General features: G+C 39.2%; 4 protein-coding genes, 1 long non-coding RNA gene, 2 other non-coding genes and 1 pseudogene across 8 annotated transcripts; 5 read left to right on the forward strand and 3 right to left on the reverse strand.

Moving 5' to 3' along the window:
* Positions 1–29,516: 29,516 nt before the first annotated feature.
* LOC141614430 (uncharacterized) lies at positions 29,517–30,965 on the reverse strand. Its single transcript, XM_074433175.1, has one exon. The coding sequence runs from the start codon at positions 30,963–30,965 to the stop codon at positions 29,517–29,519; it is 1,449 nt and encodes a 482-aa protein (XP_074289276.1).
* Positions 30,966–38,387: 7,422 nt separating this feature from the next.
* LOC141616256 (small nucleolar RNA U19) lies at positions 38,388–38,517 on the forward strand. Its single transcript, XR_012530613.1, has one exon. It is a non-coding gene; the product is annotated as a small nucleolar RNA U19 (small nucleolar RNA).
* Positions 38,518–38,593: 76 nt separating this feature from the next.
* LOC141616239 (small nucleolar RNA R24) lies at positions 38,594–38,686 on the forward strand. Its single transcript, XR_012530595.1, has one exon. It is a non-coding gene; the product is annotated as a small nucleolar RNA R24 (small nucleolar RNA).
* Positions 38,687–43,054: 4,368 nt separating this feature from the next.
* On the forward strand, positions 43,055–45,721 carry LOC141612117 (putative glycerol-3-phosphate transporter 1). Its single transcript, XM_074430834.1, has 2 exons — positions 43,055–44,193; positions 44,295–45,721. Exons 1-2 carry the CDS (start codon positions 43,158–43,160, stop codon positions 44,840–44,842), a joined length of 1,584 nt encoding a protein of 527 aa, XP_074286935.1. The 5' UTR covers positions 43,055–43,157; the 3' UTR covers positions 44,843–45,721.
* A 518-nt stretch (positions 45,722–46,239) lies between these two features.
* On the reverse strand, positions 46,240–49,018 carry LOC141612119 (uncharacterized). The gene is made up of 2 exons (XR_012528989.1): positions 48,896–49,018; positions 46,240–46,858 (listed from the first exon to the last, which is right to left on the reverse strand). It is a non-coding gene; the product is annotated as an uncharacterized LOC141612119 (long non-coding RNA).
* A 49-nt stretch (positions 49,019–49,067) lies between these two features.
* LOC141612118 (uncharacterized) lies at positions 49,068–53,927 on the forward strand. Its single transcript, XM_074430835.1, has 3 exons — positions 49,068–49,531; positions 52,650–52,808; positions 53,308–53,927. Exons 1-3 carry the CDS (start codon positions 49,268–49,270, stop codon positions 53,662–53,664), a joined length of 780 nt encoding a protein of 259 aa, XP_074286936.1. The 5' UTR covers positions 49,068–49,267; the 3' UTR covers positions 53,665–53,927.
* Positions 53,928–54,231: 304 nt separating this feature from the next.
* On the forward strand, positions 54,232–58,509 carry LOC141612120 (putative protein phosphatase 2C 12). Of its 2 annotated transcripts, none has more exons than XM_074430837.1 (7): positions 54,232–54,816; positions 54,974–55,923; positions 56,219–56,441; positions 56,855–57,178; positions 57,379–57,493; positions 57,592–57,815; positions 58,006–58,509. In XM_074430837.1, the coding sequence occupies exons 3-7, from the start codon at positions 56,292–56,294 to the stop codon at positions 58,204–58,206; spliced, it is 1,014 nt and encodes a 337-aa protein (XP_074286938.1). In that variant the 5' UTR covers positions 54,232–54,816; positions 54,974–55,923; positions 56,219–56,291; the 3' UTR covers positions 58,207–58,509. The 2 variants fall into 2 exon arrangements, with proteins under 2 accessions (XP_074286938.1, XP_074286937.1); XM_074430836.1 differs by having other exon boundaries at positions 56,234–56,441.
* An 8,542-nt stretch (positions 58,510–67,051) lies between these two features.
* On the reverse strand, positions 67,052–113,453 carry LOC141612122 (heat shock 70 kDa protein 16-like; annotated as a pseudogene).
* Between the last annotated feature and the right edge of the window lie 30,726 nt (positions 113,454–144,179).

Consider the following 144,179-nt stretch of genomic DNA (forward strand, 5'->3'; position numbering starts at 1 on the left):
GAGTAGCTAAATACCTTGTGCTAGGATGTAGGGAATTTGTAGGAGTAGGCGGCATTAGAATAGTAGACCCTAGATCGCGCCATGGTCGATCGACCATGTTCCCTGGTCGATCGACTGGCCACGTGAGTTCAGCTTCGTTTTAATTAATTAAATTGCTATGTTTGACGAATCGAGTGCACGCGACTACTTAAATGCTTAGGATTTGACCGACCCAATAAAGATCGAAAGATAGGGAAGGGAGATAGCCTACCTAATTAAGACGACTAAATTAATAAGATCGAGAGATGAGTTAATTTAGCCATTTTAGTCACTTTTCAGGACGAAAGTTAGTATTAATGATATTAAGGACCTGTAGCGAGATCGAAAGATGCTACCTGTAAGAATGGACCGAGAGGATTTCTTATTTTCCCGTCTCACGTGTTTTTTTTAGACCTACCTAGTATACTGCCGCCGAAACTATAGTGAACCGACCATCTTAGCACCTTTTTAATATTTGTTTTCATCCGTTTATTTAGTTTACTTATATTTTATTGTCTTTAGCTATAGAACAAATCAAAAACCCCCACTTTGTTACCTTGGACTTAAAATTAGACAACTAATAATTGCATCGCCTCCCTGTGGTTTGACCCTGTTACCACTAGCTTCTGTTAGTTTTAATAGGTATTATAAATATTATCTTTGGTGCACACAACGACAGGCATCAAATTTTGGCACCGTTGTCGGGGAGGCAATTGTTTAAAATTTTTAGTTGTTTTATTTTCGGTCTTTTTCTTAGTTTAAGGGACATCTGTCCCTTAAACTATTCTCATATTCTATTTGTAGTTTCTTCTTATGCGCAGGTCACAGGGTGGTGAATTACTACCGTTCAATCCCGAGATTGAGAAGACTTTGCGTGAGTTGAGACGATCATCTAGAGTATTGCCGACAGAGGAAGAGCTGAGTACGTTGTCTAGTTACTACGAGAACGAGCTATTTGAGGAGGATCCACATTCATCTACTGTTTGCACTTCTTCAGCTGAGACTGTCACATCTCCATATTTTCCAGTCATGGCTGAAGAAGCAAGCATAGCCAGTCACTCGGAGCCGACAGCTGCGAATCTTTATAAGGGATTCGCATTACCAGGGGAGGACAGAAAATTCGAGCCGAAGCCTTCTTATATTAACTTGGTTGAGAGGAACCAATTCGGGGGAGCTGCAAATGAAGATGCAGCTAAGCACATGGAGACATTCATAGATTATTGCTGTTCCATACCCCCACCAACCGGTGTGACCCAGGACCAGGTGAAGAAAACTATGTTTATATTCTCTCTTCGTGATGCTGCAAGGGAGGGGTACAGAGACCTGGATCGAGCTGATAATGAGATCACTGACTGGAATTCTTTGGCCCTAGCATTCTACAAGAAATATTTCTCTGCCTCGAAGACAAATGCCATTAGAGCTCAGATCACGAGCTTTAAACAGGGTCTGGATGAGAACTTTCATGAGGCGTGGGTCCGTTTCAAGAAGCTAGTGCGAACCATTCCGCACCATGGGTTCGAAAAATGGAGTTTATGCAATCAATTTTATAATGGGCTCTATGACGATCAGAGAGCTATCCTAGATGCGGCAGCTAGTGGTAGATTCCAGGAGAATGTTGGAGAGACTAAGGGGTGGAAAATTATTGATGATTTGGCCACCCATAAAGCTGAGAATGGGAATTCCAGGGGAAATCAAAGGAGAAGTGCTGAATCCCCTTCTGTAGCTGCATTAGAGGCTCTTACGGCGAGATTTGATAAATACGAATTGGGAGGAGCTTCAAAAGGAGGGATCTATCATGTGAATGTCTTTGTTTCGCACGGTCCTTTCGTCTCGCAAGAGATGTGGAGGAGAAGGACATGTTTCGGACAACCGTCCTAATCCCTATGAGTCTTGTCTTTGCCTTTCAACATTATAGGAAGACAAACACTTATTATGAGCCGAATGTCCAAATAACTTGAGGTGGAGCAGCCGAAATGTCTTGAATCCGACTCAACCTCCACAGCAGCAGCAGCAGAATTATGTGCCCCCTCATAAGCAGCAACAGCCATATCAAAAGCCTCCGTATGTCCCTCAGCAACAGCAGCAGTCCCAAGGATCCGAATTTACCGAGTTAAAAAATTTATTGCTGAAAGAGTCTCAAGCTAGAGAGGCCGGGATGAAAATGTTGGAGAGCCAGATTGCCCAATTGGCTAGCAAGAATACAACTCGAGCTCCGGGACATTTACCTACTCAGACTGGTCAAAAGGAGACCTTAAATGCAATTACCTTGAGGAGTGGGTCTACCCTTGATGGGCCCGCCATGGTCAAGGATGTCACTGAAAAAGATGAGGCGGAACCAAGTAAGAAGAAGGCTGGGACGAACAATGGCAAGAAAAAGACGTCTGCCAGGTATATCAGTCGATCGACTGACATACCTAGTCGATCGACCAGTCCGCGAGATACAGTAGCTTCTGGTCCTGTAGAAGTCAGTCGATCGACTGACAGCGCTGCTAAGGGTGAGTCTTTTCAGCCTCCAATGCCAAATAACTTGAGGGACCACTTGTTTCGGGGTACTACTACTCCGAAAGTATTGAGGCAAGACCCAAATGTTGATGGGTCAGTTCGGGTTCCGAAGTATGACCCGATGACGATTAACGGTTCATTTTTGAGACGGTCTGAAGAAGGGTCAAGCTACAACAAGGAGAAGGTAGTGGATTTTCAGCCTAAATCCACCGACGCCGGCATGAGAGACCTAGAGGAGAGGGCTAAGTTACTTCTTTCAGCCCCCTATCCGGAGAGATTGGTGCCGACGAAGGAACAGGTATCGTTTAATAAATTTGAAAATGTTATTCGTAGCTTAAACGTACAAGTTCCTTTTCTGGAGTTAGTTAATCAAGTGCCTGCTTACATGAAATTTATGAAGCAATTGTTGTCTACAAAGAAGTCACTTGAAACTGTGCATTCTGTCGCATTAACTGAGGAGTCATGCTCTTATTTGACCCACACTGCACCTCATAAGCTAGAAGACCCATGTAGCTTTTCAGTCCCATATAGTATTGGCACCTTTTCTATTGAGAAGGCCTTGTGTGACCTAGGAGCCAGTATTAGTGTCATGCCCTTGAGTCTTGTTAGGAAGTTGAAATTGACTAGGTTTGCAGTCACCAACATGACGGTACAGATGGTTGATCGATCTGCGGTCCAGCCTATAGGATTCTTAGAGGACATTCCTTTGCAAATAGGAAAGTTCTTTTTCCCTGTTGACTTCGTTGTACTAGATATGCCCGAGGATGCCCACATTCCTATCATTTTGGGTAGACCATTTCTGCACACTGTTGGTGCAGTTATAGATGTTGGTTCAGGGACTCTGACCTTCAAAGTGGGGAAACATTCCATTGTCTTTGCCCAGACGGCTAAGAAGAAAGATCCCATGTGGCCAGTAACTTGTAATACGGTTTCTAAGAAGAAATCTTATTTTGTGCTTCCTAACATGCCTGTTTCTATGCCTGTTTCTCATGTAACACCTCCGCCCCAGATTGGGAGCAAATTGGAGTAAGATTCTTCTGTTTTGGATGTTGCAGGAGCAGGTTTGGGGAAGGAAGAGCCGCATGTCGCTCCAGCTGTGAGGGAGCCGATCGTTCAGAGAGGCGGTCTAGGATGTCTTAGCTATGGCACAGATGAGGAGCCCGATGAGGAGCCAGTCAAAGTGACGGAGTCCGATTTGGATTCTGATGAGCCGGATGAGGTCATTGATTGGGGAGATGCTAAAGCTGTTGATCCGTTGAGTTCTGCGGATGCTGGAGTTCAGAAGAGTGCAGCTGAGAAGATGAGCACTGTAGAGGCTACTTCTTGTAGCCAGAAGCCGAGCAAGTGGGCCATTCCGTGGCCGTTCTTGATCAACTATTAGTTGGTAAAGGCTTTTTCATACAACATTTTATTGCTTTTGGACCTTTTTAGTGCTTTTGTGTGCGCGAGACTTCGCATTTTAATAAGTTTGCTTCGGATTTTATATACTTTAGTCTATTGCTTTGGGTTTTGCGCAATTTTGGGCGCGGTATTGTGTGTATTTACAGGTTTATTGTAACACCGCCATACTCCAAGTGCCTTACCAGGACCACCTAAGGCGTGGAAGTGCTACCATCTCGGTTACCCGAGGCAATGATAATCATAAGACAATAACGAAACGTACTTTATTAAATAAGTTTAAGTGATTACATAACAAAACCAACTGTAAAGTAAAATTACAACTGTTCTCAAACTATAAACCAACTAAATAAAACTGTCTTAACAAACACAGCGGAAGACTAAAGACTCTGACATGTGATGACTCCATCCCCAGCTAGATCCCTCGCGTATCCAAGATATACCTGTCAAACAACTGCTCACCACCCTCTGTGATACCCCGCGATAACGCGGAAACATAACTAATAAATTAAAGCGGAAATTCGTGAGATTTTAAAAACTATTAAATTACTAGTTAAAGATTAAAATGCGGGTGCCAAAAACGAAATGAAACAAGTACTACGATAGACAGATTTAGGTTATTACAACCCAAGTCTAGAAAGCGGGAAAAAGATATCCCACGAATAAACAAATAAAGGGTTTCTAAATTAGAAACTAAGGTCCGAGGGTTTAGTTCTCGCTAGCCCACACGTCTTCCCCACGTAAGCATCTTCACCACCTGTCATTCATGTAAACATGAACGCCACAGTCAGTGGGGAGTAACTCAAGGTTCTCCCAGCCACAATATGTCGAAAAGCAGATAACAAACAACACTTAATCAAACATATTAATCATGCAACATATGTGAACCATGAATAATAAGGAGATATAATGAACAATCATGGTGCAACAGGCATAATACTTTCTTAGTAGAATAGGCATGGTATATGAGGATGTATATGCAATCAAGGAAATAGAATCACCAAGTCAACCCACTCATGTTGACACGACTAAACAAGTGTAAGACATATACTTAGTATGAACTCACAAGACAAACCATCTAGACTCCAACCTCTTGGTAGGACGACGATCATAATACGGTCCTAGTCTAAACCTGGATCCAGACTCTCGGGATGGACGTCACCCGATTCGACAAACGATATACCAATCGTATCCAAGACTCGAAACATGGCACACACTCGTAACCAAAGGTCGAGTAACCTCTAATCGGAAACCTAGCACACACTCGTAACCAAAGGTCTGAAGAAAGGCGGAAGGATATCCTAATTCGGAAATATGGCACACACCCGTAACCAAAGGTCCGAAAGAGTAAAGATAACCCAATCCGGAAACATGGCACACACTTGTAACCAAAGGTCCGAAAGGGGTAAAGATAACCCAATCCGGAAACATGGCACACACTTGTAACCAAAGGTCCGAAAGGGGTAAAGATAACTCAATCCGGAAACATGGCACACACTTGTAGCTAACACTTGCCCAACCATCTGCAGCTAACACTAGGTCCAACCATCTGCAGCTAACACTTGCCCAAACCACAGTATAGGTAGACCATAAGACGAGATTAAAACAAAGTTGAAACGAGAATAAGCACGACTAAACATGAATCACCTCACCATACCCGTTCTAACAGTGCTCGAAAATACAGGAAAACCCGCCATCTAACCCGCCATTTGAGACAAAAATACGCAGCTAAAACCATTACAATGGACTCAACCCAGACCGTAACAGACCACCCGCAACCACTATTCACACCACGCCAAAATTCCAGTTCAAACAGTCACCCAGTCCCTCTATTTTTCACGTCTAAAGCAGTCCCAAAGACGAGTTGTTTTAAGACGACAGACATAATACAAATGAGTTGAACTATTACCCGGCTAAGACGCCATTTTCAGACAAAAGAAGCTAAACCTCGAAAAGCATGAGACTTTACCGTAACTGAAGTTTAAACATACAAGCTTAGCATACAAAACGACATAAAACAAGAGATTTCGACATTTGTCGAGTAACCTATCACCGTTACCTGTTTTTGATCTCTTAAAGTCCAAGGAACCGCTCTAGGATGATCTCAAACCCAAAAATGGCACAGAAATGCTCAAAAACCGCATCCCTTGAAAGTCGGACGAAATGAAACAGACGAAAGTTTGGCTCTTTTTTACATAGAAAGAAGGAGAATGAGGAGGGGAAGTTAATGGTATAAAAATGGTGAAGTTTGGTTGAGAAACGGAGGAGAAAACGGAGGTTGAAGGTCGATGGAAAGGCGTGTTGCTGCTGCTGCTGCTTTCGTTGTTGTTGTTGTTTGTTTGCGCAGTGAAGAAGAAAAGGAGAAGAGGAAAGAAGTAAGGTGGGGACGGTGCTTGGTATCTCAACCACACATAATATTAGTGATAATATATAATAATAATAATAGTAATAATAATAATATATAAATGTATAATAAGGAGATATTTTACAAGTAGAGTGTGGGATGTTAGGTGGGTGTGACGTGTTGTCGAATTCTGATTGGTCCGGATTAGAGCGTGTCCAAAGTGAAATGTGACGGTCTATAGCTAGACGGAGTTTAAGACAGAAATTATTATTATTATTACGGTTATTATTATTATCCGACCAAAAATACGTATACATTTATTCTTATATAAATTATGACTCAAAGATATAATTTAATCGTACGTATTTTTATATAAACGAGCTTTTATATAATACGTTTATAAAACTCGTGTTTGACATTGAATTAATTAAATTGAGAAATTCAAAAAATATAAAATAAAGTAATCAAACGGTTTAATAAATTTTAAATGTCAAAAATGGGAAATTCGCGGGTGTTACACCCTCGAATGGATCACCATAGTTTTTAAAACATTTAAACGGGGTCAGTACTAATCACACAATTTATATAATCCAACAACACAACAAACAACACAGCTCAAACCCTGTCCCATTAATGTGCACATTCCCTGCCGTGGCGGGTTCCACGGAGGGCGAAACTAGGGCGTGAAGCCACTCCTGCAAGTGACTCCACTCAGCCGAGAACGCATCTCGAGAACCAAAGACAAACAATCACAACCATTAAACAGGAATCAAAACCAACAACCGTCACAATACTCGTATGACAACAATCAACAATCACAAATCATCACCAACACATTATGGGACTAATACTGAGTAGGGAAACCCTACCTGGAATGCAATACAGTCAGACGATCTCAACAACTGATACCAAAAAGCATCCTCTACGAATTCTCCGCCTAACACAATATCACATATATCACTAATTACACAAAACTACCACAAATCCCCAGTTCCCAAAATTAGGGTTTAAACAACTTTAACCAAATGCTATAAAAATGGTACGTAGGACTTACCCTTGACGCAAGGATCACAATGATACAAAGAACGATGAAATCCGACCTCTCAAGCTCCGGGATTTGTCAGTAACACGGATGAATGCAAAGAACGTAACTTGAATCTCTTTTCAATGTGATTAGGTTTGTAAAAGTGTATTGTAAAGATGACGGAAAGATTTATATATTAATCCGTGTTATTAACAAAACCCGACAAAACATCACCCGTAAACCGGGCTACTCGATCGAGTAACTGACCTACTCGATCGAGTGTCGGCTACTCTATCGAGTACCTAAGGCTACTCGATAGAGTACCCTACAAGTCAGAAACTATTTTAAAATGCAAAACACCCTTACTCGACAGAGTAAGGCCTACTCGATAGAGTACCCAGAGGCTCATAAAACCGTAGTATTACAGTCTTCCCTCCTTAAAAAGAACTTCGTCCCCGAAGTTCAACCCATACATAAAAACAAACATACTAACTCGGTCAAGACGCAACAAAGCTACTAAGAACTCAAAACAAAACCCCAACTTATAAAACATGAAACCATGAACTCTTAACACCAACTCCACCAACTATTCCTACCTCCACACATCGCTCACGATGTCGTATCAACTACATCATAAACTCTCCCGACACTAACTTCATACACTACCAACTACCATCCTCTAACGCTGCTAGCTCCATAACATATTATCCATTAGAAAATCCAATATCAAGACATTCACAAACATCAAAAGGAATGTTACATTCTACCACCCTTAAAAGGAACTTCGTCCTCGAAGTTTACTCACACTCATAACCTCATCCTCCAACTGTCAACACTATATAAAATATTCTCACACTCCGAAGCATCACACTACTACAAGCACGACCATGACCTTTAACAAAATCAACCACAACACGAATCAATCTTTTATTCGACATCAAGACTCAAACTTCCAAATATATTACCATATGCACACCCATCAAAATCTCTTTTATCGCATCCTACTCCTCTTAAGATAAATGTTACGTCCTCGTAACTCACTAATACTAAATCCTAGCTATATCTTTTCATTATCCTCATCACCACCGCATGTCAAAGATAACCACCTAAAATCTAAACACTCGCCATGCATATATCCAAGGCTCTCTTACTTAAACATTTCTCATACCTCAACTCATTCGGCACACCACCTAACCTATACCATAAAACTCGTAGCAAAACACCATACTAACTCTCCATTATTACTGCAAAACAACATACCTCTCTATGTAAGGCACTTATCTCCCAGAAGCATAACTCGCGATCTACACTCGTTACGTACACGCACACTAGATCCTCAAGTTCTTTCCTTCATTACCGCAAAACTCATACATAACTTAACATGACACTAATTCCCCCAACACCCTACACTCACTGTCTCAACAAAGGATTATGAACCACCTGCATCTTTCAGGTCATTACCACACATGTTCTATGACTCACTTGCCATTACCATATCTACTAAAGCCTTATCTAGAACAAGATCAAAAGTACTGTAACAACTTCTGACAACTGTGTGCCATCAACAGAATGTCACTATACCATGACAACAACGAAAACATATACAACTCTCTTTCATACCATACTCTACCCTCATTCCAAAACTTAACTGGTAAGAAACATCAATAAACAAAACAACTGTCTATCTGTACAAACTGAAACTCAGAGGAAGCAACATCAAACAAAACAACAATTTATGTGTAACTGGTATGTACTTTCGAAATTCGAATCATAATCATCCCGCCTACTCCACCACAACCGGTGACTGCATCGCAACACCGCCACCAACAGCCACACCGCAGTGCGAAAATACCCGCATCACAACACTAAATACCATGCCCCGATCACCACCCGAGGCACAACAACCACATCGATAAACATCACAATCAGATATAATTCCCATAAAAACTGACTTAGTATGACATTTCGAACAAGAAAACTCACTCAAAACCGTTTTACTTGATTATAACACAACATATTATACGGAATAAACTAACAAGAATCTCATGAACATCATCCTTACCATTTCACGGAATGAACATGCATCATCAATACACATACAATTTTAACTATCCATGCCAGATCAATCAAATTGTTGCCTTTTAAACCTCATTCCATAGTATACCGTACCCAACATAAATTACAAAACATTCATATAACAACTTTATAATTATCACACCATACCACTTCTTGTGAGGTCAGAACCTCACACAAACATTTACACATATCATAGACACGTAATCACAACCAACTAGTCAATCCTGATCACGTAAGTTACCACTCGATAAAGGTTACCTCTCGCTTGGGCTTAACTCGTATGCCCCTCATAACACATTCCCCCATTCGCATAACCATCTCCTCATGCCGAGTATAACCATACCATTACTATTCAACTATTAGCACCCGCCTCATCTAATCGCATCTTATACTTCCATACCACCATACATTCATTCGGGTCTCTACAAAATCAACCTCTTTAGAATGGCCATCTTTCCTATTTATCATCACTCTTGACCACTAACGACAACATCTCAACCCTACTATCGTTCGGACATCAAGCTTCTTACACTCATCTCTAAACATCACGGTTTCTTTCCTATCTTCGGTTAACATTCCAAATAACTAACATCAAATTCACCAACAAAATTACATCAACATCATTCCCAATACTATCTTACTCGTATTTTCATCTAACTCTCCACCAATTATTTCTTATCGTGCAAATACTTCACCAACTTCTTACTCCCTTAATTCCTCGTAACTCATGATTAATCATGTTGTCCTGAAGCTCCCATATAACCATTAACTAACATCCTCATGATAATATCACACATCTCGACGATTCCTTATTTCTTTATCACATAACTCCGGTTAACACTTTTCTTAGCTTACTTTTTACTCTTCTTTTCTCTTTACATTCAACAATACCATTTAATAGCTGAACTCCTTATTACTTATATCTAATTCGTTAGTGCTCCGATTACCTTCTCATTACTCCAAAACTCAAATCCCATTATTTCTTATCGATATTATCTCACTCTTCCTTACCATGGATCTTCTCTTATCATGCTATCACTCTCACTTATCACCAATCAATCTACACGGTCAGTCCACTCCACCTTTTTTTTTAATCCCAAACTCATTTCATACTGTTAACTGTCCAAGAAAATCACACATTAGTTCCACCTCTTGATAAACCAAATTCCCAAACTCACTCGTTATCCGCAAACCCACATCGCTGCATAACTCAATCTAAGCTCTTTATACCCCATTTCTTTCCATTTACCTATAACGACCTTCCCATTACATATATTCTTAACCAATTGAGTGATAACTACCTCCCTTCATAATTCTTAAACATCCAAAGTTACCACCATATGCGTCTCTCATTTCAATCTTTCATTCTCACATTCCCTAAACTTACATCGCCCTTTGTCCACATTCACTCACTTTTACCTTACTCAACACACAATCATATCACTCATCCCGTCTCACAAAACATGCTCTATGCCTCAATTAAGCCTTGTCAATCTTCCTTTTCTTTTTCCTCTATCTATCACAACCACATATAGCTCATCTCCCCCCACCAAACTCATACTCACCATAAGGTGCCACTCACCACCCCATAAGGTTGGGTAACTTACGTATCAAGACCAACATACATGTAAAACAATGCATAAAGAAGCAAAATAACAACTTTGAATTAAACATAATATGCAACGAATTCAAAAGATAAGCAGATGACCCGAATCATGGGTCACTAGATCGAGTACTGGCCACTCGATCGAGTAAAAGACTTACTCGATCGAGTAGGTGAAGGTCAGAAGCACGTAAAACAAATCACCAGGGCTACTCGATCGAGTAACTAACGTACTCGATCGAGTGCCGACTACTCGATCGAGTACCAAGGCTACTCGATCGAGTACCTTACGCAATTCTCAGCATTGTCCAGTTTTCGTAAAACAGTCATAACTCACTCATTTCTTGGTCGTTTTGGGAGTGTGACCTATCGTTAGAATCGTAAAAGAACAAGCTATCACCTCCAATTGGAATCACATCAAAATCATTTATACATCTCAAGTTATAACAGTTTAAAGACAACCTCTTTATAATCGAAAAACACAACTACTTGATTTTACTTCCAAACAACTTAAACGACAACAAGGTAAACAAAAACAACCCAATACTCATAAAACCAGTAGTCCCAATCACATGTTACTATTTTCGAAAGCAAAGCAACAACATTCATCATGCACATAATTTATTTAACTTGCCAATCATGACATCCCATATGCTTTTATTCTATCACTTTTCGTAAACAAAACATACTCATGCATTACAAATCCTATTTCCATGTTACTAATACAATAATATTACAAATATACTTCGTCACCTAAATATATTCATAGCCACAAAATTCATATTCTCATGCAATTACCACTCCATCTTTTCCAATCAATTCATCCATTTCCACCACATTCTTCATACAACATATACATATGAACAATAGTAGACATGTATATGAAATCATTATATAAAATTACACAAACAAAATTATTTATAATCATATCACATATGAACTACTTCCTTTTTCCACCACATTACTCATCATTCTCATACACTTTGCTAACAATTCTAACCAACATTGTAAACCAACTATCATGCAACATGCTTTCAATCAACAACATACTAAATCACATCATCACCATCTTTTCTACACATTCCCCATTATCTACATACATACATCAACTGATTCATGTCACACATCACTATATAGATACACAATTCACAAGATAAACACATAGCGACCCCGACTCATATCCCATGGTGACCGGTTCAAAATTATAGGGCGAGTTCGCGACTTTAGGACGTCTCCCAAGTCTTTGCATTAGCTCCTACAACTTCTACCCCGGGTTCATTTTAATTGACTCCCTATGTTCATTGGATTCATTGGTTACAGGTTTCAGGATCGTCGCTCTGATACCATTTTGTAACACCCCCATACTCCAAGTGCCTTACCAGGACCACCTAAGGCGTGGAAGTGCTACCATCTCGGTTACCCGAGGCAATGATAATCATAAGACAAAAACGAAACGTACTTTATTAAATAAGTTTAAGTGATTACATAACAAAACCAACTGTAAAGTAAAATTACAATTGTTCTCAAACTATAAACCAACTAAATAAAACTGTCTTAACAAACACAGCGGAAGACTAAAGACTCTGACATGTGATGACTCCATCCCCAGCTAGATCCCTCGCGTATCCAAGATATACCTGTCAAACAACTGTTCACCACCCTCTGTGACACCCCGCGATAAAGCGGAAACATAACTAATAAATTAAAGCGGAAATTTGTGAGATTTTAAAAACTTTTAGATTACTAGTTAAAGATTAAAACGCGGGTGCCAAAAACGAAATGAAACAAGTACTACGATAGACAGATTTAGGTTATTACAACCCAAGTCTAGAAAGCGGGGAAAAGATATCCCACGAATAAACAAATAAAGGGTTTCTAAATTAGAAACTAAGGTCCGAGGGTTTAGTTCTCGCTAGCCCACACGTCTTCCCCACGTAAGCAACTTCACCACCTGTCATTCATGTAAACATGAACGCCACAGTCAGTGGGGAGTAACTCAAGGTTCTCCCAGCCACAATATGTCGAAAAGCAGATAACAAACAACACTTAATCAAACATATTAATCATGCAACATATGTGAACCATGAAGAATAAGGAGATATAATGAACAATCATGGTGCAACAGGCATAATACTTTCTTAGTAGAATAGGCATGGTATATGAGGATGTATATGCAATCAAGGAAATAGAATCACCAAGTCAACCCACTCATGTTGACACGACTCAACAAGTGTAAGACATATACTTAGTATGAACTCACAAGACAAACCATCTAGACTCCAACCTCTTGGTAGGACGACGATCATAATACGGTCCTAGTGTAAACCTGGATCCAGGCTCTCGGGATGGACGTCACCCGATTCGAGAAACGATATACCAATCGTATCCAAGACTCGAAACATGGCACACACTCGTAACCAAAGGTCGAGTAACCTCTAATCGGAAACATGGCACACACTCGTAACCAAAGGTCCGAAGAAAGGCGGAAGGATATCCTAATTCGGAAATATGGCACACACCCGTAACCAAAGGTCCGAAAGAGGAAATATAACCAATCCGGAAACATGGCACACACTTGTAACCAAAGGTCCGAAAGGGGTAAAGATAACCCAATCCGGAAACATGACACACACTTGTAACCAAAGGTCCGAAAGGGGTAAAGATAACTCAAACCGGAAACATGGCACACAATTGTAATCAAAGGTCCGAAAGGGGTAAATAAGGAATGTCAAGTAGTCACACAATGTAAAACGTCACACTTGGGTCACAATAGGGGTAAGAATGATCATGCAAACATCATATGACACGGGATCTTTAATGTCACATTCATACTCATGGCTTGCATCTCACCATGAGTACGGATGGGAACATCAATCCCGACGATCATATCGCAACTAGAGGGCTTATAGCTCACCCCTAGTATCCGATAGGACCAAGACTCTCACAAAAGAAAAATACAAGGCATTATCAAGAATGTGACTCTTACAAGTACTTATAATAAATATCTCATACTCGTATTATATTAATGAATATTCCATTTTATAATTTAACATGCCGGTTAAATAAAATATAATAAGCGATAATGAATAATTTACGTTATAGAATGTGACCAAATCAAGTGACTCGTTTATGGGTCCGACAAAAAAGCTATAAGAAGCCCAATAAATTAGTCCATCATACAAGGCATATTAAACCCAACAAATAGAACATAGCGAGCCCATAATTGAATTATAAGAGATCCAACAAAAGAATATGTGAAGGAGCAATATTAATGATTTACGTTATATGAAATACGAGACGGTTATTTAATTATTCAAACGAAGCAAAGTTGGCACCCAAAAGTTCCCATAATATAATTGTGGCCCAATTGACCCAAGATATGTGTGCAAGCCCAACAACAAAACACACTAAACATACACAAAGGGAGGAGGGAACCAAAGGGTGTAGCTAAATCCCCTGACCCGTGACCACCCCCACAAACCACCAGTCCACGACCAGTCCGCCACCGAGCCCAACACCTATGAAACAGGTCCAACCATCCGCAGCTAACACTTGCCCAAACCACAGTATAGGTAGACCATAAGACGGGATTAAAACAAAGTTGAAACGAGAATAAGCACGACTAAACATGAATCACCTCACCATACCCGTTCTAACAGTGCTCGAAAATACAGGAAAACCCGCCATCTAACCCGCTATTTGAGACAGAAATACGCAGCTAAAACCATTACAATGAACTCAACCTGCACCGTAATGACCACCCGCAACCACTATTCACACCACGCCAAAATTCCAGTTCAAACAAATCACCCAGTCCCTCTATTTTTCACGTCTAGCGGTCCCAAAGACGAGTTGTTTTAAGACGACAGACATAATACAAATGAGTTGAACTATTACCCGGCTAAGACGCCATTTTCAGACAAAAGAAGATAAACCTCGAAAAGCATGAGACTTTACCGTAACTGAAGTTTAAACATACAAGCTTAGCATACAAAACGACATAAAACAAGAGATTTTGACATTTGTCGAGTAACCTATCACCGTTACCTGTTTTTGATCTCTTAAAGTCCAAGGAACCGCTCTAGGATGATCTCAAACCCAAAAATGGCACAGAAATGCTCAAAAACCGCATCCCTTGAAAGTCGGACGAAATGAAACAGACAAAAGTTTGGCTCTTTTTTACATAGAAAGAAGGAGAATGAGGAGGGGAAGTTAATGGTATAAAAATGGTGAAGTTTGGTTGAGAAACGGAGGAGAAAACGGAGGTTGAAGGTCGATGGAAAGGCGTGTTGCTGCTGCTGCTGCTTTCGTTGTTGTTGTTGTTTGTTTGCGCAGTGAAGAAGAAAAGGAGAAGAGGAAAGAAGTAAGGTGGGGACGGTGCTTGGTATCTCAACCACACATAATATTAGTGATAATATATAATAATAATAATAATAGTAATAATAATAATATATAAATGTATAATAAGGAGATATTTTACAAGTAGAGTGTGGGATGTTAGGTGGGTGTGACGTGTTGTCGAATTTTGATTGGTCCGGATTAGAGCATGTACAAAGTGAAATGTGACGGTCTATAGCTAGATGGAGTTTAAGATAGAAATTATTATTATTACCGTTATTATTATTATCCGACCAAAAATACGTATACATTTATTCTTATATAAATTATGACTCAAAGATATAATTTAATCGTACGTATTTTTATATAAACGAGCTTTTATATAATACGTTTATAAAACTCGTGTTTGACATTGAATTAATTAAATTGAGAAATTCAAAAAATATAAAATAAAGTAATCAAACGGTTTAATAAATTTTAAATGTCAAAAATGGGAAATTCGCGGGTGTTACAATCACCCCATCTTTTAAAAAGTTTCGTCCTCGAAACTTGAAAGTAGAAATGAAAGGTTAAATAAAAATGTAACTGGAATTTGGAATCGGTAACCAAAACATTTAAAAGGTTACTTAACGTAAGAATTAAAATTCTTTCAAAAGCTTCAAATAAAATTTTCCGACAGAACCAGATCGAAAAGCAAATCATTTGTATAAATCAAAATCAAAACACTTTCAAAAACATTAACGGAGAGTTTTCAAAAGTGTAAGTCTCATTCATGGAACGAAATTGCTCTTGTCGTGCACACAAGAACGCTAACTTTCCAAGTCAAAGACAGATTTAAAACAAAATCAATTCGCCGACAAGCGTAGAACAAGTTATTAAACGTCTCCAATAACGAGTTCTAACATCCGATCAACGTTAAAATCAAAAGAAAAAGATAATCTACTCAAATTTTCTTTTGCAAAAGCCAAAATAAAAATGAAGGTTTCAGCTTTAAACTAAAAAGGGAGTCAAATTTTTGAAAATGTAATATCAAACTTTGACAAAGAAATCATAAATAGATCAAAGTTAACAGAAATTGGTTAAAATTTAAAGAAATATCAGGTTTAGCAATTAACATCATGACAGAGAAGTCTATACTCAAGGAACAAATACGGAATTAAATCAAATTTTTCATTTTCAAATATTTAAAATAGGTAAGGTTTTGCAAAACTAACATAAACTTCTAACGACGAAACAAAAATGGTAGCTTGAAAGTTCAGACATTTTATAAAATGAAAGGCAATTTAGACAACATTAATAAAAAGTAAGCTAAGAGAGTCCAAACTTAACCAACAAAAAGAGCTATGATGAACTTCATAGGGTAAGAATTGAATTCAAAGCAATAAGGATGTCAAGGGTAGAGTTTCATGGGTTACGAGTATCAAATTTAAAGGAGGAGCATGATGAAGCGAGGAAGAGAGATATGAACGGTAACGCTCATGGTCAAAGACGAAGGGAAGTTAGACAAGAAGGAAACGCCAAGTACTCAAATCTCAAACAACAACATCATCCTAAACGGTTCCGAAAACTTCCTAACCACAAAACTCATAACCATATAACTCCCAAGAATTTCCTCAAAACACTTACACACTTTACTCTTATGTTATCCCGTGAAACAAGGTACTCCACTATAAGTGTGATCTCACTACTGCAAAACCTCAAACATCTACAAATGACTTCCACAAGATCAAGGTCAAAGTTCTAACAAAGCTATACTCTTATCCAAGGTGATTATGGAAGCCAATCAAAACTCGACTTACTTAGTTAATTCTATATCCTCAAATCCACTATTCAATTTCATCCACCTTAGGTCAAGTACTAAGCACTAGTATCCCAAACATAAACAACAGAGCCAAGTTCTATAACCCTAGTAACAAATGCAACTCACACCTAACACACAGAATCCACCAATCAAGAATACTCACTTTATCAAGGATCTAGGTATAAGAACCATCAAGTATGTCTCATCACACTACCTAAGTCTTTCCAACATCAAATCCTCTCAGAACCAGGTTTAAGGGTCAAACACAATAATCTCCTCAAAAGTCAAATTTTCCAACCAAGGTCAACATTCCTCAAAACAAATAGTACTATCAAAAAGGCGTTAAGGAAGGATAAGCAAGGAACAAAGGACAAGTTAGGAAATACAAAAGTGACTTACAAGGAATGAGAAAAGAGGATTTAGAAGAAGGAATAAGCATTAAGAAGTGAAGAACATGGCAAGGTACACAAAGAATGAGATACATCTTTAAGGAAGTAGAAGCGTTCCTCAAAGGTCGAACAAATCTTCAATCCTAAGTAATAGGCACCAAATCTTGATCTTCATGTAGGTAAGCTCACGGTCATTGATCCAAGGACACAACAATTATTAAATGACAATCAACAAACATGTTAGAACCTAACAAAGAGCAACACACTACAGACTACCACCTTAGGTCCTTAAGTCTACTCATCTCTCATTCATTGTTCAGGGTCAAGTTCAAATTAAATTCGGGGTACACGTGTGTGCGTCGGGAGCAACATAATCTCGGATACCAACTGTGACACCCCGCGATAACGCGGAAACATAACTAATAAATTAAAGCGGAAATTTGTGAGATTTTAAAAACTTTTAGATTACTAGTTAAAGATTAAAACGCGGGTGCCAAAAACGAAATGAAACAAGTACTACGTTAGACAGATTTAGGTTATTACAACCCAAGTCTAGAAAGCGGGGAAAAGATATCCCACGAATAAATAAATAAAGGGTTTCTAAATTAGAAACTAAGGTCCGAGGGTTTAGTTCTCGCTAGCCCACACGTCTTCCCCACGTAAGCATCTTCACCACCTGTCATTCATGTGAACATGAACGCCACAGTCAATGGGGAGTAACTCAAGGTTCTCCCAGCCACAATATGTCGAAAAGCAGATAACAAACAACACTTAATCAAACATATTAATCATGCAACATATGTGAACCATGAAGAATAAGGAGATATAATGAACAATCATGGTGCAACAGGCATAATACTTTCTTAGTAGAATAGGCATGGTATATGAGGATGTATATGCAATCAAGGAAATAGAATCACCAAGTCAACCCACTCATGTTGACACGACTCAACAAGTGTAAGACATATACTTAGTATGAACTCACAAGACAAACCATCTAGACTCCAACCTCTTGGTAGGACGACGATCATAATACGGTCCTAGTGTAAACCTGGATCCAGACTCTCGGGATGGACGTCACCCGATTCCACAAACGATATACCAATCGTATCCAAGACTCGAAACATGGCACACACTCGTAACCAAAGGTCGAGTAACCTCTAATCGGAAACATGGCACACACTCGTAACCAAAGGTCCGAAGAAAGGCGGAAGGATATCCTAATTCGGAAACATGGCACACACCCGTAACCAAAGGTCCGAAAAAGGAAAGATAACCCAATCCGGAAACATGGCACACACTTGTAACCAAAGGTCCGAAAGGGGTAAAGATAACCCAATCCGGAAACATGGCACACACTTGTAACCAAAGGTCCGAAAGGGGTAAAGATAACTCAATCCGGAAACATGGCACACACTTGTAACCAAAGGTCCGAAAGGGGTAAATAAGGAATGTCAAGTAGTCACACAATGTAAAACGTCACACTTGGGTCACAATAGGGGTAAGAATGATCATGAAAACATCATATGACACGGGATCTTTAATGTCACATTCATACTCATGGCTTGCATCTCACCATGAGTACGGATGGGAACATCAATCCCGACCCGACGATTATATCGCAACTAGAGGGCTTATAGCTCACCCCTAGTATCCGATAGGACCAAGACTCTCACAACAGAACAATACAAGGTATTATCAAGAATGTGACTCTTACAAGTACGTATAATAAATATCTCATACTCGTATTATATTAATGAATATTCCATTTTATAATTTAACATGCCGGTTAAATAAAATATAATAAGCGATAATGAATAATTTACGTTATAGAATGTGACCAAATCAAGTGACTCGTTTATGGGTCCGACAAATAAGCTATAAGAAGCCCAATAAATTAGTCCATCATACAAGGCATATTAAACCCAACAAATAGAACATAGCGAGCCCATAATTGAATTATAAGGGATCCAACAAAAGAATATGTGAAGGAGCAATATTAATGATTTACGTTATATGAAATACGAGACGGTTATTTAATTATTCAAACGAAGCAAAGTTGGCACCCAAAAGTTCCCATAATATAATTGTGGCCCAATTGACCCAAGATATGTGTGCAAGCCCAACAACAAAACACACTAAACATACACAAAGGGAGGAGGGAACCAAAGGGTGTAGCTAAATCCCCTGACCCGTGACCACCCCCACAAACCACCAGTCCACGACCAGTTCGCCACCGAGCCTAACACCTATGAAACAGGTCCAACCATCCGCAGCTAACACTTGCCCAAACCACAGTATAGGTAGACCATAAGACGGGATTAAAACAAAGTTGAAACGAGAATAAGCACAACTAAACATGAATCACCTCACCATACCCGTTCTAACAGTGCTCGAAAATACAGGAAAACCCGCCATCTAACCCGCCATTTGAGACAAAAATACGCAGCTAAAACCATTACAATGGACTCAACCCAGACCGTAACAGACCACCCGCAACCACTATTCACACCACGCCAAAATTCCAGTTTAAACAGTCACCCAGTCCCTCTATTTTTCACGTCTAAAGCAGTCCCAAAGACGAGTTGTTTTAAGACGACAGACATAATACAAATGAGTTGAACTATTACTCGGCTAAGACGCCATTTTCAGACAAAAGAAGCAAAACCTCGGAAAGCATGAGACTTTACCGTAACTAAAGTTTAAACATACAAGCTTAGCATACAAAACGACATAAAACAGGAGATTTCGACATTTGTCGAGTAACCTACCACCGTTACCTGTTTTTGATCTCTTAAAGTCCAAGGAACCGCTCTAGGATGATCTCAAACCCAAAAATGGCACAGAAATGCTCAAAAACCGCATCCCTTGAAAGTCGGACGAAATGAAACAGACGAAAGTTTGGCTCTTTTTTACATAGAAAGAAGGAGAATGAGGAGGGGAAGTTAATGGTATAAAAATGGTGAAGTTTGGTTGAGAAACGGAGGAGAAAACGGAGGTTGAAGGTCGATGGAAAGGCGTGTTGCTGCTGCTGCTGCTTTCGTTGTTGTTGTTGTTTGTTTGCGCAGTGAAGAAGAAAAGGAGAAGAGGAAAGAAGTAAGGTGGGGACGGTGCTTGGTATCTCAACCACACATAATATTAGTGATAATATATAATAATAATAATAATAATAGTAATAATAATAATATATAAATGTATAATAAGGAGATATTTTACAAGTAGAGTGTGGGATGTTAGGTGGGTGTGACGTGTTGTCGAATTCTGATTGGTCCGGATTAGAGCATGTACAAAGTGAAATGTGACGGTCTATAGCTAGACGGAGTTTAAGACAGAAATTATTATTATTACGGTTATTATTATTATCCAACCAAAAATACGTATACATTTATTCTTATATAAATTATGACTCAAAGATATAATTTAATCGTACGTATTTTTATATAAACGAGCTTTTATATAATACGTTTATAAAAATCGTGTTTAACATTGAATTAATTAAATTGAGAAATTCAAAAAATATAAAATAAAGTAATCAAACGGTTTAATATATTTTAAATGTCAAAAATGGGAAATTCGCGGGTGTTACACCCTCGAATGGATCACCACAGTTTTTAAAACATTTAAACGGGGTCAGTACTAATCACACAGTTTATATAATCCAACAACACAACAAACAACACAGCTCAAACGGTCACACACACAATCACACCCACTCCAATCAATCTCCGTCACCGACTGTCCCCTAGACCAGCCCTGCCAGTGGGGGACCGCAGCCGTACCCACCAAATCCCCGCTCATCATACCGAGCGATAACCCTGTCCCATTAATGTGCACATTCCCTCCCGTGGCGAGTTCCACGGAGGGCGAAACTAGGGCGTGAAGCCACTCCCGCAAGTGACTCCACTCAGCTGAGAACGCATCTCGAGAACCAAAGACAAACAATCACAACCGTTAAACAGCAATCAAAACCAACAACCGTCACAATACTCGTATGACAACAATCAACAATCACAAATCATCACCAACACATTATGGGACTAATACTGAGTAGGGAAACCCTACCTGGAATGCAATACTGTCAGACGATCTCAAACACTGATACCAAAAAGCCTCCTCTACGAATTCTCCGCCTAACACAATATCACATATATCACTAATTACACAAAACTACCACAAATCCCCAATTCCCAAAATTAGGGTTTAAAAAACCTTAACCAAATGCTATAAAAATGGTACGTAGGACTTACCCTTGACGCAAGGATCACAATGATACAAAGAACGATGAAATCCGACCTCTCAAGCTCCGGGATTTGTCAGTAACACGGATGAATGCAAAGAACGTAACTTGAATCTCTTTTCATTGTGATTAGGTTTGTAAAAGTGTATTGTAAAGATGACGGAAAGATTTATATATTAATCCGTGTTATTAACAAAACCCGACAAAACATCACCCGTAAACCGGGCTACTCGATCGAGTAACTGACCTACTCGATCGAGTGCCGGCTACTCTATCGAGTACCTAAGGCTACTCGATAGAGTACCCTACAGGTCAGAAACTATTTTAAAATGCAAAACACCCTTACTCGACAGAGTAAGGCCTACTCGATAGAGTACCCAGAGGCACATAAAACCGTAGTATTATATTTATAGACCGTGATAGCTCAATTTATTGAGCTAATTCGAAGAAATCAGAAAGTTACAGCAGGTTTTGCAGTCGGTCGACTGGCCGGTATGGTCGATCGACTGTGCTGCGATTTCCAGGATCTTCTGTTCCTGTTCACCCTGGTCGATCGACTGGGTGATGTGGTCGATCGCCCATGTTCGCTGATGTACCTGTTTTCGATCATTCCCCTGCTGTGTTTGATCGATTTGCGGAAGTTGAGGGAGTCTTTTCTCCACTTTATTCTCCGTTTTGTTTCTGTTTTCTTCCATTTTTTTTTTTACACATAATGTTGCGTTTCATAAATTGTTTTCTTGTTTTTTGCGCGGTATTTTCTGTCTTTTCAGGTACTTATAGGTAGCAGTGCTGGCTACTGAAACCTTCTAGCTCACGCTGGTTTGGGGAGGTTTCCTTTTGCTGCGCTTAAAGTCTTGTGAGTTCCGAGTCCTTACTGCATGTTTTGTTTAGTTAATTTCACGCAAATTCCCGTTTTTCTTTTACTTCATTACATGATTTTGCACAATAGGGACATTGTGCGATTTGGTTTGGGGAAGGGTTTTGCGTTGCATTTCATTTGCTTGCATTCACGTTTACATTGTCTTGCATTGTTGTTTATTTTCTCTTATATATACAGAAAATTCAAAAAAAAATTGATTGATAACATTTCAAAAATTCAAAAAATGCACGTTTATTTTAGCATATAGGTTGAGTCGGAACGGTAGTATTTCAATGATGACATTGCATTTTCATCTGTTTATGCATAAGCCGTGCTTAATTGACATGTTATTAGTAGAATCATATGCATAGTCTACGAGTTTTCGTTAATTATTTGCTGGACTTGAGACTTGACTTAAAATTTTGGCAAACTACATCATTTTCTGAGAATTAGAGCCTATAACTGGTGTCATTCATGACCAGTTTATTTAGGAATGTGAGTAGTTACTCCTTATAAGACATGTTATATCAATATGCATAAATATGAACTTAATCTGCTTAATACCTGTATGTAATCGGTTTGTGGTTAGTTGACACATGTGGAAGAGGTCCCCTTTATTGATTTTGCCCATAAGCTCCACACTGCCAGAAATAGCCTTTTTGTCCCGTTAACTTCATCCTACATTTATCATGTCCTTGTCAAGCTAGTAGTTTATGTTCTTGGGATTGTTACTTCATTTTTGGTAGTGAATGCTCTTTTGAGATGATGTTGGGAAAAAGAAAGAAGGAAGGAAAGAAAAGGAAAAAAGAGAGGAAAAATGATTCGAAAAGGAGAAAAGAGATGGATGTTGTACTGTAGAGGGCGGTCGATCGACTGCCCTTCTTGGTCGATCGACTGAAGCTCGAAAAAAGAAGAGAAAAATCAATTCGCATAATTCAAAAAGTCTTTATTATATGGCGATTTTTGCTCCCATGTTTCATTTGTATCTTATGGGGAGTTGTTTAATTATGGAGATTGTGAGTTTTGTGCTTGCTAATAGCACCGTGTTGATCGAAGATTTTGAGCAAGAAGTTGGATATTGTCATATGGTTTTGTTAGGGTACTAGCTTGATCACCTATACCTCCATAATTGTTTTGCCTCTTCTTACCCATTACCTCACATATCCCATATTTACCTCGGCATGTGTCATGGTCATCTGTTGGGTTGGAATGCATATGTATGGTTGTAGAGATTACTTTCATATTAGATTGCAGGCATTTTCTTATAGGTCGTAGTTAGGTGAGAGTCACTACAATATGAATTCTTTCTATCTTCACATATACTCACCTGTATTTATTGAGTGATTTGAGCGACCCGTGAGAGTCCAATTTGATAACTCTCTACAGTTGACGGTTCAGCAGTTTTTAACGACTACATAATTCGTTTCCATGATTCACATTGCTAGTTGATTGTTAGTTGTAGCATTAAATTGGTTTAGGCTATTCAGTTGCATTTCGCTCAGAGATTGAAATCGTCCCACCAGGTTTTAGGATCGAGTCTAGTTCTTGCTTGAGGAGAAGCAAGGGTTTGGTTTGGGGAAGTTTGATGCGTGTCATTTATATGATGTTTTATACCTCATTTTACACGCATTTCAGAGCTCAATTATGTAGTTTACAGCTACTATTTGCCCCATTTCGTCTACTTTCGTATTTTTATGTAATATTGCAGATTTATGCGGAAATGAGTAGATATTGAGCTAAATCCGTCCCCGAGTATCTTGCATTGCATTTGACGTGAAGTATTTACTTAAGGAACAAGCTTGGTGCGCATTTCGAGGCCTGAAAGATAATTTTATGAAGAATTAGAAGCGGACTATCGGCTAAAGCGGTCGATCGACTGGCCTCAATGGTCGATCGACCAACGCACGACTTACAGGAGCTACTGTACACTGCAGTCCAGTCGATCGACCGGTCACAGTGGTCGATCGACCACACCGCTAATCTGCGTGAATTAAGAGATCGAGAATTAAGACGCCCGTTGTGTATTAGGTTTAAGAAAGAGTGTTACGTTATATTCCTATATAACGTAACCTGACATTATTCAGTTTTTATCAAGTCTTTTATCAGAAAACTTTAGGGAAATATTAGGGTTTGCATTTAAGTTTAATTGTTCAATACAATCGGATTATTGCTTTACTTTCTTTCGTACTTTCGGTTTCCTCCTATTCCATTCGGTATTCTTCTGCTCTTATTTCAGTTTTATTATTCTATTTGTTCGTAGTGTAGAATTGCTAGATTAGTTTCCCGAAGCCGAAATTATCGTTTTATGTTATTTGTTTGTTTAATTATTTAAAGCATGAATTCAGTAGTTTTATTCGTTGATCTTGTTGTTGTTTTCGTCATAGTCATGAGTAGCTAAATACCTTGTGCTAGAATGTAGGAAATCTGTAGGAGTAGGCGGCATTAGAATAGTAGACCCTAGATCGCGCCATGGTCGATCGACCATGTTCCCTGGTCGATCGACTGGCCACGTGAGTTCAAATTCGTTTTAATTAATTAAATTTCTATGTTTGACGAATCGAGTGCACGCGACTAGTTAAATGCCTAGGATTTGACCGACCCAATAAAGATCGAAAGATAGGGAAGGGAGATAGCCTACCTAATTAAGACGACTAAATTAATAAGATCGAGAGATGAGTTAATTTAGCTTTTTTAGTCACTTTTCAGGACGAAAGTTAGTATTAGTGATATTAGGGACCTGTAGCGAGATCGAAAGATGCTACCTGTAAGAATGGACCGAGAGGACTTCTTATTTTCCCATCTCACGTGTTTGTTTTAGACCTCTACTTAGTATATTGCCGCCGAAACTATAGTGAACCGACCATCTTAGCACCCTTTTAATATTTGTTTTCATCCGTTTATTTAGTTTACTTATCTTTTATTGTCTTTAGCTATAGAACAAATCAAAAACCCCCACTTTGTTACCTTGGACTTAAAATTATACAACTAATAATTGCATCGCCTCCCTGTGGTTCGACCCTGTTACCACTAGCTTCTGTTAGTTTTAATAGGTATTATAAATATTATCTTTGGTGCACACAACGACAGGCATCAGCAGCTAACCACAAAACCAAGCTATGCCACATCCAGGCAAGAATTCAACAACTAAAAGGCTTTATGGGTACCCACCAAAGCACAACGATCGCAAAACTGCGCATGAAGAAGGTAATATTACCCATTCTTTTATACATCAAACAAAACATTCTTGCAGTTTCTGTATATTAATTACATTGAAGTCTTTATCACCAATCAAACTTTAAAAAGCACCCTCATTTTTAAACTTAACATATTACGCCACGAATTATTCAAAACTATCTTAATAATAAAAACTCTAACCTACTACAGCAAATGTTGTTACATCGATAAATTTGGTGATGCTGTCTACATCAGTTAATGCTGATGAGAATTTTACAATAACTAATTGTCAAACACCCACAACCTATGCAGCCTCAAACTACACTTCAAGATGAAAGATATACACTGGAGGTCACTACCCCTGAACCTGACTTCGAAAAAGTCAACGCATATTTAGGTTGCTCAAACTGCAACAAGCGGACAGACACAGCAGCAGGGTTTACCTTCGATTGCTCAAACTGTACAAAATGAGAAGCAAAATCAATTCCAAGGTAACAACCAAACTTAAACCTATATCTGCTTATATAGCATACATTGCACAACCATCTCACAGTTTATTATATGCCTTACAGGGTGACATTCAACTGTGATATCTCTGATGGAACTGGCACATTACCAATAACAGCTTTCACCACAGATGTTGAAACAATGTTTAACATGCTCAGCCCAGATATTTTCAGAATGAAACATTCAGTAAGTAATCAACTATTCCAGATTAATTAGTAGGTGCTAAATACATGATGTATACTAATCAAACTATAACAAAAATGACAGGATGACAAAGAAAGGTTTGCACTACTCAAAAGGCAACTCCAGACATCCCCAATGACACTTGAAGTTGGCCCAAATACAACACTATCAACAAACAACGTCCTACATTGGGTGTTAAAGAAAGTTGTCGATCTCAGTAAAGAGCAAGCACACTCACCAACAACTTGTGCATCACTGCCTGATCACATCCCTACTTCCTGTTCACAAGCCTGCTCCACTGAAACCTCCTTTCTAGGCAACACAGAAACTACTTTCCCCACAGAATCTACCAATCCTACCGCATCTCACCTGAATACCGACAAGTAGAAAGACAACAAAAAATCAACCACTGAACAACTAATCTCCGCCAAAATCGAAGGAACCAAATCGAAGGTAGAAGACAAGGATCCAAAAAAAAGTGTACCAGTTCAAATGTAGAAATCCAGACTGCCTCCCTAAACAAAAAAGAAAACAACAACTGCACAATGACAGTAGCAAAGTCAGGTTGCAGTACAACCTACATAAAATAACATCTATGTAATATATCTATATAATATGTAACAGGTACAATATTTTGAGAACAACCATGCTTACAAAGTTAGGTGTTCTGATCAAAAGCACCTACGCATTGCTTTTGTGTGTGTAGAATGTAGCATGAAATAGGAACATGCAATCTTTTGCTTAGCTATGTACAGTACGTACTACTTCTATTATAAAGGCTACGCTTTCCGTAACTACCATTTCAGCATATAACTATAAAACCGTTCAAGAAAAACCGTTAAACCAAATTGGGGCACCGCGCCCGATAGAGCGCGGGGCAACAACTAGTTTATGTAAAAAAAGATTAATATTAATGAGTGGAGATCCTCTGTCCCATTTGGTGTCCCAATTGGTGTGTCACTCCAATCACCTTCTAACACATCAACAAATTAATATAATTATTGCAATATTTTATTTTGCAACAAGTGATATGTCAAAAGGTGAGTGGAGTGGCACACACAATGGGACACAAGAGTGGGACAGATGATCCTTACTGAATATTAATGTATTGAGTGACATTTCATATGTTCAATTAATTAAATAGTACACGTTAATTAAAACCTTAACATATATATGCCGGAGAATATAATCAAATCAAATGGAATAACAGAATTGTGTGATTCCTACCTAACCTCCATTTCATGTGTATCGAGTTGTCGATTTTAAAACACGTTTTAATCGCATCACACCACGATACCAATTGACTAATTACCTTTGGTACAATACAAATTTATATTTTACAATAATCTTCGTATAAACATAATTTATTTAGTCGTGGTGAATTGGAATTAATCTCTAATTTTTGGAAGTATAATTTCAAGTTCAAAATATTCGAAGAGTTTAAACCTCAAAGTGACTAACAACTCTATTAAAATAAGTGTACTGAGTATGTAAAATGAGTTATGTTCACGCACGGGGGATGTGCTTAGCTGGTAAAGTTATGAGGGGTGATATTTATTACTTAAATTTAAACCCCATCAACATTATATTTGTCATCATAGCTCCTTTTATATACTCCCTCCAATTCACTGTTTTCTTCCCTATTTCCTTAAACGGATTATTCATGTTTTCTTCCCCTTTCCATTTTTAGTAAGTTTTGCACACATACAATGACCATATTGCCCTTGTTATATTTTTTATTTACATTTTTTGCCACTTATTACTTAGACATTTTACACTAATCATAACCCATAACCCAACCCATTAACCACTAAACCCATTTAACTTAACCCAGCCCACCCCATTAAGAACCCAATTACCCTAATGATTCCCGCCTTATTAACCCCCCTCCCCTAGCAGAAACCCTACTTTCTCTTTCTTCCGCCATTGTCGTCCTCCATTTCTCTCTCTAAAAGCTTAGAAAAAAACCCTAAAATCAAGCGCCACTTTTCCCTATTCTCTCCTGTTTTCAGATCTAATCTTAGATCTAAACTCTGAAACGGTTAAATCTTCACATAATCATCCCCAGGATGAATTTTTCCCCAAAAAACATTGAATTTGAAGTTGATGACGGCAGTTGTTTTTTCAACAACTCCGGTTTTGATCACGATCATGTGCATGATGATATTGTGACTCAATCTCCTGATGTGGTGACTAAATCTGTCGATGTTATGCCGGAATCTGGTGAATTTTTGTCGGAATCTGGTGATATGATGCCGGAATCTGGTGATTTTATGCCGGAATCCGGTGATTTCTCACTGAAAACTCCGTTCCTATCCCTGATTCTGGTGATTATGTCCTTGATTCGTTGGGGGAAATGGATACTATGGTTTCGGATTCTTGCATGCATGAGCAGATTGAGTTAGAAGATGATGAGGGGAAGGCTAGGGAGGAGATGGCGAGGTTTATGAAGGAAGATGTTGAGAGCAGGACACAAAAATGGCTAGCGAGGCAAAACTCGCCTGAGCATAGGCGTTGGTTTCTGGAGGAATTGGCTACGTATTGGTCTAATTCTCATTCTGTTGCTTTTTTTTTTTTGTTGAGGACTAATGATGAAGATGTCGCCTAAATTGGGTTATTTACTCTTAAAATTAATTTTTAATGCTCAATGATTACGGTTTTTGAGAGCATTTTTTGCCAAGAACGACACAATCCAAACATTACGCCACCACAGTGATATGTGATGAGGCTATGTCTGGGTTGTGTTGTTGCTTTGTTCGAAACCAAAATGACTAAATTGTTGATGTCTTACAACAAGTGCAAAGGCGCCTTTTACATTTCATTAATGATCATAGTTCAAAATAAGTTGTGCAAAGTTGAAAATTAACCATAGATTACTGCTTCTTCAAAATGTGCTTGTTGTCTGATGGTTGTTGCGCTTCTTCAAAATGTGCTTATTGTCTGATGCTTGTTCTGCTTCTTCAAAATCTTCAACCTGCATGCTTGCTTCCTTGCATCTGCCTGTACACATACTACTTCACATACTACTTCTTGCATCTGCCTGTTCACATACTACGAAACTTGTTATGCCATTAGTACATTACTACCATGTTGGTCAGTAATGTTACCAACAGGTTCAATGTCACCTGTTGGATCATTACTGCTACCAGCTTGATCAGTAGCACTTCCTGAACTGCTACCTACATTGTTAATTGTATTGACTAAATCACTGATAGAACTACCATGCCCTAGATTTTCTACATATCTTATGCACTCCTTAACTAGTTCCACATCAGCATCCAAATACTCAGGTAGTATACCAGCTGCTGCCAATTTAGACTTGTGCATATGAGGAATTGGATAATCATTCCCACCTTTTAGTTGCATTATTTCTAACATGCATGCCTGCAATGTGATGAAAACGTAGTTAAGTTTAATTACTTCTAAGTCATCAAATGCTTTGGTTGTATTTTCTACCAATTCACTCACTACTTTGGACTTTTTCTTCTGTTGAAGTGATTGAATTGCTCTAAAAAAACCCAAGTCTAGTACATTTAAATCTGGAGAATTTGGTGGTTGATAACTGAATTCAATATTCCACCCATCTTCAGTTGCTACCCTTTTGAAATCTGCATCCTTGTTGGTAATATGTGGTCTGGCATTGTCCTGTTGTATCATGATGTTTTTACTGTAATTTGATGGCCATTTAGCTTTTATGGCTGGCAGCACCTTGTTGATCACCATTTCTTTTGTGACCTGTTTATTAATTGACTCAATACATTTAGTTTCCATTGTCCCTGCACATCTATTTTTGGATTTCCTCTTGGCTGGAACCTCCATTACAAATGGCCATAAACCCAACTTCCCATCACAGATTACTTCTTTATTAGGACCATATTTGGGTCTTGAAACAGCACACATGAACATAACTTTAGTAATGAATCTTTTGGATTGGCATGTTCTATAAGGTCTTTTTTCCCTTTTACCCACATAAAACCTTTGACTAGGTTTGGTTATAAAAAACCATTTTTCATCCATATGAACAACATTACTTTGATCCTTAAAAGTAAATTTTTTGGACACTTGATCATATTGTAAATGTTGAAGGCAATAAATTAATCTATCAAGCTTATTGGCATCTTTCAAACCTGACTTTATTGCATTTGTGTGAGAGTTGATATGGTCTTCTGCCACCCATCTGTTAATTGTGGATTGACTCACCCCCATCCCATCTGCAACTTCTTGTTGAGTTGTCCTCTTCAACAGATCAATACTCTCTAGCTTTTCAGTATCAAAGTGAAGCCTGCTTTTCAATTTTCTGCCTTTCAGTTTGCTGTTCACATTTATTACTTGTCCTGCTTGTCTTTGTCTATTTCCTTCATTCCATATGTCTGTGATTGTCTTCCTGCAAACCCCAAACTGAGATGCCACTTCTGACATTGCACCATACTTGGGTTTTCCATTTATTGATTTTTCTAGTAAGACTTGAATAATTCTTGATCTTTCTAAGTTGTCAAGATTCTTTGTTTTCATTTATTGAAAGATTTTTTTGGCTGGATGATAATAAATGAAAGTGTTTGTTTTGGCTGGATGCTTATAAATGAAAGGGTTCTTTTGGTTGGATGCTTATAAATGAAGATATTTGGCTGGATACTGATAAATGAATGTATATATAGACAACTTCAATTTTGCACAATTTAAATTTGGATTTTTGGCGCATAAATGAAATGTTCTTAAATTTTGGCACCTAATTTAAATTTTGGTGCCAAATTTATTATGGTGACTAGCTTGAAGTAACTTGACTTTTGACATGTTTGGTCTTTGGTTGAAGGACACCAACTTGGTGATTAATCAAAGAGAGCCCTGCAAAATTCTGAAGTCCTCTAATCCAGAAATTTTAGACGTTTTCTTTGTTTAATTAGTGTACAGTAGTTTTTTTTTAAGTTGTTCATTATGCACTAAGTACTGTAATTTATTCCTAAATCGTGTATTATTGTAAAATGGAGGCATGTCTCCATAGGTAATTGTTGTTTAACAACCTGTTTTCTGTAAAAAAAATTGAATCAGTGTAGTTTTTGGAAGGACTAATTATGGATGGTTAGTCTCTTCTCTAAAAGAGATTAACGAGTCTGCTTTTTTTTTGGAGGGAACCATTAGTAACATTAAGCAATGGTGGTCCCTTGTTTATTTTCTAATTAATCTTTACCCCTCTCCATTCTACAAGGCCCACATGGTACAATATATTCATTGTTTACTCCCTCCTTAATTCTTGTGCCACCAAACAAGGGGAAGAAAATCATGAATTGGAGGGAGTATATAAAAAACATGGAAATAGTCATAATAAGAGTGAAATTAGCCTAATTATATTTGTAAATGATCAATTACACAATTGTGTGTGTTTTTTTTTTTTTTATCTTTTGCGGTTTAGATTAGAATAAATTCACCTATTGAGCGTCACACACGTTCTCAAAAAGGATTAAAATTAAACAAAACAGAAGCATGTACTAAGGAGATGTTATCATTTAGAAGGATTATAAATAAATGAAAAATGAAGTCTGAGAAAGGTGATTACGAAAAAAGCATTTTTATGTATTATCATTTATATATAATCTTATATGATGTATGTTTCCACATTTTATTTTTATAGAAATAATTTTAAAACTTAAGTTGGTATAATTTGGATGTTTGAAATTATTAACATGATATAAGACGCAACATGGGTATAAAAATTATATTAAACGCGGTTATAATCATGGTTGAGTGGTAGACTATTGGTTTCCAAATAAAAAATGTAAAGCGTCTACAAACATGATATGTGACACATCTCACACAGTTAAAACATGATATAGTGACGCATAGTTATAATCAAGGTAGACTATTGACTTCTAATCAGAGACGATGAACGTATGTAAACATGACATGCGACATGGGTGTTAGCATGTTTTTACGGTTAAGATTGTAAACATGATATGCGACATAGGTGTTATCATTTTTTACGATTAAGATTGGTTGATAATGAATTCACAAATAAGAAATTTCTAAAATAATATATAAATAAAGATTTATAGTAATATTAAACTATGACTATTGATTTATATTGCAATTTATACATTATTTATATATGTCCGTGCAAATTTGCACGAGTTTTAAACTAGTTAAGTCTATAAAAGAACTTTAACTCTCTTTTTTACTTCTCTCAAGATGATGGATAATTTACAAGTTTTATTATTCGTTAAGAAATTAATGACTTTACGCATCATAATTTTCCAAATCATTTATATTGAATTGAAAGATTGTAGATGATTTAGTGAACCGTTCCATACCAAGTTATTGACTTAGTTCAATGGATAACCAGATGACGATTAACTTCATAATGATACATAGTAAACGAATTAACATTTTATTTTAATATTTTTAACTACAAAATAAAATAAAAACATTTAAAATAGCTTATAGGTGAAATCATGTTTAAACTTGAAAATATAAGGTAAAAATGTATGCCAATGATAAATTGCGCTGTGTATGTGAAATGGTAATTGTGTATTTGCTCATTCATTTGATCAATTTAAGTACATAATTGTGACGGGATATAACCCATCATAAACCCTAATACATATGGGCCTGACTCGGCCTATTACCCCCCCCCCTCAAACTGGAGCGTGGGGATCAAGAACGCCCAGTTTGCGGAGAAGAGAATTAAACTGAACGGAGCCTAGAGCTTTAGTGAAAATATCGGCAATTTGAGAATGAGTATCCACATGTGAAGTAGTAATCAGCCCATCGGTAATAGCATCCCGAATAAAATGACAATCCACCTCGATATGCTTAGTTCGTTCGTGGTAGACCGGATTTTGAGCAATGTGAAGAGCTGATTGACTATCACAGAATAGTTGCATAGGACGCGTAAGAGTAACGCCCAAACTGGACAATAGACCCGATAGCCACTTTAATTCACATAATACAGCAGCCATTGAGCGATATTCGGACTCAGCAGAAGAGAGTGCGACGGTGTGTTGTTTTTTGGTTTTCCAAGAGACAGGAGAATCACCAATAAACACAGCCCAACCCGAGACCGAGCGACGAGTTAAGGGACAACCCGCGTAGTCAGAGTCACACCAACCAGAGACGTGGAGAGCACTATCAGACCGTAAAAGAACCCTTTGACCCGGTTTTCTTTTCAAATAGCGAACAACACGAAGCGCGGCATTCATGTGCTCGATGCGTGGCTTATGGAGGAATTGGGACAAGATGTGTACGACATAGGAAAGGTCAGGCCGTGTAACAGCAAGGTACACGAGGCGGCCCACAAGACGGCGGTAAGACTCAACATTTTCAATAAACTCCCCGGCGGCCAAGCCCAAATTATGGTGTTGTTCGATGGGAGTGGCCACGGGTTTAGCACCAAGGAGCCCGACCTCAGAAATAATATCAAGAGCGTACTTTCGTTGATTAAGAAAAATACCCTCCGAGTTTCGGGCGACCTCAATGCCCAGAAAAAACTTCAAAGTACCAAGATCTTTCATATGGAAACAACTACTAAGATAGCCTTTGAATTTAGCAATAGTTGTGGTATTATTTCCGGCGATAACAAGATCATCCACGTAAACAAGAACATTGATACATACCTCGGCTGTGGAGTAAGAGAAGAGTGAGTAATCAGAATAGGACTGAGTAAAGCCGTAGTCTCGTAAAGCGGACCCAAGTTTGGCAAACCAACACCGCGGTGCCTGCCGGAGACCATACAGCGATTTACGCAGCCGACAAACTTTCCCTTCCTTGCCTTTGGTGAAACCTAGCGGTAAACGCATATAAACTTCCTCAGATAGATCGCCATGTAAGAAAGCATTATGGACATCCATCTGATGAAGTTCCCATCGCTGAACAGCTGCAACAGCAAGAAATGCGCGAATGGTAGTCATCTTAACAACAGGGGCGAAGGTTTCTCCGAAATCAATACCTTCGACCTGATGATTCCCAAAAATAACAAGACGGGCCTTGTAGCGCTCAATTTGACCATTCGATTTGTATTTGATTTTGTACACCCAACGACACCCAAGAGCCTTTTTGTCAGACGGGAGATCAGTCAGTTCCCATGTGCCATTATTTTCTAATGCCGTAATTTCGTCCTTCATAGCCTGACACCATTTAGGATCGTTAACAGCGACACGGAAAGAAGGAGGTTCAATGCCTTCCGTGATAGCTGCAAGAAAGTGACGATGGGTGACAGAAAATTTATTACAAGTAATGTAATTGGCAAGGGCATAGGGCGTACCTGAGGAAGAAGGAGAGGAGACGGATGAACTGTCGGGAGAGGACGGTGGTGTGGTGGGAGAGTTAACAGTGCCAACAACATAGTCACGGAGCAGAGTAGAGGGAATTTTGAGACGATGACCACGTCCTAAAGGCTCATCGTTATCATGTGTGCTGCTCGAAGTAGTATCACCCCCCGTAGCATTATTATTTGGATTATTAACCATGTTGCCTGTGTCATTATCATTTGTGTCACTTGTCTCATCAGAGCCATGGCCAATATTTGTCTTATGTGGAATGTCTTCAGTGGGGATATCAACATTAATTTCGGTGTCAGGCACATCCGATGTATGTAAAGAAGGCACAACTGTGTCTGGCACATCCGAACTCGTATTGGGAGATGGAGGGGTCGCATAAGGAAAAGTATTTTCGTAAAAATGGACATCCCTAGAGACAAAGATGTCACCATTGGCAAGGTCATAGACCTTCCAACCCTTCTTATTAGTCGGATACCCAATAAAAATACACCTGCGACTTCGACTAGCAAACTTATCCCCTTTGGTGTGTTGATTATGAACGAAGCATAGACAACCGAAAATTCGGATATTATCATATGTTGGGGCAGCACCAAATAAGAGCTCATAGGGTGTGCGTTTATCAAGAACTAGTGAAGGGGTGCGATTAATTAAATAGGCAGCCGTCAAAACACTCTCACCCCAAAAACTAGTCGGCAAATGAGCTTGGAATAAAAGTGCACGGGCAACATTCAATATGTGACGGTGTTTTCGCTCAACGCGACCATTTTGCTGAGGCGTACCAACACATGAAGTTTGAAAAAAAATGCCATTGGTAGTAAAGAATTCAGCTATGGCAAAACTCGGTGCCATTATCAGAACGGACCATTTTAATCCGTTTATTAAACTGTGTATTAACCATGGAAATGAAATTCATGAACATAGTCGTGACTTCCGTTTTATCAAAGAGAAGATATACCCATACCGCCCGAGAAAAATCATCAACTATGGTCAAAAAATATTTGGCACCACAAGAAGAGGGGATACGATAAGCACCCCATAGATCACAATGAATTAATTCAAAAATGTCTGACGCCTTATTATCGCTTAAAGGAAAAGAATGACGAACTTGTTTTGCGTGATGGCAAACATCACACGGTGCATCAATAGAAGAAATATTTTTGCTAACATTAGGAAGTAAAGTAACTATTTTATTCGACGGATGGCCAAGTCTTTTGTGCCATAAATCAAAGGAGTCCGCAACGCTCACCCGGTGTACTCCAGCTGACCGTCCCACCACACGCAAAAAATAGAGTCCATCTCGCAGTTCACCGGCTCCAATCCTCGTCCTCAATGAAGGGTCCTGAATGGAGCAAGAAGCATTAGTAAAGCATAAACTATAATTAGTAGCTGCAACTAATTGCGAAACGGAGAGTAAGTTACACGTGAGACTTGGGACATATAAAACATTTGTTAAAGACAAATTATCGCTCAACTGAACCGAACCAGCCATTGTGGCCGAAATGCTATGACCATTAGGCAAGTTAACAGGACACGGTGGTATAGTATGAATATTAGTGAACCATGTAATTTCGCCAGTGACATGACGGGATGCTCCGGTATCTATTATCCAATCAGTACACATACCAGAGAGACGGTCATCAATAGACGAAGTAGAAGCATTCAGGAGAGCATTAGCGCGAGCGGGAACCCGAGAGGAAGTAGAGGCAGAGGAGCCAGTACCAGCTCGTTGACGGGCACGCACTTCTTCAATGGTGCGGGGACGATCACCCCACCAATCCGGAAATTTCTGAGTTTTAATAAAACACGAGCCAACCTCATGACCCGGGCCAGAGCAGTGAGAACATTGGAGCTTGCGTCGCTCTTGTCGCTCAGCATCACGAAGGGCACGCCAGTCCACAACTGGTGGTTGTGGTGTAGTCGGATGACGGACAGCGAAGGCCATGACTTCCGTGGGTTCAGCCGAGGTCATGGAGCCACTAGTGCGGAGACGCTCCTCTTGGAGTACCAACTGAAATGCACGGTTAAGAGCAGGCAGAGGGTCGAGAGATAAAATATGAGAGCGAATATTAGCATAAATAGTCAAATCCAAACCCATAAGAAATTTATGTAACCGTTCCGAATCTTGGCGAGCAATGGCAGACTTGGTGATACCGCACGCACACCGTCCACAGGTACAAGCAAAGGGGGGTTCATGATTGGCAATAGCATCCCAAAGGGCTTTTAATTGACCGAAATAAGTAGTGACGGACATACCTTTGGATTGCGAGCAATCATGTAACTGAGACTTAAGGCCGTGAATTTTCGAACCATCCACAGTGGCAAAGCGTTCTGCTAAATCATCCCATAGGAGACGGGCATCCTCAAAATATGAAATACTACCCTTGACCGATGGATCGATCGAATGCATAATCCATTGGACGAGAGTACAATGAACAACCTCCCATTGTTCAAGTAGAAAAGCATCGGTAGGCTGGGCAATAGAGCCATCAACGAAGCCAAATTTTCGTCTCGATTTAAGAGACTGCCGCATGGATTGGCTCCACTCCTCATAGTTATCACTACAAAGTTTGACGTGAGTGACAGATTGATTAGGGATGTCGTGACTACCGAGATAGTATGGTGACAGGACATCAATTTTGGACGTAGAGGACAAAGAAGTATCACTGCCGTCTTTCGTCATTGTTTGATTTTTGACAAAAGAAAGCAAGATACAGGGATGCGGAAACGAGATTTAGGGTTTTGAAGAAACGAACCCGGAACCTGATACCATGATAAATTGCGCTGTGTATGTGAAATGGTAATTGTGTATTTGCTCATTCATTTGATCAGTTTAAGTACATAATTGTGACGGGATATAACCCATCATAAACCCTAATACATATGGGCCTGACTCGGCCTATTAGCCAATATAACCCAAATTGTACGTGATCGGACTTATCCCATTTAACTCAAAGAATATCGACTTGTCAAAACTGAAGCTCAATACCCGATTTCATAACAAAACCAAAATAACTCGGGGCTCTACCCACACTAACAATAGGGCCGAAGCCTGGAAATAATGAATTAGGGTTTGAATAGATCCCAAATCCGTTTAGTTGTATTGTATAAAAATCACCGCCGTTTATCACCATTCTGCAGTCTCCTCTCGATCTTTCTGAAAACTTTTTTTTTTTCTTCTTTCATTTACTAATTAATTAATTTCAAATATTGTTCTATCTCCTCTTTCAATTCTGGGCTTTTATTTTATTTTTTTCGCTAATTTGCATTGATTTTCATCATCAAACAACTTTTGTTTTCATCTTTCATGCATATTGTTTGATGTATTTTTGGTTGTTTTTAGTCATTTGTTGTACACGGTTGTTGATTAAATCGATAATTACAAATTCTTAAGAGAGACCGGCCCCATAATAGAGTCAGCAGCAATTGCTTATGTTAATAGTGAATTGACTGCCGCTTGGAGCCAATAACAATACCAGTTAATGTAACATTCCTTGAAACTCGTCCTCGTTTCTTGACACACAGGCTGGTTATATATTTAGGTCGTTTCAATTATTTGTTTACCTTTTTTGTTTGTAGTCGTGTAAAGCGATTGATGATTTTGACGATGATGAAAACTGCCCTTTAAGAGTAGCTGTATGAATATGTCTTGTTGTTAAACAAGGTTTCATATTGGTTTAGTTATAGGGCATACAACAATTTGGGATCAAATGTTTTGTTTGATCCTTAGTTTCTCAGGCCTTTTTGAGGGGACTATTCTTTTGTCATATGAATTGTCCTCCAAGCAGCCTTGGACATGTTTTTATCATCGTCAATCAATTAATCGATTGTTTCTACTCGTAAGATGGTCATTCCTTATTTAAGAGCTGTCAAATGTTATCTGTGATGAGGCTTTAACACGTAAGAAAATTCGACTTTGTGACGGATTTTCGATGCAATACCTTTGTTAACGCTTGGCTTCTGAGATGACCATTATGCTCTAATCCCTGCATTCTTAAAACATGTTAAATTAAACACTGCTGTAGCTTGAAATATTAATTCATCCTTTTTGATTCATAGGTAACATTGACTGACATTAATCAATGCTTTTGCTTCTTTTCGGGCATTTAATTAAACTTGGTTTGATAGAGTATATGTTATCAAATGACTCCAAAATGGTACCAAAAGATTTAAGAAAATGAGAAAGACATGACCAAAACGACTCGGGGACTGAATCACGGCAATTTGTACCTCTGATACTGGTAGATGAATAGTAGTATTGTTACTTGGCGAACCAGAACATGTTTGACAATATTCATAAGATCAAGACTAGGCTGGCCAAAATTCATCTGTACCCAACCTGATCCCACACCCGTTTTTGCCCCAGAACACTTGTCTAAGCCTGAGATTTTCCATAGTCTGAACTCTGTAGTTAAAGTGTTAGCTGAGATTTTCTCAAGCTCAAACTTGGAACATCGCTCTATATTACCGACTTTAATTCATTCATGAATGATTTTTCATAAGTTTGACTTGTGTTGATTTCAAGTATTGTCAGTAGTCTTGTCTAATTTAACCCGACAACCCATTTTTTTCGGGGTTAAGACCCGAAAATATCAAATTATACACGTGCAATTTGCACGAGTTTAAAACTAATTATCACTTATAGACATGGATGGGAATTTAATAATACTCCTCCACCCCGGTCATTTGTGATGTTATTTAATTGATAAATGATCAATAAGTTATGTAGATGATCAAACTACGCTTCAAAATATTTCCAATATAACAAGGTGAACAAATGAATAAGATACTCATAAATGTAATAAGTAATCAAGTTACGAGGACAGAGGAAGTATTTGTTGATATGATTATTTTTTAAACCCGTTGAATACCAAGAGCACATGTAAGCAAACTCATCGTTTTGTATTTAGTCTCAAATGTTAGTCGCTTTAAGAGAAATATGGGCGATAATCCAATCTGTCCACGCTGCAACGAAGAAGACGAAACAACTGAACATCTACTCCATTCTTGTCAGGTATCTCGACATATTTGGTATCTCTTAGGGATTAGTCCCTCTAATAATTTTTTCTTTAATACCCCATTTACTACCTGATTAACCAATAACGCGAGTAATCATGTGGAGGTGAACGCGAGAGATTGGCCCCTTGTCTTTGCTGTTACTAACTGGTGGATTTGGAAATGGCGGAATAATATCGTATTCGGGAGGGAAGGCGAAAACCCGAGTCAACCCCACCTGTTTTTGCGCCAACAATTCGAAATTACAAGACAAGCTTTCAACAATTTCGACATTCTTATCCCACCACCCAGACCTCCTAATGTGGAAATTCATGTCCGATGGAACCCGCCTCCACATGGTTGGACTCTGTTAAACACAGACGGTGCCTCGAAGGGCAACCCAGGACCCCCGGGAGGGGGAGGAGTGTTTCGAAATGACTCAGGTGACTTATTTCAGCTTACTTTTTTTCATGTGGTGCCTGTACGTCGATGAAAGCCGAGCTACTTGCCTTACTCGCTGGTCTAGAGAGCGCAAAAGCTATGAACATCTCGAGATTGCTAATAAACATGGACAATGCTCCTTGTATTAAGTTAATTGTTGAAGATCAGCTCGTAAGCAACAGTCTCGAGTTTATTGTTGGACGTTGCAAAGGGCTAATTCGAGACACTAATTGGATAGTGAAGTTGGAGCATGTATATCGAGAAGGGAATAGAGCAGCGGACCTATTAGCCAACCGAGGAATCAATTCAAGCACCATTCCTACTCATATAAATGTCCCTTTCAATGAGTTACGCAATATCCTTCGGGAGGATGTCTTCGGGGTAGCCATTCCCCGTGTAATAGCTAATAGTTAGTTATTTCGGGGCTTATCCCCTCTTAAGCACCAAAAAAAAAAAAAAAAAAAAAAAAACGAATGAACATATACGGTGGTTGGCAAAATGATCTGTTCTACTTTTAGACATAGACCTAAAGATTCTCGTAAACTATACGGGATTTTTGGCAACACTTCGTTGCTTAAATAAGATTCCATGGGATTTAGGAGCCTTAGGGCCAACAGAAAGTCTCTCTTGTGACAGACATATTTGTCACAAATCTGCGACGGACATATCTGTCATAAACTTGCAACGGGTTAAATAATATCCTTGTAATTAGATAAGACAAAATTAATTACTACTCCCTAGGCATTCTGCTTTTGTCTTATCTACCCTACATGGGTAATACTTGACCCGTCGTAAGCTTGCGGCGGATATGCCCATCACAAATGAGAATTTGGGTAGGAACAAGGGTGTTTACCTTATTATAGATTGGAGAGTCTAGTTTCTTGTAATTAGAGCTGGTAAAATTGACCCGACTTGATAAGGCTGATCACAAACTTAAAAATGATCCGAAATGTATGACTCAAAGGTGACCAGATAGATTTAAAGTGACTCAATTCAAAAATGATCCTACCCAAAATAACCCAATTAACCCAAAATGAGTTAACTAAGTCAAAATCATATCCAAAATGACTCAAATGATCGAGAACGACCAACCCAAAAAGCGACGAAATCTGAAAGTGACCCGAAAATGACGTAATCCGAAATGACACGATTCGAACCCAATTTGAATAACCCATTTACCAGGTCTCCTTGTAATGTTGTTTTACGTTGTTATTGTGTAAAATTTGATTTATAATTCTGAAAGCATCCCATTTTAGTTTAACTGGAAAATTAAAAAAGTAAAAAAGCGATAATGAAAAAAACGGTTTTATTACAAACTCTTATGCTTTATACAAGAATTTGTAATAGATACTATGTGCGTACAGAATAACTATTCGAAAAAAAGTTATAATCAATTTGTGCATATCAAGTTAATCACCCTTTCTATCCAAATTTTAACTAAGAAGAGCATATCCTAGCTTACCCTTCTTATTATAGCCATTCACCAGAAAAAGAATGCAATCGCAATTCAACAGTGGAAAGAGGCGCGAAGCCCACGCTCACTGGAACTTTACCCAAGTTCCCTCGTTTCGAGCCAAGCAAGCCACCTTTGTACAGTGTCCTCGCCTTCCGGCATGCAAGTATGGCTTACCCCGAAGTGTTGGCTGTCCCAAAAGTGCTGGTTTTGGGGGGCCGAACTTATTTTCGGTTTTCTTCTTGACTAACAACCACGGTAGTATTTTATCAATTAATTTAAGTAAAAAATCAATACTTCAAAACTAACATTCAAAACATCGAAAATGAGTTAGCGTCAACGGAGTGGTATTAGGTACTACCTGTTAGATCGCACATGGCCTAGGCCGCGTCCGTCGAGAAGGAGAAAGTGTCTACCTGACAAGTCTAAGAAAGTTCTATCCCAAAACCAATTAGCAATGGGTAGAGTAACCCATTGCGTTATAAGCTAGATCACTCTTCTTTATTTCTCCGAGGTAGAAGACCTACATGTAATTCTTCATACCACCCGATAGCGCCCTATTTAACGCAGAGTATTTATTAGAGTATTGCACCGAATATGTTAGTATCAAAACTCTGATCCTACTTTGTTTCACACGGAAAAAAGAAAGCACATGACAATGGTGGGATGATTCTATTAGTTTGAGACATATTCTAGGGGATAATATTTTACGTAATATATCAGAGTGACATGTTATACTTAAAATTGTCACACTTACGTTCGATATATAAGCACCTCACTACCTTACTTGTAAAGCAAACATTCATTGTTTAAACAGAGAGGGAAAAACAGAGGAGATCATACAAACCCTATAAACACACAAGAAGCATTCAATTTTACTTCTTTATTATAAGGTAACTACACAGTATATTATTTTACGTTCATATTTTCCACTTTCTATTGATTATTTGATCACACCTTTGTTTTATGGAGCTATGATACAATGTATGTTGCATGTTTGAGTTTTTCTATAATTAAAAATGGTATTAGCAAAGAAAAATGACATGACGTCATCAGGTAATAATGAATCTCAGTACTACTCTCTCATATACAACATGCAGGGTTTGTTAGAGCTATAAACTGTATGAGCATGTTACCGAAACTCATTATCACCTGGCGGCGTCCTAGCATTGTCCATTAGAAAATGGGTAGTTTTTGAATTATATAAGATGGGGACAACAACGAGGTTGCAAGAAACATGCAGGAAACAAAAATCAATATTAGAAAACAGGGGAATTTTATTTTTCTCAGCTAGAATGAGGAAATTAATGATGATCAAATTATGATTCAAAGTTAGATTCATGCAGTTTATTGTTTGACTTACAGTATTTGAAGTATTGAAAGGTTAATAATATATGAATTTGGTCTATTTGTTTAACTGAATATTTATTGAATTTATTTACAGCTTTGCTTAATTTGTTCCTACAAATTAAAAGATCAAGTCATCTGTTGTTTGCTCAACATCAACAAGTTGTTTCCTTCCTCAGCTTAAAATAACTCCAACTTCCATCAATGGGGTCAATCCATGACACTAATCCTCTTGAAATCAAGGATGAAAGAGCTATAGGGATTCGTATTATCGAGAATTCTAAGAAAAAATCCCTTTCATACAACACCTACCAAGCAATAGCTTTGGCTGTAACATTCTTATCATATGCAACCTACCATGTAACCCGAAAAACAACTAGCATTGTCAAGAGTGCTCTTGATCCTCAATCTCCGAGTTCATCACTAGTAGACTTGAAATCCTACCCATGGCAAATTAATTACCTTACTTCTATATCACATGGAAATAACACATTTTTGGGTGTTACTAACAATGCTGGGTGGGCCCCCTTCAACCGAAGCAATGGTAAGGAGTTACTCGGTTACCTTGATGTGGCGTTCTTAGCGGTATATGCTGCAGGAATGTTCTTTTCAGGGCACATTGGCGATAGAATGAACTTAAGAGTGTTCCTAACAATCGGAATGTTAGGCACCGGTGTATTCACTGCATTGTTTGGATTTGGGTATTGGTTTGATATCCATAATTTCTACTATTATTTGGCAGTACAAATGTTTGCCGGGTTTGTCCAATCTACCGGCTGGCCTTCAGTTGTTGCCGTGGTAGGTAATTGGTTCGGGAAGGGTGGTCGAGGTTTGATCATGGGGATTTGGAATGCACACACTTCAGTTGGGAATATTGTTGGATCGTTGATGGCATCGTCTTTGCTGAAGTATGGTTGGGGATGGTCAATGTTTGTTCCTGGTGTTGTTGTAGGGTTTGCCGGGTTGGTTGTCTTCTTCTTCTTGCCTGTTAGTCCCGTGTCTTGTGGGATGCATATAAATGAAGATGACTCGGATTCTCCCAAGAAAGAAGGTATTTCGGAACCCTTTGTATCCTACACGGATTTAGTTGATGAATTAGACGAAGAAGAGCAGGGTGCAGTTGGGTTTATTGAAGCTTGGAAGATTCCCGGAGTCGCTAACTATGCTCTTTGCTTGTTCTTTGCAAAACTGGTTGCTTATACCTTTCTATACTGGCTTCCCTTCTACATCAGCTATACAGGTACCGTCTCATATCAGTTTTCTCATGGTCAGAATACAAGTAGTTTTGTGCTCAACATTTCAAGAAATTAATCGGTTGCCTTATGTCTTTCTATATTGCAGAAATCGGTGGAGAATACTTGTCCAGCGAAACAGCTGGGAATCTATCGACATTCTTCGACATAGGAGGGGTAATCGGAGGGATCTTAGCAGGATTCTTTTCTGATAAACTTAATGCAAGAGCCATAACAGCAGCATCCTTCACATACTTCACAATCCCAGCTCTATACCTGTATAGAAACTACGGATTCATCAATCTGTACTTAAATATTGCGCTAATGTTTGTAGCTGGGATGTTTGTGAATGGACCATATGCACTCATTACAACGGCAGTTTCGGCTGATCTTGGGACCCACGAGTCGTTAAAGGGAAACTCAAGGGCACTTGCTACAGTGACAGCCATTATAGATGGGACGGGTTCGATTGGGGCTGCAGTTGGACCTTTGTTAACAGGTTACATATCAGGTATCAGTTGGGATGCTGTTTTTACAATGTTGATGACTGCAGCTTTGATAGCAGGATTGTTACTCACTAAGCTTGTGGTTGATGAGATTCGGACAAAGATTGATAAAACTCGGGTCCCAAAAGTCTCGATGGACCATATTGTATGAAAAATGAATGAAAATCACCATAAGAAAAAGAGAGAATTCTTTTGTTCCAACAAAATTTACGGAGATGTTGATTAGTTTAAAAGTCCTGCTGATAATATCAGGTAGTCTTTCACTCTTTAGTGGGTTGGGATACAATCGAAAAGAAAATAAATATGTGATCGATTGCTTCTCCAGGTATACTAGGAAATACGGAGTAAATATGTTTTATGCTGTAAATAATACTCAAATGTACATATGATTTTAATGCCAATGGTACATTTTACATTACTGCAAGCTTGGCACATGTATAGAATTGTGATCATGGTTTCAAAGCTTTTGGTAAATTGATTTGAGTTTGGAGGTCAATCTATTGAGTTTAACGATGACTTCGTCTGTAAGCCGTAGCAGAATGTTATCTTATGCTTTACAATTTTGATCTAAGTTTCAGTATCGACCAAAAAGAAACATACTCCGTATGTCCCAAGACTGAAGCTAAGGATGATAATAGCATTAGCATCAAAGGAGAGATGGTAAAAGATGGTAATAGCATTGCCAACAAGAAAGAGCCAGATCAATAATCTGTCTTCCTTTCTGAGTTACAGAATTTAGACATATGGGATTGTGCTTACTTGACATCTCTTCCAAGTTCCGAACTGCACCAGACTGAAAATGACAACTCCTCCTACAAGTCCCAAATTAAGGATAGTAAGTATAGATAAAGTTGCTTGGTTACCTTGTTTGCTGCTGATAGAGTCATTTCAGTCTCTCGCTTCCTTGGAATTATATTGCAATAATGATAAAGAGAATCATTATCTGTGTATGAATGGTGTGGTTAATATCCCTCCACCCTATTAAACAGGTGGATACTAGGATATGAATGCTGATTTTGACTGTTCTCTTACAGTGCCCCTTTTACCGTCCTTATCTCCGGTAGCCTCATCGTCGGTGAGTGTGACACTGATCACTTGCTTCCCAACTACTTTCTCATTTTCTTCTTTTTTGTGCATCCCCTTTCCTCTTTTATCTACCCTCGCCCTTACTTCCCAGAGTTTCTCCCCATTGCCGTCCTCCTTCCTTGCCCTACTCGCTGGCAGGTGACTTTTTCCTCTTTGCCCATGCATTTTACTCAACGTTCAACATCCTTACTTGACAATGTTTGCAGTTCCTGCAAATTTCAGCTAACCACACCTCTCATAAACATGACGGACTGCATGTTTATTGACGTTTAACAAGAGTGTTTTTATTCGTCAAAAGCTGGATTTCGGATAGGGTTCACTGATGTCAGACACTCTGGTAAACATCCCAACACATTTGCTTTGTATCTTTTATCTAAACAGGTAAGTCAAAGGTTCCAACTCTAAGATGGCGAGAAGGCTAGTTCCATACTTCTATATAAAAACAAAAAAAAAACGTAATGGTCCAACAGAATATGCAAGTGAGGTTAATTAAAATCCCAAATGACAATTTAGGATTCCGAATCTCGTTCACTCCAATTTGGACGGTCATTTAAGACTTGAACTGAAACACAAAAAGATACAGCAATGAGCTACATGAGTACTACCAAAGACTCCATGAGGTCAACTAAAAGCAGCAAGAACAATCAAAGGGACACTCTGCAGTTTGACCCGCATCTTTCTTGTTGATTCCTAGCTCTTCTGCGGAGTATATAACAAACCCGTCGTTAGTTCTTCTTCTAGGGTTTGAATTCGTGTTGAAAGTTCCACTTTCGTTTGCCAGTTTACTCTTCTTTTTAGTCTTCAGTTTGTCCATAGTATCCCCAGATTTTTCAGCCTTTGCTTGTTCCGTCTTTCTTCTCTTTAAAGCCGCAAATATCTCATCGATTTCATCGGACTTTTTTGGGGTTGCTTTCTTTGGACGATTGCTGGGTCCTCCAGACTTCTCTGTTTCGGGTTTCTTCCTCTTTAGATCAACTTCACGAGTCTTTTTCGGCAGGTTTTGTTGTTTAGTACTGGACTCTGGTTTTGTTTCAGTAGATACCTTAGAAGATTTCTTCTTGGGCATTTTCACAAACGCCTCCTGTAAAAAATAGCAACAATGGGATGGTCAACATACACTCTATCCTGACATATACTCCGTATAAGTAGTTTGAGGACAATGGCCATTTGCGAAAACTGGTTTATTTTCATATCTCAACAACATTATTACTCTAGTAAAATGGTGGGATATAACAAGGATGGATATGCATAGGTAAGTTAGTAAAGTCGGTGACGAATCCAGGATTTCTGGAATGGGGGTGTGTAATAAAACTTACAAAATAAAAAGTAACGGCAAAATATCATGACTCGAATAACTCAATACAATTTATGCAAATGGCGTGGGGGCAGTAAAGTACTGGCGAGTTCTCTTGCATTGAAAACTGTCTAGTAGTAGTACATCATTAGTTTCAACATTGGTATGACCATTATACTCACTTACAAGTTACAACTAAACAATACACACAAACAAGTACACAATAATATAAAGACATTACAAAATCTGACTTTTCACACCTTCAATCCGATAGGCTTTAGTATATCAGTAATTATTGTGTGAGATGGTCTCGCATTGTAAGACGGTTCATTTGTACTAAATTACTCTTTCATTGATAGTAATAAATGAATGAAATTTTATAGAAAAGGATCGTCTCATCTTATTCTAGAATTTGTGTTAGTATATAAATTGTTAATTAATTTGTCATGAATCCATATGAGTCCAAATTACGGCACAAATACACAGCAATTTCCATTCCAATGAAGAATCCTTAGGTTTTGCTAGTGAGTATGTTTCTGTGTGGATATTAATTATTGCACAAAATCCAAAACTTTAAGCTTATCACCATATTCAGCAATATACTACATCATATAATGTAAGTTCCAGAACAAATCACCAATGTACTACATGTCTACATCATATAATGTAAATTCCCAAACAAATCACCAATATACTACACACCTAGATAGTAAGACTCTCACCAAGAAACAGTAATGGAATAAGGTGTAGAGACTAGAGAGTGTGGTCTGTGGTGGCACCACTGTACACACTGAAACCCACAAAATACACGACAAAGATGTAGTATTGTTTTTTTTTTTTTTTTTTTGGTGTTGACCAGGAGTATCTCTTACCAATCTCCTTCGGGTATTGAAGGCAATTTAGTGGGTTGAGTGGTTGATCCCTCCCAAGTTTGACTTTTTCATTCGCAAGAGTCGGGAATCACCCCTGAACACTTGTTTAGGATATGAGAGCCCTTACCCCTCACACCAGCCAACTTTGGTGACAAAGATGTATTGTTTTGGGTAGATGTTGACACTGAAAGTCTTGTAGAAATTAAGAACACTGGCTGAATGGCAACCCCGTACCTGACTTGATTCCATCAAGCAAATTCATCTCAAGTAGCAGAAACAAGTAGAGAGAAGTATCGTAGTAGGGAATACAATTTTAAGTCAACCAATTTCCTACAAGGTAGGACTTGACAAGAAATGAGAACGAGATGACTAGTGAAAACCCTAATATCGTTCATCGACAATTCAACGAACACATGGGAAGAAATGTGGTTGTCAGAAATACTTGTAACAATCACAACAAATGCAGAAACCCATGTTGGTAAGAAAATAACCAAGACAAGGAATAAATCAAACAAGCCAAGCAAGGAATTAAAAAAGCTACACCCAAAATGCGAACAAAACCCTAATAACACGGATTATTAAACCCTGATTTAACCATTAATCCGAAAACAACATCAATAAATTGTAAATTGTATCCCTTAAACTCCCTCCTTTGGGTCCTTGGTAACTTTTGTACTGTATTAAACCACTAGTTTAGTAGAGAAGCTATCAATTGCTAAGCTTTTTGTCTCTCGTTCATTGAAATAGTCACACCACAATCCTACGCCCTTGCCATTGTTATAAAGCAACCAAACAAATTGGGGAATTGAAAAAACAAAACTAATCTTTTCAATTGCAGATAAACAAATAAACCTATTGAAAAAATTCATACTGTATAACAAAACAATTACGAAATTAAGGTTTGCTTTTACTGAAATTGGGAAAAGAACAAGAAAAGAAAACGGAAACTTACTTATTGAAGAGAAGGCAGATGATCAATGAAGAAGGAGACAATGGAGAAGGTTGAGGGAGCAATGCGTATGAATTTCAATTTCTTTAGGGTGAATTTTTGGTAACCGTGACCGTGAGATATGGGATGTGTCACTTGTTTAAATTAACCCGTCTCGAATAACCCGATTCGAACCCAAGCCACACCCAAATTGAGAACAAGAATCTGTCTCAATATCTAAACTTATTCAAATCGACCCAATTATTTATTACCGGAAACAACTCTGCCGAGTCGACCCGTTTACCGACTCATAAACTCTTGTCCATCCAGAATTAAGCAACAGACTCGTTTTGCTCACTCTCACCACAAATAACCTTTTTCGATCAGTAACCGACGATGGAAGGTGTAGAATGCAGCGGCAGTGCGGTGGCGCCGCCATACACTCTTAAACCAACAAAATACAACAACGAAGATGTATTGTTTTGTGTAGATGTTGACACAGAATGTCTTGTAGAAATGAAGAACACTGGCCCGAATGGCCGACCCATTACCCGACTTGACTCCATCAAGCAATCCATCCTCTTATTCATCCATTCCAAGCTTACCATCAACCCTGATCATCGTTTCGCTTTTGCCCAACTCGCAAAATCCGCTTCTTGGGTACCCTTTTTCTCCAATTTTTGTTATGTTTTTCCGTTTTGTATATTTGAGTTACAGTGTTTCAGTGTGGTGTGAATGTGTGATTGTGTTAATAGGATTTGTCTGCTACGGTGGTTTTGGCGGAAACCGTGTCGAATTGTTGGGATTTGTGGTCAATTAGGTTTGGTCCTTGTATTAATTTATGTATGTTCAATTGCTCAATTTTGTATGGTTGTTTTTGCATCATTTTGTTTAAAAATGTGATGAATTGTTGAATTTGTTGGCGATGTTGCCAGTGTCACAATGGCTCGCGCAAATTGGAGGGTACGAGGGGGTACGCAGTCGCGTGTTAGCAACACAAAGAGGCTGTTTATGAACGACCTAAATGCGAGAACTAGTTTCAACTAAATTTTACTCCGTATATTTTCAAGGGTTTGTTTTGATTTCAGCTATGTAATTGAATTGGTGATGTGCTTACATTGAGTGTGTCAGATTCTTGACGAATGCACTACTTTTATGCTGTCCTTGGGTTGTATGGTGATTGGTCGAATTGGCAGTGTGATAAGTATTCCCCATGAGGAACGATATTTTTGTTAGTTACAACTTTTGACTTCTTTTATTATCTGGATGGAAGATAGCTTACGCTATTGAGTGCATTCCACGCCGCATTTACTGGAATTTAATGATAACCTGATGTACTGTGTCTCAATAGATAATTGATGGGTGATTAGAGATCACTCTTGTCTTTTCCATAAGGTTTGGAATCATTTGGAAGAAAGATTTGGGGTTTCATTGAGTGTAATATCTTAAAGTATCGTTTTGCCTTGTAGTTTGACTTGTGATGTATGTATGTTTGTCATAAATGTCTCAAGCCAAGCTCTATCGTTTCATGAGTAAAAAACTATCAATCTATCATCTCAAGCGTATTGATAATTATGTTAGTCTGAAGATAAAGTCCAAGCTTTTTATAGCATGACTTTAACTTAGAAACTCACGTTTCATAGGTCTAGCCATGTCGTAGTGTGACTGTCTTTTACGAGAATTGAGCTTTGGGGCACAATTTTGTGTGTTCTTTTTTTTTTTTCATTCTAGCCTTGTTGGTTTTTTGTGTATTCTTTTATGTTTCATTGAGTGTAATACCGATTTTTTTTTTTTTTTTTCATTCGGAAACAGTCTCTTTGTGTTGCTAACACAAGGGTAAGACTCTGTACATCCGACCCCCTCTTACCCCGCAATTTGCGGGAGCCATTGAGGCACTGGGGTAATGTTGTTGTTGTTGTATTCTAGCCCTGTTGGGTTCACTCCTAAGCTTGGATGTCCTATGACTCCTATCTAGGGAAAGTTTCATCATTATTTGGTTATTACCATTGTATCAGCTCAGTTATCTTTGTATGGTATCTTTTCCAGCGTTTGTAGATTCAATATTGGAGCTTACAACACTATGGAATACCAAAGTAGAAGCCATAAGTTTTCAGGCAGTTTAGAGTGTAGACACCTTTCTTGTGTATATTCTGTTCTTGCTTGTTGCTTCTGCAATAAGCTTGCTTTTTGTTCTCATGGAAGAAACTTTTTATTCTCCTCAAATTAAATGCTTTACTAACTACCTGAGAGTCATTCAAATCATGAATTGAGGGACCAAGTCACCATATACGGTATTTGAGTAACTGATTGCTCAAGTCCTCATTATTGTTTACTGAGAGAGCAACCCTTAGGTATTCTCCGAATAAGTTCACACCCTGTCATTTGGACCTAGGGGTATGAAATTTAGTTTTGGATAAATAGTGTCCTAGGCTCCTGGCCCTTGGTTCTCTAAATATGTGCCTCAGCGGGTATGTGGGCATTAGTTGATGTAGAGTTGCAGGTAAATAGTCGGATGACAATGTAAACTATTTGCATACTATTGCATGAGTTTCTTTGATTATCTATGCATTTAAGATATTTTCTTTGGCCCACAATCAGCACACCATTGGCAATCTACAACTATGGACAGCTGAATAGAAAAGCAGGAAAAAGATCAAGGATGATCTTGAATTCTTGACCTAGGTTTTAGTAAGCCATGGTACTGAGTGCTCCATCAAGAATCAAGGTGTGTAGCCAATCTTGATAATGTCCTTTCTATCTCACCATGAGCCAGTAATGAGAATCAATTTATGAGCATGACCCAAGCACCCAATTTTTTTTTTCCCTGGCAAAAAAGGTTGTAATTTGTTCAGTGAACCCTTGTTTTACGTGTGGGAGGGGATGGGGTCAGTGGACTATTATCTAGACTGTCAAATTATGGTTAAAGAATACTACAACAACAACAACAACATTATCCCAGTGCCTCAATGGCTCCCGCAAATTGCGGGAGAAGGGGGGGTCGGATGTACGCAGCCTTACCCTTGTGTTAGCAACACAAAGAGGTTGTTTCCGAATGACCTAAGATGAAAATTGTGTCGAGAACTGCATCGAAAGACCACTACTTCACAAGAGAAAGAAGTGCAGCCACTTTAGTGAGCCATTTTGCAAAATTCCATCATAATCCAGAACCAAAGAGTAATGAATCTTTGGCTCCATTGGAAGTATGGAATAGGTTAAAGAATACTGATTGTGTAAATAAAGTTTTCAGATACCATTCTTCTATTCATTCTTTTTTTTTTTCAAAATAAAAAAAAATGTTTTAGCTGAGGTAACAGAGGCATTGTTTGACTGGTTTTTAGACTTGAACAGCTAGGCTATATTACTTACTAGGCATTACTCCTTCGCATGGAACCGAGTATAGGAGTGAACTAGTGAAGGGTTGGTTCTGTGTGCTTTCAGCTATATAATTGTTAATCAAGGTTACTCTTGCTTACAACTTGTCAGATGACAGTTAATAAGGGGCTCGCAAAGGGCACTTAAAAGTTAAAACATATCTTCTGGCACTTCTTATGAGTATGTTCTGGGAATTGTGCTCTCTGATAGAGGAGCGCAGTTGCGCACGCTATTAACTTATTAAGTGTGCGGTGCCAATGTTGATTTTCTTGGTTTATGGTCTCTTCTGAAACAACCCTTTTTTTTCCTGTTTGGAAGAGGAAAGCACCTTTGAGCCTTCGGGTTGATACAGGTTCTTAGGTTGTTATCTGAAAGTAAAATCGGCCTGTGTTTTTGGTTTATGAAGGTGCGGAAAGAGTTCAGCAACGACGTTGATGCTGCAGTTGCTGCACTCCGAGGTTTATCGGTTGTTTCATCTGGTGGTCATGCTGATCTTTCCCAGCTATTTCGCATTGCTGCTCATGAAGCAAAAAAATCTCGCTCTCAGAATCGAATATTAAGAGTGGTAAGATTCTTTAAAAGCAACATGTCTCGTCCTTTATTATCTTTTCGCTTGTTAGTTCTTAAATGCTTAAGGCGCATCAAGTCAACGAGAGCCCATGGCGAAGAGGTGCAAGACACGGGCCTTTTGCACAATTTTGTTGCAAACAAAATTGTGTTTTCGAAATAAAAAATTTGTGCAAGTAGTTTCTTTAAAAAGGGCTGACATGTAATCGATTTAAAGAAGTAAAGGGTAGGGATAATAGCGTAAAGTGAAGGGCATAAGCGCGTAACAAAAGAACTAAAAGAAAAGACGTGGAAATTGCATTGTAAATTAGTAATGCAAGTTGAACTTGATGTGGTCTACTGGTCTTATCTTATTATTTTAGCTTTGGTTCATATGACAGCACTTTAAATAAAGATTGCCTGTTTTGTGTATTAGATAGTTACTAGTCTACTACTTCCAACTACAGTGATTGGTTGAAAATGATGAAAATGATTTCATATCGTTATCCTTTGTCCAGATCTTATTGTACTGCCGGTCATCAGTCCAACCGCAATACCAATGGTCGGTCGTCCAGAAGCTGTTTACGCTGGATGTCGTATACCTTCATGACAAGCCCGGACCTGAGAATTGTCCACAGAAAGTGTATGATGCGCTCGTGGAGGCCCTTGAGCACGTGACAGAATATGAGGGGTACATTTTTGAAACTGGTCAGGGTCTTCAACGGATTCTTTTTCGCCACATGTGCACGCTGCTATCTCACCCTCAACAAAGGTGCATCCAAGATGACCTTGGTTTGCCTATGCCCCTGACCAAGAAAGTCCCGGCAACTGATTCTAGTCAAGGTGAAGATACCATCACTGTTTCCAGCAACTGATTCTACTGAAGCTTAATTTTGCAGCTTTGTACTATAGCAGTAAAACAACGGTCAGTTGACCAAGGGCTAATTTCTACGCTGAAATGTATATGAACTTGGCCAAAATCCCCTATTGGTAAAAGTTCCTGCCTTGTTTTTGTTTGTATGTACGCAGCGTCACTGTTCAATTTGTTGCCTCTGTTTGTAATTGCGTGGTTATCATGACCTTGTTTTTAATCTATAACTAGTTTTAATACCCAGTGCAATGCACCTTGTTTTTAGTCTATAACGAAGTTACCGGTCTAACTTAACCATACTATGGACCTTGATTCTTTGATAAATTTTGTGTTGTCAGGGTTATGTATGATATGACTTGGCTTCTGATATGAGGCAATTACATAACCTGATAACCACCATCATACGAGAGTAAAAGATGAAATATTATTCTTACTGAGCGTCACTTCTGATGCGGATTACTGATATTCTTCTTTCAGCGCGACATTTACTGCTGTTAAAGATGAATACTATTCTTACTTAGCATGGTCACCAATCATTGGCATGTGGGTGGGTGGCTGCCGGGTGGTTACATAATGCTGCTCCCTCTGTTTTGTGTATAGCCAGTAGTCAGTGCACGAGAGTAAATGTCGTTCCGCCTCATATGACCTAACTCGAATTGACCTTTGTCAAACCCATAAAGAACAAACCAGACCCACATCTGAATCAACTATCCGCGGAACTTCTAATTTAAAGATGGCCAATAGCCCACAACGCAAAATTGAACCGATAGACCCAATTCATAACTAGTGACCCGAAACCCATCCAAATCGAATTGTTACTGTAAATTGTTATTTGCTGAAAGGACGACAGCGAAAGAAATGTCGGAATTTCTATTTCAGGTGCAAAGCCTTTTCAATTAAAGCGCTCGGCCCCACTACAAGAAAATGATCCATTTGTTCCAACTTGTAACCACTACCGGAAAATGATCCCATGTACTGCCTACTGACGTCTGCCTGTATTAATCTGTTAGTAGCGTCTCTAAAATGACTAGAGTCCGCAATTACTCCGCCTACCATATTGGCATGACCCGTTTACCAGCCGTCAGGTCTATGACTGAGAGTTACTGAAGGAGAAGTGGATCATGACATCTTGTCACAGCACAACTTACCAAATCTGGTACGTTTTTGTGTCTAGATCTTTGCATAAACGCCACTTATTGAAGACGACTACTAGAGCCAGTAAAAATGAGACCATGACTTGTTAGTGTGGAGGCAGCCTGAAGCATTGTGTTCTGAACAACTGAGGTTGAGCTCTGTCTTTTATTTTGTTGCAGGTTTTTATAGCGACATTCCGTACCACAAAGTTGAATCAGTGTATAACAAAATTGGATAGAATGTCGATCATAGGAATGGAATGGAGGAGCATTTCTGCTGGAACTAATTATAACTTGTGAGTTTGTACCTATTTGGTATTTACATAGTACATAGTACATAGCAATTGTCTAACTCGTATTAATTAAGAACCGTGGTAGCCTCGTCGTTCTGTGACTAACAGAGAAGCTTTTGGCTTAGTAGTTAACACAAAGGTGTCAAATACATTAGGTCTTGTATTTAGGTTCAACAACCTTACACTGTTACTGGCCGAATGGCTCATTATGAATCCTGTTATCCTGCAAAAGTAGTAGTATACCGTAACTGGTACTCGTTTGTGGGTTATGGCTTCTAATTTAGATCAAAGGGTGCATTCACCATTCATGGGTATATTTTACATTATTAGGACAAAGGTATCATGTTATGGAATGGATCCAAAACAGCAAGCATGTGGAGTACCTGGTTCCACTTTAGCATTCCCATTTTCCTCTCACATTTATTACAAGGCAAGAAAACATCCTTAATTCTCGGCTAGAGGATATTGAAGGTACAAATTAAAAACTCAAAAGATCCTGGTGGAGGAGTATGTTAAATTTGTTGGTATAACTACGGACTGTCATTTTACTAATCTGGTTTTCTGGTGCGAATGTAATCCTGATAAACCTGTCAAAATTTCTATCATCAATCACTGATTTATATAACATGTTTGACCCATTCAATACACCAAAGTACTCCTTAACCGGCGTAATTATCAGCAACAAACTCCGAATATTAAAGTCGAAGCATGTTACATGAGAAACTATATCATACAGCAGGTAAAACAAAAGCAGTGTATGCTGCCAACAACGTCAGATGTCTGGCTTTGCCTGAAAGAGCTGAGTCAATGTTGATTTGGCATGCAACATGTATACTGGTAGGTACATCTTTTCTTATTTATTAAAAAAAACCATTTCTTGTAGAATTCAGGATTCATATACTGGCAGAATCAAAAATCGAATATATATTATATTTAAGGACAAATTAATCCGACTTGTCTACACATCATCTAATTTTTGAGGGGGATATGATTGGTCTTCAAATATAATGTGAACTATTTTTTTAATAAATAATCCAACTTGATGGTTTAAAATAATGTACTTTATTATAGCTGAGAAGGATTTTAGCTGTCGGATTGTGATATGCTCCGTATAATCTAGAATTTTGTGTAGGAACTTTTCAAACAGGTAGAGACTTTAGAAGAAGAAACATTCGCCAGAAGTGAAAAAACTGCATTGTTGCAGAATGGGAAACAGAGTAGCAACTGCATCTCCTGTTAATGCAGAGGGTATAAGTTGTGTTCTTCGCGATCAAGGGGATCAGCGAGTAGTTGGTTGTTTGCATTCTCAAAAAGGCGGTAAGGTGGTCAACCAAGATTCTGCCGTAATCTATCAGGTACTTTCTTACCCATGCCAAGTATTCCTTGTATTGTTCTGTCTTGTATTGTAGTAGTATTTCTTGTGAGATTACCATCTCAATCAATAAGTAATTTTATACCATCGGCGGGCGTAAATTTCATTTATTGAAACTTGACGCCTTTAGGCCACTGATACCCTTGTGAAAATCAATACAGTAGTTCACAACATTACCTGGTGTTAACCAGAAGTATCCCCTACCGACAGCTCGGGGCAATCTCCTTCGGGGTACTGAAGGCAATTTAATGGGTTGACCCCTCCCAAGTTTGGCCTTTTCATTCGCAAGAGTCAGGAATCTCCTAGGATATCCTAGCTTATTTACCTTCCTTGGATCCAGCCATACCATACCATACATAACTATTTAATAATATATACATGTGTATGTTTTTGAAGAGCTATGGGGCAACAGATGGAGTGTTATGCGGAGTATTTGATGGGCATGGAAAAAACGGTCATTTAGTGAGCAGGTTTGTCAAAGAACGCCTGCCCTTGCTACTACTTGAGGAAAAGAATGCAGTCGGGGATGCGGGAATTTTGACAGATGAGAGCTCTTTGGAAAGTCAAGCAACAAGTGATGATGATTTGTCATCAGACAGGACCTTACATGATTGGGAATTGCCGTGCACAAATGCTTTCGAAAAAATGGATGAAGAAATCAAGGACGCGAAATTTGACTGTTCTTTCAGTGGAACCACTGCTGTAGTCGTACTTAAACAGGTGTGTAGCGAAATTTCTACAAGCGTTGTGGTTTTAATCTAGATAAAATTGAGACTGATACTTTTACGGCACCAAAGTGAAGTTTTTTTCAAATCTGAAAAAATTAACTGAAATGAAATTATGAAAACTCGTAACACAAATCCAAGGGCACCGAAATGAGATTAATTTTCTTCTTCGTTACTGACAACAATTTTGAGCAGGGCAATGAGCTTGTCATAGCTAACCTTGGGGATTCAAGGGCTATACTGGGAACGATACACGAGAATGAAGTTATACCTGTTCAGTTGACGACTGATTTAAAGCCTGGAACACCCGGTACACAGCATTTACTGAAATTTTATGCCACTTTCTGTGTTTCTGAATGAAGTATAGTATCTGACTCTCTGATTGTTTAATGTGATTGTTTTCTTCAGATGAAGCTATCAGGATACAAAGGTCTAATGGAAGGGTATTTGCATTAAAGGAGGAACCGGATATGAAAAGAGCGTGGTTGCCTAGTGTCTACAGTCCAGGAATGGCAATGTCTCGCGCTTTTGGTGATTTGGTTATGAAGAATTATGGCATCATCTCCACCCCTGTCGTTACACACCATAACATTTCTTCTGACGATCTGTTCATTGTTGTCGCTACTGATGGGGTAAGCCGTAAGCCTACTTGTCGTTCATTCAGGTTTTTGAGTTATTTTTGTGTTACTTTGTTCGGGTTTAGTTCGAGTCTTGAATCAGCTTATTCGCGCGTGTCTGTTCTGTCAGTTGTTGCCATAATCAAAAGAATTGTTTAATTCAGTAATGTATATATGGTTAATGTTTTTGCATTTAAAAATACAGATATGGGATGTCCTAAGCAACGAGGACGTAACTGCAGTTGTCATGGCAGCCGAGACTGAAGAGATGGCGGCAAAAGCAGTAGTTGATGCCGCAGCTGCAGCATGGAAGACTAATTTCCCTCGTGACAAGTCAGACGATTGCACTGCTATTTGCTTCTTTTTACAGAACAACAATCCATCACAAGCTCCCGCCTCCTCTTAAAACTCCCCCGGAAGACCCAATTTCTTTGTCACGCTTACAGAGTTCGAGACACCTTTACTGTTGCATCAGAAATGCAAGACCTCATGATGACTAATTCTACTCCTTGTGTTATACCGACACTAATCCTATTGTTTGGATGCCGCGTTTTGTATTTAAGATTAACGGAAGATTTATATCCCTGCTGAGTGTCCGTCCCATGCCCTTATCTTTACTTTGCCGATTTATTGTATTGTGAATATGGATTTTGAAGGATTATGTATGTATAGGTTTTATTCATAAAGCTAAGCCATAGATATGATCCAACAACATGTAGAAAATTGAATGTTGAACATGAACATCGTCGAAGCAATCATGTAGAAAAGGGGACACAATTATCGGTTTAGTGTCTATACAAGATTTTATCCACGCCTTGAGGAGCTTAATGACTTGTACCCGTCATGTTCATATCAAGTCTTTTGAAGTTACCGTTTCCTATATTATGAGAGATTGTCTTGATTGTCGTTAGGGATACCAGATACGCCTTCAATCCCAAATGATGCGCCGCTGCGTGCAAATAGGCAATACTTGAGAATTGTTCAGAAATGCACCTTTTTTTCAGAAATTAGTTTCTTCCACTAGACAAAAGCCCATTCAAAGTAAATTGGAGTAACTTAATTTATTTCGAACTTGAGTCAACTCTGAGAATTGTATTTTACCCGCGCTTGACATAAATTAAAGGATTATTTATTTAATAGGAATACTCTAATCTATTAGGGTGTTTCTTAAATTACTTCAATCTTATCTTTATAAATACTAAAACATTTAAAGCAACCTCATGCATCCACCTCAAAAGTTTATTTTTTAATTTTTTTCCCAAAAAAATGGTTATGGTGGACCCCATTTCTTTGTGATTTATGTTGTTTATTCTTTGTTCACCTTAGTTTTTATAAATAAATGTACGTAAATAATACGATTACGAAATTATGCAATACAAAATAATATACAGTCAGAAGTTTAATTACAACAATTGGCAAAATTAAATATAATTACGACAATTGGTTAAAAAAAAAAATAGGAAAAATTACAAATAACCACCACATATTTGCACTTTTACAAATAACCCCCAAACTTTCATCTAAAGTCCTCAATTACCTGTGTATATCTGCCCCGACACTTGTTTTTCTTATTTCCCGACTTGTTAAGTAACATTTTAAGTAAAATGCCGATAATACCCTTCCCTCTATTACTCCCAACCATAACAATGTCATTCACTGCTTTGTAAAAAAATCATAGCATTCCTCCCAAATTTATGAAACCCTAAATCCTCAAATTGTTAATCCTAAATTAATTCACAAAGATCCATCAATCAATTGCTGCCAATCAATCCCTAATTAAATTCGTCGTTCAATTGCTGAAGTGATCGAAGTGTGCTATGTATTGTTTACCAGTTGAAGGTTATTTCCAAATCAGCAGCAAGTAGCTTCTTTTTTTCGGTTACATTCATGGTTTATTACAACAGGCGAGAAGTCAAACACTTTATCCCATTGAGTGGTTCCAAACATTGGTTCCTCCAAATACTCTGCCTTCAAATCCACCATTGCCTTACACACTACTCTGACCGTGAGCTAGATTGTGTTCCACGAAGGCTAGTAACGTGTTTCTGAGATCACGACGCCTAGCATCTGCAATAAAAACAAGTGTTGGGGCTTCTAACCCATGTCGTTCGAATGGCTTGATTGGCAGCAATTGATTGACGAGTTGTTATGAATTAATTAGTGATAATAATTTGGGGATTTACTACAATTTCTTATGTTTGGGAGATTGCTGATGATTTTTACAAAGCAAGAATGACATTTGGTATGTTTGGGAGTAATAGAGTGAAGGGTATTATGGGCATTTTCCTTAAAACGTTATTTAACGAGTCGGAAAATAAGATAAATAAGTGTCGGGGCAGATATACAGTGGTAATTGGGGAGTTTAGATGAAAGTTTGGGAGTTATTTGTAAAAGTGCAAATACAAGGTGGTTATTTGTAAAAATACGTAAATATGTGGTGGTTATTTGTAATTTTCTCATAATAGTATTACAACAATTGATAAAAATCACATTTTTATTAATAAACATTATTAAATATGGAATACTAAATACAACTATCAATTTAATAATAAAAAAAAATATTAAACATAAACTATACAGTTCAACTCTGATAATTATAGTTGATTCGAGCCAACAAACAAGACGGGTGATTGGTGACATAATGTAAACACGATCATTAAACAACACAATTTAAATGACAGTATGATGTTTAAGAAGTGAGTTATCCATCTAGAGTACAAGAATATTAATAATAAGAGGTACATCAGAAATTAGCGGTTTAAATGTGTGTATTTTATTCTTTGAAAAAAGTAATCCAAGCACCCTATAATCAAGGGGGCTGTGAAACGTCGTCGACGTTTTTAAAAAAAAATACCATCACTACCCTTGCTCACCCTCTCTCTACTCTATTCTCTCACAAATCCTCCCAAACAACAAACTTAAAAAAAAAAAAATTCACAACTTTGTTAATCGAATTCAATGTTAAACAACGAATCATCGAACGAGGAATCATCCGTCATCTACATTACCGATATTAAAACGTTAGATAAAAAAAATAAACAACTTTTTATAACAAAGAAATATATATAAATTATCCATTAAAATACAAAATTAACGGCAAAAATGAAATTAAAATGTCCGAACCATGGACGGACGTTGAAACCCATTGTCCCAGCCCATACCCGACGTGAACAGTCATCGTCCCCTTCCCCCACAGGACGTTGAGACTCGTTGTCTCACCCCTGTTCAGACAATGAATGGCCACGTCCCAACCCACCCCGAATGATGACTTTCAACGTCACCTGACCTTGAACCCCAACGTGAATATTCAACGTCACCTTCCAACCCCGACGTGAACATTCAACGTCACCTTCCAACCCCGACGTGAACATTAAACGTCACCTTCCAACCCCGACGCGAGCAATCTACATCAGCCTCCAAGCCTGACGTTGCTATTCAACGTCCCTCACCATCCATAACATACAACTACCAACAACAAACCAAATACAACCCGACAACAAGAAGAAAAAATGCAACGGCAACAAAAATCACCGAGCAACGACAACAACAATAAATCGAATTAATTATAAAATCAGTAAACTAATTGAAGATTCTCCTCTCACATACCAAATCCATTTGAATTTATAAAATCTAATTTTTCCTAAACTAATTCATAATAAACAAAAGAATTGGATGTGTATTACTTACTTGTGGTGGTCGGTGTTGGTGCTGCGGTGTTGTCTGTTGGTGGTGGTGCGTGATGCTGATGATGCGTCGTGGTGGTGGTGATGGTGGTGGTTGTCGATTAAAACAGAAAGTGAGAGAGAGAGAGAGGGCGAGTTGAGTGATTAAAAGAGACGGTAAGAAGGTCTGAGATGCGTAGGGTGGCGAGTGCGGCGGTCGGGTGTGGTGGTGGTGGTCGGAGGCGGCAATGCGTGTGGGTGTAGGTGTGGTAGTTTTGGTAGTGTCGGGTTGAAGGGGGAGATTGAGGGAAAGAGAGATTAAAGTGAAAGAGAGAGTTCAAGGGTAGGATCGTCTTTTTTTAAAAAAAACGTCGACGATTTGTTATAAAACGTCGACGACGTTTTGCAACCCGGATAATCAATTAAATATATAAATTATAAACATGACATTTATAACATCACAAATTCCCATTATAGATAGGGGATATCCCTCCATAGCTATAAACGGGCCAAACATGACATATATAACGTACATTACATATATTTTTAAAGATTTTTATAATAACAATGTTTTAAAAGCAACCCTGCGCAGGTTAAAAACTAGTATATCCAACTATTACACCCCCTCTCATTTAATACAATTGTTTGGTTTTTAACTTGAAACTAGTTTTGGAGCTCGTGAAAATCACGGGATCGTTAATAATTTATTGTTTTAATCGGCTTAAAGATTATGCAATACAAATGTTTTTCTTGACCAACAAATATTTAAGCGTTAGTTTAATTTCTCTTTATTGATTAAATGAATTAGAGTTTTTACACCTGTAATTATAGATGCATAGTGAAAATAATTGCATATTTGATGAAAAAAAAAGTTGCTTAAGGTAACATTTTAAAATTATTGTGTAAGTGTTGCAAGTACGAACTAAATTTTCAGTACCTAATAATGGATATACTTGTATATTACAACAATTTTATATTCCCTCAATTTCAATGGAATTTATACTTTTCAAAAATTTATGTCATATTTTAAAATATGTAGATATCCCTTTAACACCAAATAAGTAAAAAATCAAATATTTGTGTCACAAATTATTTTCCTGTACAATAGATTTATGGAAAATAGTAAGAGTGTGAAGTAAAAGAGTATAACTTTAGAATTTCGAACAATTATTGGTAAAAATGAGCAAAATTAGTTATACATCTTATGAATGACACACATGACAAATATTTAGTTTATACAATATGTCACATAGGCGCTTCCACTTTGTTCAACCAAAAATATAAATAAATAAACATTCTTATAAATTGTAAAAACATACGTGCTGTCTTCAATGAGATTTTGTGTTGTAAAAATAGTTAGCTACTTCCTCCGTTCCATATGATAGTTTACGTTTACTTTATGCACGTATGCCAATGCTTGTTTTATTTTGTTCATATCTTTAGTTACATATCATTAAAAAATATAAAAATTTGATATTCATAATGCACTCGGTAAGACGATTTAAACAAGATCCTACATGACTATCTTTTATGTTATGCATTAGAAGTTGTATTGAAGATTATTCTCACTTATGAATAGTGCCCAAAAAGTAAACGTAAATAATTCAATGGAAAGGAGGAAGTACAACTCGAAAATATCTCCTTAAACTATATTGGCAAAAATGTCTAAGCTTATTGACTTACTCGTATAATATTTTACACACTTTGAGTTATTTGATTTGTGACTAATTGAAGTCTTAACAAAACAAAATTAAGGAAAAAAAGGTGTTACATGCAACATTAGTGCAACAAAGATAAACTGGGTAGAATTCACAAACTTTTGACAAAAAATCTTCCAAGAATTGGCGGATGTAATGTCTTATGTGGCTTCATTAAGATTTAGGGTTTTTTGTCAAACACAACCTTTAAAAAAAAAATTCTTCCAAACACCACCTTTAAAAAAAAGTTTGTTAAACACAACCTTTAATAATTTTTTTGTTGTCAAACACGACTTTTTGGCCGAAGAACTTAACATTTTGTAATGGGGTAATTTTCAGTCGATGTTTGAGATAGCAAATAATGTCGGTTTGAGGCGTTTTTGGACCCATTGGAAAGGTGGAAATACAAGCTTTCCAGGGGTTATCAATACGATGGTCAAAGGCGGCCTTATGTGAGGTCTATTTTTGTGTAAATTAAGGCTGGTCGGAGAGATTAGCGAGTGGTCGGGGATTTTTAGTGGGTCTTTTAAAGAGGTATGATGTTTTGTTTGGTCTGAAAATTGGTATGTAGCTAGGTAGCGGAGAGTGTAAGGTAGGCCATAATTGTGTTGTTTTTTGTGCTTGTTTGTTGTAAGTGCCGGTTTGAGGTGAGTGAATTGACCCACAAAAAAGAAATCCTACTTTGACATTCTTTTGAATGTTTTTTACCTTCAAATTAACTCCCCTCAAACCACCACTTGTAACCAACAACCACAAAAAACAACACATTACACTCCCCGCTACATACATACCAATTTTCAGACCAAACAAAGCATCATAACCTCTTTAAAATACCCACTAAAAATCCCCGACCACTCGCTAATCTCTCCGACTAGCCTTACTTTACACAACAATAGACCCCACATAAGGCCACTTTTGACCATCGTGTTGATAACCCATGGAAAGCTTGTATTTCCAACTTTCCAACGAGTCCAAGAACACCTCAAACCGACATCGTTTGCTATCCCAAACATCGATTGAAATTTATCCAATTGCAAAATGCTAAGTCCTTCAGTCAAAAAGTCGTGTTTGACAACAAAAAATTTATTAAAGGTTGTGTTTTACAAACTTTTTTTTAAAGGTGGTATTTGGAAAAAAAAAATTTTAAGGTTGTGTTTGACAAAAAACCCTAAGATTTATACTACTATATGTAATTATACATATTACATAGTATAAAAGGAGTACCTGCCAAAAAATAAAAAGTCAATCAAACTATATTAATGAAATGTAAAGTGAAACAATTAATTTAATTCTGTAGAATGATCTACAATTAAATAAGAATATAAAATATATTGTAGCTACATAAAGTTGTTATAAAGTCAAGTTGAAATGATTAATTCAATTAGGATTTTATGTGAACCAAATAATTTTGAATTGAGTGTGGAAGCTTAAAGATGAAAAATTTTCAAAATAAAATCTCAAAAGTGTGTAAGGTAGAGAAGTCGAAACATTGTGGTAATGCAAGTGATGATAGATGTAGACAAAAATATGACAATGTGTATATGTAGTATAAATGAGGAGGGGAAAGCCAAAAAATCAACTAAGAAAGGATGTAGATGTCAAATTAGTAGAGTAAATTAATTATTAATTATTAATAGCTATAAAGATGAGAGGAAACTAAAAAGTTTATTGACATTTACATTCTTTTGTATAACATAAATTTTATTTTTATTTTCACTAATTATATGCATGTGACACATCATAATTCAAGATGACTTTTGATAGGAGACATTACTTAGTGAAATGTTTAGTTTTATCTTTTTAAAATATTGTATAGATTTTCCGTGAAAATCACGTGACTTTTCTAGCTCGTCATTAATAATTATTTGCTCACGTAATTTTTTTTTATTTTCTTATAGTGTCTTGATACTTACATCATTCTTTATTGTTTATTTGTTATTGCATCATATTTATATTATTCTTATTTGTTATCTATAGGCAAATGATATTGTATTTACTCGACATTTAAATGATATTTTTTTCTAGTTTATAACTTTATTAAAATGATGATATCATAAAAATAGTAAGTAACATCAACCATAGTTATATTTTATGTTTGAAAATAATAATTATATTGAAAAATTAAACTATTCTTCACTCATTTTCACTTAACCATTGTAACATTTAATCAAATAAAAAAAAAGTTAAATGAGATGGATATAATAGATCGAGATAAAAAAACATCGATATTACTGCAATATTCTCACTTCAAAAATTCAGAAATAAAAAAATATATTACTATTTGATAGTCAAAGTACGAGCAAAATATAAATTTTATTCAATACATATGTAATATGTTGTTAATCCCAACAAATTAACTACACATTATTAATTAATGAATACATTAAAAAAAAAATTCCAAAACATTACATTGTTCTTAAGAATGTGTGAGACAAAAAAGTTAAGGGTACAATTTGGTCAAGCTAGAGTTTCATTCACCAAAGTTGGACATTCTTTCGCCACAACGGATGGTGATATTCGATCATCAATAATCTCAAGTGTCATCATCAACATTCGACAACACAAAAAACGAACAATACGATACAAATGCTTTGTTAATTATACATTCTCTTTTCTTCTATTTTTCTCTTATCTCTTCATTTCTCGTTCATTTAATTCCAATTCACCACAAAAGAAAGATAATTTTTTTTTTAAAGTTCAATCAAATGAAAACAAATAGGTAAGCTGGATTCTCATCTACTAATCTTATTTTATAGGTAAAATTTGTTGATGATTTCATAATTATGGAATATGAAAAATTTGGTAATAAAGAGGAATAATTTGTAATTATGAAATAGAGTAATGTTTGGAAGATGAAAGTTTACATAGGATAAATGATTATAATATATTGATTACTACTTTGTCTTTTTGTATTTTGTTTTTAATTTATTTTTTCATTAATTTTTGATCTAGCATATAATTGTAACTACTCAATCTAGCATTTTTATGTTATTGTATAACTTGTATTGCGTCACGACTCACGTGTCTTTCTATTAGCTACTCAATCTAGGCTTTTTATATTATTGTATAGATAGCAGGTAAAAGTTAGCGTGGGACCCACTTTTTAACTTCAAACTTCCCCTTTCAATTACCGTACAAAGTAAGCCTGCAATTTTTTACCAATATAAATCCTTTCACTCCCCCTGCCCCCCACTCAATTTATATCCTCAGATTAATGTAAGACACTGAAAAATGTTCAAAATCCGGAAACCAATTGCACTAAGGTACTAATCTCTCCGTAAACATATACTCAAGCTCTTCTTTTCACAGTTACGCAAAACAAGGTGACGTCAAATACAATTATTTTAAAATGTATACTGATTCTAAAACGTCATCATATGAGAGATCTCTATTCTTGGCTGATGCAATAAATGAATTTCCCATAGACAAGATCCTAATCTTTTGCAGGGATGAGTTGTTGGGTAAATTGAGGATATAATGTATCTTGTATCTAAATTTATTTGTTTTGAGTCTTCTTGTTTATAAATAGTTGTATCAACAAATGAATTGTTGGGTAAATTGAGAAAAAAAAAATTAATAATGGAGAAGAAAAAAAGGATTAGTAAAGAGATGGTTAAGAGAGTGAAGGTAGTTAAGGTGTAAATGGCGTGAATAGAGGGAAGCATAAAAATGGGTGGTATCAATGGCTTTTAGAGAAGGGAAAGATGTGTTGAAAAAAAAAAAATCGGTAAAACAAGTAGCCTTCCACTTGTTCTATTGAAAGGGGAAGGGAGTAATAGTTGGGTTATCCTTGGTTAAATCAAAGTTTGTAGTATTTTGCACATGGAGCCTAATAGTTTAGAGTATTCCTATTAAATAACCCTAAATTAAATATGTAAAAACACGATTAGATTTGGCACCCCTGTCATGCAGAGGTAATTAGAGTACTTAATAACCAAACACAAATCTGTACAAAATAAAACGGAGGAAATATCTGAAACATCAATTTGCCCTTTTTTCCCCCCATAATTATAACTGATTATAATTATACAATTCACTGCATTTCCCTTTTATCATTCCAAAGAATTTAAGCTTAGGCCGAAAATTGAAGAGGCAACAATACTGTGGTAACTGGTAATCACACGTTCGAACAGTGCTCCGAGCTCTTGCTCACCAACAAAAAAATATTACAAAGAATGGTCAGAATCCAGATTTCCATCGCCATTTCTGCAAAATTAGAAATAAATATAAATTAGATTAAATGGGCAGGGTAGCTGGAGGCAAGGACAAACTGAGTATTAACTTGAAGTCTGTAACTAATAATGTTTAGTAGTCTCCTCAGAGATGATTTTATTGTAATAGTGATACCATATCAAAATTTCAACATCATCAGAGGCTTAATCCCAAAATGATTTGGGGTCGGCTGACATGAATCATTCTTTAGAATCGTTTATGGGTGAACGCAAACCTCAAAAAGTGAAAATATAGAAAAGAAAAAGTGAAAAACAAAAAGGGAGTGAAACATAATACAAAAGCCAGGTAAACTTATGGGCTTTAAAATAGGAATCTGGATTTCTTTTATTAAAACTAACTTTAAATCGAGAATAAAGATTAAAACGATTTTGAAAACCGAAGTAAAACTTAACGGTCCGGAATACCTTAAAAGTGAACCAAGAAATAAAAAGTGAACCAAGTAAAAAAGGTGTAATAAAATCCGAAAAAAATAAATAAAAACATTAAATGTTTCAAATAACGTCAAATACTAAAAATCCACATGTATCATTTCCCTCAATTGCGTCCTCTCCGTCACCATTCCCTCATCAAGCCCGAAAAATCTCATATCGTGCTTTATCACTTTCAGCCATATCAAAATTTCAAACAAAAATAATCCCTTGAAACATATACCCATCATGCGAGTGGTCTCATGATAAGGGTTACTAACTAACGAGATAGTTTCGTAAGAGAGTCTCACATTAACATAATAAGAGACAAAACATACAAGTATACAGCACATTCAAACTAATAGAAAAGAAAAAGAAAATGCGATAAAAAATTGACTACCCATCATGTGACAGGTCTCGTGATAGAATCATCAAGAGACTGTCAAAGAACTCATGACATCTCATATGAGAGTGTTATGTTGATGGGCCACACACTAAAATCGCCGGAAAAAAAAAAAAAAAAAACACAGAGATAACACAGCTCACCATATTAGAGTTCATCAATTCCAGCATTGATCCTGCAAGCGTCAATCTTCTTCCATATCATCTCGATTGCTCCTTTCATCCGAGTATGACTCATTCTCTTGGTGAGGGGAACCTTTTGATTTAATGATGTAATTCAAACTCCTGCATGAGTTTACAAAATAAGCAAGCAGCAAGATCACTTCAAAACATATCTGGAACATTTGATATCAGAGAAGGAAAAGCATACTCCCAACAAACAAGCATTTTTGTGTTCCAATATCTATAGCAGATTCCAGCTAATATCAGAGAAGAAGAAACGCATACACCAACAAGCAAGTATACGGAGGGACACTTCAGTCAGGGGCGGAGCTAGGGTTCAAAAATATAAATATGTCTATAATGTAGGGTATTTGAATTTTATATTTCAGACCATTTTAAATATATATTTATGTTATCAAATTTGAAATTGGCACATGTAATAAATATCGACTTGTTTCCTTAAAAGTATTGAAATATAATAAATTATACTCGGAAATCGAAAATTTAATGAATAAAATTGTAGTTTAAAATATCCTAATATTTATGTAAGCCGAAACGGCCACAAAAATGTAAGAAAATGTTGTGTGAAAGGCTCGAACCCATGATCTTCAAAAAAAACTACCACTTTTAATTACTATGTAGAAAGCAACTATGCTACTATTTTACAATGGTTATACTTGATAGTAAAAGCTATTGATCATAAAACTATATAGGGCCATAGCCCATATAGCATACCCCTCCCTCCGCCCCTGACTTCAGTATAACTTACAAATCTTCAAGAGAATGTTTCCTAATATAGCAGAGTCCAACACTGTGACACTCGTGTTGGATACTTCTAAGGGTGTCGGTGTAACATAAGTGATATAAGAGGCATGAAAAAACAAAAACAAAACTGATCCATACTTTAGAAGGTTATTTGCTTCTTTCTCGATATCAGATGACCACAACACTGGATCTTTATTTTTCGGCCACGATTCCTGCTGCTGAGTCTTTTCCTGAAGCCATTGTTCATATCGAGCACATTCAGCCAGTACCTAAACAAATATAAATGTTAGAAGATCGACTCTGCAAAAACTAATTAGCAGAGTATTCATTTATGTTGCTAAAATCCCCATAAAAATACATACAGCTTCTCTTTTACTGACTGGTAATGCATGTGAACCTCTCTGCCATTCCCTAATGGCGTTGAACAAATGTTTTGCAGCACGTCCTCGGGCCTCCTCATGTTTATAACGACTTTCGATCGGATCAACCAACTACAAAAACAAAGTAGGATTCAGTTTAGTCATCGCTGATGAATCATCTAAGGATATATTAGTAGATTGAAACGTCTATAAACCTTCTTAATATCATGAAGTGTTTCCGCATAAACATTTGCAGACTCATCTTCTCCCTCCTCATATAACCAATCTTCGGTCGGCTGCAACTTCTCTTATATAACTCCCTTTTCTGATTCAGTAGCAAAAGCCTGGTACGCACTCAAAATCTACGCGAGTATACAGCTGAGTTATTAGCCAGAGGCACACCAAAGAAAACCTTAAAAGAAGAATTGACAACATAATGGTCAAATGTATACTAGATAGAAACGAATGTGAAACACAACAAACACAATGTGGTACTAAAGCACACAAATTCATTTGATCTAATCTCAGAGGCGCTGAGGAGCTACCACAAATCCACCATGTAAGGGTAAAAGCATGTTGGTTGTATCCGACCAACACCATCCAGTACGTTAATTGGCTTGGTTCATAGCATAAACAGCAAATGCTCTCCAATATCCATGTGCAGCCTATCTGTCTCTCTTCACTCCCATCCCCTCGAAGGTTGCCATAAGGAAGTGACGGCATGAAACAATCAAGTTGGCACGTTTGTAGGTAAGCAGGATAAAAGTTCAGGAGCAATTCCAAAAGTTATAAATCTAAAAACAAATGCACACTGACTTCCACATAGTAAATCTTTTGGGCATGGACTGAGCTGTTGGCCGATATTTTCTAAACGGATATCATGTAAGCATGTCAAACTCTTTCATCTTGTAACACTCGCCATCAGAGTAATATGGTTGCACTTTTTATTATTGTGAGGTAGCGGTCAGTCGATGCAACTTTAGAACCAATTTTCATATTAGGTAATCTGGAACAGCCTCTCTGTAGCGATAGAAGAGTAAGGCTGCATACATTAGCCTCCCCTCTACCCCTTGCCTCGCAATTTACGTGAGCCCTTGAGACACTGAAATAATGTTGTTCTTATTGTTGTATTAGTATGGCTGGATCTAAAAACAAAATTATTTTATTTGACAACGAATGCCAAAAAGATAAGATCACGAACATAAACGCAAAGGTTGTCCTTGAAGATCAAGATAAAGGAGCAACAACAAATTTAGTGTGAATTGGAGTAGTGCGTGCTTTAGATCTAAATTGAAACTTTAAAAATACAAAAGAGTAACAAAGATTAGAAGTTGTACCTTATTACGCATTTCATACACATAAGCCTTCAAAGAGTTTTTCTTCTCTTTTGCTTGTTCGACCTTGCAATCTTCCAGGGCCAGTTCAGCTTCCTTCTCTTGAGCACTAGAAAGCTCTGCCTCATCCTAACCGCCAATTATTCTCTCATTAATTGGTATGTCCATCCTAACGTTTTCTCCGTGACTCTGGGAAAAGAACAAATCAGTTATTAACACTGTCTAGGCTGAGTTCCCCCTTTCTGGAAAAGAGGGAAGCCCTTTTCAAAAGCAAGTAGCTCGAACAGCAATTTTTTCTTCAACTGAGTCATCTTATAATCTATAATCAGATTTTGATATTATTTTATATTTCAAAGACTGCTTGATTTATTTGTATATTTCAAAGACTGTCGACACTCGACAGCATAGAGAGTAGCAACTACTTTGTGAAGTTTTTGAGGGTAACTGTGAGGCATATGCATTTTGTGTAAGTACCGGGCCCAAAAATATTTATGACACATGAATGATACAAGGCTGCGACAATCAATTTTAAGCTTGCCAGGTCTTCACCTCATTATGCAGTGCGCAATAGCCAGCTCTTTTCCTATTGACTCATCTGATTATGTATAATTCTTACTCTCTGTTGATGCGTTAGCTTCTTTGAAATTAATTACCAGTACATTTTATTTATCTAGGGTATACAATTTTACTCACTATCTGTGCAAAGAGTAGTAGCAATGAAGCAGTGGACCAAAGGTTATAGAAGATAAAAAAAATTAATTAGGTGGGCCAGCTACAGATTGCTGCCTTGGCTATATAACAGCAGCATCAGCAACAACAACATTAGCCTAATGCCTTAAGCCCTTAATGGCTCCGCAAATTAGGGGGTAAGGGGGCGGCGGGGCGGAAATATGCAACCTTACCCAAACTGTTCACACAAAAGGCTGTGTCATGACCCAAAAAACAATACGTCGAGAATTGCATCGAATGATGGCTAATTCACACTTAAAAGAAGAGCAACAAATTTCGCGAGTCATTTTGTTATATTTTATCATAATCCAAAACTGGAAAAAATTGAGTCGTTGCACCACTGAAAACGGGAAACCAACATAGCGATAATACTCCCCAAAAAAAAAATAGTGACAAGGGGAGAAACTGGTCGCCCGACACTGACAAGTGTGACAACTGTAATAGTATTAGATAAAAGTTCACTGCAATTTGAATTGGAGTCTGTCAAAGACTGTCTCATGTGACATTGCTAGTTTAGTAAACCAAAAAACAAGTGATAACTCACATGGCAGCCAGATGCTTGCTTAGAATGTTGGGAAAATCTATCTTCCACTCCAATTCCTGCATAAGGAGGTCCATAGTCAGCTTCAGCTTCCATCATTTCCGTAGGCATCTCTCCATTGCTTCTGAGAGTTACTTCATGCATATCAACACCTACAAGCTGAGATAACAATATAAGAGTCAACTGGCTACCCATAAAATTAACAAGTATTGTAACATTTTACATACCAAATTTGGCAGCAACTGAAATGCTTACTGAGGCAGATGCTAAAGTAATGGTCCCATGACGAGTTATACAAGCTTTAATCTTCACTTTTCCGCTTTCAATCTGAGAGGGTAATGGGCCGATCTACAAAAGACGATAACAAACTTTTAATAATGGCAGAAAAATATGCCTGATGTCGCAACTGATGGAGACCTACTTATCTTTGCTATATGTGGACTTCCTATCTTTTGATATACTACCATAACTTCTTTATGACATCATTTTCTGCAACATTCAGACTCATAGCACATGGTTATTCTATAATCATACAACATGGATTGACGGTTCAACTAAGGCCTTCCTTCTCCATTATTTCTCCACTAAAAAGATAATATATGCCACTTTCCTTTAGTTTTATAACCTCTGCTTATGGCCAGTTTTTATTTTGTTTTTTGATATTGTGTTGTACTCCCTCGGTCTCTGAAACATCTTCCATTTTTCACTATTTGGTTGTTTCTGAAATACCCTTCGATATCCCACTTGCAATTAATCTCAAACACACAATCAACCCACTGACCTACTTACATCACCATATGTGGTCCTTGTTACTTTTGTTTAATACTCCTTAAATCGTACACTTTTGGTATTTTGGAAGGTATGTAAGGCACGGAGAGAGATCTTTCAAGGCACTCTTACTGCATCTTTCTTTCTTGATGGCTTATTAAGCTCATTTTAACTCTCTCTCGTTTCACAAGTAATAAGGCATAGCAATTGATAAGATATCTTTCTCTTGCCTTACCCTCACCCCTATTGCTAAATGATGACTTATTAAGCTCGTTTTAACAATCTCTCGTTTCACAAGTAATAAGGCATAGCAATTGAAAACTATCTTTCTCGTGCCTTACCCTCACCCTTATTGCTCTTATTCATTTCCCGTGAACTCCGTCTCCTCCTTTGACAATCATATAATCTACTTTCCTCTGAAGCCCAGTCTCTTACTAAACTACAGTCTCTTCCCCCGTGATAATTCTATGAGGTATCAGTAGCAGTTCATACTACAAAAGATCTGTTCATATAGTAGCACAAATCAACACAAATTCACCTACTGACTTTAAGGAACAAGTACCGTGGAAAGGCTGATTTGAGAAGATACGCCAGAAGGCAGCTCCTTTTCATCATCGTAACACGCTTCTATGTGATATGTGCTACGGTTGTGCAATCTAATAATTTTATCACTTGGAATAGGATGTCCTTTAGGAAATAATACACCGTTACGAAGTGATTGTATTGGACTATCACCTGCTAAACTAAGTCCAATGGAGAATGGTAACGTATCCTCGACCTGTAAGTGACAATGTAAAACACTGGCTGAGTAAAAACACAATAGTAATGAAGCAACATTCAAGCTCATGACTTGTGCTAAGGACACATCATCTGCAATAGAACACTTCTATAGCTATATACCTGCCAAACAATTAATGGGCCTCCCACAACAGAAGCAAAAATCATAAGGTAAACACTATCTCACAACCCCACAACATTCAAGATAAGGCAAGACGCGAGAAAGCAGATAAATTTAGACTTTCCTTGGTTCAATGAATTATGGAAGAACGGATACATAAAGTCTTTCAAAAATGAGTCAGCATCATAATTTCTTTCAAGTTTTAACATGATTCAGTATTCTTTTACTTTTTAGCAATCAATTTATTTGTACATATGTGAAAACTAGACATCCTTATTTGTACAAGTCTAAAACAATAACAAAAAAACAGAGGTATCACCAAGGAGGATGAACGCAAACCTCGTAATCCTTGACACGGAACGTGGGGCTAAGCATGGCACATTGCAGCGCACATCCACGAGACACACATTCACTAGCATTCAGAGTCCGACGCGGTTCTTGTCTAAAAAATGAAGACAGAGTTCTTCCAATAGCGGGTATTCGAGATCCTGATCCGACGAGCTCCACGGACTGAATCCTCTCAAGAGTCACATCAGAATCACTGAGAGCTTTCTGGCATGGGACGACAATCCTTTCCAATAAACCTGATGAGAGCTCTTCAAATTCATCCCTCTTATAAAACCCTTTACATCTTTCTCATCCATCAAACACTCTATGTGAAGAGGCGCCTCTAAATTTGCGCTCAAGACCTTTTTTTAATTTCTCGCAAGCTGCTCGAAGCCGAATACATGCCCGAGCGCTGGAATAAACATCAAGATTATACTGTTCCTTAAATTGCGCTGCAAAATGGCGAAACAAAACCTCATCAAAGTCTCGGACCCCTAAGTTACAGTCAAAGGAGTGAGAAAGTATCTTCATATGTCCAGATTTAAAGGAAACAACAGCAACCTGAGTATCAGAGTGCCCAACATCGACAAACACAACACACGATGGATCCAGATTGGAATTATCAGTCCGGTAGATACCATAACCAAGGGCAGTAGCAGTACAGTCATGCATCAATCTCAAAGGGCTAAGACCAGCAATTTTAGCAGCATCTAAATAGAGGCTCTTTTGCAACTGAGTGAAATAACAAGGAATCCCCATCACACATTCTGAAACATCTACTTCCAAGTTTTTCTCAGCCGTTTGCTTCAAATGCGAGAAAATCATCGCCAATATTTGTACAGGGGTAAAGGTACACCTTTTACCCAAAAACTGTAGATGAATTAGGATACCACCATTACTAGCTTGCGAGGTCTCAAAAGGTAACAACCTCAAATCATTCTGAATGTCAAGGTGATCGAAGTTACGACCTATCAATCTTTTAACCTGAGAAATTGTCAATTTAGGGTTCATCGTTGCACAAGCAGCACCTGCTGAACCTAAAAACCTCTGCTTTTCCCCAAATGAGACCACTGCAGGCGTCTCACGTTTTGACTCATCGTTCAACAACACATCAATTCCTCTTTGCTTCACAGCTGCAATCACGCAATTCTCATTTCCAATGTCAAAGCCTATCACGCTCATTTTCTCTGAGCAAATTCCAACTTACACAATCGTGAAAATGCCAGTAGCTTCCCTAAAGCAAGCAAAGCCCCAAATTAGAACAATTTCAGGACAAACCTAAATTAATTGAAGTTCAGTTTCGCTATTTAATTAACACGATGATGCCAAACCCTACCACGCTCATTTCACCTAATATGAAAACGATAATGCCAGAATCCGTATATCAAGCAACGACCCAAATTATAAAATTTTAATTACATGAAAATCCGAAATTAATTTACCACGCTCACTTTCTAAGAATGCCACTTTATACTGATTCAATAATGCCAGTAATCTCCCCTCAAGCGAGCAAAACCCTAAATTAGAAAAAATTCATTACGTGATGTTAAGCATATTATTTAGCTCTTTTTAGAATATTATTTGGTTGCTATTTTGACCAAATAACTAACATATTATGTAAATATTTTGTTCCTTCTTTTACGTCTTCTAATTAGGAACTAATTAGCTAGGTTTTCCTAATAGCTAGCTACTGTATTATGTATATAAACCGAGAGCATCGTAATACACAACACACAATTCATTTACAAAACACTTCCTTCTCTTATTGTTCTACATGTTCTACATGGTATCGTAAGCAAGGACGTTCTTGCGATTTTTTTCCCTTCTTTTCTCTATTGATCTGTCACTATGGTTGACGATAAGTCAAGTGGTGGTGACGGGAAATCTATTGGTGATGACGGCGGTAGCAATAGCCACACTATTAATCCTGTGTATGCTCTCTCGAACCAGGATGGAACGGGAGCACGCATAACCCACGTTCAACTCACTGGACCGAAAACTTATGCCGAGTGGGCTAAGGGTTTTCGCGTCGCGCTGGGGGCCAAGCGAAAGCTTGGGTTTATTGATGGTACTCTCAAACATAAACCTTCTAATCCAACGGAATACGCGGATTGGGAGGCTGTCAATTACACTATTATCGCTTGGATCTTTAACACGATTGCACCGGGTATCCGTTCGTCAATCTCTTACCGTGAAACTGCCTTCGATCTTTGGGAGGATATTCGAAAGCGCTTCTCGGTGGCCAATGACATCAAAATTTATCAACTCCAAGGTGATTTGGCCGCCTGCAAACAAAAGCCCGGTGAGTCTTTGATGGATTATTTTGGTCGTATAAAATTGCTATGGGACGACATCAATGATTATGATGGTCTTGCCCAACTGTGAATGTTGTTCGAATTGCGATTTGCAAGGCACAATTCGCAAGCGCAGAGAGGTTGAACAGGTGCGTGGCTTTCTTATGGGTCTTGATCCCGTTTATGCAAATGTACGGTCTAGCATCCTCGGCTCTCCTCCTCTGCCTGATATACATGTTGTATATTCTCGCATTGCTCAAGAGGAGGATGTTCGTACTATTGCTCAGGCCCGTGAGGAAGTTGTTTCGCCTATGGCATGTGCGGTACATGGAAAAGGTCAGCAGGCCAAATCCGAGAGTGGTAGCCGTCCTCGATTCAAGTGCACTCATTGCAATAAATATGGGCATACTGTGAGCCGTTGTTGGGAGAAGATTGGTTTCCCGGTTGGCCATCCTCGACATATACCAAAAACAGGGGACTCGTCGGCTTCAACTTCCGCGGCCAAAACTAATGTCGTGCTTGGTGAGACTCATGTCGTCGCTAATATGGTTCGCTTAAGTGGTAAGTCCTCTATTCAGTGGATTCTTGACACGGGTGCATCGACTCATGTTTGCGGTGACAAAAAGTTATTTGACTATTGTTATCCTGTTACTCCAATTAATATTGGTTTGCCTAATGGTACGAATTTGGTTGCTCATCAAGCCGGGACAATTACGATCAATGCTCGTCTTGCTTTGTATAACGTTCTGTTGGTTCCGACTTTCAAATGCAATCTGTTATCTATCTCACAGCTTCTAGCATCGCATAATTTACATGTTCAATTTAATAATTTGCAATGTGTGATACAGGACCGTGCACTGACGACGATTGGTGTGGGTGAACTCTTGGATGGGCTCTATTACCTGGCGATGGAGGAACCGGTCCGTGTTAATGTGGTGAATGATGCGGCTAATGTGGAGCTTTGGCATCAAAGAATGGGGCATCCTTCTCATCGGGTTTTGGAGCATCTTCCTTCTATTTCTCGTTTTAATAGCAATCTTATTCCCGAACATTGTGATATTTGTTTACGTGCCAAACAATTTTGCACTCCTTTTCCTTTGAGTAATAATAAGGCTGCAAGTCGGTTTGATTTAATACACTGTGACGTTTGGGGTCCCTATGCGCCTAACCGTGCTTGCAATTCTCGTTATTTTTTGTCGATAGTTGATGATTTTTCTCGGTGTGTGTGGGTTTTTCTCATGAAAACCAAAGATGAAGTACCCCGTCTTATGCTCGAATTTTTTGCCTTAATTGATCGACAGTTTAATGCTCATCTGAAAATAGTATGGAGTGACAATGGGACGGAATTACGTGGCTTATTTTCATACTTTAAAGAACATGGGATTATACACCAAACCTCTATGATAAAAACACCCTAACAAAATGCTAGAGTCGAGCGAAAACACAGACACATTTTGAATGTTGCTCGGGCTCTGCGTTTTCAGAGTTCCTTACCTATCGATTTTTGGGGTGAATGCGTTTTGACGGCTGCTTTCCTTATTAACCGAACTCCTACACGGCTTTTACAAAATAAGACTCCTTTTGAATTGTTGTTTGGTCATGTTCCCGACCTTAGTTTGGTTTGCGTTTTCGGGTGTTTGTGCTATGCCAAAAATGCTCATATTACTGATAAATTTGACTCTCATAGTAGGAAGTGTATTTTCCTTGGGTATCCTTTTGGTAAGAAGGGTTGGCATCTTTATGATATGGAAACGGGGACCTATTTCCAGTCTCGGGATGTTCATTTTGTTGAAAGTAATTTTCCGTATGCTGAGATTAATGAGCCATCGACAGATGACATTGGCTTTGATGATTCTTGTGACACGGAGTATGTACCTTCTCCTTTTCCTTCGTCCAATTTCTCGAACCCCGCCAATGGTAACTCTCCCTCCACTGCCACGGCGTCTCCTACTACTAGCAGTGGGGGGGGGGGGTCGGGTTCTATAGGCGAGCCCGATGTTAATATTGCCCAAAATGACGATGACGGTAATATACATATTGAGCAGGATGATACTCATCAGGAGCATGATCATACTCATTTAGATGACACGATTCAAGTGGACGAAATGGGGCGCGGGAAACGTGAAAAATTTGAAAATACTTGGCATAAAGATTTTGTTCGATGGGAGACTCTTCGAAACCACATTAACACCACTTTTGCTCCGGTTCCTTCTAGTCCATCCTCATCCACATCATCTCACGTCTCAGGTACTCCGTATCCTATTGCTAATTATGTAAATTATGCTAAGTTTTCTTCTGCCCATCAAAAATATCTTGCAGCTATAACTACCGACGCCGAACCTGCTTCCTTTAAGGAAGCAATTCGTGATCCACGTTGGAAACAGGCCATGGAGGCCGAAATTGAGGCATTAGAAGAAAATCATACATGGACCATTGAAGAATTACCCGCTGATAAAAAGGCGCTTGGTTGTATGTGGGTTTATAAAATAAAACGTAATTCTGATGGGTCTATTGAACGTTTTAAAGCTCGTCTTGTCACTTTTGGTAATCATCAAATAGAAGGAATCGATTTTGTCGAAACTTTTGCACCGACTGTTAAAATGGTTACTGTTCGAGCCTTTCTTACTATTGCAGCTATTAATAATTGGGAATTACATCAAATGGACGTTCATAACGCCTTTCTTCATGGGGATTTGGATGAGGAAGTCTATATGCGACTTCCTCCTGGTTTCGGTCACGGTTTACAAGGCAAGGTTTGTCGTCTTCGTAAATATTTATATGGTCTTCGTCAAGCGCCTCGTTGTTGGTATGCTAAACTTGCTCAAGCCTTATGTTCTTATGGGTTTTCTTTTAGTCCATCGGATCATTCTTTGTTTATCTATCGAAAAGGAGATGTTGTCATTAACATTCTCGTCTTTGTAGATGATTTGGTTATTGCTGGAAATGATGGTGAGGCTATTGATAAATTTAAAACCTACTTAAATCAATGTTTTCGCATGAAGGATTTGGGTAAGCTCAAGTATTTTTTGGGTCTTGAGGTAGCACGAAATTCTACTAGCATATTCTTATGTCAACGCAAGTACACGCTTGACTTGCTAAGTGAGACGGGTCTCCTTGGGTGTAAACCGGCTACTGTTCCTATGGACGAAAAACATGATTTGGAATCTTCTTTGACACCATTATTCTCTGATCCTACTCAATATTGTCGTCTAGTGGGCAAGCTTATTTATCTTACACTCACCCGACCAGAGATTAGCTATTCTGTTCACCTTCGTTCTCGGTTTATGAAGGCTCCCTCTCAATGTCACTGGGATGCCATTCTTCGCGTCCTTCGATATTTAAAGGGCCAACCGGGACAAGGTATTCTCTTACGTGCTAATGCTCCTTTAAAATTGACTGCTTATTGTGATGCTGATTGGGGAAAGAGTCCTACCAATCGTCGATCCCTTACCGCTTACTACATCTTTCTTTGTGGGTCTCCGATTTCTTGGAAGACTAAACAACAAGCTACCGTGTCTTTATCTTCAGCTGAATCGGAGTATCGTGCTATGGCTTCCGCTACTTGTGAAATACTTTGGCTCAAGGGGCTCCTTCGCAGCTTGGGTATCGATCATTCGAAACCTGTTCCGCTGCATTGTGATTGTCAAGCTGCATTGCATATTGCCAATATCCCATCTTCCATGAACGTACGAAGCACATTTAAATTGTCTGTCATTTCGTTCGTGACGAGATTATCAAGGGAACTCTTGCTCCTTCGTACGTCAATACCAAGTGTCAGCTCGCTGACATTCTCACAAAGGCTCTCGGACGATCTCAATTCCATACGATTTTGGCCAAGTTGGGCATTTCAAATCTCCATGCTCCAACTTGAGGGGGGGTGTTAAGCATATTATTTAGCTCTTTTTAGAATATTATTTGGTTGCTATCTTTGACCAAATAACTAACATATTATGTAAATATTTTGTTCCTTCTTTTACGTCTTCTAATTAGGAACTAATTAGCTAGGTTTTCCTAATAGCTAGCTACTGTATTATGTATATAAACCGAGAGCATCGTAATACACAACACACAATTCATTTACAAAACACTTCCTTCTCTTATTGTTCTACATGTTCTACACGTGAAAAACCTATATAAAAACAACATTACCCCGGCACCTCAAGGGCTTCAGTAAATTGCGAAGTAGGAGGGGGGTTGGATGTACACAACCCTACCCTTGTATTAGCAACAAAGAGGTTGTTTCTGAATGACCCAAGAGGAAAATTGCGTTGAAAACTACATGAAATGACTGCTACTTCATAATATAAAGAAGCACTAACAATTTAGCAAGTCATTTTACTTGAAGCCATCATCATCCACAACCAAAAAAAAAAAAAAATTAAGTCTTTGGCTCTATAGGAAATCGAAAGACGATATTCATTAAGTTTCGCTACTTAATCAAGAAGATAATCTCCAAACCCTACCAAGCTAATTTTCATAGCGCGAATTCTACCTTACATTAATACGATAATGCCAGTAATCTTCCTAAAGCAAGCAAAACCAAATTCGACCAATTTCATAGCCTAAAAAACCAAAATCAATCAGTATTCTGTTTCGCGATTAGATTAATTCGTAATTTGAGCAAAACATGATTGACTCGGTAAATACTAGGTCGTTAAAATACTAGAATTAACATATCAAATTAAAAATTTATAAACCAAACTCAACTCCACACTATGCTATTAAGGATAGTAGTAAAGGGAAGTAAGGGTCGAACCCAAGAGAAGGGATTTAAGACTAAAAACTTGAATTGTAAACTATTGACTACTAAGTAGGTCTCTACTACTGTAGATACCTCATTTCTGCACCTCTCGCAAACCACCCGGTGATGATTGGGCCGCATGTTTGGTACGCGGAACGATTTGTGACAGTTCGTAAGTTTATCGTCAAGCGATTGCTCAAACATTAATGTTTACCTCTTAGTTGTCATCTACGTGCCGATACGGTCGTTTTGACAGTAATTAGAATACATTTGGAGTCCGGGCCTAAAACCGTCTTCATTTTCTGATAACCGTTAAATCCCGAGTCAGAATGTTCTGGAATGTTACGGATATTTATATTCCATATTTTATAAATATTTCACAATCTTTATCCTTTGGTAAACAATTTCCCGTAATATTCATACAAGATATTAAGGAAAACCAAAATATTCCGTCCTACCATAACTTAAACACGGAAATCTTTCTTCCGCAGGAGGAAACCACTTGGGAACAGACGCAGCAGGTGCTGCGCCTCTTCCAAGAGACGCAGTGGCTGCTGCGCCTCTTCCCAGGTCCTTTTCTGCATAATTTTCGTATCTTTTTCATATCTTTCCGAGATTCACTTCCAAAGACTCTCCGAAACCCTAATTCCTTCACGTGATTAGTATAAATAGGAGCCTTCGCTCCTCATATTTCTCACGCGAGTGTCCGCCCTTCTCTTCTCCCTTTGCATTCTAGACCTTTGTTCTTACTTTTTGGCGTCTACGTGCTTGAACATTCGACCACGTAAGCTCGGATCCTTCTGAGTACCAGCCTCGTTTGCATGACCGACCAATTTTACCAACTCAACAATCAATCAACTTAATTAGTCTAATCGTTTTCCTCTTACGAGGGCACTTTCATATTTGCATTATAGTTCGAGTCGAGCATCGCTAATCGATAACTTAGTCCTTCTCGTTTCGTCAAACATGTAAGTCTGAGGGTGTAAATCTCTCTTTTATTATTGTTCTTTTACTTTTTGTATCATTATTGTAAGGTTTATGTCGAAAATACCTTTTAAAACCGATTTCTAAAACCGGGCTTTAAAACCTCTTTTTACGGATTTCCAGAAGACAAACCGTCGAGAAAGGACGCAAAGAATCGCTGCGCCTCTTGAAGGAGCGCAGCCTCTGCGCCTCTTCGTGAGGGCGCGCAGCTTCTCGCTTCCTTTCTTCTTCCTTCGTCCTCTGAAATTCGTCAAACTTTTATTTGTTTCATTTGTTTCCTGTTAATTCTTTGATATAATAGCATAGTAATTTCACATGTACACTATTTATCATTCATTAGCTTATAATTCGTCAGTAAATCCGACTTAAATCCCTTATAATCCAATATTTGCGGGTTTTCGTCATTAAACTCAATTCGGGTTTTAGAGGTTCGATTCAATCAATATTGAGTCTCTGGAATTCGTCGTTGACATATTTGCACCTGTTATTCATCGTTTGTCATCACATTCATCATTAATTCGTCATGTTTAAACTAATTAATTTGTTCAGTTAATTTGTTTTGTTAATTATTAATCTCATTAATTCGTTTAATTCCGTCTCATCCATGTTTATTGCTTTTATGACCATTAATCACATGTAAATAATCTGATAATCACTTTCATCCGAGTAAATATCGTAATCAATCCTTAAATTCACCGATTAATATTAACGATTTGCAGTTCCGGCTTCACAGCCAGAACTCACCCTTGGAACGGACGCAGCAACTGCTGCGCCTCTTCCAAAGGGCGCAGTCCTGCTGCGTTTGTTCCAGGTTGAGTTCTGTCTCTGAACTCCGTTGTTGCTTGACCTAGTTTAATTAGCTTATGTATAATTGACTATTATTCGTATTACCGCCTACTGATTTGTTCGTTGATCCTTTCTTTTACTTCTTTTTCTCAAATTATCCGTTTTAAAGATATTTTCGACATAAATCGCTCAACCCATTGTAATTATTTTAATTTTCATTATTGTAATTTTCTATCATTGTATCTTGTATCCGTTGTATGTCTTCACATGTAATTGAGCATTAAATCCTACTTCGACCTAATCGTATGTTAAATTACGTGTTCACCGACTTAGTCTAATTCTCATATGCTAGGATTAAAACTTGGATGTTGCATTGCATGCATATAATCGACGATATATCGAGTATAGATGATGTCCCTAATCATTAGTAGAGGCCGCTATCGAGGCGGGCGGGATTAGGTGTTCGATCAAAATAGCTTCCTAATATGTACCCTCACCCCTTACTCCAGATCTCTGTGAACATCCGTGTTCATTGGCATCCACGAGAGTCATTCTAGACATAGAATGCTAAGGGTAACGATTGCTTGGTCTTCATGTCTCTACTTTGTGTCTAGACAAGGCACGAGGTATTCGAACGGTTCTAATTTCCCATAAAAATTGGTGGCGACTCCACAAAAATGCAAACGCTTGTTCTCTTCCTCCGAAGCGCCCCCGTGGGCCCCCGCTATCCACAGTTTGGCGACTCCGCTGGGGAAAATACACTTACGTGTAGCCAAGGGTGAAACTTGAACAAGGTTAGGGAATAGTTTGTACAATACAATTGTCGGTTTTCATAACTCGGTCTTCCTAGACCGTTTCATTCGGCCTTCCTAGGCCCAATCCAACCCATTCGACCAATCGTCCCGTCTAAACGGTCCTAATTCTTATTTGGGCTTAAGGATGGATAGCGATTGACGTCATCCATACCATGATGCTTACTCTTGTTTGTATCAAGGGCCTTCACTACTTGAGGAAATGGACTAGGAATCAGCCTTACTCTTGTTTGGTACGAGCCTCTCCACAGACATCGGGTTTGATGGTTCGGTATGGCAACCCACCCTTTAAACCAAAACCCTTTTAAAAGCACTCAGCATCCCGTTATAATGCTTGTATAAATATTTGTACCTTACGTGATCACCATTTCTAAACGAAGCCATGGCGATTTTTGCAAAAATCAAAACCCTTTTTTAATCAAAATTTCGAAAAAGGCCATTTGATTAGCGCAAAACCCAGTCGAAACTCTGTCCGTTTGTCGAGTCAAAATTCGGGTTGCAAGCCCATTTCAAAACCTCACTTTGAGTCCACTCCTACGACTACACTATAGTTGACTAGGATACACATTTTCCAAAACTTTGTCCTTTCTTCAAAACTCACTCAACACAAGTGGCACACACCCACTTCACGAGTCAAAACATTTCTTCTTTTAGCAAGTGTGTTAGAATGGTCGATCGTGTTTTGATTCGTCATCGATCTCTTATCCAGTTTTCAAGATGCCTGGAACCAGCGACACGAACCTCAACCAACTTCAAGATGGTAATGATCGAATCCTAGCCGCGCTAGCCCAAATCCAAGTTACTCAAGACCAAGTGTATGATCGCCTTGACACCACCGAGGGTCGGATCTACGCCGTAGAGGGGAGATTGCCTCCTCACGAAAGTGAAGTAGTAGGTGACTTCGCGAGTGAATCCAAGGACGAAAATACTCCCATGGGACTAACTGTAGCTGAGAAAAGACTCCAATACTTAGAGGAGCAATTGATGTACCTTAAAGGGGATGACATTTATAAGGAGAATAATCGCAAGTATGAGGCCGTCAACTCCAAATTGCCAACCAACTTCAATATGACGGATATCCCTAAATTCAAGGGGCACGAAAACCCTTTGAACCACATTCGTGCCTTCAAGGATTACATGTCTATCAAAGGCATCAAACCCGAGATGTTCTTAAGGATCTTTCCTTCATCTCTTGACACCATCCCAAAGCAATGGTTCTACTCTTTAGAACACAAGAAGATCGCTACTTAGGAAGATGCCGTGATCGAATTTGCTAAGCAATACGCGGATAATGCTGAGATCCAAGTTAACATGCTCACTCTAGAGGTTCTTACCCAAAATGACAAAAAAGGATTCACCGACTTCCTAAGTAGGTGGAGGAAGACTAGTACCCTACTAGTTGAACGCCCGGATGAGGCTACCCTTGTGGAGAAGTTCGTGGATAATCTCAAACCCATCTATGCCAATCATTTGAGATTCCAAAACATCAAGACTTTCAAGGACTTAACCGTACTAGGGACAAGGATTGAAGATGACATCCATAAAGGGCTCTTGTCCAAAACGGTAGGTCGAGGATACCAAGGCTCAACTAGTCGTTCATACGGCTCCACTAGCAAGACTGATGAAGTTAACCTTCTCGAGCCATCCAAGAAAAGTACCCCACCAAGGAAATTCACAAATCTTGGGGACACTTACTCCAACGCTCTAAAAAAGTTAATGAAATAAGGCAAACTCCAACCTATTGGACCTACTCCTGAACCCGAAAAGAAATCCAAATTCTGGGACGAGAACTCGTACTGTGAGTACCATAGGGGCAAGGGGCATGACACAGAAAAATGCTACAAATTGAAAAATGTGCTTCAAGAGATGATTGAAGATGGTCGACTACCAATACCGCCGGGAGGTAAACCCAACAACACTCAGAATCCTCTTGGAGTTCTAGTGATTACAAGTGACGAATCTACCTTAGATTGTTCACACCTCATTTCTCCAATTGAAGATGAGATCCATGCAATCGAGAGTGAGGGGTTCTACTCTACTATCTCCCCTACCATTTCCTACTTCATCACATGGGCAAGGAGTGTGGATATACAAGTTTGGGAATTAGAAAATGTGGTGACAACTTTACATGATCCCAACGCAACACCCAAGGAGCATGTGCCACTAATCTTCTCTCAAAACGCTACTATGCAAGAAATAGTCGCCGTGGTTGATAAATTAGTCAACCAAATCATACGACTAGAAGATGAAATCATGAAAATGAGGGAACTAGCTACGATCAATGGAGTATGGGCCGATGATGATGAGGACGAGTACCTTATTGAAAACTCCCTAGTCAAGGAAATAGTCCAAAATGGTGAAGACCAAGATGTGGACCACCTAACTCGTTCGGGACGTCCATATCAAAACACTACTCAAAATGGTCCAACCAACGTTGTCACACCAAATGATAACGAAGATGAATCCACTGACCATTTGCTCAAGCAATTACAGAAGACAAAGGCTGATCTTTCAGTATGGCAATTAGTAGCAAGCTCATTCCCACATCGCCAAGCTTTACTGCAAGCTTTGGCCAAGCTAAATGTAGCACATAACTCGACACCCGAAGATGTAGTCAACTTGGTCTTCCAAGAATCACCGAAGCTAAGTAATCCCATTACTTTCTCAGACGAAGATTTGCCACCTTTTGGCGCTAGTCACAACTTAGCTCTTTACGTCACTGTCATTTGTCTAAAGAAGAATGTGCCAATGACCTTGGTAGATGATGGCTCTGTGGTCAACGTCATACCCCTCAAAACGGCATACAAATTAGGCATGAAAGAGTCGGATTGGACTCCTACCAATCAAGGTGTTCGCGCATATGATGGTACACGACGAAAGGTAGTAGGACTTGCTAACCTAACCATAGCCACAAGGCCAATTGAGCGAAAGGTTAACTTCCAAATAGTAGACATTGAAGCTTCCTTCAACATACTTCTAGGAAGACCTTGGATTCACGCTTCCAAAGCGGTGACATCCACCCTTCATCAGAAGATCAAGATCCCACTAAATAGAAAAGTAGTGACGATCACTTCGTCACCCATCAAGGCAATAATCGAAAAGAAATCAAATAATCAAGTCATTGCAGACCCAGTATATGAACTTGGGGGCTTACAAAGCGTAAGTGTCATAGAAAGAGAATTGGCACCCTTATACTATGATCCCTACTCCAACTTGGTGGTCAACCACATACTCAAATCCCAGGGATACTTCCCTGGAATGCCTTTGAACCCTATTCGAAGAAAAACCTTCGCACCATACAAGGAGGGAAACTCAAAGAGGATACCACTTGGACTAGGGTACAAACCCACTAAAGAAGAGGTTCTCGAGATGCTTGCTCAAGTTCAAAACCGTAAGTATGTAGGAGTCCAAATGCGACCCTATCTCCCTACCCTAAATGGGTACTTTGTTAAGGAAGGAAGTCTAGAACTTTTTCACGGATTTCCCGAGCCTTGTCATTATCTCGAGAGGAAGCTAGCCGGAATCGAGATCTTTCACGATTGCTACTTCATCCCTCCAGAAACGGTTCCTACCGTCAAAACCCGTTAAGCACCTTGCTTAGACGAACAAGCTGTTAGTCTATTGTTCGGAGAAGATCGATTTGTTAGAGCCGCGCAGGATGAGATCATTACCATGATACTTCAGGACGATCACTTCAACCCTACCGCGTTAATCACAGAAACTAACGCGAGTCAGCAGAAAGGATGGAGAAAATCAATCAAGTGGACCAACAATCAAGGAAGACTCTTCAAGCTCACCACTGGAGAAGGAGAGATGTTCAAAGGAGAACCAGAACACGATGAGTTCGAATCAGAGTCGGAGTCAGAGTTGGAGTCTAGAGAAGTCACTAAGGAGTCACCTCCTGTCGTCATCCCCACTCCCTTTGTTTCTCCTAGCTTAGCCTCGAGTAGTAATGTGATGGTTCGGGAAATGTCCCAACCATTTGTCCCTTTGCCGCCACCGACCACGGATCGATGGCTTCTTTGTTTCAACTTTTCTCAAACTTTAATATGAATAAATCAGGTTCTGCTTACTCTTTGTGTTATCTTGAGTGCAATTCTGTTTACGATGATATTGAGGATGACCAAGACCCAGACTCAATCGAAATACCTCCTTACGTAGCCAAAGAAATAATACAGGAAGGGGAAGGGGGACCAGTAATAGAGGACACCGAACCCATCAATGTAGGAATCGAACTAGAACCCCAAGAACTTAGGATAGGGACTACCTTGAGCTCTACCGAAAGGGCCGATTTCATAGACCTCCTAAACGAGTTCAAAGACGTTTTCGCTTGGTCCTACAAAGACATGCCAGGGATCGACAGGGATATCGCCGAACATAGAATCCCGATTAAGCCAGGTTTCAAGCCTGTAAAACAGAAGCTTCGACGAATGAGAACGGAATGGGCTCTCAAGATTAAGGAAGAAGTTGATAAGCAATTCAAAGCCGGGTTCATCAAAGTTTCCGAGTATTTTGACTGGGTAGCCAACATAGTACCTGTACCCAAAAAGGATGGGAGAATCCGTGTTTGTGTTGATTTTAGGGACTTAAACAAAGCAATCCTAAAGATGACTTCCCTCTACCACACATCGACATATTGGTGGACAATACTGCAGACCACGCATTACTATCCTTCATGGATGGATATGCGGGCTATAACCAAATCAAAATGGCCATAGAAGACATGCATAAGACCACCTTTGTCACTCAATGGGGAACCTATTGCTATACGGTCATGCCGTTTGGGTTGATCAACGCCGGAGCTACATATCAACGCACCGCAACTACACTCTTACATGACATGATGCAAAAAGAAGTTGAGGTATACGTAGACGACATGATTGTCAAGTCCAAGGATAGAGAGGGGCATATTGTGAACCTTCGCAAATTTTTCGCAAGGCTACGAAAGTACAACATGAGACTCAATACTCATAAATGCACATTCGGAGTAACGTCTGGCAAACTCCTGGGATACGTCGTTAGCCAACGAGGTATAGCGATAGACCCTTCCAAGATCAAGGCTCTGATCGAAATGCCACAACCTCAAACAGAAAAAGAAGTCAGAAGATTCCTAGGGAAAGTGCAATATATAAGTCGATTCATATCGAAACTCACCATGATTTGCGAGCCTATCTTCAAGAAGCTCAAGAAAACAGACCACACCATGTGGGATGATGATTGTCAAAAGGCATTTGACCGAATCAAAGAGATATTGACTAAACCACCAGTGCTCATGCCACCTCAACAAGATCAACCTCTTGGTTTATATCTCACAGTAACCAAAACAGCCATGGGTGCCATGCTAGCTCAAACTGTAGGAAGTGAAGAAAGGGCTATCTACTACCTTAGTAAGAAGTTCTTGGAGTACGAGTGTAAATACTCACAACTTGAAAAGACATGCCTCGCTCTTGTGTGGGCAACGAAGAAGCTACGCCATTACATGCTTAGCTACTCCGTCAAAATATACTCCAAAATGGATCCAGTCAAATACCTCTTCGAGAAACCCGTCCTCAACGGACGCCTAGTAAGATGGACTTTGATGCTCTCATAATTCGACCTCAAATACGTGCCTCTGAAAGTTATAAAAGGTCGCGCCGTCGCCGAATTCTTCGCAGAAAATCCCATCAATGACGCACAAACAATAGATACTTGGTCATTTCCGGACGAGGATATACTCCAAACTGATGTAGACTCCTGGGACCTTTATTTCGATGGAGCATCAAACTTAAGAGGATTTGGAATAGGAGTGTTGCTCATTTCTCCTGAAGGCGAGCATACACCAATCGCTATTAAACTCGACTTCGAGGTGACAAATAACGCCGCAGAATACGAAGCTTGTCTCATTGGACTACAAGCGGCAGTGATCTTAGGCATTAAAAACCTCCGAGTACATGGGGATTCATCCCTGATCATCAACCAAGTTACGGGATCTTGGAAAATTCAAAGCGAAAGCTTAGCACCATATCAAGCTAGAATAGACCAAGTTGTCCAATTCTTTGATCACGTGACATATCTACACCTACCGCGGGAAGAAAATCAATTTGCAGATGCTCTTGCAAAACTCGCATCTTTGATTAATATGCCAGATGACATGGTGGAAATGCCTTTGTGCATCGAACGACGGTCAGAGCTAGCTTATGTCCACCAAATCACCGATGAAGAGGAAATCGCGCAGGAACCCTGGTTCCAAGCAATCCTGAATTTCAAGCTCAATGGTACCTATCCACCTGATATGGACAAAAGGGGACAACGTGCTATACGCCTACTAGCTTCCCAATACGTTCTCATGCAAGGAGAGTTATACAAAAGAACACCTCTTGGTGTAATCCTACGTTGCCTTGATCATTCACAGGCACGAAAAGTGATGGAGGAAGTCCACGATGGAGAATGCGGTCCTCACATGAGTGGGCCCATGATGGCAAAGAAAATCACACGTTTGGGGTATTATTGGACCACAATAGAATCCGATTGCATCAAATACGTGAGACATTGCCACAATTGCCAAATCTTCGGGAATGTACAACACGTCCCTCCTTCATTGCTCTATACGATGACATTTCCTTGACCATTTTCTGCCTGGGGAATTGACATAATCGGGAAGATAACCCCAGCCGGAACAGGAGGTCACTGTTTCATCCTAGTGGCAATCAACTATTTCACCAAATGGGTGGAAGCGGCTTCCTACACTAGTCTCACGGCCAAAAATGTGGCAAAGTTCATACAAAACAACATCATCTGTCGATATGGTTGCCCAGATGAGATCATTAGTGATAATGGATCACATTTCCAAGCCGAGACTGAGCAATTGCTAGCCAAGTACAAAATTAGGCATCACCACTCTTCGCCCTATAGACCACAGACTAATGGCGCGGTAGAGGCGGCAAACAAAAACGTTGTCACAGTTCTCAAAAAAATGATTGACAACTATCGAGATTGGCCAAGCAAGATACCCTTTGCTTTGTGGGGATATCGTACATCTGTTAGGACGCCCACTGGGGCTACTCCTTTCTATTTGACCTACGGCATGGAAGTTGTACAACCAGTCGAGCTAGAGATACCATCCTTGCGTATTTTACTCAAAAGTCAAATCCCAGAAGCCGATTGGAAGAGGGATAGATATGAAGAACTCATCCTCCTGGATGAACGTAGGCTACGCGCCTTGTATAATGTCCAAACATATCAAGCACGTATCAAACGAGCTTTCAACAAAAGGGTTAAGCCAAGAAACATCAAGGAAGGAGACTTAGTACTCAAATCGGTTAGAGCTCTTTTACCTGTCGACCCACGAGGAAAATTCAAACCTAATTGGGCCGGACCATTTCTAGTCAAGTCCATACTTTCAGGGGGTGTGGTTAGAATCACAGACCTAGATGGGAATGAGTTTTCCAACCCGACGAACCTTGACCAACTAAAACGGTACTATGCCTAGAATAGGAACAAAAACGCGCCTCGCGTAACCTCACGTGTCGCTCTTGTGTCATGAATAAATGGCCCCTAGCCAAGCTGAAATAAGCTAATGTCACTTTGCTTTTGCATTTTGACAAATTTGTCATCCTCATATCATCAAATAAACTAAACTGCACCTTCAGAGTAAGCAAAGCTCATGCTTATTTTCTAAGTTCATTACAAGCTCTTGCTTAGAACAATTATTCTTTTACATATACTCGAACTACGCGCAAGGGTTTGATTTCATTTTCTAAATGAATACGTAGGCAATCCTTCACAGGATACAACCCACCATTTTAAAATGTAAATAGAAGGACATTTGCGTTGCATTTGGAATTCGACAAGAATAATAAATAGAAAATCGCAACGGTTTCATAACCATTTAACCTTTTTATTTAATTCATAATAGTACGCTACATAATAAAAATAAAAATAGGCTAGAATTCTAAAAAACCCACCTTTTTATTACAATAATAATAATAATAATAATAATAATAATAATAATAATAATAATAATAATAATAAATAATAGCAAAGACTCAGGCTATTCTTCCATCTTCCCTTTGCCCTTGTCATTCTTATCATATTTCTTGTCACGATCTCGAGCCGGACGCTCTTGCGCCACTTCGGACCTAATCACCAACGGTCTTTCTCGAGGCCTAGACTTCCCATTCTTGTCAATCACTTTGTCCACGACAGGAGAGGTCTTCGGTTTCTTCGAAGGATGAACAACTCGAAACCCGGCTTCTTCCTCTCCCTCAGTCAAATGCTTCTCTTTCTCTTTTTCCACCTCGCGCACCTTGTAGTTAACGGGCTCGCGCTTCCTCAATCTCTCGCGCTCTTCCGGAGTAGTAGCTTTCCTCCATCGCGGATAAGAATTAGACACCCATAAGGCATTAGCAGAAGAGTTCAAGAACCATACGTTTCTTTGGGCCCATTTAACGGCCCACTCCCTTCGGCTCTCTGTAGTAAGCGCCACGGCAGTCTGCGGGACGGTATCGAGCTTCAGGATCGTCTGCTTTAGTCCAACCTGTCTCATCAGCCTTTCCGGTAAGATGCACACCATAAATTCCAAGTCGGGAATGCGCACAGATCGAGTAGGATCCAAAGAAGACACTCAAGTGACAGATTTGAGGTGCCACCACGGTACAACCCACCTAATCAAAGGGCCATCATCACTCTTCAGTTTGTTCTCCCAATAATTGCAGACCCGGGTGAAGTCTACCATGTAAAGCCTGGTCCTCATTGCAATTGAACGAGCATGATAAGAAGGAACATGAACTGGGGGCTCGATCAATCGAAGCCGTTCCATTAGCCAAACCTACCAAAAGCGGGTATTAGACATCGAAAAAAAAAACGAAAAAAGAAAAAAAAACGAAAAAAAGAAAAAAAAACGAAAAGAAAGAAAAAAAAAAAAACGAAAAGAAAAAAAAAAAAGAGAAGGAAATGTTCTTTTACCTGCAGAATGACGGGACTTCCCAAATACGGTAGGTCGCGGTTGGCTTTCCTATTATCCAAGCCCAAAAGGATCTCTCCTAAGCATAAACAAGCCGGGCTCCTGCGCAGCTCCATTTGCTCGACAAGGCCCAGAAGACGGGGATCACCTCTCAAGTCTTCATCAACATGCCCTTGGAAGACATATACATGCAACAAGCAAAATCCAAATGCCCTTCGCCTAGCAACATAAGAAACGGTGGGGTCGGCCCTGTTAATGAACCGGTCAATGAAGTCCAACATTCGCACTCTCTTCGAGGTCACTAGACGGTCCACCTCAAGTCTAGTCAACCCAAGCAAGTCTCTAAATTTGCTTTTATACTCTTGCGAAGTAGAAGGAATGACAGGCAAGTGTTGAGGGTCCCACCCACCAATCGCAGCAATTTCTTCAGGAAATGGGCAAATATCGCCTCCGGGGAACGCAAAAACATGGTAATTCGGGTCCCAATAATCAAGACAAGCATCCAAGAATGGTTTGACAACCTTGATAAGCTTCAAACTCAACAATGATCCAAGATTATAGGCGCCCATATCATATTTCTCCATGTTGGAAAATTCGTTGGTCCATTCTTTTAAGCGAATCTCCAAAGTATTCATGATGAGGGATTATTTTGAGAATTTTATGTAATAAGACGAAGAAGAGACGGAAGAATTGTGTGAATAAAAGCTCTATCGACGTCTTTATTTATACTAATTTCTGTTTCCAAAAATCTGCCAAAACAGAACCACTTGGGAACAGGCGCAGCACCTGCTGCGCCTCTTCAAAGGGACGCAGCTCATGCTGCGCCTCTTCCTCAGCTTGATTTATGTGATTTTCCGCATTGGATCTTTCCTAATTCCGTGACGAATAATTTCCTATTCCTACGGGTTATTATTTCGGTAAATATGTGGAAATTACCATATTTCGTGTTTCCTAATTCCGCGGGCACGCATTTTGAGACAACATCAACATTTTCGCCATTTTACCACACTTGCACATTTTCATTTTAGGAAATAATTTTCATTATAATTCATTTTAGGAAATAAGTTTCATACTAATTTAATTCATTTCAAAATTTATATATTTATTTCATTTATATTTCTTTTATTCCTTTTTTCATTTCATTTCTAAACTTATAGGTTTCTATTTTTTTATTTTTTTAGGGGTAACCCTCCCTACCGTCCGGTCATTTCCGACAAAATTTTTGCATTTTTGCGTGCTTTTGAGTCATTCGTTTTGCGCTAATTCAGGCCATGTGTATATACAAATGTATGTTTTGCGTGATTTCTATGTAAATTTCGGCAGCATGACGGTGTAAACCGTCATCTACCAAACTTGTTCAAAGCTAACCTGCAGATACAAGCAACACAACCCAGCAACAAAGGCACTCAGGCCATCTTATATACAACCAAAAAAGGGAAATGTACAACAAACTGGGGGCTCTCGCCCCAAACAAAGTCCGAAATATTCAAAATGAAGGTCCAAAATGTATAAATACAGCCAACAAACAAACAAAAACTAAGCAAAACTACTGCTGGTCGCCCTCCAGCTCCGCAACTCTTCCCGCGAGAGCAGCAATCTCGGCGTCCCGAACCTCGAGCTCCCTCAACAAGCGAGCTGTCTCCTCCCGAGAGTAAGCAAACTCTCGCTCCAGCTCGCGGTCCCCCTGCAAAACAACAAAATTGGCTCATGTCAATCATTTCAAGCAATTACAAGAAAAGTTGGAAAATCAAAATTCAAAAAATGAAATAGGCACAAGGTTCATACCTGACGACCTCGACCGCCGACAAGTGCCTCGACGGCAGTGGCTCGCAGCCGGTTGGCCACCCTCCATAATGCCACGAACCGAGACGGCGCAACCTGCATTTTCAAAAAGAAGCTCTCAATAATTGAATAAGTTCAACCAAATGTGTTCTTACACAAAAATTATGCAAATTAGAGGCTCACCCTCCGAATCAGATGCTGCCAATCGTCCAGGCCAGCATCCGTCACATTCACGTCAAAGTCACGTAGCTCGGAGATCATCGTCCTCCCGGTCGCGTCAGTGTACTCGAGGGTCTCGGGGTACTCTGGGGGCTCGATGCCCGCCGCCTCAACCTCCTGCAAAGTCAAATGTTCTCATTAATCGATGATCTTTCATCGTAGTTTTAAAATCAAGAATAAAGGAGAGAAAAGATGCTCACCACCCCTGGCCAATACACCAACCTCCCGTAGAGGAACGCCGACTAGTCCTCACCACGAAGAAGGAGGACGTCACCACTAGCGCCAGCCAAGTCGGCCTCCCTCTCAGCCTCAGAAGGCTCCCTGAACATCGTCCTAGGAGGATCGATGGGAACCGTCAACACGTCCCGAGAGCACTGACGAGCCAAACACTCGCCCAAGTACCACACATGACCCATCGACGTCCTCAACAGCAGCCGACTCGAGCTTCTAGGCCGAAGGACCTCAGCCACAAAAGCAGGCGCTCCAGCGTACTCCGCCCAAGACCTGGGCACCCACTGGGACAAGACAAACAAGGAATCATTCTTATGATCGATTTAAAAGCAATATAGAAGCAAATGAATATAAGTGAGATGCTTACGCTGTCTGGCTGAAGAGCGTTCACGTCCCGCCGGTAGACACCCTGAGAAGAACGCTTGCTCTTCGTCCTGCACATCACCCAATCCCTCACCACGGGATAGGCCTTCTCCAGCGGCTCCGTCCTCTTGGGCGCGAGGCCCGGAAAGTAGGAGTACACCCACGCCTGTAAAGCAAGATAGTCAATAGCGATCTTTCGTAATTTGACAAAGAAAGGAATTGATTTTAGTCCGAATAAAGGTTCATACCTCCAACAGTAGTCCAGGTCCGACAGCGCCAGGAGAAGTCCCCTTCTCCATCAACTCCGGACGAACCATGGCCCTCATGAAGCGGATGAGGACCGCAAAACCAGCAGTGACCCAGTCCCAACGCCCTAGGGAGCTCAGGTCAGAAAGGAAGGGAAGAAGCTTCGTCGACAGCCTCTCTCCCTTGTCTCCGAGGTAAATCGAAGACAGAAACCACCAGAGCCACAAACGAGCCCTCTGCTCAGCTGTACAGGGAGGAGGAGCCGTCTCTCTCCCGTCAATCGTCACCAGCGCCGGGATCTTTCCCGCAAAGTAGTCTCGAACGTAGGAGCTGGGCACCAAACCCGGCACTGTGACAGCCTTCGGCGACAAGTTCCAGCCGATCAACCTCCTAGCCTCGGCTGAGTCCACCCTCATGGCAGTCTCCGGCCACTCCACAACCTCAGACCCACACGGCAGACCAGAAATCATGCCGTAGTCCTCCAGAGTGACTCCCACCTCACCAAAAGGCATGTGAAAAGTGGAAGTCGTATCCCAGAATCGGTCCAAGAAAGCGCGGACCAGGCTAAGGTTAGCCCGCAGCTTCCTCTTCGCGATATCCCTCCAGGCCTGCACCAAGGCACCAAACGCTCCACGATCGATTATGGCGCGCTCCTCCGCCGACAACCGCTCGTGGCACTCCATCGCTGTTGTGTAACCCGAGAATGACCTGATATTCCCGGCCTCCTATTGTGATTTGAAACAAAAGCTATCTATAGTTTTGAATGAAAATTGGAAGAGATATGAACAAATGAATGAAAGAAGATGAGTGATGAGTAGTGAATTCCTATTTACCAAGCTCTTCACCGTCCTGTAGGACAGGTGACCCTCTGCAGCCCAAAGCAGGTGCCTACCCTCCCAGGTCTCAGCCCACGCGAGAGCTCCCCTCAGCTGACGACCTCCTCGTCCAACGTTGGCCCGTCTCGGGGCCTCCTCCTCGTGGACCTCGTCCCCGGCAGCCATCACCGCAGCGGTGAAAGCCTGCTCCAAAGCCTCCTCGACCACGACAGCGTCTATCTCCATGGGAGATCTCCCAGAAGTAGAAGCCTCATCACCTGCAATACTAAAGCAAATTTAGGCCGCGTCACGTGGCGGCGAGCCTTAGTTAAGGGATTTTCGAGCCTTCGGAAGCCCTAAAATTGCTCTTTTCTCGCCATCTTTGGCCATATTCTCACAAACCCGATCACTCATGTGGTAATTAGGGTCAAGTAAAGCCTAATTTGAAGCCTATTTCCGGGTTCGAGTCGAAATTTCGGCAGCATTTCGTTATAACGGCGATTATGCCCTAGAAAAGTGTCCTGAAAAAGCCGTCACAGACCAAAATTCCGAGATGATAGGAAGTTTACCCATCATCCAAGGATCCCAAATATCAAGTTTCATCGCAATGGACAATCTTAAGGCTATTTTCGAAGCAATTTACGGTTTAGCTGTGAAACCGTCTCAAATTCACTCAAATGCTCAAAACTCAACGAAAATTCGAAAAAAATACATGGTTATGTTCCTTATATTACCAATTATCCGTTTCTAATACAAATTTCACAAGGCGAATCCATTTGGGGGAAAAGCCCCAAATTTTCGAATTAATTGGGTTGAAAACCCTAATTTTTTCGATCCAAATTGAGCAAATATAGAAGATTAATGCAAGAATGAGACACATACCTCGATTAGTCATGATTAATGCAAGCTTTTGGATCAAACCTTGGCGGAAATGGTTAGGATTTGAGAGAGTATTGTGTGATTTGTCTTTCGAAACAAATGAAATAATCCCTCTGTTTATCGCGTTTTTACGCAGAAAATACACCCTAGGGAACAGACGCAGCTCTTGCTGCGCCTCTTCCTGGTGTTCCCTCCATACGAGTTTTCAAAAATTCGTTATGAGTTCGTTATTTGTGGGCCCATCTTTGGTGCGCCTCTTCCCCGATGCTATTTTATCTTTTTGGTCCGTTTGACGATTATCTTTCGTTCCGGCCCGCATTTCTAAGCCAACAGCAGACTATTACACGTTATTTATCACTTCCAAGACTTTGCTTGTCACAACAAGCATTTGCCCCTTTCACAGGTGTTTCGACACGCCTTCATTATATTTCCCCAACGAGAGTAAGCGGATAAACTTTCCTTCTCGAGACATGGAGATTAGTTCCCGATTATGTTCCCCAACGAGAGTAAGCGGATAGACTTTCCCTCTCGAGACATGGAGATCAACATCAGCCCCTATTTTTTCCGAAGTTTGTTTGAAGCTGAACACGAACAGATTTCTCCCAGCAGTTCCCGCCTGTGTCCTGCTACTCACAATATTTCCTATTTCCCCTCGGAGTGCGATAAAGATGTTGTTCTCCATAAGTTCCCAAACCAGTAGAGTTCCTACACTCGAGCCTTATTTACCCTTTAGTTTAAACTTATATTCGGGCCTCCTTCCCGCCAATGCTTTCCTTTAGGGCCCCATACCCTAGCACCAATCCTTATATATCTTTTAGGTCTTACCCTTAGCTCCCACGCACCTCCGGAAGCATCTCAAGAATAAGTCTCAGGTATGGTCTCTTCTTATGGCTGGCGAGCCCCCTTACGTAGTCTATTAGACTTTAAACGACCCTCCCCGATAGTCGACAGACTCTTAAATGTTCCCGACGACAGGTCCTTGGCTCAGACCCCTTGAGCCGCCTGGCGTCGCCATAGTCGTCAGGTTGTAATCTTCGATTGACCTGATGGCTATACTTTGACTTTCGCCTTGTCCAAGCCTCAGTCAAAGTGGGGGCTCTGTAGATACCTCATTTCTGCACCTCTCGCAAACCACCCGGTGATGATTGGGCCGCATGTTTGGTACGCGGAACGATTTGTGACAGTTCGTAAGTTTATCGTCAAACGATTGCTCAAACATTAATGTTTACCTCTTAGTTGTTATCTACGTGCCGATACGGTCGTTTTGACAGTAATTAGAGTACATTTGGAGTCCGGGCCTAAAACCGTCTTCATTTTCTGATAACCGTTAAATCCCGAGAGTCGAATGTTCGGAATGTTCCGGATATTTCTATTCCATATTTTATAAATATTTCACAATCTTTATCCTTTGGTAAATAATTTCCCGTAATATTCATACAAGATATTAAGGAAAACCAAAATATTCCGTCCTACCATAACTTAAACACGGAAATCTTTCTTCCGCAGGAGGAAACCACTTGGGAACAGACGCAGCAGCGTCGTCTTTGCGCCTCTTCCAAGAGACGCAGATGGTGCTGCGCCTCTTCCCAGTCCTTTTCTGCGTAATTTTCGTATCTTTTTCATATCTTTCCAAGATTCACTTCCAAAGACTCTCCGAAACCCTAATTCCTTCACGTGATTAGTATAAATAGGAGCCTTTGCTCCTCATATTTCTCACGCGAGTGTCCGCCCTTCTTTTCTCCCTTTGCATTCTAGACCTTTGTTCTTACTTTTTGGCGTCTACGTGCTTGAACATTCGACCACGTAAGCTCGGATCCTTCCGAGTACCAAATTTCGTTTGCATGACCGACCAATTTGACCAACTCCACAATCAATCAACTTAATTAATCTAATCGTTTTCCTCTTACGAGGGCACTTTCATATTTGCATTATAGTTCGAGTCGAGCATCGCTAATCGATAACTTAGTTCTTCTCGTTTCGTCAAACATGTAAGTCTGAGGGTGTAAATCTCTCTTTTATTATTGTTCTTTTACTTTTTGTATCATTATTGTAAGGTTTATGTCGAAAATACCTTTTAAAACCGATTTCTAAAACCGTGCTTTAAAACCTCTTTTTACGGATTTACAGAAGACAAACCGTCGAGAAAGGACGCAGCAACTGCTGCGCCTCTTCGAAGGAGCGCAGTTCCTGCTGCGCCTCTTCGTGAGGCTACCGTAGTTCCTGCTTCCTTTCTTCTTCCTTCGTCCTCTGAAATTCGTCAAACTTTTATTTGTTTCGTTTGTTTCCTGTTAATTCTTTGATATAATAGCATAGTAATTTCACATGTACACTATTTATCATTCATTAGCATATAATTCGTCAGTAAATCCGACTTAAATCCCTTATAATCCAATATTTGCGGGTTTTCGTCATTAAACTCAATTCGGGTTTTAGAGGTTCGATTCAATCAATATTGAGTCTCTGGAATTCGTCGTTGACATATTTGCACCTGTTATTCATCGTTTGTTCATCACATTCATCATTAATTCGTCATGTTTAAACTAATTAATTTGTTCAGTTAATTTGTTTTGTTAATTATTAATCTCATTAATTCGTTTAATTCCATCTCATCCATGTTTATTGCTTTTATGACCATTAATCACATGTAAATAATCTGATAATCACTTTCATCCGAGTAAATATCGTAATCAATCCTTAAATTCACCGATTAATATTAACGATTTGCAGTTCCGGTTTCACAGCCAGAACTCACCCTTGGAACGGACGCAGCAACTGCTGCGCCTCTTCCAAAGGGCGCAGTCCTGCTGCGCCTGTTCCAGGTTGAGTTCTGTCTCTGAACTCCGTTGTTGCTTGACCTAGTTTAATTAGCTTATGTATAATTGACTATTATTCGTATTACCGCCTACTGATTTGTTCGTTGATCCTTTCTTTTACTTCTTTTTCTCAAATTATCCGTTTTAAAGGTATTTTCGACATAAATCGCTCAACCCATTGTAATTATTGTAATTTTCATTATTGTAATTTTCTATCATTGTATCTTGTATCCGTTGTATGTCTTCACACCTAATTGAGCATTAAATCCTACTTCGACCTAATCGTATGTTAAATTACGTGTTCACCGACTTACTCTAATTCTCACATGCTAGGATTAAAACTTGGATGTTGCATTGCATGCATATAATCGACGATATATCGAGTATAAATGATGTCCCTAATCATTACTAGAGGCCGCTATCGAGGCGGGCGGGATTAAGTGTTCGATCAAAAGAGCTTCCTAATACGTACCCTCACCCCTGACTCCAGATCTCTGTGAACATCCGTGTTCATTGGCATCCACGAGAGTCATTCTAGACATAGAATGCTAAGGGTAATGATTGCTTGGTGTTCATGTCTCTACTTTGTGTCTAGACAAGGCACGAGGTATTCGAACGGTTCCAATTTCCCATAAAAATTGGTGGCGACTCCACAAAAATGCAAACGCTTGTTCTCTTCCTTCCAAGCGCCCCCGTGGGCCCCCGCTGTCCACAACTACTAATTAAGATCCTAATAACAATTTAAACTTGACAAAAGGCACTAATCACAAACAATGAGTATTAAAAAAGGTCAACTAGTAGGAAACATAGATGAAAAAGGATTGGTTTTGGGAAACAAACATGGAAATATGAGTAAAGATTGAAGATCTTCCAATTGAGACAATTCCACAAACAACTAGTATGCAAGATTCAATATAAAGGGGAAAACTTGATGTAATTCTCTCTTAGTAACCCAACAATGGTAAAGCTTGACTCTTTTTACTCTCTTACAAATATCTACCCAATACTATCACCTCAAGATGTTGATACATGTAAATTAAACCATCTACATATACCCTTCAAGCTTAAGCAACAAATCATTAAACCATGAAAAGAGACTAAGCATGAGCATTAAGAATTTGCCAAAAGATGAAGCTAGGATCAATTCCTCATAAGATTAAACCATACAAATGAGCAAAAGACATGGACTTTCCTATTTGTTGTATGAATCTTGTAAACCAAATCAACAAACAATAAACTTGCTTCAACAATCCCAACTAAATTAAACCATTTTCTTAGGATTTGAACTAGTCAAGTAAATAACATGCAAGGACGATCAAACCAAACATCCCATTACTCAACATAAGAAATTAAGCACAAGAAAAGAGCATTAGATAAATTAAGAGAGGTTTAAGAGTCTTACAATACCAAAGTTGGATACTTTGATCAAATTAAATCAAGCAAAGGAAAGATTAGCCTTCCATCTTCTTAGAAAAACCCAAGAAATGAAGAAAGATTAACATCCAAAGCTAAAAGATTACAACTTTTTCCCAAAATAAAGTGTTCTTCCTACTACAAGTTTCTAGAGATTATTCAATAATTAGGTGGTAACTAGGTCTTCAAAATGAGGAGTATATATAGGGGTGCACTCCTTTCTAGATTAAATCCTCCAAAAACAAGCCCAAAAACACGGTTTGCTTAACTAAGCCCGTGTTTAAGACAGACTAGCGCAGGATACTCTGAAGGCTGCGCAGGCTGCGTAGGAATGGCGCAGGCTGCGCCCCAGCTCAGGACTCTCCTATGAACTTCCAAGTTTTGCTTGCTTCTTTACTCTCAAAACTTCACTCGTCATTGCTTGTTTGAGACGGACTTCTTATCTTGGTTGAAACAACATGAAATCTCACCTTGACTCTTTGATTTGGTTGCTTCCTTTGCCTCAAAAGGTGATCAATTCAAGACTAAGTCCTTTGTAACCCAAACTACAAAGAAATAGAGTAAGCCGGTATGTCCGAGATTAACGCATAACTTGGCTTCAACATTTGAATAAACAACCTAAAATTATCATACTAGACACGACATATTTGATACTATCAAATATCCCCACACTTAGACTTTTGCTCGTCCCGAGCAAAACCCGAAACAAGCAATTGTACAAGCCCAAAGGTGAGTACGAGGGTAAATGACCGCTCTTCCCTCACCACGACCTTGTTATGTCTCCCTCATTGACAACCACCTATGAAAAGAAAAACAAAGACTCAAAGTTGACACACTCTCTCTTCTCTCACACGCCCTCCTTATGTCATCCCTCTAAACAAGACACAACACACCTCCAACTCCGACTTATCAACTTCACCACCCTTCTTGTCTCTCCAAAATAGCAATGGTCACCATTGCCTTATCCCAAGGCAAAAGTAAGGTTACCTACACAATCCTCCAAATCATTCATGCTCCCCTTATATCACCCCTTATCACTCCAAGCAATGCAAGTCATGCTACTAAGTTGGCCAAACACCAATAAAGATCAACAACTTAGTAGCCAACATGAAAACCACCAATTTGAAACAATTTTCTTTGACTCAAAAAGAAATTAAATCCTAAATCTAGCCTCCTTCCTAAATCCTCCTTATTGCTCCCTTCTTATCCCTCCATCTTTTTGGTGGTGCATTTTTCAATTTTTCAATTTTTTTTTTTTTTTTATTTATGAAAATCCCTCATTTTGCCTAAGGTGCCCTTTCGGGTTTTCACCTTAACTTTTCCTTTCCTCTCATCGGTGGCTCGCAACTCGATTCTTCATTTTGCCCGGAATGCCCTTTCGGGTTTTCATTCCGTCCTCGACCACCTTTCCCAATCTTGCCTAGGCTCCCACCCTTGTGGGTTTTCACCTAGCCGGGATTTTCGTTTTTTTAGCACATATTCAAAGGAAACGTGAAGAAATGTACATATATTACCAATTCAATCATCTTACTCCCCCACACTTAGATTCCACATTGCCCTCAATGTGGAGGAGTACTCTCATTCTCTCATGGTTGGTAGTTGGAGGGACCCGAGCCTTCCCCTTGCTCATATGTCCCTTGATTCCTCCTTCTCCTTTCTCTTGCTTGCCTTACTCTCTTGGCCATCTCATAGGCCTCATCAACTTGTGGCTCGGTGATGGTTGGTTCGTAGTGGGGGTCATTTTGGTGGAGAGTCATGCCGAAAAGGCCACGGATGAGCCCAAAAGAATCCTCTTGAGCTTGAACATCTTCAAAAGAGTCTTCAACATATTGGTGGTGCCTTTCATTTTGCACCCCGAAATGTTGAGTTGCTTGCTCTCTCCATGCATTTTGGGCCCTCCACATGGCTTGGTTTTCTTCCATGTACTTGGCTTGTTGTTGTTGCCAAGCATAGGCCTCATCTTGCCTTTTAGCCATCTCTTGAAGCATCTTCATTTGGGCCCTTTCGGCCTCCGCACTCAATCTTTGGTGCTCCATGATAGCTACCCTCCATTGATCTAAACTCTCAAGTCTTGGCGTTTGTTGTTGTTGCCAAGCATGAGAGCTATCAACTCTCCCGCTAATCGCCTCCAAAGTCCCTCGGGTCTCCGTGAAGTAATCAAACATTTGTTGTTGCCATGGGGCGATTGGTGGATTAGAGCTTCCCCCCGCCTCAAACATCGATGTGTCATGGATGGGTGGGTCACGTTCTATGTTCCCTATCTCCCTCTCCTCTTCACTATCAAGATGGACAACCGAGGGTGTTTCTAGCCTTCTCCTTTGTACCCCTCTTTGCTCCGGCCTGTCGGTCGGGCAATAAAAGTGAATGGCATGGGTACCATGAGGAATCGGGACATTATTTGGTAGAATCATGTAAGGAGCTTTCCCCACTCCCAACCAATTGCATCGAAAATTCACGTTATCTAGGACTTTGATCATATGTGTTTCCTCAAGTCCTTGGGTGTTGTAAAAATGATTTCCCCAAACGGGGAGTTGGTCATCCGAAGTCGAGCCCACAAACTTTTCCACAAAAAAGGTGATTAAACCCCCACTATTGATGTTACCTCCCCTCCTCTTCCTATGCTTCAAACAAGAATCAACAAAAAGTCTTGCCCAATCCGGCACACCAATCCCTTCCGGGAGCATGGCCCAAATGCACTCCCTCACCGCATCGCTAACTTTTGTTGGCTCTCCCATGGAGAAGAACCAACAAGCCAAACATCTTGTCAAAAAGGCGGATCGCGAGATTGGTGATGGCGGAAAGTTTGTCATTATGATCTTGTGCTTGTCTTCCCGTGAGATGACACCACACCTCATTTAGCTTGCCCTTGGGTGGGTTAACTGGGGAAGGCATTTTTGTGATTCGTAAAATCTCTCTCACCTCATCAAAAGAAATAGAGTGCCACACTTTATGAAGACAGAAATTCACTCTCTCATTTGCCCTCTCCCCCGTTTTTGAGATGGTGGACAAGAATTCATATGTGAAAGATCGGTAGGTGTCATCATGAAGGTCCATGTATTGCTCTAACCCTACCCGACTCAAGAGTTGAAAGGTGAGTTCCTCTATTCCTAGTTCTTGAAGGGTGTCACGGTGGAGGAATTTTGTGATGGGGATGGGGTTTTCTTTTTCAAGTTTTGAAAAAATTTTCTTTTGTTCGGCATTGAGTCCCTCGTTCCCATTAAACACTTTGGGGTTAATTCCCTCCCCTTGTTGAGTTTTCCTCTTTCCAAAAACCATGGTACCTAGCAAGCAAGAGTACAAATAGATCAACAAAAACACTCAAAACAGTTTTGCTCTCTTTGAGGCAATTCAACAAACACCTTCTAGGCACAAACTCAAGAAGGTAGAATTGAGTGATTTTTGTTGAATACCTTTCCCCTTTCTCAGAAAATAAGTTTATCCCAGCAATTATAGACTACAATCAATCAATAATATCCAAAAATTCAATGTATAACCACCAAATTTCGGATTAAAGCAAAGTAAGTAAAGAGAAAGATTGGAAAAGTTGTTGTACCTCCCCGAATCCACTTAAAATGCTAGGTGATCGAAGTATAATGCTAAAACCCCCTCCAAGAATGCTCCAATGGCCCAGAAATCTCTTGAAATGAACTTGAGTCCAAAGCTTGGAAAGTTAGGGTTTGGGATGAAATTTGGGGAAAATCAGATTTTTGAAAGAGTAAAGTGGGTATTTGAATTGTTGTGTTGGGTTGAGAGATGAATTTGATGAAAGAAAGGAGTTTGTTGAAGGTTTTGATGGTGTATTTGATGAAGTTTGATGGAGTTTGAGATGGGTGTTTGGAGGTTGAAGGTGGAATATGTCGAAAAAATTAGAGGTTAAGTGAATTGTGCTTTGTAAAACCTTTGCTTTATCCCGTGGCTGCGATCTGCGCAGGCTGCGCCAAATTGCACAGGCTGCGCTTTTTGGCGCAGGCTGCACTTCCTGGCGGGTTGTCGTGTAAAATGCTTTCTTTCAACTTCTTTCTTGTTGGGATTTTTGGCCGTCCTTTGGTGCTTTTCCTTCATTTGACTCGTGTAGATGATGTCCCGAGTCATTTCACCTCCATTACGACTTGGGGCATGCTTCCCAAGGAACTTCATCCTACTTCCTTCAAACACTTCAACAAACTATCAAAAGAGTCCATAATGTATGCTTCTAAAACATGTTAAAAGTAAATAAATTGACAAGAAAGCGGTAAATTCTATGCTACAGAGAGAGAATATTTACAAAGGTTGCCGTATGTTAACGTCGATTGCTCGACTTAGTGCTTCTCATGATCATGCTTGGTAAATGGGGTCTTACAAATTGACTTGTTCAACGATTTGTGCTTCCATGCCTTCATGATACTCTTTAAGTCGTTGTCCATTCACCTTAATTGTATTTCCCGTGCTTGGGTTCTCAACTTCGATCGCTCCATGAGGGTGGACTTTGCTCACAATGAACGGTCCAACCCATCTTGATCTTAGCTTCACGGAGAACAACTTTAACCGGTTTTGAAAAACAAGAACCTTGGTGCCTTCTTTGAAAACCCGCCGACTTATCATTCGATCATGCCATATTCTAGCTTTCTCTTTGTATATGGCGGCATTATCATAAGAGTCAAGACGGATTTCTTCAATTTCTTGAAGTTGAAGCTTCCGATGAAGGCCCGCATCATCTATGCTTTGGTTGAAGGATTTGATGGCCCAATAGGCTCTATGCTCCACTTCCAAAGAAAGATGACATGCCTTTCCATAAATGAGTGGGTACGGGGACATACCAATTGGTGTCTTGTAAGCGGTGCGGTACGCCCAAAGAGCGTCATTTAACCTTTGACTCCAATCTTTCCTATCGGGGTTCACTGTTTTTTGTAAGATATTATTGATCTCCCGATTGGATACTTCCGCTTGCCCATTGGTTTGTGGGTGGTAGGCGGTGGAGACTTTGTGCACGACCCCGTACTTCTTTAACAACTCTTCCAAAATCCGATTACAAAAATGAGTCCCTCGATCGCTTATTAACGCCCTAGGATAGCCAAACCTTGAGAAGATATTGTTGTGAACAAATTTCGAGACCGTCCTTGCGTCATCATTCCTAGTTGGTATAGCCTTGACCCATTTTGAAACATAGTCCACCGCCAATAGGATATAGAGATACCCATTCGACTTGGGGAATGGACCCATGAAATCTATCCCCCACACATCAAAAACCTCCAAATAAAGCATCGGTTGTTGGGGCATTTCGTTTCGTCGTGAGATGTTTCCAACCCGTTGGCATTTGTCACAAGTATTGACAAAAACGTGAGCATCTTTGAACAATTTGGGCCAATAGAACCCGTACTCTAGAATCTTTCGTGCCGTTCTATGAGGCCCAAAGTGACCCCCACAAGCGCACTCGTGGCAATGTTTGAGGATAGACGGGATTTCTACATCCGGTACACAACGTCGAATGACTTGATCTTGGCACATCTTCCATAGATATGGGTCATCCCATATGTAGAATCTAGAATCGGCCTTTATCTTATTTCTTTGACTTGATGAGAGTGAGGTGAGAAACTTCTTTGTTACCATGTAGTTGACAAGGTTAGCATACCAAGGCTCAACGGCCTTCATGGAATATGAGATTCATGTGGTAAGCTACCGTCCACTACTCCCATGGTCTTCACTAGATCCTCATTGATGTGAAGCCTACTCAAATGATCGGCTACCACATTAGCACTCCCTTGCTTGTCCTTGATCTCGATGTCAAACTCGCTCAACAAAAGAACCCATCTCATTAGCCTTGCTTTGGTGTCTTTCTTGTCTACAAGTTGTCTTATAGACTTGTGGTCGGTATAAATGATGACCTTGGCACCCAAGAGATAAGCCCGGAACTTTTCAATGGCATACACCACCGCCAAGAATTCCTTTTCGGTGGTTGTGTAGTTCCGTTGAGCATCATTTAAAAGTGAGGAAGCATATTGTATCACATGAGCAACTTTCCCTTCCCTTTGGCCTAAAACCGCGCCAAGGGCATAATCACTAGCATCGGTCATGATTTCAAACGGGAGGTCCCATTTTGGAGCTTGAATTATCGGGGCCGTCACAAGCTTTTCCTTCAAAGAATCGAATGCCAACCTACAAGCATCATAAAAAAAAAACTCCACATCCTTGTGCAAAAGCTTGCACAAGGGGTAAGCAATCTTGGAAAAGTCCTTAATAAATCGACGGTAGAAGCCCGCGTGTCCTAGGAACGACCTTATCTCCCGAGTATTAGTGGGATATGGCAAAGTTTTTATTACTTCAACCTTAGCCACATCCACCTTAATCCCTCTCTTTGAGACTATGTGACCTAACACGATGCCGCTTTTAACCATAAAGTGATATTTTTCGGAATTCAACACAAGGTGTGACTCCGTGCATCGTGATAGGACCATAGTTAGGTGGTCCAAGCAAGCTTCAAAATTGTCTCCATGGACGGTGAAGTCGTCCATGAAGACCTCTAAGACTCTTTCTACTAGATCCGAGAAAAAACTCACCATGCAACATTGAAATGTACCCGGAGCATTACACAAACCGAAGGGCATCTTTCGGTATGCATATGTTCCGAAAGGGCATGTGAATGTTGTCTTGGATTGATCCTCCGGACGTATGGGAATTTGAAAGTATCCGGAATATCCGTCCAAGAAACAATAGAATTCCTTCCCCCATAGCCTCTCTAGCATTTGGTCTAGAAAGGGTAAAGGGAAGTGGTCTTTTAATGTCACGGCGTTTAGGCGGCGATAATCGATGCAAGATCGCCACCCGGTTTGAATCCGGGTGGGGATTAAAGCTCCTTCTTTGCCCTCGATTACCGTCACACCACCCTTTTTAGGTACACATTGAGTGGGACTTACCCATTGAGAATCGCTAATGGGGTAGATGATTCCCATTTGAAGCAATTTGATGATATCTTCCTTCACAACCTCCATCATCGGTGGGTTCAATCTTCTTTGTGGTTGCCTCACCGGTTTTGCCTCTCCTTCCAACCGAATCTTGTGCATGCAAATGCTTGGGCTTATACCTTTGAGATCCGCAATGCTCCACCCAAAAGCTTCTTTGTATTTGTGCAATACACCCACCAATTTATTTTTTTGGCCACTCTCAAGTTGGTTGGAGATTATGAGGGGTAGAGTGTTGTTTTCCCCAAGAAAAACGTACTTCAAGTGGTCGGGAAGTGGTTTTAGATTGGGGATGGGTGGAAGTGTCTTTAAAGGGAGGCCTCTAGAGGAAGAAATTTATCTTGATAATCATAAGAGGAAGAAGAAAAACAAGCTTCGGTGGAGCTGGGGACTGCGCAGGCTGCGCTGGTGAGCTGCGCAGGCTGCCCCGTGGTGCGCAGGCTGCACCGTGCTACGCAGGCTGCACCGTGGTGCGCAGGCTGTGCTCTGGCTCGGGATTTCCTTCTCAATTTCCCTCATTTATTCCTCTTCCTTAGATTCTTCCAAGAGTTCTTCCTTCTCCAATTCCTCTATACTTTACTGCACATCATGAGATAACAAAAACCGCAACCCTTCTTTCTCGACATTGTTAGTGAGGGCCACTTCAAGTGGGTCCCTATGATTCAATTGATAAACTCAGTTTGCCAAAGGTTCAATTTTATCAAGAAAGTAGCAAAAACTCAAATCATCGGCCTTCTTCATCGTCTCATACACATTATACTTCAAAACTTTCCCTTCAAATTCCATGGTCAAAGTTCCATCATACATGTCAAGTTTGGTTTTGGAGGTTATCATAAAAGGCCTCCCTAGCAAGAGGGGTGTAGCCTTAGAGTTCGGTTCCATGTCTAAAACGTAAAAATCGACCGGAAACATGAATTTATCAACCTCTACCAACACATCTTCTACAAAACCCTTGGGGTGAATTGTAGAGCGATCCGCCAATTGGATCACAACATTGGTCCTAGACAAGGGAGGTAATTCTAGGGTCTTATAAATTGAATAAGGCATGACATTAATAGAAGACTCTGAGTCTAGCATAGCTCTAGCAAAAGCTTTGCCTCCAATTGAGCACGGTATAGTTAGCATGCCCGAGTCATCGCACTTTTTGGGAAGATTTTGTTTGAAAATTGCCGAGACATGCCTACTAATCGTGACTCTTTAAAATCCTTTCCTTGGCTTCCGTTTAGGGGTGCAAAGTTCCTTGAGAAACTTTGCATACCTAGGAACGGTTTTGATGATAGTAAAAAGAGGGATGTTGGCCTCACATTTCCTAAAAGTTTCATAAAGATCGGAGTCTTTATCAAACTTCTTGGGATTTGTGAGGGCACTTGGGAATGGTACCTCCGGTTCATATTCCTTTTAAATCTCTTCAAGTTGATCCTTTGTGTTGGTGCTTCCTTCCTTTCCTTTGTCAATGCTCAAAGGACTCTTTTCTTTTTCCTCACTAGCTTTTGAAGATGACCCTTTCTCTTGTTCAACCACAAGCTCTTCTTCAATTTGCTCTTCAATGTCAATAACCCTTTCATGTGAATTGCCCCTTCTCTTCTTCTTGGGAGGGGATTCTAAAGTTCTCCCCTTCCTCAATGTCATATCACTAGCATTTTCTCTAGGAGGAAATGTAGTGGAGGGAATAGAAGTTGAGTTCCTTTGATTTTGCTTGGCAAGTTCTTGGGCAATTTGGCCAAGTTGAACTTCAAGGTTGGCAACCTTGGCATCACTAACACTCTTGTCGGCATCAATCTTGTCAAACCTCTTGTTTTTTTTTACTTGCTCTTGCAAAATGTTTTTAAGCAAGTCTTGAACACGTGGTTCCTTTTGAGAATTGGTGTTGTTACCTTGATTGCCAAATTGGGATGATTGACCTTGGTTTTGGTTCCTACCTTGATTGTTGAAATTCCCATTCCTATTTCCTTGAGAATTTGAACCTTGACCTTGTCGGGAATTTTGGTCCCTCAAGTGGTTGAATTGGCCATTCACAAAGCTCTTTGAGGTGTCACCACCCCAACCATGTCGAGGGTTGTCTCTACTCCCAACATTGTAAGTGTTGCCACTAGGATCATAGTTGTAATATCCTCCCCCGGAAGGATTCCTAGCATTGTAATTCCCATGACCCATTGCACTTACATTTTCCACCCAAATTCCTTCTTCAATAATAATGGGGCAAGCTTCCTCCAAGTGAGGACCTTGGAAATAATTGCATTCCACTTGATTCATTTGACCTCCATATTTGTTTGGATTGTTCACCAACATATTCTTCACTAGGTGAGTTAAGTCATTCACACTTTGCTCAAGATTTTGAGTAGATGAGGAAGAGGTTCCCATTCAAGATGTATTCCTTGTTCCCCTTTGGCTTCTACCATAATTCCTTGTAGTTGAGGCAAGTCTCTCAATGATTTCCTTGGCATCCATTATGAAAAAATTCTCCAAACCTCCTCCGGTAGCAGAATTGACCATTCTTTGATCATCTTGGCCTAACCCTTCATAAAAGTTCACAAGGAAATCATCATCACTCAACCCATGGTATGGGCATTGGGACACCAACTTCTTAAACCTCTCCCAATACTCATACATGGTTTCCCCATTGTCTTGCTCTATTGTGGTAATGGCTTTCTTTGCACGGTTGTGGCGTGAATCGGGGTAGTACTTCTCAAGGAAAGTCGCCTTCATTTCCTTCCAAGTTCTTATTGACCCTGGAGTAAGATAGAAGAGCCAATCTTTGTCTGAATCTAACAAGGAAAATGGGAAGGCCCGTAGTTTCAATTGATCCTCCGTCACCCCATTCGGAATGGCACCTTCACACATCATGTGAAATTCCGAAAGGTGACGGTTTGGGTCATTCCCCGCATGGCCATGGAACTTAGGCAAGTTATGAATAAAGAAGCCTTTGAGTTCGAAATTTGCATTGGCTCCTAAAGGGGGGTAGGTAATGCACAAGGGTTGTTCATCATAATTCCTTTCTCTTATCTCCCGGATGGTTCTCGTGTCATTTGCCATAGAGGGATATTCTACTTCAATCGGATTTACTTCAATAGGCTCTTCCGAAGGTGTTTCTTCTACTCGATGTTCTCTTTGTGCTCTTTGGTACCAAGGATTGGTAAATAACCACGAATATGCTCCAAAAGAGTCCTCTTCCACGGGGGTTGATTCACCGTTTTGAAAGGGACTAAACATAAACCTTTGCACTACACACACAAGTTAGAACTTCCACTTACTTTCAAGAACAAAGAGAAGAGAAATAACTAACATGTAATTAACAATCATGCCTTTAGCTATGTTGCCCTTCCCCGGCAACGGCGCCAAAATTTGACTCGGTAAATACTAGGTCGTTAAAATACTAGAATTAACCTATCAAATTAACAATTTATAAACCAAACTCAACTCTACACTATGCTATTAAGGATAGTAGTAAAGGGAAGTAAGGGTCGAACCCAAGAGAAGGGATTTAAGACTAAAAACTTGAATTGTAAACTATTGACTACTAAGTAGGTCTCTACTATTAATTAAGATCCTAATGACAATTTAAACTTAACAAAAGGCACTAATCACAAACAATGAGTATTAAAAAAGGTCAACTAGTAGGAAACATAGATGAAAAAGGATTGGTTTTGGGAAACAAACATGGGAATATGAGTAAAGATTGAAGATCTTCCTATTGAGACAATTCCACAAACAACTAGTATGCAAGATTCAATATAAAGGGGAAAACTTGATGTAATTCTCTCTTAGTAACCCAACAATGGTAAAGCTTGACTCTTTTTACTCTCTTACAAATATCTACCCAATACTATCACCTCAAGATGTTGATACATGTAAATTAAACCATCTACATATACCCTTCAAGCTTAAGCAACAAATCATTAAACCATGAAAAGAGACTAAGCATGAGCATTAAGAATTTGCCAAAAGATGAAGCTAGGATCAATTCCTCATAAGATTAAACCATACAAATGAGCAAAAGACATGGACTTTCCTATTTGCTGTATGAATCCTGTAAACCAAATCAACAAACAACAAACTTGCTTCAACAATCCCAACTAAATTAAACCATTTCCTTAGGATTTGCACTAGTCAAGTAAATAACATGCAAGGACGATCAAACCAAACATCCCATTACTCAACATAAGAAATTAAGCACAAGAAAAGAGCATTAGATAAATTAAGAGAGGTTTAAGAGTCTTACAATACCAAAGTTGGATACTTTGATCAAATTAAATCAAGCAAAGGAAAGATTAGCCTTCCATCTTCTTAGAAAAACCCAAGAAATGAAGAAAGATTAACATCCAAAGCTAAAAGATTACAACTTTTTTCCCAAAATAAAGTGTTCTTCCTACTACAAGTTTCTAGAGATTATTCAATAATTAGGTGATAACTAGGTCTTCAAAATGAGGAGTATATATACGGGTTCACTCCTTTCTAGATTAAATCCTCCAAAAACAAGCCCAAAAACACGGTTTGCTTAACTAAGCCCGTGTTTAAGACAGACTAGCGCAGGATACTCTGAAGGCTGCGCAGGCTGCGCAGGAATGGCGCAGGCTGCGCCCCAGCTTAGGACTCTCCTATGAACTTCCAAGTTTTGCTTCTTTACTATCCAAACTTCACTCGTCATTGCTTGCTTGAGACAGACTTCTTATCCTGGTTGAAACAACATGAAATCTTCACCTTGACTCTTTGATATGGTTGCTTCCTTTGCCTCAAAAGGTGATCAATTCAAGACTAAGTCCTAGTGACCCAAACTACAAAGAAATAGAGTAAGCCGGTATGTCCGAGATTAACGCATAACTTGGCTCCAACATTTGAATAAACAACCTAAAATTATCATACTAGACACGACATATTTGATACTATCAATGATCATAATCAAAATTATGATGATAAGAATAATTAATGAAGTTGCAATCAACGGAAATAGTAGAATATAGATAGCATATGAAATGCAATGAAAAAGATGAAGCGATGAAATTACCTCGAGTTTAATGGGGGATGAAGGATGAAGAGGAGACGACCATGAAGAAAAATACAGGAAAGAATGAGTAAATGTGTGTAATGTGTTAACTGCAAAGGCCGTCTAAATTTTGTATATACTGGAGTTAGTGCTCACCGTGACTTCGGGCCTAGTGGATTCAAATGTGTGTTGATTACTTTCATTTCAAAAAGGGTATGGAGAAAAGATTAGTTTGGATCGTTTGAATTTTGGTCCAATTAGATTAAATCAATTTTAGTTTGATTCCGTCTATGATCTAGGTGCTAATGTCGATTTGTTCTTTAATTAATTGCATTACAAAAGACGGTAGAGAAGTTCGATGAGAAAGTGGTGTTTTTGTTCTTTTCATTAAATGCATTTTTTTATTATATTTTTTTTATAATAACAAGGAGTATGATATTTCATTTCAAATTAATATCCGCAAGTGCCAAAATCACTTGTGGAAAATTCGAAGAATTTACCATCTCTTCTCCAAGTGACTTACATAATCTAGTCATATTATGTGCGGCGGTATTACTGATAGGCTTATCGTGTACATATGCAAAGATAATTACCCTAGACAACAAATAAATGTAACAATAGGGGTCGAACACAAGGAGACGGGAATTACGTTGTGAAATGCTATGGGAAAATTTCTATCAAGATCGATTTCGTTTTGGTTGTTTGTTTGTTTGGTGACTAATAAAAAACTACGGTGTAAATTATATAATAAAAAGAAGTCTAAGGGGGTCGGGTTACACATGCAAAGGTAAATATATAATCACGTCAAACTCGGTATTAAAAACATTGTCAATTGCTTAGGCTTAGAGACACCCACCTTACGGCATTAGTATCAACCATAGACCGGGTCCCAGAGAAACTTTCGTCCATGACTAGGTCGTCCTACTACACATGCTTTGTCTAATTCGATTCCATGCCTCTCGACTTTTAGAATGAATAAACAAACTTAATCTATGAATAAGACCTTAAACTAAGATTAAAAATTATGGTGCAAACATGTGATACAAACAACTGAACAATATTATTATCAACCTATTTTAACATGTTATAAACTTGATTTTGCATGGCTCCCCTATCCCTTAGACTAGGAAATTTAGCTACTCATATTGAAATGTAAATTAAAAACTATATTGTAAAAAATGCTAAACATGGTTGTATGATTTATATAAACCAGGTGGTATAACATGTAAAAGAAATAATGATAATGTAATATAAATAAAGTACTAGAAATTATAGACTATATGTAAACTAAATAGAAATGTAAAATTATAAACTAGAAATAGAAATACCTAATAGAAAAGAACTTGTATGGAAGAAACAAATAGAACCAAATGCTTGAAATATATTAAGAACTAAATGTTTGAGAACTACAAGCTTAACAATATTGTAAACTAATATGAAAACTATTGAGAGAAATTATAATGCTTAAGGCTATTGTAAGTATATTAGACGTAAGAATAAGATATCCCTAATGACGGATTAAGGCCCCTATTTATAAGAAAATAGAGGCATCACGTAAAATGGCAAGAGAGGCACAACCCCGATCGGGGTTGCCAGCCCCGATCGAGGTCGTGGTTATCCGAGCATTTTCCTTAATTTCCTGATTAATTACTTGAAGAATCTCTATGCTTGTGCTTAAATGCTCCTTAATCACCCGGTATTACTTCACATTCTTAGCATCTAAAGCTTCATAGCATCCAATGCTCCCACTCTAATTTGGACTTTCATTTCTTTAGGCTTGACTTTGCTTTTGCTTTTTGTTGCACATCTACCCTTTTGGTCCATCACTTTGGCATTGATAATCCATGCAATTCATCCATGCTAGTTCATTATCTTCCTTAGCTTAGCCATTTGAAAATGTTGTAGAATTAAGCACCTAAAAGCTCATATACCTACAAAACATGACAAAACATACAAATGGAACTAGAAAGCAAATATTAGCTCATTAAACACTAAAGTTAGTGCATAATACAAATAAAATGGAGCTAAATAAAGGGGTAAAAATGTATAAATTATGAACGTATCAAACTCCCCCAAGCTAAACTCTTGCTTGTCCCCAAGCAAGAAACCACATCCTAACAATTGCAATATCCCAAACAAGCTATGCATAATGATTTAAAAACCCGAATCAACATGGGCAAGAGACAAAGCAAAACATTGATGAGATTTACATGACGGCGTAGCATGGAAAACTTGAAATGAACCTCTAAGCTTTTGCATTATGTTTTAACTTATGGACTCTCACGGGGCACTCAAACTCTTTTATATGTGATAGGATAATTTTGTGAATGAACACTCAACTATCCTCGACTTATAATAATGTACCCGCAATCTAATATGGTAAACATGTCAAAACTAGCAAGCAAAAACAATCATATGCAAGCATGATAAAGAAGCTAAAAGAGGTAGGAAGAAGGCAATATTTAATGGGTAAGAAGGGGGAACAAATGAATTATGGATTGTGGAGCTAATGTCAAGCTAGCAACAATCAAATACAAGGATGCTCAATCCCAATTTTTACCCAATTTTGCAAATTAATCATAAGACAACTCTAAAAAATATATGAATAACGCTTTGAGAGTTTCTCACATCTTTTTCTTCTTCTCCTTTTTTTTCATTTCATTGCATACTTCTTTTTTTCATGCTTTTTCTCATTCATTTTTTTTCTTTCTTTTTATTCTCATTTTTTCATTTCAACTCTTCATTTTTTTTCATTTTTCATTTTTTTTCTTCTTTCTTGAGCATTAAGACCAAGCTCACATGATTTTCCAAACTTTGAAACAAATCCCAATTGAGCATCCAAGCAAAAACAAACAAAACTACTAGCTTAACAAGGTAGGCAAGTTATAATGTAGCTAGGGAAAATGTTTGTAAAAGGGTAAAAAAAGGCAATAATATCATGTGAATGGCTCCAAAATGCTATAATAAATGAATGCATGCTTACAAAGAAATGACATGAGAATCATACTTGTGCGTTTTGATGAACACACATCATAAGTAGACACCTACATTCACCTAAGAGAGACCGTATATAGATTCATCGGTCAAAAGAGGTTCTACCTTACCATTTTGTAGCTTGCCAAAAATCAAGATCAAGCCCATTCGGTTCATTTTCCATCTCCCACCTACTATGTCAAGACATATCCATGTAGCTATTATCCCATCATGAAAGAATAAATCATTAGCCAAAAACTACCATTAGGATAAGCAAAGAGGAAAGTAGGCTAAAAGCAAGCACAAAGCAAAAATTTCTCTCAAAAAATTTCAAAATTTTTACACTATATGCAAATGCAATCTCACCCCAAGCTAAACATAACATTGTCCTCAATGTGCTAACAATTAAATCTACCCAACGAAACCATAAGAATGGCTCAAAGCACAAAATAAGAAGGACTAGAGGTCATGTTTAATGGGTTGTAAGACCTAAACTAAAATGCAAAGCAAATAAAAACTTACTCGACTTGCTAGCCTCCCCCCAAGCTAGCATGAATTCGGGGAACTCTTCCTCTCATCAAAAATTCAAGAAAATGGTCAAAAATTGAAAATTTGAAGAAGGAATGATGTTTTCAAGTGATTAGGCAATTTTTAAAAAAATTACTTTTTTTTTTCGGGAAAAAGCTGCTTCCCTGATCGGGGACACCAACCCCGATCGGATTTGGCCCTATCTTGCCAAGTTTGACTTTCTCCGCATTTCTTTTAGCTCCTCCGTTCTTGAAATTTACGACCCGTTCGGGGTCTCATGCATGGGGAAGCGTGCAATCACCTTTTGTTCATTGTTTACCTGTAAATCACAAAACAAACATCGTCAAGTCTAGTATTTTATTACTAATCTACGAAAAACAGTAAATTGCGGAAAATAAAAAAACAAGAATTAAATAAAAGCAAATAAAAAGCTTGGGTTGTCTCCCAAGAAGTGCTGCTTTAACGTCCCGCACGACGTAAAAAGCTATTTGATCAAGTTTCGTCATCGAGCTTGCCACCAACCAAGCTCCATTTCATAGCTCCTTTTGCATTCTGCGACCATTTGAAAATTTTCAAATAAAATTTCCGTTTCTTTTTGGAACTCTTAGCAATAGTGCCATTAGTATCGTCACCTACAAAACAACCAACACCAATATCGTCATCCAACGGATCCATTAGTAAGGAGCCAAGTGTAGTAGATGCAAGAAGGAGAGGAGAAGGAAGCCAAGGAAGACCCTCATAGTTTAATCTTTCCTTGTTTCTAGTTTGATTCCTTCATAGTTAAGCATAGATCTAGTTTCAATTAGTCTTTGGTATTTCATAATTTTGGGTTGTATTAGAGATTGAAGACATTCATCTCAGATTTCAATCCAAGTCTCCATTTTTAATCATTGTTGATATAACCTTCCACTCTTTCCTTTATTTTAATCTTGTTTTGACTTCATTACTTATAATTACTTGAATCAATACTAGCAAATTTTTTTTTTTTTGAAGCAAAATCAATACTAGCAATTATGTTTATCTTTGTATTGTTCTGAATCTACATCTATTTGCTTTGACTATTTAAACATGTGTGAGTAGATCTTCTTCTAGGGTTTGGGGGAATCCCGCGTGGTTAAGTTGGATGATTTGAGTTTAGATTATTGGGATTTAGATTGATAAAATTGTCTCCAAATTCATGAATGCTATGTGTTTGTTAAAATGTTTAAATGGAAGTTTAGGCTTTTTTCTATGTTGTTTGGTTAGTCTGGAAGTGAAAGTTTAGACTACCCTTGGAAACTCATGACTTTTGTAGGATTTACTAGAACAATAGTGTAACACCCCTCATTAATTGGGAGGCCTTCCTCAAGGTCATCCTAACTAATGAAGGTGTTACGCAACTTGGTTTCCCAAGCTTGTAGTGCGAACAATCAAAATGGAAGCAATTTAAATATATAAGTTTAAAGTTAAGTTAAGTTTAAGTGATTACATATTTGGGAATCCAAACATGATCCCAAATTATACAAACCAAGCTATAAAAATGGAGTATAAATAACTAATGTCAAAAACTAGATAAGAAAGTGGCGACAAGCTCAAAGGGAGACTGCTCCAAGTCCCGACCCATCCAAATGCACAATATACCTGTCAAACTACTCCTCCCCATATGATCGAAAATATCATATGGTTCACCACAATTATTTTAAAAACATTTGATGTTAGTCTCAATAATAATATGAATGCCTACTATGACATGACTAACTGACATAAATGCAATATGATATGCCATATGAATGTGCACGACACATGTGATCATCAAACAATACTCCTCCAACATAAACCCGGTGACAGCATCGCAACACCGACACCAACAGCCGGACCGCAGTCCGTAACAAGACAATAGAGACCTGTAACACCCCATCTACCAAGGTGCCTTACCGAGGTCTACCTTAACAAACATGAGTGCTACCATCTCGGTTGCCCGAGGTAGTACTTATCAAAGATACCATAATGAAATGTTTATAAAAATAAAGTAAAGTTTAGCAAGGTTACAAGTTCCAAACCAAAACTCCAAAACTGAAAACACTACAAGAATTTCGGTCTCGGGCTACCAAACTAGGCTACGAAAAAGAATGGTCACGAAACTGACGACTGATAAAAAATTCGGGCGACTGAGTTTTGGCGCCAAACTGGCGACGCCTTTATTCTGTACATTAAATGTACATGACGATCGAAAAATTGAAAATGGCGGCTGCTATGCGTCGCTAATTTGGCGACCGAGTTCTCTTCTGTCGCCAACTTCCGTCGCCCGCCCAAATAACTTATACAAACCAGATTTTCTTCCTCTCCCTCTCCCTCTTACTACCAATTATTAATTTAAAAAAAAAGTAAGAGACCCCCAATGAGAGGAGATCCGACGCCGCTGCCACCAACATCCACCGCCGCTACCAACAACGCCACCGCACCACCCCGGCCCCACCATCGGCGACTAGTAAGACCCCACCACCGACGATCACTAATTTCATTTGAAGGTATGTATTTTTGTTTATAATTTGAATTTCATAGATTTAAATTTAGTTTTATTTGTTTAATTTGTCATTTTAATTAGTTTATTTAGTATATTAGTGTTCTTAGTATGTTAATTTTAGGGTAGTTTTAGTTTGGTTAGTATAAACTAGTATAGATCCCGCGCGAAAGCGCGATTTTTAAATAGAAATATTAAAGAAGGTAATAATTATATAACTGATATTAACTCAATTTGAAATTTAATTGTAAAATTTATTATTATTAATGTTTTGTATTAATCGGTGGAAAATGAAAAGTTTATAATCCAGTTGTACATATAATGTAATGAAAACCCTATTACGAATAGGATATAATAAAAGCCCAATTATAGCAAAATTTATTTAGGCGGAAAAATTTGGAGATCTCTTATTCTTTTAGTATAAGGGGGATAATTTTAGTTTAGTTAGTATTAGTGTTGTTAGTATATGTTAATTATAGTGCAGTTTTTGATTTGTTTGTTGAATTTGTTCTTTTAGTTAATTATTTGGATGTTGTTATGATGTTTAATTAGTTAGGGTTTGTATAAGTTGATAATTAGGGTGAATATTGAATTGAGGTTTTTTGTGAAATTGGTAATATTATTTGAATTAGGGTTATAATTGACAATGTATTGGTGATTTTGATGATGTTAGTATACTTAATTGACAAAAATTAGTATAATTTTAGTATTGTATAGTGTTTGCAGTGTATAATTAAAGTTAGTCTAATGTTAGTATTGGTGAATTTACTAAATTATTATAATGTTAGTATAATTTTTTTATTGTGTAATGTTAATATTGTTGAAGGTGGTAAATTAGTATAATGTTAGTATGATATTACTTTAGTAAATTGTTAGTCTTTTTAAAAAGTAAGTAGTATAATGTTGTATGATTTATGGAACGTCTCAAACCCTAGATTTGGGTGAGCTAAATGATAAAAACCCAAGTTTTATTTTTGTTTCTTCTCAATTTTTGAAGCATGGTTTTTAGATTAATGACTATCTATTTTAGTTTGAAAACTGATATATTCCAAATAAAAATTAATGACTCCGAAATGATTATTTGTGTGGAGAAGTTGTGCAAGTGGTGTAATTGAAGTTGGGGCTGAAGTTGAGATCATCGTTCATAGGCGGTGGACTTATGGCGGGTCTCATAAAGTGACTTGGGGCGTAATAAAAGCCTAATGCAGTTAGAGGTTGAAGGAGGTGATGAGAAAAAAAGAGGTGATATGTTGTATAACAGTTACCAATTTTTTTTGTTAATTATTCGATTTTTTTTCTTTTTTGGGCTTTTAGTTTTAACAGGCCGATCTTAGGCTAAGAGACCGTTCTATAAAACAATTTGTACTTGAACTTTTATTTATTGGGCTAGTTTTATATTTTAATGGTTTCATGCACCAATTTGTGAAAATTATAAATGTATAAAGGAAAAAAAACCTAGAAAATGGCCTCTTTTAAGTTTAGGTCAGAGGCCACCGCCCCTCTAAACCATCCTCAAAATCAGCCTTGGAAGGCTTTTATACACGAGTTAAACAATTATCAGCAACTCTCCTATAGGACCGTCCTATAGTATAAGACTAGCCAAAAAGAGCAGAAGCCCAAAGAAAATAATTAAATTTATTTATATTTTAATTTTATTTTAACTACCCGAATTTTATGATGATAAATATACAATTTATCAATATAAAATTTCAGGTTATCAAAATAAATATTTTTTACAAATTTATTAACAAAATTATTTGGGCTTTTAGTTATTGGGATAGTCTCATGAATAAACTTGTCTTACACAACAATTTGTAATTTTTTTTCCGTATAAAGTTAAACTTTACCTTTTACATTTGGGCCTTTACAAACAATAAGTCCAGTAGCTTGCACTCATTGAACCATAACCTATTTTCTTTTATTTCAACATTCATGAGCTGTCAACTTCTCTCTCTTCCGTCTTCAAGTTTTAATTGAGATTTCAACTGTTGAAAATCTGATTATTATTATTATTATTATTATTATTATTATTATTATTATTATTATTATTATTATTATTATTATTATTATTATTTTTGCACAAAGCAAGAGGATCTTCTTATTCATAAATATGAGATAATACAAGACCCCTCAATCAATCTACAAAGGAGAAACCTGGGAGGTCCCCCTCAAAACTAAGCAAATTATCAAAGAAAAGCAATAAAGAGTACAACCAAAGGACAACTAGACACGGCCAAGGGTACAAAAGAACATTCGTTGGTTCACACGATAAGTAATTTGCTGATGAAGGTCAGAAATGCTCTTGGAAAGATCCTTGAAAATACGATTGTTTCGTTCTTGCCATATGTAGTAGATCGTGCTCAAAAGAGCACATCTCCTCCTCTTTTTAAGCCAGCTTTTGCCTCGATTATGAGAAGTATACCAGTAAAGTATCCACCAAAGATCGTGACTGTAGGTGGCAAAGGAAAAAGAAGCTTGAATAGAATCCCATAAGGTAGCAGAGAAAGGACAAACAAAAAACAGGTGGGAGTGCGTTTTCTGAGCAGTTTCACACAAAACACAGCGGTTGACCCATAGGAGACCTCTCTGAACCAGTTTGTCAACTGTGGGGAGCTTTTGCTGAATAGCTAAGTGACCAGTAAAGCTATGTTTAGGGAACACAACAGAATCATAAACGGTAAGGCACCAAGGAACAGGAGGCTGAGGAACTCTAAACACATCATAGAAAGAGCTAGCATCAAACTGAGATGCACTAGAAAGAAGTGAAAGAGCACCTGCTGGCCCAAGCTTAGCCACCAGTTCATTTTTAACTGCTATTATTGTGAACCCCTGCGATTATACAAAAGAATAAACACATAACTAGCAGCGGAAAATACGTAAACTTTTAAAACTTCGAGGCATGACCGCGGAGTTCACTGAAAACATTTGAAAACTATTTAACCTATTTTATATTTTTACAAAATAAATATATATTACGAATAAAAATATACGAGGGATCTCGGATCCCTCCAAATTTCCAAAAATGCAATAACGAACGATAATTAAAAAAGTATATCGTTGCCTCGACAACGCTCGCTAGCCACTCTTCTTGTAACCCCCAGCATATAACACCCGACCTATCACCTGACATTCATAAAATGAATGCAACAGTCAGTGGGGAGTAACTGAAGTGTCCTCCTAGCCATATTAGGATTTAATAACACAAGTACAACATAAAATATATCCGTTTATCAATCATACAAGATAGGAAATATAAATAAATCATGTGATAACGGAATGAAAACAACCACAACGTATCCCACTTTACTACGACCAAAAACGATATCGTAGAAAATGAAGCACGGTAAAAACCCACGACCAAAGACGACACAGTGGACCGGTCCCAATGTACTAATGCCAATCAACCATTAAATAAACACAACCACGATCTCCCGGTAAGACCACGATCATATACGTCCTTAGCTTAAGCCGATATTGAACCCCTGGAGGCTTGCCACCGACTCTCGAGATCAGAACAGATACCCGATTCAACGATTGTGATACAACCCGCAAACCCAAGTCCCGATGCCTGGCACCTAACCGTACCAGGGTCGAGTAACCTCGTACCCAGTTGTAGATACCTCATTTCTGCACCTCCCACAAACCACCCGGTGATGATTGGGCCGCATGTTTGGTACGCGGAACGATTTATGACAGTTTGTAAGTTTATCGTCAAGTGATCGCTCAAACACTTGCGTCTACCTCTTAACTGTCATCTATGTGCCGATATGGTCATTTTGGCAGTAATTAGAGTACATTTGGAGTCCGGGTCAAAAAACCGTCTTCATTTTCTAAAACTGAGTCAGAATGTTCTGAAATGTTCCGGATATTTCTATTCCATATTTTCGCAATCTTTTAATCTTTGGCAAAGAATTTCCCGTAATATTCACACAAAATATTAAGGAAAACAAGATTAATCCGTTATTCCATAACCAAAACACGGAAATCTTTCTTCCGCAGAAGGAAACCACTTGGGAAAGGACGCAGCAGGTGTTGCGCCTCTTCCAAGAGACGCAGATGCTGCCGCGCCTCTTCCCAAGTCCTTTCTCGCGTATTTTTCGTATCTTTTCATATCTTTTCGAGATTCACTTCCAAAGTTTCTCCGAAAACCCTACTTCCTCCACGTGATTAGTATAAATAGAGACCTTCGGTCTCACATATTTTTCACGCGAGTGTCCGCCCTTCTCTTCTCCCTTTGCATTTTAGACCACGTTCTTACTTTTTGGCGTCTACGTGCTTGAACTTTCGACCACGTAAGCTCGGATCTTTTTGAGTACCAGGCTCGTTTTGCATGACCGACCAATTTGACCAACTCCACAATAATCAACTTAATCAATCTGTTTAATTTCCTCTTACGAGGGCACTTTCGTCTACATTCGAATCGAGCATCACTAAACGTATACTTAGTTCATCTCGTTTCGTCAAACATGTAAGTCTGAGGGTGTATAATCCCTATTTTATTATTGTTCCTCATTCTTGTATCATATTGTAAGGTTTATGTCGAAAGTATTCTTAAAACCGATTTCTAAAACCACGTTTTAAACCCTTTTTACGGATTATCAGAAGACAGACGTCGAGAAAGGATGCAGCTACTGTCGCGCCTCTTCGAAGGGACGCAGCACCTGCTCCGCCACTTCGTGAGGCTGCCGCAGTTCCTGTTTCCTTTCTTCTTCCTTCGTCTTTTGTTAATTTGTTTGTTTTTCTTTTGTATTCAATCGTTCGTTGTTTCTTTGAGATAATAACTTAAGTATAATAATCTGACATATTATCAATCGTCATTAGTAATTAGTTCATCTTTTAATATTCCGACTTAAATCCCAAGTAATTCATATTTGCGGGTTTTCGTCATTAAAATCAAATCCGGGTTTTAGAAGTTCGATTCATCAATATTGAGTCTCTGGAATTCGTCATTGATATATTTTTCACCTTTTATTTATTGTTGCCGTCATTAATTCGTCATTAATAACTTGTTTAACCTAATTAATTTGTTTAGTTTATTAATTCGTAATTAATCAACTTTTTAATCTTGTAAATATTCATCCTAATTAGTTTTCATCCATGTTTATTGTTTTTATGACCCTTAATCACATGTAAATAATCTGTTAATCACTTTCATCCGAGTCAAATATTATTAATCGATCATTAAAGTCACCAACGAATATTAACAATTTGCAATTTCGGCTTCACAGCCAGAACTGAGCCAAGGAACGGACGCAACAAGTACTGCGCCTCTTCCAAGAGACGCAGCTCTGCTGCGCCTGTTCCTGGTTGATTTCTGTCCCTGAACTCCCGTTTTGCCCTGACCTAGTTTATTAATTACGTATTTAATTAACTATTAGTCGTATTATCACCCTAACAATCTGCTCGTTAATTTATTTATTCTTTCTTTTCCCAAATTATCCATTTTAAATATATTTTCGACATAAATCAATTAATCCAATGTAATTATTGTAATTTTCTTTATTGTATTTTTATTGTATTTCTTTTATTGCGTTGCTTGTATGCTTTCACATGTAATCAATCTAAATTCCTACCTCGACCCAATTGTATGTTAAATTACATGTTTACCGACTTAGTTAACTCTCACATGCTAGGATTAATCTAATGGATGTTGCATTGCATGCATATAATCGACAATATATCGAGTATAGACAATTTCCCTATTCATTAGTAGAGGCCGCTATCGAGGCGGGCGGGATTAGGTGTTCGATCAAAAGAGCTTCCTAATACGTACCCTCACCCCTTACTCGAGATCTCTGTGAACATCCGTGTTCATTGGCATCCACGAGAGTCATTCTAGACATAGAATGCTAAGGGTAACGAGTTCTTGGTGTTCATGTCACTACTTTGTATCTTGACATGGCACGAGGTATTCGAACGGTTTCCAATTTTCCACAATAAATTGATGGCGACTCCACAAATGCAAACGCTTGTTTCCCAAGCGCCCCCGTGGGCCCGCGTCCACAGTTTGGCGACTCCGCTGTGGAAAATACACTTACGTGTAGCCAAAAGGGTGAAACTTGAACAAGGTTAGGGAATAGTTTGTACAAGACAATTGTCGGTTTTCATAACCCGGTCTTCCTAGATCGTTTCATTCAGCCTTCCTAGGCCCAACCCAACACATTCGACCAATTGTCCCGTCTAAACGGTTCTAATTCTTATTTGGGCTTAAGGATGGATAGCGATTGACGTCATCCATACCATGATGCTTACTCTTGTTTGTATCAAGGGCCTTCACTACTTGAACGTCCGGATGAAGCCACCCTCGTGGAGAAATTCGTGGATAACCTAAAGCCCATCTATACAAATCATTTGAGGTATCAAAACATCAAGACCTTCAAAGATTTAACCGTACTAGGGACAAGGATCGAAGATGACATCCGTAAAGGGCTCTTGTCCAAACCGATAGGTCGTGGATATCAAGGCTCAACAAGTCGTTCTTACGGCTCTACTAGCAAAACCGATGAAGTTAACCTTCTCGAGCCGTCTAAGAAGAGTACCCCTCCAAGAAAATTCACAAATCTAGGGGACACATATTCCAACGCTCTAAAAAGGTTGATGAAGCTGGGTAAACTTCAACCCATAGGCCCTACACCCGAACCAGAAAAGAAATCCAAGTTCTGGGATGAGAATTCGTACTGCGAATACCATAGAGGTAAGGGACATGATACAGAAAAATGCTACAAATTGAAAAATGTACTTCAAGATATGATTGAAGATGGTCGCCTACCATACCGCCTGGAGGTCAGCCTAACAACACTCAGAATCCTCTTGGAGTTCTGATGATCACAAGTGACGAATCTACCTTAGATTGCTCACATCTTATCTCCCCAAAAGAGGAGGTAATCAATGGGATATGGACGGATAGTGAGAAAGATGTCTACCTCCAGGATCTTCCCTTAATCAAGAGCGTCGAAAGCATCATAGATGAGATCATTACCACAGTGGGCACAGAAACCAACACCAATCAGCAGAAAGGATGGAGAAAATCGATCAAGTGGACAAACAATCAAGGAAGACTCTTCAAGCTCACCACTGGAGAAGGAGAGATGTTCATAGGAGAACCAGAAGACGATGAATTCGAGTCAGAGTCGGAGTCAGAGTCGGAGTCTAGAGAAGTTCCTAGAGAGTCTCCTCCTGTCGTCATTCCCACTCCCCTCGTTTCTCCTAGCTTAGTGTCAAATAGCAACAGTAGTTCGGGAAATGTCCCAACCGCTGTCCCTTTACCGCCACTGACTACAGATCAGATGGCTTCTTTGTTTTAACTTTTCTCAAATCTTAATATGAATAAATCAGGTTCTGCTTACTCTTCGTGTTATCTTGAATGCAATTCTGTTTACGATAATAATGAGAATGACCCAGACCCAGACTAAATTAAAATACCTCCCTACATAGCCAAAGAAATACTACAAGAGGGGGAAGGGGGACCAGTGATAGAAAATACTGAACCCATCAACGTGGGAACTGAACTAGAACCCCAAGAACTTAGAATAGGGATAACCTTGAGCCCCACCGAAGGGCCAGTTTCATAGACCTCCTACACGAGTTCAAAGACGTTTTTGCTTGGTCCTATAAAGATATGCCAGGGATCGATAGGGACATCGCGGAGCATAGAATCCCAATCAAACCAGGTTTCAAACCCGTGAAACAGAAGCTTCGTCGAATGAGGACAGAATGGGCTCTCAAGATCAAAGAAGAAGTCGATAAACAATTCAAAGCCGGGTTCATCAAAGTTTCCGAGTATTCAGACTGGGTAGCTAACATAGTACCCGTACCCAAAAAGGATGAGAGAATCCGTGTTTGTGTTGATTTTAGAGACTTAAACAAAGCGAGTCATAAGGATGACTTTCCTCTACCACATATCGACATATTAGTGGATAATACGGCGGATCATGCGTTACTATCCTTCATGGACGGATACGCAGGATATAACCAGATCAAAATGGCCTTAGAGGACATGCATAAGACCGCCTTCGTCACTCAATGGGGAACCTATTGCTACATGGTTATGCCGTTTGGGTTAATCAACGCCGGAGCTACATACCAACGCACCGCAACTACGCTCTTACATGACATGATGCATAAAGAAGTTGAGGTATACGTCGATGACATGATTGTCAAGTCCAAGGAAAGAGAGGGACACATTGCGAACCTTCGCAAATTATTCTCAAGGCTACGGAAGTACAACATGAGACTCAATCCTCAGAAATGCGCATTCGGAGTAACATCTGGCAAACTCCTAGGATACGTCGTTAGCCAACGAGGTATAGAAATAGACCCTTCCAAGATCAAAGATCTAATCGAAATGCCGCAACCTAAAACAGAGAAAGAAGTTAGAGGATTCCTAGGCAAGGTGCAATACATAAGTCGATTCATATCAAAACTCACCATGATCTGCGAACCTATCTTCAAGAAGTTAAAGAAAACGGATCACACCATGTGGGATGATGACTGTTAGAAGGCTTTCGACCGAATCAAGGAAATACTAGCCAAACCACCAGTGCTCATGCCACCTCAACGAGATCAACCTCTTGGTTTATATCTCACGGTAACTGAAACGGCCATGGGTGCCATGCTAGCTCAAACTGTAGGAAAAGAAGAAAGAGCCATCTACTACCTTAGTAAGAAGTCCTTGGAGTACGAGTGCAAATACACACCACTCGAGAAGACATGCCTCGATCTTGTGTGGGCAATGAAGAAGCTACACCATTACATGCTTAGCTACTCCGTCAAAATATTCTCCAAAATGGATCCTGTCAAATACCTCTTCGAGAAACCCGTTCTTAATGGACGTTTAGCAAGATGGACTTTGATGCTCTCAGAGTTCGATCTCAAGTATGTACCTCTGAAAGTTATAAAGGGGCGCGCCGTTGCCGAATTCTTCGCAGAAAATCCCATCAATGACACACAAACGATAGACACCTAGTCGTTTCTGGATGAGGATATACTCCAAACGGATATAGACTCCTGGGACCTCTATTTTGATGGGGCATCGAATTTAAGAGGATTTGGAATAGGAGTGTTGCTCATTTCTCCTGAAGGCGAGCATACACCAATCTCTATCAAACTCGACTTCGAGGTGACGAATAACGCTGCAGAATATGAAGCCTGTCTCATTGGATTACAAGCGGCAGTAAGTTTAGGCATCAAGAATCTTCGAGTACATGGGGATTCATATTTGATCATCAATCAAATTACGGGATCTTGGAAAATTCGAAGCGAAAGCTTGGCACCTTATCAAGCCAGAATAGACCAAGTAGTCCAATTCTTCGATCAAGTGACCTACCTACATCTACCTTGAGAAGAAAATCAATTTGCAGATGCTCTTGCAAAACTTGCATCTTTGATTAATATGCCGGATAACATGGTAGAAATGCCTTTATGTATTGAACAACGATCAGAGCCAGCTTATGTGCACCAAATCACCGATGAAATTGCGGAAGAACCTTGGTTCCAAGCAATCCTAAACTTCAAGCTCAATGGCACCTATCCACCAGAAATGGACAAAAGGGGACAACGCGCTATCCGCTTGCTAGCTTCCCAATACGTTCTCATGCAAGGAGAGCTATACAAAAGAACACCTCTTGGTGTAATCCTACGTTGTCTTGATCATTCACAGGCACGGAAAGTGATGGAAGAAGTCCATGATGGAGAATGTGGCCCTCACATGAGTGGACCCATGATGGCAAAGAAAATCACGCGTTTAGGTATTATTGGACCACAATGGAATCTGATTGCATCAAATACGTAAGACATTGCCATAATTGCCAAATCTTCGGGAATGTGCAACATGTCCCTCCTTCATTGCTTTACACCATGACATCTCCCTGGCCATTTTCTGCTTGGGGAATTGACATCATCGACAAGATCACTCCAGCCGAAACAGGAGGTCACTTTTTCATCCTAGTAGCAATCGATTATTTCACCAAGTGGGTAGAAGCGGCTTCCTCCACCAGTCTTACAGCCAAGAACGTGGCAAAATTCATACAAACCAACATTATCTGTCGATATGGTTGCCCACATGAGATCATCAGTGACAATGGATCACATTTCCAAGCTGAGACTGAGCAATTTCTAGCCAAGTACAAAATTAAGCATCACTACTCCTCGCCATATAAACCACAAACCAATGGCGCGGTAGAGCCAGCAAACAAAAATGTTGTCACAATCCTCAAGAAAATGATTGACAACTATAGAGATTGGCCAAGCAAGATACCCTTTGCTTTATGGGGATACCGTACGTCTGTTAGGACGCCCACTGGGACCACCCCTTTCTATTTGACCTATGGCATGGAAGTCGTACAACCAGTCGAGCTAGAAATACCATCCTTGCGTATTGTACTCGAAAGCCAAATTCCAGAAGCCGAGTGGAAGAGGGATAGATATGAAGAACTCATCCTCCTGGATGAACGAATATTACGTGCATTACACAATGTGCAAACATATCAGGCACGTATCAAACGAGCCTTCAACAAAAGGGTTAAGCCAAGGAACATTAAGGAATGAGACTTGGTCCTCAAATCAATTAGGGCTCTTTTACCTGTCGATCCACGAGGAAAATTCAAACCCAATTGGGCCGGGCCATTCCTATTCAAGTCCATACTTCCAGGGGGTGCGGTTAGGATTACAGACCTAGATGGGAACGAATTTGCCAACCCGATAAACCTCGACTAACTGAAACGTTACTATGCCTAGAATAGGAGCAAAAACGCGCCTCGCGTAACCTCACGTGTCGCTCTTGCGGCACGAAATAAACGGCCCCTGGCCAAGCTGGATTAAGCTAATGTCATATTGCTCTTGCACTTTGACAATTTGTCATTCTCATATCATCAAATAAACTAAATTGCATTTTAGGAGTAAGAAAGCTCATGCTCATTTTCTAAGTTCACCACAAGCTCTTGCTTAGAACAATTATTCTTTTACATTTACTCTAATTACGCGCAAGGGTTGATTTCATTTTTTTAAATGAATACGTAGGCAATCCTTCACGGGATACAACCCATTTAATTATTTTAAATGTAAATAGAAGGACATTTGCGAATGCATTTGAAATTCGACAAGAATAATCAAAGAAAATCACAACGGTTTCATAACCAATTAACCTTTTTATTTCATTTCTTTAATAATAATAGTACGTTACATAATAAAAATAAATAGGCTAGGATTCTAAAAACCCCACCTTCTTATTACAATAATAATAATAATAATAGATAATAATAAAGACTTAGGCTACTCTTCCATTTTCCCCTTGCCTTTGTCATTTCTATCATATTTCTTGTCCCGACCTCGAGTCGGACGCCCTTGAGCCACTTCAGACCTAATAACCAATGGTCTCTCTCGTGGTCTTGCTTTTCCATTCTTGTCAACCACCATCTCGACGGCAGGAGAAGTCTTCGGTTTCTTCGAAGGAGGAACTACTCGAAACCCGGCTTCTTCCTCTCCCTCAGTCAGATGCTTCTCCTTCTCCTTTTCTACCTCACGAACCTTGTAATCCACATGTTCTCGCTTCCTTAATCTCTCACGCTCCTCCGGTGTAGCAGCTTTCCTCCACCGCAGATTGGAATCTGACACCCATAGTGCACTGACAGAAGAATTCAAGAACCATACATTCCTCTGAGCCCATTTGATGGCCCATTCCCTTCGATTCTCAGTAGTAAGCGCCACGGCAGTCTGCGGGATAGTGTCAAGCTTCGGGATCATCTGCTTCAATCCAACCTGCCTCATCAACCTCTCCGGGAAGATGCATATCATAAATTCCAAGCCGGGAATGCGAACAGATCGGGTAGGATCCAAAGAAGATACTCCAGCGACAGATTTGAGATGCCACCATGGTACGATACATCTAATTAAGGGGCCATCTTCACTCTTCAATTTGTTTTCCCAGTAATTACAAACTCGAGTGAAGTCCACCATGTAAAGCCTAATACTCATTGCAATTGAGCGAGCATGATAAGCAGGAACATTAATTGGGGGCTCGATCAATCGAAGACGCTCCATAAGCCAGACCTAACAAAAGCGGGTATTAGAAAAAAAAATGAAAAAAAATAGAAAAAAAAAGAAAAAAAAAAGAAAAAAAAAAGAAAAAATAGAAAAAAAAAGAGAAGAAAAAATTCTTTTACCTGCAATATAATGGGACTTCCCAAATAAGGAAGGTCGCGATTGGCTATCCTGTTATCCAAACCCAATAGGATCTCTCCTAAACACAGACAAGCTGGGCTCCTGCGCAGCTCCATTTGCTCAATCACACTCAGGTAACGAGGGTCGCCTCTCAAATCCTCATCAACATGCCCTTGAAGGTTATATACATGCAATAGGCAAAACCCGAAAGCCCTTCGCCTCGCAACATATGAGACAGTGGGATCTGCCCTATTGATGAATCGATCAATGAAGTCCAACATTCGCACCCCTTTAGAGGTCACAAGACGGTCAACATCAGTTCTGGCCAACCCAAGCAAGTCCCTAAACTTGTTCTTATACCCTTGAGAAGTGTAGGGAATAGTAGGCAAATGTTCCGGGTTCCAACCACCAATCGCAGCAATTTCCTCGGGAAATGGGCAAATGTCGCCTCCAGGGAAGGCAAATACGTGATAATTCGGGTCCCAATAATCAAGACAAGCATCTAGAAATGGTTTGACTACCTTGATCAACTTCAAGCTCAAAAGCGATCCAAAATTATAAGCACCCATGTCGTGTTTCTCCACATTAGAGAATTCATTTGTCCATTCTTTTAGACGAATTTCGAGAGTATTCATGATATATGTTTATTTTGGGAGCTTTGTGTAATAAGACGAAGAAAGACGGAAGAATTATGTGAATAAAACTTCCCTCGACGTCTCTATTTATACTAAAAGTTGTTTCCTAAAATCCGTCAGGACGGATGCACTAGGGAACAGGCGCAGCAGGTGCTGTGCCTCTTCGAAGGGACGCAGCTCTTTCTGCGCCTCTTCCTCAGCCTTCTTTATGTGATTTTCCGCGTTGGATCTTTCCTAATTTCCTCAACGAATAATTTCTTATTCATACGGGTTATTATTTTGGTAAATACGTCAAGTTGCCATGTTTCGTGTTTCCTAATTTCACGGACACGCATTTCGAGACGATATCGACATTTTCGTCATTTTAGCACACTTATACATTTCTTTTTTATTTTTCTTTTTTGGGGAATCATTTCACCAATTTAATTTAAAAATTTCTTCTTTTTAATTTTCTTTTGGGGAATCATTTCACCAATTTAATTTAATTTATTCATTTTTTCAAATCTATACATTTCTTTTTAAATTTTTATTTAATTTCATTTATTCATTTTCAAACTTATACATTTCTTTTTAATTTTCTTTTTTGGGGAATCATTTCACTCTCATTCCACATTACATTTCAAACTTATATGTTTCATTTTTTCTTTTTTTTTAGGGGGTAACCCTCCCTACCGTCCGGTCATTTCCGACAAAATTTTTGCATTTTTTTGCATTTCTGAGTCGTTTCGGGCTAACTTAGGTCATATGTACAAATATATGTTCTATGTGATTTATGTGTAAATTTCGGCAGCGTGACGACATAAACCGTCATCTACCAAACCTATTCAAAGCTAACCTGCAGGTACAAACAAAACAACCCAGCAGCAAAGGCACTCAGGCCATCATATATACAACCAAGAGAGTACATGTACACCAAACTGGGGGCTCGAGCCCCAAAACAAAATCCAAATGTCCAAAATGTGGGTCCTAAAATGTACAGATGTACAAAAATGCGGCCAAAAAAACAAGAAACAACACAAAAGCTACTGCTGGTCGCCATCTAGCTCAGCAATTCTCGCCTCGAGAGCAGGAACCTCGGCGTCGCGGACCTCGAGCTCCCTCAGCAGGCGAGCTGTCTCCTCCCGGGACTGGGCAAGCTCTCGCTCCAGCTCGCGCTCCCTCTGCAAACAACAAGAATTGGCTCATGTCAATCATTTCAAACATAAGGAAGTTTAGAAAATTCGAAAATGAAGTAAACGAAAGGTTCATACCGTCCTCGGCCGCCAGCAAGTGCCTCGACGGCCGTAGCCCGCAGCCGGTTGGCTACCCTCCATAAAGCCACGAACCAGGATGGCGCAACCTACATTTCAAAAGGAAACTTCTTAACGATTAGACAAACTCGAGCAAATGTGTTCTTACACAAAATTATACAAGTTAGGAGACTTACCCTCCGAATTAGATGCTGCCACTCGTCCAAGCCAGCATCTCTCACCTCCACGTCAAAGTCACGTAGCTCGGAGATCGCCGTCATCCCCGTCGCGTCAGTGTACTCAAGGGTCTCGGGGTACTCTGGGGGCTCAATGCCCGCCGCCTCGACCTCCTGCAAGGTCAAGTGATTTCCATTAACCGATGATCATTCATCGTGTTCTCAAATAATCAAAAATGCAAGAAGATAAAACATTTACCACAACCGGCCAGTACGCCAACCTTCCGTAGAGGAACGCCGAGTAGTCATCACCGGGAAGAAGGAGGGCGTCGCCACCGACGCCAGCCATGTCAGCCTCCCTCTCAGCCTCAGAAGGCTCCCTAAACATCGTCCGAGGAGGATCGATGGGAACCGTCAAGACATCCTAAGAGCACTGACGAGCCAAGCGCTCACCCAAGTACCACACAGGACCCATCGACGTCCTCAGCAGCAACCGGCTCGAGCTCCTAGGTCGAAGGACCTCAGCCACAAATAGAGGAGCGCCAGCGTACTCCTCCCAAGGCCTGGGCACTCACTAGAAAAGCAAACAAAGGGTCATTCTTATGATCAGTTCTAAAATAAAGAAGAAAGACAAACGAATGCAAGGTAAAGTACTCACGCCGTCCAACTGAAGAGTGTTCACCTCCCGTCGACAGACGTCGTGGAAGGAACGCCGACTCCTCGTACAAGACATCACCCAATCCCTCACAACGGGATAAGCCTTCTCCACCGGCTCCGTCCTCTTGGGCGCGAGGCCCGGAAAGTGGGAGTACACCCACGCCTGTAAAACAAGATAATCAACAACGATCTTTCGTGATTCAATAAGAAAAGGAAATGATCTTTCATGAAACCAGATGAAGGTTCATACCTCCAGCAACAGTCCAGGGCCGACAGCAGCAGGAGAAGTCCCCTTCTCCATCAACTCCGGACGAACCATGGCCCTCATGAAGCGGATGAGGACCGCAAAACCAGCAGTGACCCAGTCCCAACGGCCTAGGGAGCTCAGGTCAGAAAGAAAGGGAAGGAGCTTCGTCGAAAGCCTCTCTCCCTTGTCTCTGAGGTAGATCGAAGACAGAAACCACCAGTGCCACAAACGGACCCTCTGCTCTACATGTTGGAGCTTGTGTCCTCCACAGTTAGTGTGATAACATATATAAATCTCTTATAGGTTCACAAGGGTATACTTAGTGTTTATCAGTTGATTTACGATTACCTAATAACGGTTGGCTTGCTGGAAAGTTTGACGTTATTATCATACTGATGGCGGTGATCAACTGGTCCCTAAAAGTCACACCTAAAGGATGTGTTTGAGAGATGTAATTATGGAAATGTAATCACATTGATGCCTTATATGACTAAAAGGTTAGTCCATGTTTTTGACTAAACAATTAGTCAATTTGATGATGAGACGATTATTTAATACAATTAAATAATATTAGGTGAGACGAATTAACTGTCAATTCGTAAATTGAATATAAACAGTTATATTTAATTAATGTATATAATGTTAGCTTAAACGAATTAAGATGTTAATTCGTAATTAAATGTAATCAGTTATATTTAATTAGCAAATTATAAATATGCGATATTTATAGTTAATGTATATATTATACAATATTGTCATAATAAATGTTGATGATCGGTATTGATAAATCGACTGCAAACTGTTATAAGTGGACTTATTAATACATGTCGATATATAGACAATTGGATAAATATACACATTATATATAATTTGAGAATAACCGAAAATAAGAGGATTTTATCCTTATTTTTGGTTGTTACTTAAACCGAAAAAAAAGGAAAGAAAAATTTAACCCTAATTCTCTCCTATCTTACACGGTTAAAGAGGGAGGAGGGGATTCATTTTTCTAACCTAATTTTGACCTAATATTCTCTCATCAAAATCACAAAAACCCTAAAAATTAATTAGTGAATTTGGGGATCTCATTCTAGCAATTTGAGGGCCATTTCTCGGAGCATCTTGGGTGCAACGATTAGGCGAATATCATTTTGATATTGTTCTTAGGTCATTTTTTCTAGGACCAAAGGTTGTTTCTTAATCTCTATTATTTTGTTTATGCAATTTCATTTATGACTAGAAATTTCATAATCATAATTTCATTATAATCCTAATAATCTTAAAAGAAGTATACCGATAATTCCTTCAAGTGGTATCAGAGCCAAGGCCACGCAATTATTTTTGTATGATTTTCATAAATGGTTTAAACAAAAATTTCGAGAAAAAGAAAAAAAAATTCGGCCGTGTTAAAATTTTTGCCGTGAGAATTTTTTTTGTGCCGAAATGTTTTTGTTTTTTGATGATTTGTTCCATTTTGATTTATTCATATTATTGTTTTAATAGGTTAAGATGATAGTATGATAATTTTGTAGATGTTTTGATTTAATAAGTATTAAATTAAAATGTAAATGGAAATCGTCTTGATTGATGACGTTAAATTTGTTTTTGCTATATAGTTTTTGGCATATATGGTTTTAAATCGTTGTTTAGAATCATGTTTCATTAATTTATATGTTCATGATTATGCCAATCTTGTTCTAATAGCAACTATAAACGAATTTGTTCATCTAAATGTTTATTGTTTTTAGGGCATTATGCCGCAAGAAAAAAAAAGGGAGGGACTGTTTCGTTTTTGATTCAGCGGAAGAATAATAAGGAAAAAAAAACTGTTTTTGATATTTTGGGTTGTTCACCGTGAGCAGAAAATAAAAAAAAATAAAAAATTTCTGTTTTTTTTTTCAGTTTTTGTGGAAATACCGAGAAAAAAAGGCTGTTTTTTCCTCGTTTTTGGTAAATGCCGAGTAAAAAGAAAAATTACTGTTTTTTCTTTTCGTTTTTGGGATTTACCGAGAGCAAATAAATAAAATTTTTTTTGTTTTTTGTTTATTTTGGCCAATTATTATTATCTATAATGAATAATAATTATTGTGAAAAGGTTCACAAATTTGAGATACCCAAATTATTTTAAAGAGGTTTAAAATATTGATGGATTAATTTATATTACAAGATTAATGTGAATTAAGATTGAAATTATTGTGAGTAATTGAGGAATTGTCACATAATTTGATCGTTTAAATAAGTGGTTTGGATAAATTACTCTACATAATTAAGGAATTATGTCTTGAATGTTTAATTTATTAGTTGATGCATTTTTATTTAGTTGAATGTTTTGTTGAATGGTTTTATTTACGTATTTTTGCAATCGGTTGTAATTTGTAATACCTAGTGTGGCCTTAGTTAAATTATGTTTTCGTAATGATGGAAACATAATTTTTAATGTAATTTGAGATCTCGTATCTCCGTTTGGTTTTCTTTTATATTATGGTTTTTAAATTAGAATGTAAATAGGTTTATTATGTAATTTTTAAATTGTAATTTTGAGAAGACTAAAGATGGAGATTGGATTGCTCACTCCCGCTACATGGACCAAGATGAAACATCAAGACAAGCTTCTCGGGTCCAAGGATGGATTCCAAAGTTGTATTTATGTTCATTTTGGTAGATAGGCCACACTAGGACTTTATTTTTGTTTTACGTTTTACCATTCTTTTTGCTTTTCATTCACATGATAGTTAGTGCATCATTTTCCGCCTAAACCAAACCACCTACTAAAATGTATGAAAATTGACTCATATAGTTTGAATGTTAGTTTTCATAGACATACAGATGTCACACAGTTTAAGCCATCATCTTAGTTTATTCATTCACGCATGCTAGATATTAGTTCACTTAAAATGAATTAAAATAAAGTTGATGGGATCTTCCTCTAAAACTGAAATTGAGAATAGTCTTTATAAGGGCAAACAACTATGAATACCATCTTCATCGGTAGGCATATAGGACCTTACTCTCCATATGACCCCTTCTACGTTGGGTAAGTAGTTTGTGTTGACTTAGTTTACCTCAACATTATAATCCGAAGAGTTTCTCGTGATTGTGATGGACTATAGATAGAATTTACAGAAATTTATCGACCAAGAATTCTAATAGTAGAATTAGCCAAGAGGTTGGCTTATCAATTTACAGATAATTGAGTCTTGGAATCATTTATATAATTCTTGAGGGAGGTCAATTGTATAAATGCTTGAGTATTCGCGTTATAACAGTATTGCATTAGACTTAAATCATAACGATGAGAATGCTTATTATATTTTTCTTCTTTTCGCAGTGTAGAATACGTTTTATTTTGATAATACTGTTACAACAAATGGCTAGAAATAACGAAATCCCAATGCTTAGTGCCACACTTGGACGCGAGTCCTGGCTGAAAGCTTTCATGGACCACATGAATCAGTTCACACGTCTGAAAAATGACGGGTCCAACTTTGCGGACTGGGAGGCATCATTGCGGAATGCTGCCAATGCTGACGGTAAGCTCAAGTACTTAACGGAGCCAATACCGGTAAACCCAGGCCCCAATGCAGGAGTTAATGAGTCACTTGCTTATAGTGACTTCGTCATGGAAGCGGGTGCCATAAAGAACGTACTCATCTTTGCAATGGAAACCAATTTGCAAAGACGCTTCATTGCCCAAGGTGCAAACAAGATTTTCACCACGCTCACTAATGAGTTCTCAAAAGCACCGACAATCGTTACTTATGAGCATGCATGTCGCTTCTTTGATGCGAGACTACAGAAGGGCCAACCGGTTAGCCCACACATTCTTAACATGATTGAAAATGTCGAGAAATTGGAGGCACTTGATTACAAAATCAGTGAGAGCATAGTCATTGACCGTATGCTTCATTCACTTCATGATGGTTTTGCCCTTTTCAGGGCAAATTACTACATGAATGACATGAAGAAAAGTCCTCATGAGCTACACTCACTTCTCGTACAGACCGAGAAGGATATGAAATTGAGTGGGAGCATGAAGCAAGATGTTCTCATGATTTCCAACAAGAATAAGGGTAAGGGCAAAGCTCCCGGTGACCTAACTGTAGGTAAGCCAAAGTTTAAGAAGCCAGGAAATGGTAAGAGTGGGCCTGGTGAGACTAGTGGCTCACAAGGCAAGGTAAAGAGCAAGGGCGCTGACATTGAGTGACACCATTGTCACAAGACTGGACATTGGAGGAGGAACTGTCCCGTGTACCGTGAGGACGTAAAAGCAGGCCGCGTCACTCCTGTTGGTATGTCATATTATATTCATATGATTGAGATTAACCATACAAGTTTCGGAACTTTGGTACTTGATACTGGTTATGGTTCTCATCTGTGTAATCATTGGCAGGGCCTAAAAAACATCACACCTCTCGGAAAGGGTGATGTGCAACTGCGAGTCGGGAATGGAGTTGGAGTTGCTGCAGTCTCAAAGGAAACATACGTAATCCAACTCCCTAGTGGTTTTGAGTTATATTATATAACTGTTAATATGTACCCAGTTTGTCTAAGAACATTATTTCTGTTTCCGTACTTGATAAACACGGTTTTTCATTTTCAATAAAGGATAATAGCTGTATTTTCTCTTTCAATGAAATGATTTATGGCAAAGCAGTTTCCATGACTGGAATTTATATCTTAGACCAAACCACATATATATTACACGTGAATAATAAGAAATTAAAGGTTGGTGACAAAGATCAAACTTATCTATGGCATTGTCGAATGGGACACATAAATGAAAAACGTGTAAAGAAACTCGTCGAGAATGGGACTATTCCCGCGTTCGATTTTTCTACTTTTGGCACGTGTGAATCATGTCTTATCGGCAAAATTACTCAAGTTTCCTTCAAAGGTGTTGGAATGCACGCTAGTGACCTATTAGGACTCATACATACTGATGTATGTGGACCTATGTCAATTACCGCTAGAGATGGCTATAAATATTTTATCACTTTCACGGACGATTTGAGTAGATACGGATATGTCTACTTAATGAAGCATAAAAGTGAGTCCTTTGATAAATTCAAGGAATACCAGAATATGGTTGAGAACCAACTGGGAAGAAAGGTTAAAGCACTCCGTTCAGATCGGGGTGGCGAATATCTTTCAATTGAGTTTGATCAACATCTTAAAGACTGTGGAATCATTTTACAGTTAACTCCACCTGGAACACCTCAATTAAATGGTGTGTCCGAACGGAGAAATCGAACAATACTTGATATGGTTTGATCCATGATGAGTCACACGGTAGTACCTGATTCATTATGGGGTTTTTCTCTTTTGTCAGCTGCTCTTATACTTAACCGAAGTCCGACTAAAGCTGTCGACAAGACTCCATATGAAATGTGGAGGGGAACGGTCCCCAACTTGTCCTTTATTCGGGTTTGGGGCTGCGAGGCTTATGTCAAGTGGAGACACGAGGATAAGCTCGGCCCGCGATCGGTCAAGACATACTTTATTGGTTATCCAAAAGGAATGTTTGGTCATTACTTCTATTCGCCTACCGAACATCGAGTTTTTGTTGCGGCTAGTGCGACGTTCTTAGAGAAAGAATTTCTCGAGAACAAGTCAAGTAATAGAACCTTCGAGCTGTCGGAGATTCAAGAACCAACAACCGAGGAACAGATGGAGGAAGTTGTTCCTTCAACTGATGATACGGTTAATATTCCTCAGGAACCTAGGAGGTCGGGTAGAGTCTCTAATCCTCCGCATGATACATTGGTATGGTCGAGGAGAATGACGTTTTGCTCCTAGAGAGTAATGAACCCGCTACCTATAAAGGTGCCATGGCCTGTTCCGACTCAAAGCTATGGCTTGAAGCCATGCAATCCGAGATGGACTCCATGTATGAGAATGATGTGTGGGATCTTGTTGATTTACCTAATAAAGTGAAACCTCTACAGTGCAAATGGCTTTACAAAATAAAGCATTCTGTAGACACGCAACCAGATACCTATAAGGCACGACTAGTGGCAAAAGGTTTCACTCAAGTGCACGGATTGCATTATGATGAAATTTTTGCACCCGTAGTTATGCTACGTTCCATTCGGATAATCTTAGCGATTGCCGCTTTTCATGACTATGAAATTTGGCAAATGGATGTGAAAACCGCCTTCTTAAACGGTTATTTGGAGGAAGAGTTGTACATGGTACAACCCGAAGGTTTCATAGATCCTGAAAATCCTAAGAAAGTGTGCAAGCTTAAGCTTTCTTTTTATGGACTTAAGCAAGCTTCTCGGAGTTGGAATCATCGTTTCGACCAGGTGATAAAAGAGTATGGTTTCACTCGATCGGTCGAGGAACCATGCTTATATATCAAGTCGAGTGGGAGCAAGACTGTTTTCTTGATATTGTATGTTGATGACATACTCTTGATTGGGAATGACATTCCTCTCTTATCTTCGGTTAAAGGATGGTTGAAGAACCATTTCCAGATGAAAGATCTGGGTGAGGCACAACGCATATTGGGAATCCGTATCTATCGAGATAGATCACGACGGACGTTATCACTAAGTCAGGAGTCTTATTTGGATAAGATTCTTGAGAGGTTCAGCATGACCAACTCCAAGAAGGGGAACCTTCCAATGAATTCTGGGATGCATTTGAGCAAGTCTCAGTCACCCACGAAGCCTGAAGGGATTGAGCGCATGAGTCGTGTTCCTTATGCATCAGCCATAGGATCAATCATGTATGCCATGATATGAACACGTCCAGACGTGGCATATGCATTGAGTATGACGAGTCGGTACCAAAAGAATCCAGGTGAAACACACTGGATAGCTGTTAAAAACATCCTTAAGTACCTACGGAGGACTAAGGATAGGGTATTGACTTATGGAGGAGATACTAAGCTATGCGCAATCGGTTACGCAGATGCTAGCTTCCAAACGGATCGAGATGATTCAAAATCTCAGTCCGGGTTCGTCTTTACTCTTAATAGTGCTGCGGTGTAACACCCCCATACTCCGAGTGCCTTACCAGGACCACTCAGGTATGAAGACATCACCATCTCGGTCGCCCGAGGTATGATAATCAAATAGACAAAAGAGAAACAACATTTATTGTAAATAGTTTAAATGAATCAATACAATCCTCGAAACCAACTGAAAGTACAATACATTATTCCAAACTATCTTTCTCAATCGAAATGTAAATAAAAGCTAAACTACAAATGAAGACTCTATCGTCATGTCGTGGCCATCCCAGATATCCCCGTACTCATCTCTATACCTGCTCAATATCTGCTCACCATCCCCGAATGGATAACCGCAGTTTTACAAAACAACACCGGGTCGATACTAATCACACAATCAATATAGATAACAATAATAAGACAAACAGACAATGAACCGCCACACACACACACACACAACAACTCCCATCATCTCAATATCGACCGTCCACTGGACCCGACCACGCCGATGGGGGACCGCAGCCGTTCCCACCTAAGCCCCGCTCATCGTACGAGCGATAACCCCGTCCATTAATGTGCACATCCCCTTTCGTGGCGGGTTCCACGAAGGGCGAAACTAGGGCGTGAGATCACTCCCGCAAGTGACCCCACTCAGCCGAGAACGCATCTCGAGAGCCATAGAAACCAATCACAATCACAATCACAATCACAATCACAATCACATATTAAACAACTAACTACAAAGACATCACCAATATCCCATTATGGGACTAATACTGAGTAGGAAATCCTACCTGAAAGCACAACACGCAGACGGTATCTACAAATTTGTATCAAAACGGCTCCTCTACGAATTCTCCTCCTATCATACATAACACATAAAGACTACCAATTACTTACTACTCATAAAACCCCCAAACCCTAAATTAGGGTTTGACCAAACCTAGCAAAACATTATAAAAATTATGCTAGAAGCTTACCCTCGACGCAAGGAATCCAACGACGCGAACTACGATACAAACTGACCGTCTGAACTCCGGGAATTGTCAAGAACGCGATTAGGAAGAAGACTAGTTGCTTTCTCTCTTAAACATGTTTTAGGTTTTGTAAAAAGTGATTTAGAATAAAGACGAATATGTTTAAATACCTTAATCGCGTAATTAACAAAACCCGAGAAAAACCCCCGATAAACCGGACACTCGATCGAGTACCCAAGGTACTCGATCGAGTACCCCCCTACTCGATCGAGTGCCCCAGCTACTCGATCGAGTACCCAACAGGTCAAAAACTGTTTATCTTCGCAACTTGCCCTTACTCGACAGAGTAAGGGCTACTCGATAGAGTACCCCCCAAGACATAAATACGGAGTATTACAGTCTTCCCTCCTTAAAAGGAACTTCGTCCCCGAAGTTCAAACCACTACTAAAACAAAGGTACTCCAAAACATTACCGACTCAACAACCAAACAAAACTCAACATAAAACACGCTACTTACCCAACTCATCCCGACAACCTACCGACGCAACATACAAAAAGGTGCATAAAACTCTTAAAAACTGCTCGCGATCATCTCCTACCCCCCTAAAAGAAACAAGGTTACGTCCCCGTAACCACACATACCTGATCAAAAAGAAAGGGGTAACGCTCTTTCATGATATCCTCTGCCTCCCATGTAGCTTCCTCGGTCTCGTGGTTAGACCAAAGGATCTTAAGCAAAACTGTCTCACCACTCCTGGTCTTTCTAACCTTTCGGTCTAGGATCTGCTTAGGTACCTCAAGATATGATAAAGACTCATCCAGCTCTAAGCTCTCTGCCTCCAACACATGTGACGGGTCACTCACATACTTCCGCAGCTGCGATACATGAAACACATTATGTACTCTCTCCAACGCAGCCGGTAAAGCCAAACGATAAGCCACTTCCCCAACTCGCTCTAAGATCTCATAAGGCCCTATAAACTTCTGACTTAGCTTGCCTTTCTTCCCAAATCTCATAACTCCGCGCATAGAAGACACTTTCAGAAGAACCTTGTCCCCAACCTGAAACTCTATGTCCCGACGATGTAGATCTCGCATAACTCTTCTCATCGATCCCGGGCCGCTCTCATCCGTTCCCCGATCATCTTAATCTGTTCCACCATCTCATGCACCATCTCGGTCCTAAAACCATTTGCCTCAAGACTATCGTCCCAACAGATTGGACTCCTACATCTCCTCCCATACAAAGCCTCAAACGGTGCCATACCAATACTAGTGTGATAGCTGTTATTGTAAGAAAACTCTATCAAGTCCAACCTCTGCTCCCAGCTACCACCGAAATCCATCACACAAGCTCGCAACATATCCTCAAGGGTCTTGATTGTTCTCTCGTCTGCCCATCTGTCGCAGGATGAAATGTCAGTACTCATCTTCAAAGTCGTTCCCAACGATTCCTGCAACTCCTTCCAAAACCTCGATATAAACCTCGCATCTCTGTCGGACACTATGTCCTTAGGGACTCCATGTAACTTAAGACGTTCTTTCGATAGGCCATAGCCAATTGTGCCTTAGTCCATGTATCTTTCATTGGAACAAAGTGAGCTGACTTGGTCAGACGATCTACTATCACCCAAATCATATTGTTACCTTGTTGACTCTTCGGCAAACCCACAATGAAATCCATGGAAATGGATTCCCATTTCCACTCAGGCACCTCCAAAGACTGAACCTTACCTTGGGGTCTTCTCTGTTCCCCTTTAACTCTTTGGCATGTCAAACAACGGGACACAAACTCAGCTGTCTCTTTCTTCATCCCAGGCCACCAAAAC

The sequence above is a fragment of the Silene latifolia genome, chromosome 11 (assembly GCF_048544455.1).
Source record: "Silene latifolia isolate original U9 population chromosome 11, ASM4854445v1, whole genome shotgun sequence".
Lineage (NCBI taxonomy): Eukaryota > Viridiplantae > Streptophyta > Magnoliopsida > Caryophyllales > Caryophyllaceae > Silene > Silene latifolia.

Excerpts from the sequence above, each read along its gene's own strand:
- LOC141612117 (XM_074430834.1), top strand. The coding sequence starts at position 43,158 with ATGGGGTCAATCCATGACACTAATCCTCTTGAAATCAAGGATGAAAGA. Across the intron at positions 44,194-44,294 it reads CTTCTACATCAGCTATACAG|AAATCGGTGGAGAATACTTG; the intron begins GTACCGTCTCAT and ends TCTATATTGCAG.
- LOC141612118 (XM_074430835.1), top strand. The coding sequence starts at position 49,268 with ATGGAAGGTGTAGAATGCAGCGGCAGTGCGGTGGCGCCGCCATACACT. Across the intron at positions 49,532-52,649 it reads TCGCAAAATCCGCTTCTTGG|GTGCGGAAAGAGTTCAGCAA; the intron begins GTACCCTTTTTC and ends TGGTTTATGAAG. Across the intron at positions 52,809-53,307 it reads AGAATCGAATATTAAGAGTG|ATCTTATTGTACTGCCGGTC; the intron begins GTAAGATTCTTT and ends TCCTTTGTCCAG.
- LOC141612120 (XM_074430837.1), top strand. The coding sequence starts at position 56,292 with ATGGGAAACAGAGTAGCAACTGCATCTCCTGTTAATGCAGAGGGTATA. Across the intron at positions 57,179-57,378 it reads CTGTAGTCGTACTTAAACAG|GGCAATGAGCTTGTCATAGC; the intron begins GTGTGTAGCGAA and ends AATTTTGAGCAG. Across the intron at positions 57,494-57,591 it reads TTTAAAGCCTGGAACACCCG|ATGAAGCTATCAGGATACAA; the intron begins GTACACAGCATT and ends TGTTTTCTTCAG.
- LOC141614430 (XM_074433175.1), bottom strand. The coding sequence starts at position 30,965 with ATGAAAACAAAGAATCTTGACAACTTAGAAAGATCAAGAATTATTCAA.